The 144,145-nt window shown below is 38.5% G+C and overlaps 1 protein-coding gene across 1 annotated transcript; it reads left to right on the top strand.

The window, feature by feature from the left end:
• Positions 1 to 52,004: 52,004 nt before the first annotated feature.
• Positions 52,005 to 125,006, top strand: LOC131614161 (uncharacterized). Its single transcript, XM_058885787.1, has 5 exons — positions 52,005 to 52,061; positions 52,179 to 52,498; positions 52,601 to 53,714; positions 54,399 to 54,746; positions 124,953 to 125,006. The coding sequence occupies exons 1-5, from the start codon at positions 52,005 to 52,007 to the stop codon at positions 125,004 to 125,006; spliced, it is 1,893 nt and encodes a 630-aa protein (XP_058741770.1).
• The last annotated feature ends 19,139 nt before the right edge of the window (positions 125,007 to 144,145 follow it).

The raw sequence follows: 144,145 nt of genomic DNA, 5'->3' as shown, positions 1-144,145 counted from the left end.
AATAACTTGTCTACACCAAATGATTATTAAGAGAAACTACGTTCACTTTAATGTTTTATGGTTTTACTTGATTCTAAAATATGAGTGAGGATTCTTTCATTTCTTAAAAGGAGTAGAGTTTTGAAAAATGGAGACCTTTGTTACTAAAGTTTGTTTAATTGTATAAATGCATATATATTTGAAAGTGATAATATGTATTTTGTCTAATTTGATTTCTTATAATCTCAAAGCATTACTAATTCGATATTTATTTCATTTCATATTAAAAGTAATGTATGAAAATAAATTAAGATTCTATTTTAAAAAGACCGTTAGTTATCACTTAATCCTACTGGTGGTTATGTTGTAAGTTAGTTATAAAGTTAGACTGTTAGTTGAGGTTAATTGTTAGGACTAATGAACTAGCCTCTCATTTACGAACCAATGTATGTTGAACAAGCCGTGGTACACATGTATGCATCTGTTCTTTCTCTTGTTTGTAGTTACTAGCTAATTGATAATTGATTTCATATCATTTTAAATAATTGAGTTCTAGATTGGGTTTATTTTGATATTTGTTAGTAGTGGTGTATTTAACCGCATGGTGTGTGTGTTTAATTTTACAGTTACTTTGAAGTCTCTGGTTTCTACTTGTACAACGCCGATTCAAACCTACCCATCTCCCACATCAAGTCTAACTCAGGTTACTATCCCTTTCTTCTTGCTTATAGTTTGTTATTTTCTGCTTATAGTTTATTGTTTATGGTTCTATTTAATATCAATTTAGTGTCTCTCAACCAATTTTTTGGTTTGTGGACTTATATTACCTTGAAATAAGGTAATGTCTTCTTTAAGAATTCGGGTATTCTGATTAGGTTTTCTGATTAGGTATTCTATTATGATGATAGCTATTTATTATCTTGACAGAATTCCTTAGTACCTGATAGAGAAACCAAGAAGCATTTGTTTAGCTTAATTAAGACATGGATAAGACATGGATGAATTCAAACCGATTGTCGAAAGAGTACGAGAAAGGGGTATGGGAATTTGTTGAGTTTGCGGTTGCGAACTCCAAAGACCCGCTTCGAATGCCGTGTCCTTGCTTGGGTTGCTGTTATGCCGGGGGTAAGGTTGACGGGAATCAGTTGGGATCTCATTTACTACGGTTTGGAATTGATAGAAGTTATACATGTTGGACAATGCATGGTGAGAAAAGTACCGGGAATGCTGGGTCGAGGTGTAATAGGAAGTATGCTTCAAACGACGATTGCACAGACACATACGATTGTGATCGAGTCGAAGAGATTGCAGAAGCGCTGGAAGAAGATCTAGCGGATTGTCCCAAAATGTTTGAGAGGTTGGTAAGCGATGCAGAGAAACCGTTGTATGATGGTTGTTCAAAATTCACAAGATTGTCTGCGGTGTTAAAGTTGTACAACTTAAAGGCGGACAATGGATGGTCGGATAAAAGTTTCACAGAGTTATTAGCCCTTATGAAAGATATGCTACCAGAGGATAATGTTCTTCCCAATCGAACGTATGAAGCCAAAAAGATGTTGTCTTCTATTGGAATGAGCTATGATAAGATACACGCATGTCCAAACGATTGCGTTTTGTTTCGAAACGAGTATGCAGCGTTGAATGAGTGTCCTAAATGTGGTGCCCCTCGATATAAGAAAAAGTTGTCTCCTGCTAAAGTCTTATGGTATTTTCCTATAATTCCGAGATTTAGACGCATGTATCGTAGTGAGACCGATTCAAGACACTTGACTTGGCATGCAGATGAAAGAATTATTGATGGAAAGTTGCGACATCCGGCAGACTCACCACAATGGAGTAAAGTTGATACTGAATATCCTGAATTTGGAAAAGAAGCAAGAAACCTTCGGTTGTCATTGTCTACTGATGGAATGAACCCGCATGGTATTCAAAGTATCTCGCATAGCACATGGCCTGTGATTCTTATGATTTATAACTTACCTCCGTGGCTATGTATGAAGCGTAAGTACATGATGTTATCTATGCTAATTTCTGGGCCTAAACAACCAGGGAATGACATAGACGTATACTTGGCACCCTTAATCGAAGATTTAAAGTTTTTGTGGGAGAGAGGTGTGGAGGTTTACGATGGGTATAGGAAAGAAAGTTTCAACTTGAGGGCGATGTTGTTTGGAACAATTAATGATTTTCCAGCATACGGAAATCTATCCGGGTACAGCAACAAGGGTCAAAAGGCGTGTCCTGTTTGTGAAGATGAAACCGATACGACACGATTGGCGCTTTGTCAGAAGAATGTCTTTCTCGGCCATCGTAGATTCTTAAATTCTAATCATCACTACCGTGGGTGGAGAAAAGCATTCAATGGAGAGGCCGAACATCGTACAGCCCCGCCTTTTTTGTCAGGTGATCAAATTTTTGAAAAGGTGAAAGATGTGAGCACTCAGTTTGGCAAGCCTTTTGCACATTCAATTGTCAAGGGTGGGTGGAAGAAGAAGTCAATTTTCTTTGAACTTCCATATTGGAAGTCGTTGTACGTAAGACATTTCCTGGATGTTATGCATATTGAAAAAAATGTATTTGACAGCGTTATAGGTACGCTACTCAATATACAAGGAAAGTCTAAGGATGGCGTTAACATAAGGAATGACATGGTAAACATGGGGATGAGAACTGAATTGGCGCCCGTGACGAAAGGAAGACGAACATATCTGCCACCTGCTGTTTACACTCTATCTAGAAAGGAGAAGAAAACATTGTGTAAGTTCCTCAGTGAAGTAAAAGTTCCAGAAGGCTACTCTTCAGATATTAGAAGACTTGTGTCCATGAAAGACCTCAAGTTAAAGAGTTTGAAGACGCATGATTGCCATGTTATAATGGAACATTTTTTACCAATAGGTATACGTTCTATTCTGCCAGAAAAAGTAAGAAGCGCAATAACTAAGCTGTGTTTCTTCTTCAGGTCTATTTGCAGTAAGGTGGTCGATCCCGCGATCTTACCAACATTGCAAAATGAGATAGTTGTTACTTTATGTGATCTTGAAATGTATTTTCCTCCCTCGTTTTTTGACATAATGGTTCATCTAGTCGTTCATCTTGTGAAAGAGACACAACTGTGCGGACCAGCTTATATGAGATGGATGTACCCTGCTGAACGTTATATGAAAATATTAAAAGGGTACGTGAAAAACAGAAGTCGACCGGAGGGTTGTATTGCCGAGCGATACGTTGCTGAAGAAGCGGTTGAGTTTTGTACTGAATATCTGTCAAATGTTCAATCAATTGGACTCCCCAAATCTCATATTGTCGAAAAAAAAGAAGGAAAAAGGCTAATTGGAAATAAAGTTGTGACAGTATCAATGGTCGAACGGGATCAAGTGCACTTGTATGTTCTGCACAATGAGATTGAGGTTGAGCCGTTTGTTGAAATGCACAAAGTTGTTCTCCGAGATTTAAATCCAAATAGAAATGAGAACTGGATAGTACGAGAGCACAATCGAAGTTTCATACCGTGGTTTAGAGATCATATTTATTCAAAGTATCGTTCAGATCCTGCTTCAGTAACAGAAAGGTTGAGATGTTTAGCCTATGGTCCATCTGTAATTGTACTTTCTTATAGCGCATACGCAATTAATGGATACACATTTTATACCAAAGAACAGGATGATAAAAGTACTATGCAAAATAGTGGTGTAACCTTGGTAGCTGAAGCTATGCACATATCAAGTGCGAATGACTTAAATCCGAAATTTGCAAATTTGTCATATTTTGGGGTTATCGAGCGCATTTTGGTGTTTGATTACGCGAAGTTTCAGATTCCTGTATTTGGTTGCAAGTGGGTTGAAAATAATAGTGGCGTACGAATGGATAAGTCAGGATTTTTGCAAGTGGATCTCAATAGGGTAGGGTACAAAGATGAGCCTTTCATTCTAGCCTCTCAAGCTAAACAAGTGTTCTATGTCAATGATCCGACAAGTACGAAATGGTCTATAGTGCTTTTATCTAACAAAATAGTTGATGAAAAAATTGAAGATCAAGGTGATATTGGTGTTGGCATTGAATCTTGTACAAGAAACGATCAAAATGAGAATGAATCTTGTATTAGAAATGATCATAATGAGGGTATTTGGATCAATCCAACCGTCCGCATTGTTAAGAGACGCGTAGTACACAAACCTACCAAGAAAAGAAAGAGACGTTAGTGATAAAGGTAATAGTATACATAGTCCGACTAATTTGTTTTATTCAATTTGGTGCATATTCTCGTTTTGTACATAACTTTTGAACCATGTATCCGCTTGTTGACTTCTTTACATGTAACTATACTATTTTGACGATTCCGGAGCTGCTCATGCACTTATCTTTACATTTCGGGACTATTTTTTTATCGGTTTTGCTTCTGCCCGTAATCAAAAGTCGGGCTTAGGGTCTGAATTTCGGAAAACCGACTTTGTTTTTGAGTCCGTGGCGACGTTTTACCATAGCCATGTAAATTTCGTTCAATTCCGATAACTTTCTTTTTTACGCTTATTTTGATTTGTACCGATTTCGTTTCCGATTTACTTGTACATGCATGGTTTGACTTCCATTTGACTTGTATAGATTGTTAGCTTATTAATAGTGTACTAATGTGCTTTAGTTTGTTTGATACAGGTTCAATGGCTTCAGATAGAGATGCTCCACCTGAAAACCCACCTGAAAACTTACAAGAAAACTCACAAGAAAGAGTTGCTTCGGATACAAATGCTCCACCTGATACCGAAGCAAAAGAGGTTGCACGAGGCATCACTATTATGAGGAGTATCATACGACATAGAGACCAAGGATTAGTGTACCGATTGGAATGGAATTCTGATAAACAACCAATTGGTCCTAATTCTGCAAAGTTGACAAGTTATATTGGTACACTTGTCCGTATGCATATTCCGGTCTCCATAGCTACCTGGAAATCGAAAACGAAAAATTTAGAATTGGAGGAGAAAAAACAAGCGATTTGGGAAGAGCTTCAGGTATATATCATATATGGTTAATTGTTGTTATTATCTTGACGATAAATTGTTTAAATTATTTATACTAACACACTATGCGTACGTTTTTTTGCAGAGGACTTTTGAGATACCAGATGAACGTAAAAGCTACATACTTAGTTTGGCCGGCAAGAGATATAGAGGGTGGAAAAGTTTTTTGACAAACACCTATCTTAAGGATAAAGATGGAAAATTTCTTGAAAATGCACCGGGACGGCCAACAAAGTATGCGACCTTCATTGATGAAGCAGATTGGGCTGAGTTTGTAAAGCAAAGAGATGAAGCTTTTCAGAAAAAGAGTGCCACGAATAGGGAGAGAGCATCCAAACCCGCGTATCCATACAAAAAAGGGCGTTTGGGATATGCACGCTTAGAGGATAAAATTGTAAGTAAATAGAAATTCGATTTAATTAATTGTCTACATGTGCATGTTTTAATTGACGATTTTATCGTTTGTGTCAATGCATAGTTGGAGGAGACTAAAAGTGAGGAAGCTTCACTTCCTGTACATGTGTTGTGGAAGGAAGCTCGTGTGGGCAAGAATCACGCTGTCGATCCCGATGTTCAGAGAGTTTATACTGAATGTGTAAGTATAATACTATGTCTTTAATTAAATCAAATGTTTTTTAATATATAAATGACTTTTTATCTCCACTAATAATTATTTAAATGTAAATGAATTACAGGAGACCTTGTCGCAATCGGCATCCACCGGTGAGGAGAGCGTACTTAGTAGAGTACTAGATGCTCCCGAGTATCCCGGTCGGGTGAGGGGTAAGGGTCATGGTGTGACTCCAACCTCTTTTTACAAGAGTCCTAGGAGAAGAAATCCTTCAAATGAAGAAGTGTTGCAAAAGTTGGCGGAATTGCAAGCACAAGTCTCTGAATTGCAAAGAGATAAAGAGGCGTATATGAGAGAAAAATGCAACACTTCATCGGTGAAAGAAACTAGTGATAAGGCTAGTATCAACTATCAAAGGAAATTTCCCGAGGTAATTATAATTTTTTTTCCTTTTAAATTGTTCTATTTTATTAATGATAATGACTTTATATTTACTATTGGTTTAGGGCATTTCATCTTGCCAACTATACTTATCGGAACCGAGTTATCGACTAGTTGGCAAGGGAAAAGTGCACAACACTTCGGGAGATTTACTTCACCACAGACCGCTCCCGGATGGACACCTGAAAGTATCGGTGGATGTTGTATTAGATCGTGATGCGATTCTACCGGTACCTGACATGGTCTCAGAGACGACATTGCTGCGAGATGCAATAGGATCGTTTGTTGCATGGCCCTCGGAGCTCATTACCATTAGTGATGAGGTAAATTGAAAACGATTATGAATCATTTAGTTTTCGAATGTCAATTCTAAACCGTTTATTAATTATGTTTTACATTTTATTTTTAGACTGCTCCTATAAAACCCGCAATTAAGGGTAAAGGGATTTTACAGGAGGAGGAGTCTGTTGCATCGCTAAAAGAGGTACATTTAAAGTGTTAATATATAATCTGAATCAAAATATGCATGATTTTATATTTTACCTAACTTATATGATTTTTAGGCATCCGCTCGGGAGTCACAACAAGTGACGCAGCAGGTTCGTAGCGTACCACCCAGTGGTCCTCCGAAGCAAGCGGCAAGAAAAGGCGGTGCTTTTGTGCCTCGATACCGGGCGACACTCGCAACAATGGTTGATATGTCCGATATGAAGGATGGTGCTTTACGGGAAATCGATATGGATGAAAGTGTCTTCGGTATTGAGTTCAAGTCACATATTACAATTGATGACTTGCAAGAGATTTTTAACCAAGATCAACTAGGCGTCAGTAATATGCATTCATACATCCGGTAATATTCACTCATCCGATATATTATTTAATTAGTCCCACAATATAATTTATTTACACTTTTCAATGAAAAGAATCTAATGTTTATTATGTTTTTATTTAAGGTTGTTGTATGACAGAGTGTTGCGCGGGACTGCATTGTCTAACAGATTCCGGTTCGTGTCTTCCGCCCATTGCAGCGGAATGGAAATTGTTTCGGATCCGGAATCTGTTAGACAGCGCTTAGTCGATAGATTCATGTCCACCGGCAATACAGAATGTCTGCATCTTTGGGCGTATAATACCCGACCAGTAGGGTTAGTTTCTCATTCTTTATTCATCTAATCTCTGTTTCTTTAGTGTATAGCAATATTTTCATATAACCTATTGTTTTAATTTATAGAGCACACTGGTTGCTGCTTGCTATCAACCCGATAAGGGAAGTCGTGTATTATCTGAATTCGGTAAAGGGTGAATGGACCAATTATCCGGCCATGAAGGAAATCGTTGATTTGTAAGTAGGATCGTTCTAAATATATATTCGTGTATATTTATATATTTACTTATTTGTGGGATTGATCTAAACATATGCTTTTATATATTTGTTAATTAGATCAATACAAGTATTCCGTAGTCAACGGGACGCACAGGTATCCCGGACTAAATCAAACAACATCACCTGGATCGAAGTGCAGGTACATTACTTTTCACAAATTTGCTTATAATATTTATGCTACTTGGTAAAACAAGACAACTTATATAGAATCTTATTTGTTTTTCTATGTAGTGTCCGCTACAGCGTAACAGTTCAGACTGCGGATACTTTGTATTGAGGTTTATGAAAGAAATCATTCAGGCGAATCAATTAGAGATTCCTCCCACGGTATAAAGTTATAACTTAAGATAATTTCATATAATTTATTACATTTACCTAAATATATTATTCATATTATGTTTTTGTTTTATAGTACCTTGACGAATTCCGTGCTGCTGGGTACTCGAAGCTAAAGTTAGAAGAAATCAAAGAGGAATTGTGTCAATTTTATATTAAGCTATTTTTCATGCAGATTTGAACTATAATATTGTTGATTTTGTAATGATGTATATATATAATTTTGTAATGATGTATATATATAATTTTGGATATTATAATGGTATATATTAGTATATATATTGTCTTACTGATGGCTGAAATAATATAGTCGAAAATATATTACAGGTCGAAAATATATTACAGGTCGAAAATATTACAGGTCGAAAACATTACAGGTCGACTGGGAGGATTAAATTATAGGCTGCACATAAAAATACCTCATTTAGCAACTACAGCGCTTCTAAAAAGCGCTCTTAAAGGTCCACATACTAGAGCGCTTCTTAGTAAAAGCGCTGGCAAAGACCAGTAAAAAAGCAAAAAAAATTAAAAAATTACGCAGCATACAAAAGCGCTTTTGGAAAGCGCTCTGGTAGGCCCCCCTATGAGAGCGCTTTTTCTGGAAAAAGCGCTCTCATAGGGGGGCCTACCAGAGCGCTTTCCAAAAGCGCTTTTGTATGCTGCGTAATTTTTTAATTTTTTTTGCTTTTTTACTGGTCTTTGCCAGCGCTTTTACTAAGAAGCGCTCTTAAAGGGGGGTCTACCAGAGCGCTTTTTCCAGGAAAGCGCTCTAATAGGGGGTCCTACCAGAGCGCTTTTTCCAGGAAAGCGCTCTTAAAGGGGGGGTCTACCAGAGCGCTTTTGAAAGCGCTTTCGTAGCCTACGCCAGCGCTGGCTATGGCAGCGCTTTAAAGCGCTGTTAAAGGCCAAAAAAAGCGCTGTGAAAGCTGTTCCGTGTTGTAGTGTCATCCAACAAAATTCAAGCAATATTGACTCATGGTAATTATTATATTCTTCACTGACATAAAACCTTCCATGGTTATAGATACTACAGACCCGTATACTAGTCATCGGTGTGGAGTGTGGCAAGAATATATCATGCCAATGTGATCCAACAGCCAAACTGCTATTTTCTCTGTCAGTCCTTGATAATTTCTCTCAAATGCCTTAAAGCCAAATAAATTGCATGATTTTTCAAATCATAATTCCTCTGCTCCAATATGGCGTCGACCACCGGCACAATGGTCATGACAAGTTCAAAACCAGTTCATAGAATTAAGGTATCACAAAGAGGCCAACATTATCATACAATCTCCTTTGGGTGGAATGTGCAAACCCAGGTGACAACAAGGTCATAACCTCAAATGAGTTACTCACTAAGGATACATTGTTGGCCTTGTGATTGAACCAACTGTCAGATTTACTTGTATTACTCCCAAGGTGTGTCCAGTCTTTCCTTCATAATTTGAAAGTACCATGTTATGTGGTTTCACATATGTGTCAAACATGTCGATCCTCTTTAGCGTAAACTGGGGCACTAAGTTAACAGCTGCTCCCCCATCTACTAGAACTTTCTTTATCCCTACATGTTCAACCCTAGCTCTAATATACAAAGGTTTCAGGTACCCTTTCATGCCCTGGTCAGGCCTTTCGAAGAACACATTTTGTTCCTCGACAGCTCCATTGTTGAGAACATAATAACAAATTGGCTTATGTTTCTCCATTTCTTCCTCATCAGCTTCCTCAGAGTCCTCTATCTCTATTTCCTGGTTATATTCATGAGGCAAAATTGACACCACATTGCAATTTAAATTAACAGATGACACCCCATCAGATTCAAAATCATCTGTCAGCATCTCTTCTTCTTTCATTGGGTTTTCCTACACCTTCTCATTAATAACCTGTTTTTCTGAAGTAAACAACTTTCGAACCACATGTGGCTTACTTGAACTTGAAGCCCAAAAAGGGAACTTGCTACTATTGGACTCTCCCACATCCTTCACCGCTAATTCTCTCTCAGCTTTCTTAATCCTCTGATGTCTCCTCCACTGAGACCTTGACATTGGGTTCTTTCCTTTGTAATTTTCCAATCTGTAAGCCTCCATTTTCGATGCTTGGAATTGTTTTCTGTATGCCATCGCAGTTCTTCCTCCTTGGTCGAAGTTCCTCCATTTTCCTCTCTCTGTGCCAACTTGAGTCCACCTATCAGTAGGTAAGTCAGCAGGGAGTTTGAAGGGGACTCTTCTTACCTTGGGATGGGGGCTATCTTGTCTCCTAGGGATTCCCCTTTTGTCAAATATGTATATGTTGGGGTAACCTCCTTGGTGGTCCCATCCGTCCGTGAAAGGAATCCTTTCGAACATTTTAGCCAATTCCTTATCATATACTGCCCCACACCTAAGACACATCAAACATTCTGTTCCAGCCTTATAGCAGCGCACCAGGAAACCTAGAAGACTTTCTCCTGGCCTTGGGTAGACTTTCTTCAGTTGGCTTTCTTATCTCCAATTTCCCTAAGTCTTGATATGTTGGGCCCTCTCATAGGCTTCAGCAACCCTTCGATTCAAGACAATGCTGCATCTAGGGCACAACAGCATTTCAGAGTTCTTCTTGTGGCATCGCCACATATATTCTCGCAAACTCTAATTAGCCTTTGGGTAGCCATAACTCATCTGCTCTTTCTCCAACCTAAGACACTTTTCTAGTTCTTCCATTTTTGGCGCAGGTTGGTTTAGATCTACCATGTTAACCCCTAAGGCAAGTGTTAGAACAAGATTTGTTCTGATCAATATTCTTAGTTTTGATGATAACAAGGATATGAATTTTGTGTGAGATAATGTGGTACTCTAATACATTGCAATTTCCCTTTCAGAAAATATATAAAGAGTATGCACAAATCAGCGCTTAGAAGCTTTGTCTCAGAAGGTTCAGCATGCAACATCAGAACATGGTCTGGCAAGACATCAGAAGATGGTCAAGGCAGAATCAGAACATGGGTCTATGGAAGCATTAGAAGAACTTGAGATCAAAAGCAGAAGCACTGAAGTTCTCATGGTATCACGCTCAGAAGCACTTCAAGGTCAGAAGACAAGAAGATGCTATGCACCAAGCTGTTTGACTCTGATGATATTCAAACGTTGTATACACAAACATCAGATCAGAAGAAAGTACAGGTGGCAGGCTACACTGACTGACAAAAGGAATGTTGGAAGCTATTAAAGGCAACGTCAGTAGACACAGCGTGAACAAGGCTCGAGGTAGTTGACAAAAGCGTGAAACATTAAATGCAATGCTGTACGGAATACGCAAAGCATTAAATGCTCCCAACGGTCATCTTCTCAAGTGCCTATAAATATGAAGTTCTGATGAGAAGCAAGGTTACCAATCCTGAACGAACTTATTCTGAAAAACTTGCTGAAACGATGTTCAAATCAAAGCTCAGAAACTTCATCTTCATCAAAGCTCACTACATTGCTGTTGTAATATATTAGTGAGATTAAGCTTAAACGTTAAGAGAAATATCACTGTTGTGATTATAGCTTTTCAGAAGCATTTGTAATACTCTTATAATTGATTACATTAATTTGTAAGTAACTAGAGTGATCAAGTGTTGATCAGGATACTCTAGGAAGTCTTAGCTTGTGTCTAAGCAGTTGTAATTAGAGTGATCACGTGGTGGTCAGGATACTCTAAGAAAGTCTTAGCTTGTGTCTAAGCATTTGTTCCTAGAGTGATCAGGTTGTGATCAGGATACTCTAGAAGACTTAGTCGTGGGCTAAGTGGAAAACCATTGTAATCTGTTGCGATTAGTGGATTAAATCCTCAGGTGAGGTAAATCACTCCGTGGGGGTGGACTGGAGTAGTTTAGTTAACAACGAACCAGGATAAAAATAACTTTGCAAATTGTTTTTATCGTTCAAGTTTTTAGACTACACTTATTCAAACCCCCCCCCTTTCTAAGTGTTTTTCTATCCTTCAATTGGCATCAGAGCGCCGGTTTTAAGGTGCAAGCACTTAACCGTGTTTAGAAAAGATTCAGGAAGAGAAAAACGCTTCAGTAAAAGATGGCTGGTGAAATTCCAACAAATACATCTGCATCTACATCTGGCTCTGCTGAGCAATACAATGGTAACAATGGTTATACTAGACCACTAGTATTTGATGGTGAAAACTTTCAATACTGGAAAGATAAACTGGAAAGTTACTTTCTTGGTCTAGATGGTGAATTATGGGATCTTCTGATGGATGGTTACAAATATCCAGTGAAAGCCAGTGGCGTAAGGCTTACAAGGCAAGAAATGGATGATGATCAGAAGAAGCTTTTCAAGAATCATCATAAATGTAGGACTGTTTTGCTGAATGCTATCTCTCATGCTGAGTATGAGAAGATATCTAACAGGGAAACTGCCCATGATATATATGAGTCATTGAAAATGACCCATGAGGGAAATGCTCAAGTCAAGGAGACTTAAGCTCTTGCTCTAATCCAGAAATATGAAGCCTTCAAGATGGAGGATGATGAAAACATTGAGAAGATGTTCTCAAGATTTCAAACGCTAACTGTTGGATTAAGAGTTCTGGATAAAGGCTACACCAAGGCTGATCATGTAAAGAAGATTATCAGAAGCTTACCTAGAAGATGGGGTCCAATGGTAACAGCATTCAAGATTGCAAAGAATCTGAATGAAGTTTCTTTGGAAGAGCTTATCAGTGCCTTGAGAAGCCATGAAATAGAGCTGGATGCAAACGAGCCTCAGAAGAAAGGTAAGTCTATTGCATTAAAATCTAATGTTAAAAAATGCACTAACGCTTTTCAGGCTAGAGAAGAAGATCCTGAAGAATCAGAATCTGAAGAAGAAGATGAACTGTCCATGATCTCCAGAAGGGTAAACCAACTCTGGAAGAGCAAGCAAAGGAAGTTCAGAGGCTTCAGAAGTTCAAAGAGATTTGAACAAGGAGAATCTTCTGGTGACAGAAGATCTGACAAGAAGAAGGCTGTCTGCTATGAGTGCAATGAGCCTGGACATTACAAGAACGAGTGTCCAAAACTTCAGAAGGAGAATCCCAAGAAGAAGTTTCATAAGAAGAAAGGTCTTATGGCAACATGGGATGATTCTGAATCAGAATCAGAATCAGACTCTGAAGGAGAGCAGGCCAACTTCGCGCTGATGGCTACAGAAGATGATGGATCAGAATCTACATCAGAATCAGATTCTGAAGAGGTATTTTCTGAACTATCTAGAGAAGAGTTAGTTTCCAGTTTAACAGAACTTCTGGAACTCAAGGCTCATCTTAGTATCAAATACAAAAAGCTGAAAAAGCAGTTTGAATTTGAAACTAAGAAGCTGGAATTGGAAAATTCTGAACTGAAGGAAAAAGTTTTCAATCTATCCAAAGATAGTGGATCTTCTTCTGAAACAGAAAAATCCATTCCTAGCATGAATCATATTCTGAAAGAATATGACTCGAGCTTCAGAAAGTTCTTATCTAGAAGTATTGGCAGAAGTCATCTTGCTTCTATGATATATGGTGTTTCTGGAAACAGAAGGTTTGGTTTTGGCTATGAGGGTGATACCTCACATAAATTTGAACCTGTTGATGATCTGAAGATCACATACAAGTCATTGTATGATCAGTTCAAATATGGCCATGCTCATGATATTAGGCTCACTTCACATGCACAGAAGTTTAACACTGTTCACACCAAGAAGCATGTGACACATCCTAAGAAATATCATGTTGACAAACCTAAAGAATATCATGCTGTTCCTCCTGTTAAATATTCTGCTAAACCCAAGTTCAATCAGAACTTGAGGAGAACTAACAAGAAAGGACCCAAGAAATTGTGGGTACCTAAGGAGAAGATAATTTCTGTTGCAGATATCCTTGGCGGCAAAGAGGACAAAATGCAAAATGTCATGGTACCTGGACTCTGGGTGCTCGCGACACATGACGGGAAGAAGGTCTACATTCCAAGACCTGGTGCTTAATCCAGGTGGAGAAGTCAAGTTTGGAGGAGATCAGAAGGGCAAAATCATTGGTTCTGGAACCATAAGTCTTGGTAACTCTCCTTCCATAACTAATGTACTTCTTGTAGAAGGATTAACGCATAACTTATTGTCCATAAGTCAATTAAGTGACAATGGTTATGATATAATCTTCAATCAAAAGTCTTGCAAGGCTGTAAGTCAGAAGGATGGCTCAATCCTATTTACAGGCAAGAGAAAGAACAACATTTATAAGATTGATCTTTCTGATCTTGAGAAGCAGAAGGTGACTTGTCTTATGTCTGTTTCTGAGGAGCAATGGGTCTGGTACAAAAGATTAGGACATGCTAGTTTGAGAAAGATTTCTCAGATTAACAAACTAAATCTGGTCAGAGGACTCCCAAATCTGAAATACAAATCAGATGCTCTTTGTGAAGCATGTCAGAAGGGCAAGTTCTCCAGACCTGCATTCAAGTCTAAGAATGTTGTTTCTTCCTCAAGGCCGTTAGAACTCTTGCACATTGATTTGTTTGGCCCAGTCAAAACAGCATCTGTCAGAGGGAAGAAATATGGATTAGTCATTGTAGATGATTATAGCCGCTGGACATGGGTAAAGTTCTTGAAACACAGGGATGAGTCTCATTCAGTGTTCTTTGAATTCTGCACTCAGATCCAATCTGAGAAAGAGTGTAAAATCATAAAGGTCAGAAGTGATCATGGTGGCGAATTTGAGAACAAATTCTTTGAGGAGTTCTTCAAAGAAAATGGTATTGCCCATGATTTCTCTTGTCCTAGAACTCCACAGCAAAATGGAGTTGTAGAGCGAAAGAATAGGACTCTACAAGAAATGGCCAGAACCATGATCAATGAAACCAATATGGCTAAGCATTTCTGGGCAGAAGCAATAAATACTGCGTGTTATATTCAGAATAGAATCTCTATCAGACCTATTCTAAATAAGACTCCTTATGAATTGTGGAAGAACAGAAAGCCCAACATTTCATATTTCCATCCTTTTGGATGTGTATGTTTTATTCTGAATACTAAAGATCATCTTGGTAAGTTTGATTCTAAAGCACAAAAGTGTTTCCTTCTTGGATATTCTGAACGCTCTAAAGGCTACAGAGTATACAATACTGAAACATTGATTGTAGAAGAATCAATCAATATCAGGTTTGATGATAAGCTTGGTCTTGAAAAACCAAAGCAGTTTGAGAATTTTGCAGATTTTGATATTGATATATCAGAAGCAGTAGAACCAAGAAGCAAAGCTGCAGAAGCTGATAGTCTCAGAAGCAATGGATCAGAAGATCAAGTTGCTGCATCTTTAGAAAATCTCAGGATTTCTGAAGAGCCAACAGTCAGAAGATCACCTAGACTTGTTTCAGCTCATTCAGAAGATGTGATCCTTGGGAAGAAAGATGATCCCATCAGAATAAGGGCATTCCTTAAGAACAACGCAAAATGTCAATTAGGTCTTGTTTCTTTGATCGAGCCAACTTCTGTTGATCAAGCTCTAGAAGATCCAGACTGGATAATTGCCATGCAAGAAGAACTCAATCAGTTTACAAGGAGTGATGTATGGGACTTGGTTCCTAGACCAAAAGGATTTAACATCATCGGCACTAAGTGGGTGTTCAGAAACAAGCTAAGCGAGAAGGGAGAAGTGGTAAGAAACAAAGCCAGACTGGTTGCTCAAGGTTATAGTCAGCAAGAAGGGATTAACTACACAGAAACCTTTGCACCAGTGGCCAGGTTAGAATCTATTCGTCTATTAATTTCTTTTGCCACTCAACATAACATCACTCTTTATCAGATGGATGTCAAGAGTGCCTTCTTAAATGGTTATATAGATGAAGAAGTTTATGTCCATCAACCTCCTGGTTTTGAAGACTCCAAGTCTCCAAATCATGTTTTTAAATTAAAGAAATCATTATACGGATTGAAGCAAGCTCCGAGAGCTTGGTATGAACGTTTAAGTTCTTTCCTTCTGGAAAATGGTTTCACTAGAGGAAAAGTGGACACTACTCTCTTTTGTAAAACCTTTAAAAAGGATATTTTAATATGTCAAATATATGTTGATGATATCATCTTTGGAACATCTAATGCTACACTTGGAAAGGAGTTTGCTGAGTCTATGCAGGCTGAATTTGAAATGAGCATGATGGGAGAACTCAAGTATTTCCTTGGGATTCAAATCAACCAAACTTCTGATGGAACCTATGTTCATCAAACGATGTATGTGAAAGAACTTCTGAAGAAGTTTAATCTTTCTGAAAGCAAAGAAGCCAAAACTCCTATGCATCCAACATGTGTCCTAGGTAAGGATGAGGTAAGTAAGAAGGTAGATCAGAAGTTGTACAGAGGTATGATTGGATCTCTTCTATACCTAACTGCTTATAGACCTAACATTCTCTTCAGTGTTTGTTTGTGTGCTAGATTCCAATCAGATCCGAGAGAATCTCATTTAACTGCGGTTAAGAGAATTCTGAGGTATCTGAAAGGTACTACTAATGTTGGTTTAGTTTACAGAAGATCCAAAGATTACAACTTAGTAGGATTCTGTGATGCTGACTATGCTGGAGATAGAATAGAAAGGAAGAGCACTTCTGGAAGTTGTCAATTTCTTGGAAGTCATCTGATCTCATGGTACAGCAAGAAGCAAGCTACAATTGCCCTCTCGACAACAGAAGCAAAATATGTTGCTGCTGCTGGTTGTAGCACACAAATGCTCTGGATGAGAAGTCAGCTAGAAGATTATCAGATATATGAGAGTAACATTCCTATTTTCTGTGATAATACTTCTGCTATATGTTTATCTAAGAATCCTATCTTACATTCAAAAGCTAAACATATTGAGATTAAACATCATTTCATAAGGGACTATGTTCAGAAGGGTGTTATATCTTTAAACTTTGTGGATACAGACCATCAATGGGCTGATATCTTTACAAAACCCTTGCTGAAGATAGGTTTAAGTTCATTCTGAAGAATATCAGTATGGATTTATGCCCAGAATGAGAAGATGAGAAGATCTTATGTATGAGTATCTTCTGAAATGAGATTGGATTAGTCTTTTATAAGAAGTTCTGATTGTAATCAATTAGAAGTAGTGATTTTGGTATTACTAACGTTTCATTGTCTAAGTTGATTCAGAATCTCTTTAAAAGTAAAACAGCTGTAACTGGCTATCCAGATGGTAAACACGTGTTCATTATTTCTCGACAAGCGTGCGTGCAGTTGAGGGGACGCCTACTTAGGTAACTGTGCTAATCACTTCTTTTGTCATTATTATCTCTCCTCACATCACGTAACAATAAATGTCATTCATCATTTCAGTTTATTTCTTTTTCTTTTCATACTCTTCAAACGCTTCTTTTCCCTCTATTTATTTCTCTCTCTCTCTCTCTCTCTCTCTCTCTCTCTCTCTCTCTCTCTCTCTCTCCTTATCTGCATGTTGCATAAACCCTAGTTTATTCATCTTCAACCTAGCATTCACCATGAATCCGTCTTCAAGTTCCTCTCAAGAGGTTTCTCCACTGAAAACTTGCTCCATTCCTCCATCAGTAATGGAAGTTTTGTGCAAATCTCATGTGGACGCTGATGATTTGGGTGCTTATGGTTTCAACCAAGATGCAAAGGCGAAGGCTCAAGGGTGGTCGATCTATTTGAATAGAACGGTTGGAAGGGTTGTCTGGTTCCAGGTTGAGAAACAAATCTCGGGGATCGCTGACATTGATTTCAAGACGGATCTCTCAAGATTCCAAGAAGTCTCAAGTCAGATCTCTTCTGCGATGCTGTTATCATCATTTATCCAAAGGAAGAAGACTTTCTTGAGATATTGGATGAAGTTAAGGATCATGTTCTTGACTTCTATGTTAAGGGAAAGCCCCGTTTGAGACATTAGTTCTCTTCCTGTGAACTGTCTCTCACTTCGTCCTTGAATTCATGCATTCTCTTACAGTGGAGGTTCTAGTCTGGACAGGCATGCAGAGTTTCAAGCTTTCATGGCTAGACAAACAGAAAACACCGCAGGGATTCATGATATATTAGCTAAGATTATGTATAAGCTAGGGTTGTAGTCCTTAAGTCCTTGTAGTTTTCTTTGTTTGATTGCATCTGTTATTCTGCATACATCTTTTGTAATCATGCTTGTTTAATCAATGAAAAGTTTAATTCTGTTTCTTTCCTTTGTCGTTTTCTACATCTGAATCTTTTATATTCTTTTTGATGTTATGACAAAAAGGGGGAGAAAATATATGATAAATGATTTGATTAAATATTATCAGTTACCGGGTTAAAAGGCCCCACATTACTAACAGAACTTGCAAAGTTCTATGCTTTAAGTTGTGTTGTTGCAGGAATTAAAGATTCTCTTTAAAGATCAACATGAGAAGCAACAAGATGAATCAAGTTCTTGGATTCTTGAAGCAAGCTGAGTGCTATGAAGCTTCAGAATCAGAATCAGAAGCAATAAGGAAGAATGTTCAGATATTCTGATGATAGAATATGATCTGAAACATTATGTCTATTTGTTCTGATACATTCTATATGGCTCTGATACATATTATGTGTTCTGAAACATATTCTATGTTCTGACTCATTCATGCTGACTTTTGTCGTTTAGTTTTGTTCTGTAACATTTCAGGATGTAGAGATGCTCTGATGATGCTCTGGTACATTCAACAATGTTCTGATACATTCTAGCATTAAGTGATGAAAGAAGAAATTCAAGTTCTGAAGCTGTCCGATGGAAGCAGAAGTCAGAAGCTGTGAATGTTCTGAAGATCAAAGATATTCAATGTTCTGAAGCTGTCCGATGGAAGCAGGAATCAGAAGCTGTGAATGTTCTGAGGATCTAAAGAAATTCAATGTTCTGAAGCTGTCCTATGGAAGCAGAAATCAGAAGTCATGAATGTTCTGAGGATCGAGCACTGTGAACGTCTCTACTGAAATACTCAGGGAAGTTTTTTTTTTTATAAAATTCTTCTAGTATTAATTTCAGGGGGAGATTATTCATCTCAGGGGGAGATTGTTAATCTCAGGGGGAGACATATTCACATGCTTATGCTATAGCTGTGTAAATTGTCTTTAGCCATTTGCTCTTTCTGATCGCAAATTCGTATCATTTATATATGTTTTTGTCATCATCAAAAAGGGGGAAATTGTTAGAACAAGATTTGTTCTGATCAATATTCTTAGTTTTGATGATAATAAGGATATGAATTTTGTGTGAGATAATGTGGTACTCTAATACATTGCAATTTCCCTTTCAGGAAATATATAAAGAGTATGCACAAATCAGCATGCAACATCAGAACATGGTCTGGCAAGACATCAGAAGATGGTCAAGGCAGAATCAGAACATGGGTCTATGGAAGCATCAGAAGAACTTGAGATCAGAAGCAGAAGCACTGAAGTTCTCATGGTATCACGCTCAGAAGCACTTCAAGGTCAGAAGACAAGAAGATGCTATGCACCAAGCTGTTTGACTCTGATGATATTCAAATGTTGTATACACAAACATCAGATCAGAAGAAAGTACAGGTGGCAGGCTACGCTGACTGACAAAAGGAACGTTGGAAGCTATTAAAGGCAACGTCAGTAGACACAGCGTGAACTGTAACACCCGAGGCCGAAGAAGGCGAGGGGTGGTTGCACCGCATGGAACACCTGGGGCCAATTGGGGCTAGGGTGGTCGCCACATCGGAATGAGAGGGATCCTAAAGCCGTGCAGGTATGGGACTGCATGGTTGAAGGAAAGCTTATAAGGATTGATAGGTACTACCTATACCAACAAGATGCATCTTCTTCTCGGGAGCCCGTTCAATAAGAACTCCACAGTTAAGCGTGCTTGACTTGGAGTAGTATTGGGATGGGTGACCTTCTGGGAAGTTTCCCGGAAAGCGTGCGAGTGAGGTCAAAGCATGCTGAAAAGACCCGTGTTGGTTTGTGGGGTCATTCGATCATCCTGAAAGCAGTCTAGGGTGTTACAAATGGTATCAGAGCCAGACCTCTCTCAGTACGATGTGGTTCGAGGACGAACCATGCGGAAGCTGGTGGGCATGTAACACTCGAGGCCAAAGAAGGCGAGAGGTGGTTACACCGCATGGAACACCTAAGGCCGAAGAGGGCAATGGTGGTCGCCACATCGGAATGAGAGGGATCCTAAAGCCATGCAGGTATGCTTAAAAGGATTGATGGGTACTACCTATACCAACAAGATGCATCTTCTTCTCGGGAGCCCGTTCAATAAGAACTCCACAGTTAAGCGTGCTTGACTTGGAGTAGTATTGGGATGGGTGACCTTCTGGGAAGTTTCCCGGAAAGCGTGCGAGTGAGGTCAAAGCATGCTGAAAAGACCCGTGTTGGTTTGTGGGGTCAGTCGATCATCCTGAAAGCAGTCTAGGGTGTTACAAATGGTATCAGAGCCAGACCTCTCCCAGTACGATGTGGTTCGAGGACGAACCATGCGGAAGCTGGTGGGCATGTAACACCCGAGGCCGAAGAAGGCGAGGGGTGGTTGCACCGCATGGAACACCTAGGGCCAATTGGGGCTAGGGTGGTCGCCACATCGGAATGAGAGGGATCCTAAAGCCGTGCAGGTATGGGACTGCATGGTTGAAGGAAAGCTTATAAGGATTGATAGGTACTACCTATACCAACAAGATGCATCTTCTTCTCGGGAGCCCGTTCAATAAGAACTCCACAGTTAAGCGTGCTTGACTTGGAGTAGTATTGGGATGGGTGACCTTCTGGGAAGTTTTCCCGGAAAGCGTGCGAGTGAGGTCAAAGCATGCTGAAAAGACCCGTGTTGGTTTGTGGGGTCAGTCGATCATCCTGAAAGCAGTCTAGGGTGTTACAAATGGTATCAGAGCGTGAAACATTAAATGCAATGCTGTACGGAATACGTAAAGCATTAAATGCTCCCAACGGTCATCTTCTCAAGTGCCTATAAATATGAAGTTCTGATGAGAAGCAAGGTTACCAATCCTGAACGAACTTATTCTGAAAAACTTGCTGAAACGCTGTTCAAATCAAAGCTCAAAAACTTCATCTTCATCAAAGCTCACTACATTGCTGTTGTAATATATTAGTGAGATTAAGCTTAAACGTTAAGAGAAATATCACTGTTGTGATTATAGCTTTTCAGAAGCATTTGTAATACTCTTAGAATTGATTACATTAATTTGTAAGTAACTAGAGTGATCAAGTGTTGATCAGGATACTCTAGGAAGTCTTAGCTTGTGTCTAAGCAGTTGTAATTAGAGTGATCGCGTGGTGGTCAGGATACTCTAAGAAAGTCTTAGCTTGTGTCTAAGCATTTGTTCCTAGAGTGATCAGGTTGTGATCAGGATACTCTAGAAGACTTAGTCATGGGCTAAGTGGAAAACCATTGTAATCTGTTGCGATTAGTGGATTAAATCCTCAGATGAGGTAAATCACTCCGTGGGGGTGGACTGGAGTAGTTTAGTTAACAACGAATCAGGATAAAAATAACTGTGCAAATTATTTTTATCGTTCAAGTTTTTAGACTACACTTATTCAAACCCCCCTTTCTAAGTGTTTTTCTATCCTTCAGCAAGAACTTCATAAATCCTTACTTTCTCAAACTTCACTCTGAGGCCTTCAGTAGCCCCAGTCATCTTTCCTACAAGGCCTTCAGCAGTCTTTGGCTCAGAATATTTTGCAGACAAACCTTCGACAGAAGTGTTGAAGGCAATATTATTAGTTAGGCTTTCAGTAGCCTGCTTTCCACTTAAGACGACTCCTTCAACTTCCTTGGATTAATTGTCTTTGACTTCGACTATATCCAACATGTTGATCTCCACAAGTTTAGTGTAGTTAGTGTCTGCAACATGAAGGGTGAAATTATGGTGTTACAGATCTAGATTTCGTGAAAGATGTCAAGACATGTGATCTGTCAAAAACAATCAGCAAAGAATATACACAGAATTATGCCAAACTGAAAGATAAAAGACACCGGAAATTGTTGACCCAGTTCGGTGAAATCACACCTACTCTAGGGGCATACCGAGCCAAGAATGAAGTCCGCTAACAGTAGTATTAATTCGGAGCTAAACTAGTCCCAAGCTTACTCCTCACTTAATCCCTACCCAATGACCCTTCTACCTAGGTCCTCCCTAGATATGGAATATCCCTATCCCACTTCAAATCATCGCAATGATGTTGTATAGTTCTCCAGTCCCAGGAGCTGTAGCAACGGCCTAATATCCATCTCCTTCTAATCCCAAATATCAATAAGTTTGGAAGACACACTTCCATGATAATCCCTAGCCAAGAACTTTAAATATGACCACGAACTTGGAGTTACTTCAAAGCTTCCTCCAAGAACAATAATCTTCTTGCCTACAGGCTTCGAGGATCACATAGGTAACCTTCCCATAGGCCGGGAGGTTTACCTTAACAAACCCTAATAACTACATCGTTATACGCTCAGTGGTTGTTTTGTTTTTCTAGGTTACAAAGTCTTCTATTTATAACCTATACCCAACTGGATTTGGGCCTTCAATCACAAAAAATTTTCTGTTCCAATATAGAAGTATCTTCTGCTACAATCAAGGTCTTCAATCAGTTAGTTTCCAAGAATATCTCTATAATTAAAAACTATATAATCATTAATATTCTGATTTGATTCTTCGGAATGATTCTTCAAATCTTCATATTGAATCTTTAGACCTGTCATATAATATATCACACCTTTATTTGATTTGCACAATATCCCTGAATATTATGCAATCTTCTGTTGAAATTAAATCACACAAATTTAATTCTTCACTCCAGCTCGGCATGATGTCGTAACATTACATGTGATATGTTATTCCAGATGTTGAATTGCTCCAACATAACATGTTCTATCATTCCAGTGGGACTCTTTGTTGTACCTGTTGTTCTTATATATTTATACATACAAGTTATTTTATTTGTTTTACAAAAATTAAGCCAATCCTAAAACCAGAGAACTAACAATCTCCCCCTTTGGAAAATTTGGGCTAAAATAAATAAATTACAAATTACAACAACACTGGGAAAAGTAACTTATATACTAGAGCAATAGATCTCAGCAATTGAATAAAATCAGTCTTCAGTTAAGATGTCAGGACATCTTGTTCATCATCTTCAGTTCAAAGATTGAGAATACCGTCTTCAGACTGATTTCTTTCCCCAGCTTTCAGAATTCGTTCCATTGTAGATGAATTTCGATCCCCCTCAACCAAGGAACCAATTCTTCTCACAGAAGAACAATGCTGACATAAGAGGATCTGCTAAGCCTTCTTTAATCAATAGCCTCCAGTCAACCAAGAGCATAAGAGAAAACTTAAGTAGTATTCTCATGCTGCCCATGGTAACTCAGAACACTGGTCACAACTGTGTTTATAACTCAGGTCACAATTCACAAAACCAAATCCAAGAGGCAGTTCGACCTATATGCTTGAAGTGTTTGTGGATGTTACAGTTTTCTGACACTAAACTTTAGAAGTCCAAACCTTGACCTTTTCTCCCCCTTTTTGGCCAAAAATTTACAAAGAACGCCTTCACAAAGCCAGACCCACGTATTGACTACCCAGATATGAAAGAACCCCATGAGAATAGGAGAACCACACATAATATGTGAGTGAATCTGATAGCTTCCTTTAAATACCTGGTCCTTTGCTTGTGAGATAAAGACTCTTTGACTGTGACAATTTTTGGTCAAAGATGGCCCTATTCGAGGAGAGCATATCCCCAATAACAATGTGCACCGTCCAGCAATCACTTTGAATGCTTTTATTATGCTTGGTCTGTTACTTCTGAATCTATCAGTCCCAATACATGCACATGCAAGAACAAAAGCACTTTCTAGAATTTCTTTTTACGAAGCTGGGTATACAGTCTAGAATATTCCTTTGTTAGGCTCAGTGAAAGATGTCATGAACCATGTTCTGACATCCTACCAGACATTGTCTTCAACTTCGAATACTTCTTCTGTAATTTAGTTGATGTCGTCTTCTAACCCTCTTCATATACTCAGACACCTGACTCTGATGCCTTCAGACTAAATTTTTCAATAGTGAGCTTATCTCTTAAAATTTGAATCTGACACCTTCTTGGGGAGGATTGCAAAGTCTTTCTCCTTCTGGTAAGGTTTAGCCACTTAAATTGTTCCACTGGCTCCCCTTATCAAGTACAATCAAGGCTCAGGCTGACCTTAATTACTTGAATAGATAGCTTCACTAGAGACAGCTCCAGACTGGACAATTTCTAGTTTCAGGATACCATCTTGAACTAGGCAGAACACAATAAATTACAAATGCATTAGTACAATTTTTATTAGATTTTTCTTCTTTTTCCTGAAAAGCGTTAGTACAGTTTTTATTATTAGACTTTAAAGCAATAGATTTACCTTTCTTCTGAGGTTCATTTGCGTCAAGTTCAATTTCATGACTCCTCAGAGCACTTATGAGCTCTTCAAGGGATATTTCGTTCAAATTCTTGGCTGTCTTGAAAGCTGTAACCATTGGTCTCCATCTTTTGGGTAAACTTCTGATTATCTTCTTGACATGATCAGCTTTAGTATAACCTTTGTCTAGAACTCTCAGTCCAGCTGTCAGAGTCTGGAATCTAGAAAACATTGCTTCAACATTTTCATCATCTTCCATATTGAAAGCTTCATACTTCTGGAAGAGAGCCAGAGCTTTGGTCTCCTTAACTTGAGCATTCCCTTCACGAGTCATTTTCAAAGATTCAAAAATATCATGGGTTGTTTCCCTGTTAGTTATCTTCTCATACTCAGCATGAGATATATCATTTAATAATATGGTTCTTACTTTATGATGATTTTTGAAATCTTTCTTTTGTGCATCACTCATAGCTTGTCTACTGATTTTGACTCCACCGGTTTCTGGATGTTTGTAACCATCCAACACCAAGTCCCATAGGTCACCATCTTGACATAGAAAGTAGCTCTCTAGCCTATCTTTCCAATATTCAAAATTTTCACCATCAAAGACTAGTGGTCTGTTGTATCCATTGAAGTTGTTACTACCATTGTTGTTTTGTTCAGTAGGAGGTGGTAATGGAGTTGCCATTTGCGTGTTTTTCTCCTGAATCTTTTGTCTAACACTGTTAAGTGTTTGCACCTAGAACCAAGGCGCTCTGATGCCAATTGAAGTAGTGAAAAACACTTAGAAAGGGGGGGATTGAATAAGGTTTGTTTCTTTATGGCAAATAAAAAATATGAACACAATTATTTATCCTGGTTCGTTTGAACTCAAACTACCTCCAGTCCACCCTCACAGGTGATTTACCTCCACTGAGGATTTAACCCACTAATAAAAAATTATTACAATGGTTCTCCACTAAGATCAACCTCTAAGTCTTCTTGAGTCTACAGATCACAACTCGATCACTCAAGGAATTTTGGTTTAGAAAGATATAATCAATTACAAGAGATTAAAGTTGCTTCTAATAAAGCTGTAATCACCAAGTGATTTTTCTCTTATGCTTAAGTTCTATAACTCACTAAGTATACAAAAGTATGTGAGCTTGAAGATGAAGTTTGCTTATTTTGATCAAGAGCTTTTGCGTGAGACAGAATCAGAGTTTGTGTGTTGTAAATTGTCATACCCCAAAATTTTTCCAATATATTTTAAAATATTTTGGCTCAAGCACTAAGAAATAAGCCTGACTATCTCACTCCTAAGCAACAAGCCCACAACTAGGGTTGTGTTCCTCTCAAGGCCAAATCAAGTTCTGACACCTCAAGTGGACCTCATGGCCTCTCATATGCCTCAAAGAATCCTCACAAGATTGCTCAGTCAAAAGTTCAGAAATCAGCAAAACTCAAAGTTTCTAAATTAGGGTTTTTTGACCTAAAAGTCAACTGAACTTTGACCAGCCATAACTTTCACATGGAACATCAGAAATTTCTCAACTAAATCCTATTTTGAAGGAAATTTAATTCTCTATAACTTTGTCACTCTAATGCCAAGGCAAAAAATTCTTCATTTAAGAGATATGGTCCAAAAGATTACAGGTCCTTTTTGAAAGTCAACCAAAAGCAGTTTTTTGTCAAAGCCCATATCATCAAGATAAAATTTCCAAATGGAAAAGTGCTTCCTAAGTGGATTATAGAGGACATCTTGAGATTTCCAAAAAGTCCTAGAACTCATCCATATCTTAAAAATTGAGGGAGATATGCCTTGTCAAAGTTGGACAAATTTGAGTGAAAAATGTGAAGTAAATATGGTCCAAAATGAATTTTCTTGCAAAGGGGCCCAACTTTTTATGACCCAATCTTGTTCCCCAAGTAACCCAAGAGGTCCAATCTGAATTCCACGAAATTTTTTATTAATATTTGATTTTTTTATAGAATTTAATTCATTAAGAATACAATATAAATCAAATAATTGTGAAAATATTCAAAGATTTGGTTTGAGAGAGAGTTTCAATCAAAATCAATCATCAAAATACACATTATTTGATACCAATTTCGTGCAAAACAAGATTGGTGAGGAAAGATTGAAATTGGACACATTTAGAAAGATTTATAAATCAAATTTTCACCAAAATGCCAATCTTTGATTCAATGAGATTTAATCCAAATTTGTTGACCTAACGTGTTCTATTATATAAGCTAAACAATTCCAGATGCAAGGGGGATGAATATCTGGAGCAAGAACCCTATTCAAAGAGCAAAATTTTCACTCAAGAATACAAATTCGGTTTTGGAGTTTGGAAAGGTTTTAAAGCGTTCTGAAGGTTGCAATACAATCCTTGAAGGTCCCTGAAGCTGCTTGGATCATCACACGACATCAACACCCCCAGAATCATCTCCATTTAAGCCACGGTATGTCACTTACAATTTAAGGTCGAATACTAGGATTCACGCATCATACATGAATTTTGATTGCATATAATGGTAGTGGTGATGTTTAGAACGATTCTGGGCAATTAATTCGTTGTTTGTGTGATTATACCGTGATTCACCATTGTTGGATCTTAGGGTTTCGTTTTAGGATTTTCCTCTACAGGTGAAATTGAACCTAATCGAGGCCATGGATGGGTTCGTATGGACCACACGAGTCTAACCATGGCTTCACCTTGAATTTTTATGGCTTGTGCGAGATTTTGGCTAGTGCAGGATGTGTAGCGACGGAACGCGTCCGTAGGTATAAGTTGGGGTCTAATACGACGGTTCTAGGAAGATGATGATGTCGTGGCGCTGCGTGGTTGGTCATTTTGAATCCTAGCTTCATCAACTATCAGATCATTTCCCAGCTAAATCCAACGGGCGTAAGCTGGGGGGGTGTAATACGGTGAACTGACTTTTTATATTTAAGCAAACAATGTTGCGGTGAGCAAGAGTCGCCACCGACTTTTATTTTATCCAATTTAATAGAAAGGCTAAAAGAACAAAAAAAGACCTTTTAAAAGACTTTGAGTTCGGGGGGTAAGTTATACAAAGGGAAGGTGTAAGCACCCTTTGTATCCATGGTTATCCATGGGCTCTTAATTGCTTAGCTCACTTTGTTTGTTTGTTTGAAAGGTATCGTGTGTGTTTAGAAAAGATTTGAAGAAGGACTTTAACTTGTAAATAAGTGTAGCCTTTTTGAATTTTGATTTTGAAAAGGAGTGGGAAAAGATTTTGAATTCTTTTTAGCTTTTCGGTTTGAAAAGGCTATCCATACCATAAGAGGGTAGGAAGTCCGTTCATTGGATGTTGAAGGGTCATCGAAATATCGTTCTCCATAAAACTTTCCCTGCCATGTAGAGGCAGGTAGTCTTTAGGGAAGGATAGAATAGTCATTAATCTTTTTAGGCATCATGCGAGGATACCTTAGCAATTGGGACAAATCATCATTTACCGAGGCAACATCGAGGGACAAACTTGATGATGAATGAACTGAGGGCAACATTTGCTTTAGGTATCCTCGAAATCGAGGGACTTGACTATTTTTCACAAATAAAGGCAACAGGCAACAAGGCAACAAGAAGGGTTACCCTAAAGGTGTGTGGGTGCATAATTAGGTGATTAATATTCAAATAAATTTATCTTGTAATTAGTGATGCTAATTCAGTTCAAGGCTTGCACTCCCTAAGATTACTAACCACACAGTTAAAAAATGCAGAAATTAAAGGCAGAAAAATAAAAGGCCTACGCTATTACAATAAACACCTGTGGGCAGAAAAATAAAGGCAGGAAATAAAAGGCAGAAAATAAGAGGGAAAAATAATTAATTTAAATATCTTGAGCCTTCATCGCTCCTTGATCAACCCTGAAAATCACAAATGAAGAAGAGAAAAGTTAGTGCATTATGAATCTACAACCCTAATTTACCAGGATAAATCAGGGTAAACAACTGGCTTAAACAAAATATGAAAATTTAATAATTTAATATTTATCTAAAGTTCGATTAAATATAACAATTAAATAATTATTGGATTAAATCCTAATTATTTAATTAATTTAAAAGTATATACAAAAATAATAATATTTGTGGTTAGAAACAGTTATTTTTAATGTTATGAGAAAAATCGAGTGTTTCGATTAAATAATTATCAAAAGATAATATTATTTAATTAGTGAGAAAAAAACAAATTTTAGAAAAAAGACAAAATTAAAGAATTAAAGAAAGAAAACAATTTTAAATGAAATTTAAAAAGAAAAAGAAAAAGAATTAATTTAAAACTTAGCTCTGGATCAGGTGTGTATGACTCGTGAATGTCCATGGTGCAACTGCATGCTGAAGAGCATAGGATCTGGAGGTTTGATGATCTGAGGGTCTGAAGGTGAGGGCGCATCGTATGCCTTCCTGAAGCCGCGCGCATAGAACCTGGAAACTTGTTAATTCATAAAAAATAGTGGGGGAAGCTGGGTATCGAACCATGGTGTGAATGCGTGTATTTGGGTTTGATTATCATGTATTTAATAATAATAATAATAATAATAATAATAATAATAATTTATTCTAAAAAATGTAAAGTATGTTAATTGATAGATTTTGTTAACCAACCAAATCAAAAACTATAAAAATAAAACTCCATTTGGTTCGATTTTGTTTACACTATTTTCTAGCGAATTTAGTAAATAAGGTGAACAACACCAATAATAATGGAAACTAGTCAGGAAAGAGATATGAGAGGAGGACATGTTAGGGGTAGAAAACTTTCGGATAATCCAAATTGCATTCTATGTCCACCATCTAGAATGAATCAAATAGGGATAATAAAATTATCAGGCCTACAAAAGCCATCTCATTTCATTGATTTCTTTTCTTAGATGAGAGTTTCTAATTTACACAGTTTGCAAAAAAGCTCAATACCTTGCCCTGAGAGTAACATGCCTGAACTAAAGAAGTTGAAGATAGTTCTGTTAAAGAGACAAGGTCTAAAATTGTCAAAGGGACAACAAATAATACTGAAGTAAATTATTGTGATGATGAATTTGGTTTATATGAAGGAGATGAACAAGGGCGTTGATGGAATAAGAGTCTCACAATCAATTGCAAAAATAAGTTCGATGATAATGGTATTTTTGCTTAATTTGATTCTTGTACTGAAGTGAGTGAAGATCATTTTACAATTACAATTGCTTTGAAATCTGAGGAGAAATGTCTTTTCCTCAATCACCTTTTACATTTCACTCTTGGACATATTATCCAAGTTCTTCCCATAACAATAATGCATTCTTACATGGAGAACTGCATAAAGATGTGTACATGATAATTCCATCTAGAGTTAAGAATACTAAGCTTAATCAAGTATGAAAACTTATTAAGTCTTTGTATGGCTTAAAGAAAGCAAGTAGGAAGTGGCATGACAGATTAACTTCATTCCTTATCAAGCACAAGTACAAACAAGCAATTGCATATGCTTCCCTATTCACAAAACAGAACTAGATGAGTTTTACCATAATGCTTGTTTATGTGATGATGCCATTATAGCGGGAAATTACGTGGAAGAAAAGAAACATATCAACTTAGTCTTACACAAAGTAATCAAAATCAAGGATTTAGACCAATTGGAGTATTTTCTAGGAATTGAGGTAGTTCATTCCAAGCTTGTTATATTCACGTGTCAAAGAAAATATTGTCTAGATCTTTTACAGGATTCAGAAATGCTATGTGCCAAGACAGCCTCAACACCATCAGATCCATATGCAAAACTTCACAAAGACAACAATGCACCAAACAATGATATTCCGGCTTATAGAAGATTAGTTGGGAGGTTGTTATACCTCAATGCAACAAGGCCTAATATTAATTTTTACACTCAGCAATTGAGTCAATTCCTGTTTGCACTAATTACAAACCACTTCAATGCTGCTACACGCGTGCTCAGATACATAAAGTCTTGTCCTAGTAAAGGAATATTACTTCCAAGAGATTCTCAAATCAAATTTCAAAGGTATTCAGATGTAAATTAGGCTAGATATTTAGATACTAGAAGATCAATTTTCAGGCAATGCTTCTTCCTTGGCAGGTCTCTAATTTCATGGAGAATTAAAAAGCAGTTAACTATATCCAGATTATCAAGTGAAGCCGAGTATAGAGTGTTGGTTGCAGCTACATATAATCTTGAATGGCTTATGTATTTTTTCAAAGGTTTGCATTGAATGCATCAAGACACTAGTGTTTTACTTCACAATTAAAGTGCTTTGCACATTTCATAAAATCATGTGTTTCATAAGAGAACAAAACATTTGGAGTGTTGGTTGCAGCTACATATAAGCTTGAATGGCTTATGTATTTTTTCAAAGGTTCGCATTGAATGCATCAAGACACTAGTGTTTTACTTCACAATTAAAGTGCTTTGCACATTTCATAAAATCATGTGTTTCATAAGAGAACAAAACATTTGGAGTGTTGGTTGCAGCTACATATAAGCTTGAATGGCTTATGTATTTTTTCAAAGGTTTGCATTGAATGCATCAAGACACCAGTGTTTTACTTCACAATTAAAGTGCTTTGCACATTTCATAAAATCATGTGTTTCATAAGAGAACAAAACATTTGGAGATTATTGTCGCATTGTTAGGGAAAAGATGATGGCATGATTAATAAAGTTGCTACCATGTCCTTCAAAAGCTTAATTGGCTGATTTCTTCACCAAACCATTGTTACCTCAACCTTTCAATGTGCTTTTATCCAAGTTGATGATGCTCGATATATATCAACCATCAACTTATAGAAGGGTGTTATAAGGTGAAGAAGTGATGACTTGAAGTGCAACGAAACTAATTCAACATGTGATGAAATTCAAAATAAATAACTTAGAGTAGTTAGTATTATTAGATAAAATAAATAACTTAGTGTAGTTAGTATAATTAGAGTTAGTTGGAAGTTATAATTAGAATTAGAGTACACACTCTTAGCATGCATCATTTCGTGGATCAATTATATAAAATTAGAACACCAATACTTACTTATTGTAGACATGATTTAGAAATAAGGATTGTCGTTATTGTCACCTTGATTCGATTCTTGAAAAGATGAATGATTGGTTCTTCCTCTGAATCTCACACTCCCATTCACAACTCTCAATGAGGCAAGTTGTGGAGCTGTCAGCTGTTGTTGAAAGTATTTGTGGGTAAATATTTTCTATATATCGTATCCACATGGATTGGTTTAATATCACTGCCGTTCTATAGTCTGATTATTTTGAGTGAGTAAAAATACGTGGTTTTGTTGTATTATCCTAAATTGACTCTTAAACACAAATAATTATTAACACAATAATACTAAAAATTAGTTAACAATAAAGGAGGTATGTTGAGATTTAGGGTTCATCAACCTATTCTTATGCAATTTATTAATTAAATCGTAAGTGAACCATCGTTTAAATTATTATCTTCACTTATCCTCAAACTTGATCCCATGTCTGCAGATCAAGTTAGATGAACTTCTACCGTTATGAGATTCAATCTCTCAGAATATCAATATCGATAAGAGTAATAAAGCGCGATAATTATGAAAACTCATTCACAATTCCATCTCTGCAAATTATGATTGAATCAATATAGTAATTTAGGGAAAAATTTTAAACCTTTTCTTTCGATCAAATATTCAACGATAATTTAACATAAAAACAAGGTTTCTTATTGATAATAAATTCAAACAACTGTTCACAGGAACTAATCAATGGTATTGCATAATCATAGGTTAACTACTACCTTAAACTCAACAAAAGAGGATTAGCTCTCCATGGATATGAAGAACACACAAGGTTTGATTGAGGCATTCATCATGATCAAGAGAATCTCTTCAATTGATGTAGAGTCCACCTTCAATTGTTGCCCTTTGCTTCAAAATCTAATTTCTCTCTCAATTTCGTTCACCAAAAATTTCACACTCATAATGACGGCAAGGGTTTATTTTTATAATAAAAAATCCTGATTCGTCAGGCTCGCGGCGCGACAAGGATTCCTGCGGCGCGGCCCAAAACAATGAGTTTTGCGCGGCGCAGCCTATTACTCCTGCGGCGCGGCCTTGCTTTATCTTGCCTCTTTGATTTTCTTCCAATTCTTTCAGCTTTCTTTCCTCTTCATGCTCTTGTAAGGCTATTTTTCAGCTCCAAACCTGTATCAATAATACCCAAAGTGATTCGATTTGCTTTACAACTTGAACTAAACTTATAAAGTTCAATTCTTACCGAAAAACCAATGGAACTACCATAATTTTCTTAAGTTTAGAACAGAAAATAGTTATACTAACACACAAAAATACCATAAATTTACTCCTAACAAACTCTCACCAACTTAGACTTTTGTTTGTCCTCAAACAAAAAGTAGTCACCTTAGTGAAGTCAATGATATTTCTCAACAATCATACAACAAGTTTTCTTTTAAACACATCCGAATGGTTCTAATCAAAGGTCAATCCAAGAGCAATTCATCACACCATAAACTCAGGATACGCGTATGAAACAAACTTCACAAATAAATTACCACAGGAAGGTTCAAAACATTACATAATAATAATTAGACCAACACTAACACTCTCATCAAAAGATATGATGAATAGAAGAGGGGTTGAACACTCATCCAAACAATCAAATAAACAATTACTCATATCATACGTTTACCAAAAGTAGCGTCGAATCTTGTGAAATCTGAAAATCGAAAGGTCTTTCTAGGGTTGTAATGTGGTTTAGATTCAAAGAAAAAGAATATGTTCAAAGGATATCCTATTTAGGGAAGCATTATCATCATCATCTCTTTTGTCTTCTTGCTTTTGTTTACCTTGGTGGTTCATTTTTCTAACCACTTTCACCCGCTCTCACAGTTTGACTTATGAAATTATTTTTCTTTTTCTTTGGAACTTCTTCTTGTTCCATTTCATTCAACTGTAGAGCTTTTATCTTTTCTTGACCTCTTTCAACTTGTTCCTTCTTTTGGCTCCTCTTCCCAACTTGGATGTTAACCTCTTATCTGATTTATGAATGCTCCCCTACTTTCTAAGAAGGTAAAGAAGAAAACACATCACCAAAGATTGTGGTTGATGTTTTAGCGACAAAAAATTCATTGAGATCAAGATTCAAATTTTCTTTTCTTTCTTTTGAATTCATTCTCTTTTTTTTCTCTCTTGATCTCAGGCTCAAAGAATGGTTGGCAAAGGATCGCACTCTCACAATACAGAATTAAGAACAAATTTGGCTAAACAAACTCTCAAATTAAAACAATTGCCTTAGTCCCTTTAACAGATTTTCACAAGATAATGCACACTATGGTTTAGCATGATACAAAAACGTCGAAAAGATTGTTGGCCTCCTGCATTTTGTAAAAAGTGGAAGGCTTTCCTCACAATGGTTCAAGGCTAAACTATCTAACAATTACTATGTACCATAAAGAAACTTCCAATGAAATTTACTAGCAACTTAAGTTTCATATTCATATCAAGAGTTTGGGAATGACAGAATTTTACCTGTTTTGTCTCTTTTAAAAAAATCTATCATTACCATTCAAACGCATGTTGCTCCATTGTTGAATATTTTCATTGCTCTCCACTTGAGCTTTTCTTTATGTTTTAGGACTACTCATTCTAAACTGGGGACAAATAAAAATTGCAAATTAGATAAAAAATAAAAATTACAAAATTGAAATGCGAAAATAAAAAAATAGTTACTGTGTTGGGTGCCTCCCAACAAGCGCTTTGTTTAACGTCGTTCAAGCTCGACGGTCGACACTTTGAAGGGCTCAAAAGTGAGAGACCAATTTCTGCAAAACTAACAAATGAGTGAAACAACAAAATTAAAATAAAGTAACAACACTCAAAATTAAAATACAATTGCAATGCGTGCAATATTGACACCAATCCCCAACAACGACGCCAATTTGTTGAAAGTATTTGTGGGTAAATATTTTCTATATATCGTATCCACAGGCATTGGTTTAATATCACTGCCGTTCTATAGTCTAATTATTTTGAGTGAGTAAAAATAGATGGTTTTGTTGTATTATCCTAAATTGACTCTTAAACATAAATAATTATTAAAACAATAATGCTAAAAATTAGTTAACAATAAAGGAGGTATGTTTTGCTTTAGGGTTCATAAACCTATTCTTATGCAATTTATTAATTAAATCATAAGTGAACCATCATTTGAATTATTATCTTCACTTATCCTCAAACTTGATCCCATATATGCAGATCAAGTTAGATGAACTTCTACCGTTATGAGATTCGATCTCTCAGAATATCAATATCGATAAGAGTAATAAAACGCGATAATTATGAAAATTCATTCACAATTCCATCTTTGCAAATTATGATTGAATCAATATAGTAACCTAGGGCAAAAGTTTAAACCTTTTCTTTCGATCAAAGATTCAACGATAATTTAACATAAAAACAAGGTTTCTTATTGATAAGAAATTCAAACAATTGTTCATAGGAATTAATCAATGGTATTGCATAATCATAGGTTAACTACTACCTTAAACTCAACAAAAGAGGATTAGCTCTCCATGGATATGAATAACACACAAGGTTTGATTGAGGTATTCATCATGATCAAGAGAATCTCTTCAATTGATGTAGAGTCCACCTTTAATTATTGCCCGCTGCTTCAGAATCGAATTTCTCTCCCAATTTCGTTCACCAAGAATTGCACACCCATAATGACGGCAAGGGTTTCTTTTTATAATAAAAAATCCTGATTCGTCGGACTCGCGGCGCAACAAGGATTCCCGCGGCGCGGCCTAAAACAGTGAGTTTTGCGCGGTGCAACCTCTTACTCCCGTGGCGCAGACTTGCTTTATCTTGCCTCTTTGCTTTGCTTCCAATTCTTTCAGCTTTCTTTCCTCTTCATGCTCTTGTAAGACTATTTTTCAGCCCCAAACCTGTATCAATAATACCTAAAGTGATTCGATTTGCTTTACAACTTGAACTAAACTTATAAAGTTCAATTCTTACTGAAAAACCAATGAAACTACAATAATTTTCTTAAGCTTAGAACAGAAAATAGTTATACTAACACACAAAAATACCATAAATTTACTCCTAACAACTATGTTTCTGATTTCATGATTACATAGGGGACCTAGCCAAATAATATATATATTCCTAGTCCCTACCCATTATGGGCCAAGGGTTAAAAGCCCACACTTTTCCCACACCAATCAGGTTTCAGATACTCAGGCTTTAATTAAAAGGATCACTTAACCAATAAAGGATTCTATTTGTGCAACCTGATCAGAATCATTATTAACTCGTTTTTCATAAACTAAATAACAATTGATTGTAGCTCATAAAATATTAAATAAATAAAAAATTATCCCACTTGGGAAAAATCAATTGTGTGATTTTAATTTTAAAAATATATTTTGAAAATGACTCTCGGGTAATGACTAATTCCTTAAAATGCGGTCGCATTTTAAGGAAATACATGATTCCAGGTGCAATATCTGAATATGACTTCATCCAACAAAATTCAAGCAATATTGACTCATGTGATTATTATATTCTTCACTGACATAAAACCTTCCATGGTTACAGATACTACATACCCGTATACTAGTCAACAGTGTGGAGTGTGGCAAGAAAATATCATGCCAATGTGATCCAACAGCCAAACTGCTAGTTTCTCTATCAGTCCTTGATAATTTCTCTCAAATGCCTTAAAGCCAAATAAATTGTATGATTTTTCAAATCATAATGCCTCAGCTCCAATATGGCGTCGACCACCGGCACAATGGTCATGACAAGTTCAAAACTAGTTCATAGAATTAAGGTATCACGAAGAGGCCAACATTATCACACAATCTCCTTTGGGTGGAATGCACAAACCCAGGTGACAACAAGGTCAGAACCTCAAATGAGTTACTCACTAAGCATACATTGTTGGCCTTGTGATTGAACCAACTCTCAGATTTACTTGTATTACTCCAAAGGTGTGTCCAATCTTTCCTTCATAATTTGAAAGTACCATGTTATGTGGTTTCACATATTTGTCAAACATGCCGATCCTCTTTAGCATAAACTGGGGCACTAAGTTAACAGCTGCTCCCCCATCTACCAGAACTTTATTTATCCTTACATGTTCGACCCTAGCTCTAATTTACAAAGGTTTCAGGTACCCTTTCATTCTAAGTGTAGCGGGAAAAATCTGAGATCATAGCCATAAATTGACTCGAATCAATATTTCATTGAAAGTCACCACCGCGCTTTATTGTTTCCAAAGGAAAAGGGAAAAGAACGAAGAAAACCCAAAGTTTGTTTTTTAAAACAAAAAGAGATCTTAGGTACAGGTGTTGATTATACAAGGGGAAGGTTTTAAGCACCCCTCATATCTGTGGTACTCCACATGAACCTTTTTGAAAATCTGTGTTGTGTGTGTGCTAAAAAGGGTTTGTTTTAATTTTAAAATAAGCTCGGCAAGGCATTAAGCCTTGTGCCTACATACCTCCTCGGTGCAATGGAGAAGTCAGAGCTAATGTAGTTCCGCTTAAAAGGAAAAACATTTTTTAAAAAAACGAATAAACACTTTATCGTCGTCGGAGAGAAATACTCAGCCATTGATCTTGAGCATGAGAACAAACGAGTTCTTTGCATCGCAAATGAAATAAGGGCTCCAACTCGGATAAAATCAACGAGTATGCCACTAGCTCTCTCACGCGGAAAAGATCTCATTATATCAATCAATTTCAAAATCGTGGGGTATCGCTACTCGTTTCAACAATTAATCGTGTCTAAACTTTTGAAGAAAAGGCCACTAAGGGCAAAAGATATTTTTTAAGAAAGGTTTTGAAAAGGTTGCAAACATAAGATGGTTTTGTAAAAAGAGAGAAGATTTTGAAAATTAAAGAAGGGGAGGAGATGAAGAGGCTATCGTATTGCGTAAAATAAAAGCTAAGGAAAAGAACAGTCTTACCGAAGAAGAAGCCAACCCTTAACATTATGAGTCAAGGTAGATTTCCCATCCTTTGGACTTATCGATGCCAAACCAAAACATACTTGGGGATCCAGATGAACTTATTATCTTTGCACCACTTTTGCATTAAGCACATTAAAATTCTGACGAAAATCGGGCAGAGTAACGGCTGTTTTCGGGTAAAATCCTTATATCAATGCCTTGGAATTAACCATCAAGGACTTTCAAGGAAATACCTGTATACACAAACAGACAACAATCCAATGCCAGACAGACAAAATAACAACAGAGTAACAGTATCATAACAAGGTCCAGAGGTACTAAGTCCATAAGTCCGAATCTCCAAAATGCTCAGGATAGTAACCAATAGTCCGAAAGAGAGCCTTAAGTGTTTTTTAGATTTTTGTTGTTTATTAGTGTTTTAGCATAAAAATAAAGTATGGTCCAAAGTGGACAAAGAGAAAATGGCGGAAACATAAACATAGTGTCCAAGTGGACAAAGAAAAAATAGCGGAATATAAACGTCCAAATGGACAAAGAAACAATAGTGGAATGTAAATATGATGAAATGATAAAATAAAGTGATAAAGCGAGAAATATAAAGAGCAATATAATAAATTGTGGAAATTAAAGTTAGTCGTTAGATGTTAAAGATAACCATCTTGAAACTTGTCAAGTATGTTATCAAAGTTAGTAATAAAGATCGATGGTGAGTGAAGGATGTTCTCGGATTTAAATTCAATGGACATTTATCAGGAACTTGATAAAATCATAGCGACTACACGATAAACCTCCATAAGTCTTAAATCAACCGCATACAATTCTCTTCCATATTTGATCTTTTTTGATTCGGGACACGAAATATTGCGCTATGTTAAGCAGATCGCCAAGTGATTTATGTAGAAATCACCCTACAACGAGGCCGGTCAAAACTTTATGTGCTAATGCATGCGAGAGAAGCGATATGTAGATCACTCTCCAAAAGCAATACCGCACGAAAAGAAAAAAGGTAGTGATCTAGTCTTTACCAAGATTCCATAGAATTCTCAAGGTGTTAAGACTTTCATCGATCAAAAGAAAAAAGAAGGAGAAGAAGAATAAAATTCATAAAAGATAATCAACTCACACTATCATTAATATCATTCATCTAATATTATGGATTTGGTCATTTCAAACCTATCAACATCCTAGATCCAATGATATTAATGAAGTGGAGGAAGAAGAAAGCCAAAACAAGCATAAAAAAGGCAAAAAAAGCATTTTGCCTCACTGGAAATCGATTTACCTCTATAGGAAATTGATTTCCTGAGTGCAGAGTTCAAATCTGGCGCAAAAAACAGAGTGGAAAAATCGATTTCCCTCTGTAGGAAATCGATTTCCTGCGCACAGTTTTCAAAAAAACAGCATTATGAATTGTAAAACTTGATTTAGACAAACATACAAACACCTTATGATCACATATCCATTGGAGCACGAATTTTCCACCAATTCACCATCAAATAGGACCAATATAGCATCAAAGATGCATCACACACAACACAAAAGAATCACATTATGATAGATGAAAAAGGATGAAGAAAATTACCAAATCTTGAACAAAACTTAGATCCACTTCAATAATCACCAACATAAATCTTGATCTCTCAACAATAGAAGAAAAAAGAGTGAAATGAATGGTGGTTTAGCTCAAAGTTTGTGAGGTTCAAGGTGTGACTCACAAACTTTATGAAAGAACAAAGAGCTTTGGTGAATTTGGTAGGGATGAGGAGAGAAATTGCAAGGGGTTTGTTGGCTTTCCAAGCTTGAGAAATGAGAGAGTAGAGACCTCTATTTACAGGATGAGAGCAAGAGTAGTGGAAATTTGGTCTTTTTGAATTTGGTAATTAATTTGTGTTTAATTGGTGTTTAAATGGTAAAATGAGACTAAAATGGGTTTAATGAAGGGAATTAATTTTGGTGAGGTGGAAAATTGGTAAAATGACAAAAATGATCAAAGAAAAATAGGTGCCAAAATGATGTCATGCTTCTCTCATTTTTTTGAATTTTGCGCACAGGAAATCGATTTCCCATATGGGTAAATCGATTTCCACCTTCAAATTTTCAAAAATTGTTTTCTTGCACTATTTTGATTTTTGCCCGATCTTTTACCTGTAAAATATAAACAAAAGAGACAAAATACATATTTTTGGATTTTGGTTAGTTTTAAACAAATAAAAAGCTAGAAATGCTCAATAATTCCCCTCAGAGATAATCACAGCATCAAGAGATAGAGCTTCACAATGGTGCTTTTGATTAATGATTTGATGCAATTGATGTACGATCTTAGGGTCAAAAATTGGGGTATGACAGATGCCCCTATTTAAGTTTCTTCGATCCGGAGATACGATGATTGCAAATCTTCGTTTTGACGAGATTGAAGAGACTTAAATATATAAAACACACAATTTTTGAACCTAAGATGCAATGTAATGTTTAATGAATGTATATGATGACGATGAAACAAGACACCACTGGGGAGAAAAGGGAACTCCACTGAGGAAAACAAATATCTTGCGGGAAGAATTCCGCTGGGGAAACAAGACTTTGTTGGAGAAACTTAATTCTGCCGGGAAAATAAACTTTGCTGGGGAAAACATTTCACACTAGAGAAGTTAAAGCACCACCTTCTACTGAGGATGAGAGAAAAAGGGAGGCATCCTCTTTCACTGGGGATGAGACAATATGCATCCTCTTTCACTGGGGAATTAGAATACCAATCTTTTATCAAACGAAAACACACCATCGTTCCGCTGATGATATGAAAAGATATACATCGACGTACCACTGACGATGAGAATATAATGATACACCAACGTTCCACTGAAGGTGAGCTACAAACGTTCCATTGGAGGTAGAAAAGAGATGTACCGCCGTACCATTGACGATAACATATACCAACGTTCCACTGAAGGTATTAAAGAGAAATACATCGACGTACCACTGACGATGAAGATATAACAAGATACACCAACGTTCCACTGAAGGTGAGCTACCAACGTTCCAATGGAGGTAGAAAAGAGAAATACATCGACGTACCATTGACGATGAAGATATAACAAGATACACCAACGTTCCACTGAAGGTGAGCTACCAACGTTCCACTGGAGGTAGAAAAGAGATGTACCGCCGTACCATTGACGATAACATATACCATCGTTCCACTGAAGGTATTAAAGAGAAATACATCGACGTACTGTGGACGATGAAGATATAACGAGATACACCAACGTTCCACTGAAGGTGAGCTACCAACGTTCCACTGGAGGTAGAGAAGAGATGTACCACCGTACCATTAACGATAACATATACCAACGTTCCACGGAAGGTATTAAAGAGAAATACATCGACGTACCACTGGCGATGAAGATATAACAAGATACACCAACGTTCCACTGAAGGTGAGCTACCAACGTTCCACTGGAGGTAGAAAAGAGATGTACCGCCGTACAATTGACGATAACATATACCAACGTTCCACTGAAGGTATTAAAGAGAAATACATCGACGTACCACTAACGATGAAGATATAACAAGATACACCAACGTTCCACTGAAGGTGAGCTACCAACGTTCCACTGGAGGTAGAAAAGAGATGTACCGCCGTACCATTGACGATAACATATACCATCGTTCCACTGAAGGTATTAAAGAGAAATACATCGACGTACTGTGGACGATGAAGATATAACGAGATACACCAACGTTCCACTGAAGGTGAGCTACCAACGTTCCACTGGAGGTAGAGAAGAGATGTACCACCGTACCATTAACGATAACATATACCAACGTTCCACTGAAGGTATTAAAGAGAAATACATCGACGTACCACTGGCGATGAAGATATTACAAGATACACCAACGTTCCACTGAAGGTGAGCTACCAACGTTCCACTGGAGGTAGAAAAGAGATGTACCGCCGTACAATTGACGATAACATATACCAACGTTCCACTGAAGGTATTAAAGAGAAATAAATCGACGTACCACTGACGATGAAGATATAACAAGATACACCAACGTTCCACTGAAGGTGAGCTACCAACGTTCCACTGGAGGTAGAAAAGAGATGTACCTCCGTACCATTGACGATAACATATACCAACATTCCACTGAAGGTATTAAAGAGAAATACATCGATGTACCACTGACGATGAAGATATAACAAGATACACAAACGTTCCACTGAAGGTAAGCTACCAATGTTCCACTGGAGGTAGAGAAGAGATGTACCGCCGTACTGTTGCACCCCAAAATTTGCCCTCTTTATTGGAGCCATAAGTTAATAATGACGTTTATTTTGTCATTCTAAAATTGAAGAAAAATAATAAAGAGTTTTCATGGGTTTAAGAAGAAAGGCGTGAAAAATGGTTTAAACAATGGAAATACGAGAAAGTTCACAAGTCATATTTGGGGAGGTGATATGAGCTAAGTTCCCGCATTGTCCCCACTGTTTCGACGATATCTACAACTTTCGCGTTCGGCTCGGAAGCCAATTCTTTGAGGAAGGTCGTCAAATTTGCAAATTACTTGAGGTTTCGTAGTGAAAAACAGTGCTGAATGTAGGGTTTCGGACCTCGGAAAATTCATATCTCCCAATCCGCTCGTCGGATTCACCTGAAAATTTAACTGGAGCTCCGTACCATTATTACCAAGATTTCATATGTTCGGACCGAAGGCCAATTATGCACGGGAAATTCCCAGAATTGTAAGGATCGTCGCATTGTTTCGGTAAAAAAGTGTGTTTTCGAGTATGTCGCGCCTAGTTTGAAAATTCATAACTTCTTCGATTTTTATCGTATGAAGTCCATTCCGGCGGCATTTTCTCGGAAATTTGGTTAGCTTCGATTCTTCGTCACACATGCCTGTTCAGATTCTGAGCCGAAGATAGGGTTTTATCGAGTTCTTTGAGCGGTACTCACAAAATTCTGCACAGTCGCACCAGATGAACCGATATTTCTCGTCACTCAAACGGGCGTATTTTCCTCACCGTTTGTCAGATTGAGACGATTCTCGCGGCGACGAGTCAAGAATTTGGTCATCTTCGCAATGACATTAGTTTGGTTCCGGGATTCAGAGCCGAACCGAGTTTCCTTAAAAACGAGCCAAAATAAGACGCACCGAGGGCAATTCGGACATTTCGCGTTGACAATATAAAACATTTTGCTCTTCACAAATCAAAAGAGGACTCTCATAATTTCAATTCACCAAGTTTCTTCACAAACACTTTCTCTCAATTCTCTATCAATTCTCATAGATCAAAACCACAAATCACATAAAACTTTCATCAAAACTCATCAATCTTCATCAAGATCAAGAACATGGATTGAAGAATCAAGATCGGAAGTTCGAATTTCTCCTCCTCTTCTCCTTGCATCTCGCGCGCCCTCACTCTCTCTCCCTCCAGATTTCATTCGAGTTCGTGTCGCGTTCGTGTCGTGTTCGCGTACGTATCGTGTTCGTGTTCGTGCTTCGGTTAGATCTTCATTCGGTAAGCTTTCGGATCTTGAATTAAGTGCTTAATTGTTGATTATTATGTGAATTCGAATCCCGATCCGCCTCTTGTTCTCGATTAATGGATGATTGATGATGATTGATCGGTGAATTTGTTCGTTTCTTGCTTGAATTAGTCGTATTTATGTGAATTGTGTTTGGATTTTATGTTGATTGCATATAATTGTTGCTCGTCGATGATGAATTGTGATATTCGTGTTTGAATCCGTGATTATTGGATGATTTTGTGTGCTTAATTGTTGATGTCCATGTATGTTACTTGTGTCGCACTCAAAGTGTTTGCACAAATGCATGTGTAGTGCTTTTGCTTAATATTTGCCTTGCTTGACGCGTCGCACTTAGCATGTTTATTGATATGTGACTCATTTGATTCGCGGATTTACGTATAGCATGAATTTTCAATGTTTGTTTGCTCTAATTTCAAGTTGGAACGGTTTTGGATTGAGTGCGAATGGCCCCGGAGCCTTAAAAATGCATAAAAACTTGTTTTGCTACGCCAGGAACCGGGTTGTCCCAGGCGGGAACCGGTTCCCACTCAATCCAAAATTGTTGGTTTTCTGTGTTTTTGTACCAGGAACCGGGTTGTCCCTAGGTGGGAACCGGTTCCTGCGTTGTTTTTCCCCCTGTGTTTTTGCACCAGGAACCGGGTTGTCCCTAGGTGGGAACCGGTTCCCAGTTTACTTTGTTTGGCCAGGTTCTGTGTTTTAGTACTAGGAACCGGGTTGTCCTGGGCAGGAACCGGTTCCTGTGTGTAATTTTTGTGTTTTCTTTTATAATTTCAATCTTGCATAACTTTTTGCTCGTAATTCCGATTTGCACGTTCTTTATATCGTCAGAAAGCTTATGATATGTACTATCTTACTAGATGCTTAGTTTCCATTAACTTGTAGATCATTCATGTTTGATTTCTCTTTGATGTTTCATTGTCCATTTCATGTTTATGCTACTTGCCCGTTTCTTTTGGTTTATAGCAATAACGCAATTCCGATTGCGATGTTTGTTATCTCTTACTTGTGTGCTAGTGTGCGAGGCTTTTGGAAGGTCACCGATCGATGCTCATTCTATGAGTGTTCCGCTTTACTTGCGGAACACGATTTCCTTCATTCATATTGTGTTCTCATCTGGGAGACGCATTCCTATTACTTTATATCTGCTTGTTTGGTTTGCTTGTTCCTCTTGCAGGTGTATTGTGATTATGCTCGACGCATGTCAACCTTTGTGAGCTTTCATGGCTAATCGGTGTACTGACCATTTGCTTTTGCTTTGCTAGCTCGCTCGCGGGATTCTTAGTTTCTTCGCTTTGCTTCGCTTTGCTTCGCTTTAGTTTACGGATCATCATCCGTTTGGTATTGATCCCGTTTCATTTTATTTCTATTGCACTTTATCGCTTTCTCGCATCATCCAATAACATGAGAAGTAGGACCTAGACATTCATCTGGCCAAGTCCTCGAAAGAGGCTTTGTTTTTGTTGGTGTGTTTATATTTGTGCTTTGCGGCAGGGAGTCACGGTGTAATAAGTCCTATATGGCACTCCATTAAGTCCTCATGGAAGGCACGCGGGAAGGGTTAGCAATCAACCCCCGCCTAGTCTCATCGAGTCCGTTCAGTACGCACGCTACGCGTTGCTCGCTTCTGAACCTGCACAAGATCTTGTTATCGAGTATGTCAGGAAAAGGGTTCATGCAGCCGGACCCCCGCCTTTCTTATAGCTCGCGTCGCTCGACGTTGACGCTCGGTGTACGCACGCACCGTTTTCCTTTACGATCCGTGACGGCTTGGTTGCTGAGGGGGGTCCGCCCTCTTGTCTATGGCCCGATCATTTTCGCGAGGTCTAATGCTTGGTTGACTTGGGTTGAGCTGCTCCCCTTGGCTATGGCGGGACCGCTTTTCTACCATTCGGTCAGTACCGTTGGTCTTGTTTGCTTTACGAGCGGAGCTCGTTTGTGTGATATTCTTGTTTGCTTTCCCTTCTTCCCTGTAGGTTGCTAGTTTAGTTTAGACTTGTACCCTTTGTATGATAACATTAGGTAGCAAGCTTTCCCCCTTAGCCTAGGTTTTCCTCATGCATCTCTTTAAAACACAAACCACACTCTTTGATTTTCTTTTCTTAAGAGCTTGTTATTTCCGCTCCATTCCCAAGCATAAGTCTCCAAAGGTCGAGCAGCGGAGTGTGAATGTAACTCGTTCACCTAAAAAACACAAAACAAACAAAAATTAGTTAGCCGAGCTACGGTACCTCTGATTCCTCAAAAAGGATACGTAGGCAGCGGGGTAGGGCCCGTGCGAGCACAATCCTTTCTTTTCCCTACATTCTGCATGCATTTTAGTCCAGATTAGCGTAGTTTGCTTACACACCCATAGATTTAGACATTAGCATGGATACCATCGAGTACGATGGGCGTGAGGGGTGCTCATACCTTCCCCTCGCATAACCGACTCCCTTACCCTTTTTCTCTGGTCGTGAGACCGTTGTTTTGTTTTGTGGTTTGCTGGCATTCCCTTCCTTTTCAGGATAAATATGTTAGTGGCGACTCTGTTAATTTTCGCGGTAGCTCCAGCTGGCGACTCTGCTGGGGACGTCTCAACCTATTGCGGGTCCGGACTCAGCGAGTCGATCCTAGCGCTTGTGTGTTTATCTTTGGGTGTTTTTACTGCTTTGCATATTTACCTGTTTGCATTGCATTCTATGTGCGCTTTTACTTTTCTACATCATATTCTGGACTGTCTGGATCTCTGTCTTTTGGGTGGGTGTTTCAAGAGGTAAAAGGCCCAATACCCAGGCTATGAGTGATACCATAGGAACTAGGAATAGAGTGGTCGTGACGGACAGAAGGCGTATGGCTGATTGATCTGATCACGTATCGACGGGCAGAGCTTGGTGGAATGAGGTAATATCGTATGATAACGCCTACATTCGATCCTCTGTTGGCTTTTTGACCTACCTTGGCCTAGATTTACCCGTGAGTGGGGCGGGAATCAATCATTGCTTAACAGGTACATTGATGGTGACTTTGGTTCGTGTTCGAGGGTTACTGCTGTTCTTGTTCGTGGGTTACCGCTGTTCTCGTTCGAGTGTACTATTGGCTCCTATTCGTGGGGTACTATGGTTCTTGTTCGATTGGTGATCTGTGTTCTATTCCAGTGTGTTGTTGACTACGGGCTTTGGTTCTGTGGATTGACATTCTATGTTCCGTGTGGTATACCATTTGGGGGCCGAACCTTTGGCTCTGTACTATGTGTGTTACCGGCAGTTCAGAATGCCTGGTGGGCGGCAACAAGCCCCACCACTTTGCATCATAGCATATTTATTTCCAAAAGAAACGCAAAAAAAAATGTATAATAATAAGCATTTGCATGTCATATTTTCAGGGATATTCAGGAGTTCACCCAAGTTGAAGATGGACATTCCCACTGATACCGTCAAAGAACGTACGAGGCATACCAGAGCCTATAAGATTCCGGATATTGATGTTTCGGGGTTGATTGGTTTGAGTTCTCAGTTGGAAGGGGAGGTTCTCCGTGACTTCAATCATGATTATGGCAATTTGCTCTCCATCCTCAAAACATCTTTCGATCTAATGGCTTTGATCACCCTGTTTCAGTTCTATGATCCACAGTTGAGGTGTTTTACGTTTCAGGACTATCAATTGGTCCCAACGCTCGAGGAATTTTCTTACATACTCAACATCCGAATCACTGATGATGTACCTTTCATTCGAGTTCCCGAGGTTGTGAGATTTGAAAAAATAGCTGAAGCTCTTCACATGGGTATAAAGGAGGTGGAAAGAAATTGGAAGTCATCGGGCGGTGTTTCTGGTTTCTATCTTTGCTTTTTGATCAGTAGGGCTGAGGATGCGGCGAAGAAGGAGCAGTGGGTTGATTTTAGTCGTTTGCTTGCTATCATGATTTATGGTATTGTCTTATTCCCTTCAAGAGAGAACTTTGTGAGTTTGGCGGCGATTTGTGTCTTTATGAACAAAAACCCCGTGCCAACGTTGCTTGCAGATGCTTATTTTTCGATCCATTCGAGAAGTAAGAAGGGAGGACATGTTGTTGGTTCTTGTCTTCCATTGTTGTATCAGTGGTTCATGTTGCATTTTCCGGTGAGAGGACCTTTTGTGCTCAAGAAGAGTTCTCTTAAGTGGTCAGATAGGATTGTTAACCTCACATCTTATGACATCAGGTGGAACTATTGTGTGGGGAAGATTTGCAACATCATCACTAGTTGCGGTCAATATCCCAACGTTCCTCTCATAGGAACCAGAGGTTGTGTTAGTTACAATCCCACACTCGCCTATCGTCAATTGGGATATGCAATGGAAAGGGCTCAGAATGATGTAGAAGCGTTTGAATCAGTGTACTTTGCTGATGGTAAAGATCCTCCGGAGCTAGAGAAGATAGCGTATGCTTGGACTAAAGTCCATAGAAGGGATCAGACTACTTTGAGCAAGAAAGTTCCTATTGCCATGGGTCCTTACCGAAAGTGGGTTGAAGCAAGAGTGGCAAATATGTTGTTGCCATTTGCGAGGTCATGTCCATTGTATGAGCAACCTCCCGTGGTTTTATCTGATACCGTTGCGGCTGAACTCTATATTCAAACTGAAGCGGACAACATCAAACTAAGAGCAAAGGACAATGAGGTTGGCTCGGAGAGGTATTTTCAAGATCGCGAAAAGGCGGAATTGGCTCGTAAGCTCAAGCATGCGCAAGGTGAAGGTTCAAGCATGACACGTGCCCAAAGGCGATCGCATGACTTGATGGAAGAAAGCTTGTACCGAAAACAGCAGGAATGTGCGAAGTTGCGAAGGTCCGAAAACAATAGCAAGAGAAGGATGCAGGATTCAGAACAACAGTTGATGGAAGAAAAAGCCAAGTCAGCTCGACTTGAAGAAGAGCTCGCAAGCCTCCGATCCCAGCGGAGAGGAGAGGGAGAAGCTCATCCTGTTGTCAGACGATCTTAGTGCTGCTGTGGATTGGATTTGTTTGGTCTAGGGGTTTGATTTGATGTGTATTCTTGATGTTTGTCGCCCATGTCCAGGATTGTTGGATGGGGTCGCATTTTGATGTTCTGGATTTCTTTTGTATGCCTTATGAGCACATTGTGACACGGTTATGTATTTTGTCTGTATGAACTCAAATTCTCAGTTATGTTTGAATGAAATATGCTCAGTTTGCTGAATTATTCTCGTGCGTGGATTGCTGTTCGAATATATTCTGTATCAGGGTTTCTATGTCCTATCTGAAAGCGGGATGAACTCTTGGATACCTGAAAATTGACAAACATTTCATGCATATCATTCATATATCATACATGTCATATATTTGCAGGTTTTGCAGGGCTTATATCTTATGTCTCGCTGTTTTGTTGTCAGAAGGAGTTCTAAGACGGCTAATCAACCGTATCCGACTAGGAGCAATCAGAGAAGGCAGATGGAACAGATTCAGGAACAAATGGCAGAGATGAGAGCTCAACTGACAGAGCAGATGAATGCGCAGATGGCACATTTTATGGAAGCATTGACTAATGTGACCAAGGGGCATGATGACTTGCGAGTTCTCGTTGAGAACTCCAGAAGGAATGAGAATGGAGGACATCCAGGGCTGTTTGACGATGTGTCTGGTAGAATTGACGATCACCATGATCCGAATGAGTTTGATCACGTGGGAGGGCACTATAATCATTTCAATCAGCATCACGGGTTTCCACCACCACCTCCGTCTCGTTTGTTGGGAAGGAGAGATCATCAGAACCGTGGTAATTTGGATTTCAATGTTGAGAACTTTGACCAAGTATCAAGGCATAGTGCTGAGGGTGCACATGATGAAGTTGAGAGGTATCTGTCATACCCCAATTTTTGACCCTAAGATCCTATATCATTCATATCCCAATCACTAATCAAGAGCTTCACTTGGAAGTTTTGTTTATGGTGTTGCACTCACCTCATCAATAAGAGGGACCATCAAGCACCAATGATTGTTTATCTTGTATGCATATTATACTAACCCAAATACCAAAAACATTGCTTTATTTCTTTGTAGGCTTTTGTTTTGTAGGTACCAAGCCAAGACATGCAATAAACAAGGCATTTTTCACATTTTTGACTGATGAAATCGATTTCCCTACTGGGTAAATCGATTTCCCTGCAGCAATCTTCAACAAAATCACATTCTGGACAGCATGAAATCGATTTCCCTCTTGGGTAAATCGATTTCCCTAGTGTATTTTGCGCCAAATTCTCTTCTGGAACAGAGTGAAATCGATTTCACTCCTGGGGAAATCGATTTCCTTAAGGCGAAATTCAAAAAGTATAAGGAAGGAAGCTTGACATCATTTTGGCACCTTTTTATTTGATCATTTTACCAATTTTCCACCTCATCACAATTAATCCCTTCATTAAACCCACTTAAACCCCATTTTACCACTTTTTACCATTTAATTGCCACTTTAATCACCAATTAAACACAAGCTAATTACCAAATGCAAAAAGACCAAACTACCACTACTCTTGCTCTCATCCTATAAATAGAGCCCACTACTCTCTCATTTCTCAAGCTTGGAGAGCCAAAAAACCCCTTGCAATTTCTCTCCTCATCCCTACCAAATTCACCAAAGCTCTTTGTTCTTTCATAAAGTTTGTGAGTCACACCTTGAACCTCACAAACTTTGAGCTAAACCACCATCTATTTCACTCTTTTTTCTTCAATTGTTGAGAGATCAAGATTTGTGTTGGTGACTCTTGAAGTAGATCTAAGTTTTGTTCAAGATTTGGTAATTTTCTTCATCCTTTTTGTATATCACAATGTGATTCTTTGTTGTTTGTGTTCAATGCATTTTTGATGCTATATTGGTGCTATTTGTTGGTGATTTGATGGAAAATTCGTGCTCTAATTGATGTGTGATCATAAGGTGTTTGTATATTTGTTCAAGTCAAGTTCCATGCCTTTAAATGCTGTTTTTGCTGAAATTTGCACTGGGGAAATCGATTTCCTTAAGGCTGAAATCGATTTCCTGCTGAACGTAACTTGTTTTTTTTTTAAAACTGCACTATGGAAATCGATTTCCCCCTGCATGAAATCGATTTCCAACAGGCAGAATGTGGTTTTTTGCCTTTTTTGTGCTTGTTTTGGCTTCCTTCTTCCTACACTTCATTAATATCATTGGATCTAGGGTGTTGATAGGTTTGAAATGGCCTAATCCACCAAAATGGATGAATGATATTAATGATAGTGTGAGTTGATTATCTTTTATGTTTTCATTCTTATTTCCATCTTACTTTCTTTTGATCGATGAAAGTCTTGACATCTTGAGAACTCTATGGATTCTTGATGAAGACTAGATCAATTTGTTTTCATTCTTATCTCTTCATCTTACTTTCTTTTGATCGATGAAAGTCTTGACATCTTGAGGATTCTATGGATTCTTGATGAAGACTAGATCAATTTGTTTTCATTCTTATCTTTTCATCTTATTTCCTTTTGATCGATGAAAGTCTTAATATCTTGAGAATTCTATGGATTCTTGATAAAGACTAGATCAATTTGTTTTCATTCTTATCTTTTTTATCTTATTTTCTCTTGATCGATGAAAGTCTTAATATCTTGAGAATTCTATGGATTCTTGATAAAGACTAGATCATTTCTTCTTCTCCTTCTTATTTCTTTTAATTGATGATCTTGATACATGGAGAGTTCTCCTACATTTGTCCCGACTCGATAAAAGATCAAATATGGAAGAGAATTGTATGCGGTTGATTTATGACTTATGGAAATTTATCGTGTAGTCGCTATGATTTTATCAAGCTTCTGATAAGTTTCCATTGACCTTAAATCCGAGTACATCATTCACTCACCATCGATCTTCATTACTAACTTTGATAACATACTTGACAAGTTTCAAGATGGTTATCTTTAACATCTAACAACTAACTTTAATTTCCGCCATTTATTATACCGCTCTTTATATTTCTCGCTTTATCGCTTTATTTTATCATTTCATCATATTTACATTCCGCCATTTTCTCTTTGTCCATTTGGACGTTTATAATTCCGCTATTTTCTCTTTGTCCATTTGGACGTATGTTTATGTTTCCGCTATTTTCTCTTTGTCCACTTGGACCATACTTTACTTTTATGCTAAAACACTAATAAACAACCAAAATCTAAAAAACACATAAGGCTCTCTTTTGGACTATTGGTTACTATCCCTAGCATTTTGGAGATTCGGACTTATGGACTTAGTGCCTCTGGACCCTTATTCTGTTATTACTCTGCTGTTATTCTGTCTGTCTGGCATTGGATTGTTGTCTGTTTGTATGTGCAGGTATTTCCTTGAAAGCCCTTGATGGTTAATTCCAAGGCATTGAGACAAGGATTTTACCCGAAAACAGCCGTTACTCTGCCCGATTTTCGTCAGAATTTTAATGTGCTTAATGCTAAGTGGTGCTAAGACAATAAGTTCATCTGGATCCCCCAAGTGATAATTTTGGTTTGGTATTGATAAGTCCAAAGGATGGGAAATCTACCTTGGCTCTTAATGTCGAGTGTTGGCTTCTTCTTCGGTTAGACCGTTTCTTTCCTTAGCTTTTATTTTACGCAATAGGATAGCCTCTTCATCTCCTCCCCTTCTTTAATTTTCAAAATCTTCTCCCTTTTTCCAAAACATTCTTATGTTTGCAACCTTTTCAAAACCTTTTTCTCAAAAAATATCTTTCGCCCTTAGTGGCTTTTCTTCAAAAGTTTAGACACCGTTAATCGTCGAAACGAGTGGTTATACCCCACGATTTTGAAATTGATTGATATAATGAGATCTTTTCCGCGTGAGAGAGCTAGTGGCATACTCGTCGATTTTATCCGAGTTGGAGCCCTTCTTTCATTTGCGATGCAAAGAACTCGTTTGTTCTCATGCTCAAGATCAATGGCTGAGTATTTCTCTCCAACGACGATAAAGTGTTTATTCGTTTTTAAAATGTTTTCCCAAAAAAAGCGGAACTACATTAGCTCTGACTTCTCCATTGCACCGAGGAGGTATGTAGGCCCAAAGCTAAACGCTTTGTCGAGCTTATTTTAAAATAAAACAAACCATTTTTTAGCACACACGACACAGATTTTCAAAAAGGTTCCTGTGGAGTACCACAGATATGAGGGGTGCTTAAAACCTTCCCCTCATATAATCAACACCCGTACCTGAGATCTCTTTCTTGTTTTAAAAACAAAACTTTGGGTTTTTCGTTCTTTTCCCCTTTCCTTTGAAAAAATAAAGCGCGGTGGCGATTTCAAACGGAATATTGATTTGAGTCAATCCCATGGCTTCGATATCAGATTTTCCCCGCTACAGTATCGTCTGATTGAGGAACGTCTCAGAGCTGTTGAAGGCAAAGGGGGTGCTAGGCATGGATATCAATGATTTGGGGTTGGTTCCTGGTGTGAGGATCCCACCGAAATTCAAGGTTCCATATTTTGACAAATACAATGGGGCGACTTGTCCCATGACTCATGTCAAAGCATACTATCGCAAGATGTCAGTTTATTCAGAGGATGAGGGTTTTCTAATGCATTTCTTCCAGGATAGCTTGGCTGGAGCTTCCTTGGAGTGGTATGTTCAACTTGAACGCACCCATATCCATTCTTGGAGAGACCTTGTAGAGGCTTTCATTAAGCACTATCAGTACAATGTTGATATGGCACCCAACAGGACCCAGTTGCAGAGTTTGGTTCAGGGGTCTAAAGAATCTTTCAAAGAGTACGCTCAGAAATGGCGTGAGTTAGCCGCAAGAGTTCAGCCACCGATGACTGAACGTGAGATGATAGACATGTTCACCAGTACTTTGTCTGGACACTATTATTTGGCTTGCAGTGCTTCAGCTAACTTTTCTGAAATGGTGAGGTATGGCGAACGTGTCGAGATGGGTCTAAAGATGGGGAAAATTCAGTTAGGAGCTTCTTCTAATTCTGCTGGTGGTAAGAAACAAGCTGAAGGTTATGCCAGAAGGAAAGAAGGAAATGCGGATGCCATATATGGAAGAAGGGGTTCAGGGAGAAGCAATTCACAGGTTAATGCTGTCATGATCCCAGTACCACAACAACCACAACAGCAGGGACAGCGTTCCAGTAATGATCGCTATCCTCCCAGGACTAGGCCTCACAGAAAGATTGATCCGATTCCTATGACATATGCTCAGGTGTTGCAACATTTGCTCAAGATTGAGAAGATTACTTTGAGAGATGCTCCGAATGCTCCGGACACACAATCTCCGAATTACAATGCGAATGCACGATGTGCTTTCCATTCAGGGGCCGCTGGGCATGATACCGAGAGGTGTATTGCGTTGAAGAATAAGGTCCAGGACTTGTTGGATCAAAAGATAATTCAGTTCACTCCTACACCCAATATTGTCAATAATCTGATGCCTGCTCACGGAGGTTCGGGTGTGAATGCCATTGAGAGTGAAGAGATAAATGTTGTATCTAAAGTGAGCTGTTTGACTTTTCCTCTTGTATCTGTGAAGCAACATCTGATTAATAGCGGTATCTTCCCGGGCTGTGGGGTTGATTGCGAGAATTGCAAAAGTCAACCTGAAGGTTGTGCTGATTTGAAAAGTATGGTACAAAAGCTGATTGATGAGGGTCCTCTTCAGTTCTATCGAAGGTTGAGAGGTGCGAAGAGTAAGGATGGTGAAGTGTCTGTGATCTCAATTCCTTATGATCCAGTTGTTCCAATATGTATCCAAGTTCCTATTCAGATACCTGTCAGTATTCCATATGAGGAACAACCAGCGGCATTGATGATTACTGTGCCAGGGCCTATTCCATATGAGAGTGAGAAGGCCATCCCTTGGCATTATGGTTCAGACGTATATTACTATGGCACGAAGGAGGAAAGCGAGCCATCTAAAGAGAAGCCTGTTGAGGCCTCAGTTGCAAACACTGATAATTTCACCGATACTGGTAGGATCACTCGCAGTGGTAGGGTGTTCTCTCCTCAGCTTGTTCAAAATAATGTAGATGCTTTGGCTAAGGCCAAAGGAAAACAAGTAGTGACTGATGTCCAGAATTCTCCGATTCTGAGTGGGGCACCTGATAGTGCTGTGTCTTCCAAGGATGTGGAGGAATTATTGAGAATCATCAGGAAGTCTGATTACAAGGTTGTTGAGCAGTTGGGTCAGACCCAGTCAAAGATTTCCATCTTGCAACTATTGATGTGTTCAGAAGGTCATAGGGATGCTCTCTTGAGAATCCTGAATGGTGCTTACGTCCCGCATGAAATATCTGTGAATCAGTTAGAGGCGGTAGCTAATAACATCTCCGCTGGGAATGGTTTGGGATTCACTGATCATGATCTTCCTCCAGAAGGGAGAAACCATAACAAGGCTTTGCATATTTCGATTGAGTGTAAGGGGACGACCTTGTCCCGTGTTTTGGTCGATACTGGGTCTTCTTTGAACGTGCTTCCCAAATCAGCTCTAATGAGAATTGACTATGCCGGTGTGGAGTTAAGGCCTAGTGAGTTGGTAGTGCGCGCCTTTGACGGTTCAAGGAGGTCTGTGTTCGGAGAGGTAGATCTACCAATCCAGGTTGGTCCTTAGATCTTTACTACAACCTTTTATGTGATGGATATTCAACCTGCTTACTGTTGTTTGTTGGGACGACCGTGGATTCACAAGGCTGGTGCTGTGACATCCACTCTTCATCAGAAGTTGAAGTATCCGGTTGACGGTAAAGTGGTGACAGTTTGTGGTGAAGAAGATTATATTGTGAGTCACTTGTCCTCTTTCCGATATGTGGAGATCGAGGGTGAGATACATGAGACGCCATTCCAAGCGTTTGAGGCTGTGAATGCTGTGAGAACTCCTCCTTATGAGATAAAGAAGCCAGAAACGGTTATGTCCTCTTTGAAAGATGCTCAGGTTGTCGTTGAGACTGGAAGAGTGGGTGGCTGGGGGCAGGTACTTGATGTGCGTCCCAAATTTGATAAGAATGGTCTTGGTTTCAATCCTGGAAGGCAGAATGCATCGCCCAAGTCTAGTATCCTTAGCCCGATCAAGTTCGTGAGTGGCGGTGTCATTCAAGATGGTCAGGTCCATGCCATTGTAGATGGTGAGGAGGTGGATAGTGACTGTGATTTTGATAACTGGGTTTGTCCGAGTATTCCTGGAGAGATGCCTTGCAACTGGACAATCGAAGATGTCATCCAAGTTACACAAGCTCAGGAGTAAATTCCTTGTTTTTACTTTTCTTATCATGACATAATTCCTATGCTCTGCCCAAGGCGTAGTGAATCATTTGTAGGGCCAAGCAGCTAGCATTTTTCAAAGTTAATCATGAAATAAAAGGACGTTTTTGCATTCAAATGTTTTGCTCTTTGTCTTTCTTTTTAACTTTTTCCTTTAAATGGCAATGTTTTTTGCACACACTTGCACATGGCTTAAAAATAAAACTAAAATAACACATCAATCATGCAGATGTTCCACTACCACGGATTCCATTGGTAACAGTTCCGCTATTGCTCATTATGATTTTGACAATCCGATCTACCAAGCCGAGGAGGAAGCTTATGAAGATTGTGATCTTCCCGACGAGTTGGCCAGATTGTTGAAACAGGAAAAGAAAGCGATTCAGCCGCATCAGGAGGAAATCGAGATGGTAAATGTTGGCACTAAAGAGCAGGTCCGAGAAGTCAAGATAGGGGCTGCACTTGAGAGTAGTGTGAAGCAGAGACTTATTGATATGTTGAAAGAGTATGCGGATATCTTTGCTTGGTCCTACGAGGATATGCCTGGTCTTGATACTGATATTGTGGTACACCGTCTACCTCTCATGGAAGATAGTCCTCCTGTCAAGCAGAAGCTTCGAAGGACTCGCCCAGATATGTCTGAGAAGATTAAGAAAGAGGTTGAGAAACAGTTTGATGCTGGCTTTCTGTAAGTTGTGAATTACCCGCCGTGGGTTGCGAATATTGTTCCTGTACCTAAGAAGGACGGAAAGGTCAGGATGTGTGTTGATTACAGAGATCTGAATAGGGCGAGTCCGAAAGATGATTTTCCTCTTCCCCTCATTGATGTGTTGGTGGATAATACTGCTCCTTTTAAGGTGTTTTCCTTCATGGATGGCTTCTCTGGGTATAATCAGATCAAGATGGCACCAGAAGACATGGAGAAAACAACGTTTATCACGCCGTGGGAAACTTTCTGCTATAAAGTCATGCCTTTTGGGTTGAAAAACGCAGGGGCAACATATCAGCGCGCTGTGGTGACTCTTTTTCACGACATGATTCACAAAGAGATTGAAGTGTATGTTGACGACATGATCGCAAAATCTCATACTGAAGAAGAACACTTGGTTCACTTGCAGAAGTTGTTTGAAAGGCTTCGGGAATTCAGACTGAGGTTGAATCCAAACAAATGCACTTTCGGAGTGCGATCCGGAAAGTTATTGGGCTTTGTTGTCAGTGGAAAAGGTATTGAGGTTGATCCTGCAAAAATAAAAGCTATACAAGATATGCCTGAGCCGAGAACAGAAAAAGAGGTTCGTGGTTTCTTAGGGAGGTTGAACTACATTGCTAGATTCATCTCTCATCTTACAGCCACTTGTGAACCAATATTCAAATTACTAAGAAAAGATCAGACGGCCAGGTGGAATAATGATTGTCAAAAAGCATTTGAAAAAGTGAAAGAATATCTGCAAGAACCTCCGATACTAATGCCTCCAGTTCCAGGAAGGCCTTTGATTATGTACCTCACAGTTCTTGAAAATTCAATGGGATGTGTGCTGGGTCAACATGACGAGTCTGGCCGAAAAGAGCATGCAATATATTACCTTAGCAAAAAGTTTACCGACTGTGAATCCCAATACTCACTGCTCGAGAAAACTTGCTGTGCTTTGGTGTGGGCTGCTCGCCGGCTGAGGCAGTATATGCTGGTTCACCCCACCTTATTGATTTCCAAGATGGATCCTATCAAGTATGTTTTTGAGAAGCCCGCTCTTTCCGGAAGAGTAGCCAGGTGGCAAATGATCTTGACTGAATATCATATCCAGTATACTACCCAGAAAGCCATCAAAGGTAGTGTGTTGGCGGATTATCTCGCGCATCAGCCGGTCGAAGATTATGAACCGATGAAGTTTGAATTTCCCGATGAGGATGTCTTGTACATCAGAGATTGTAACATTCCCGGACCAGAGGAAGGACCCGAACCAGGATCGCGATGGACGCTCGTGTTCGATGGTGCCTCTAATGCACTTGGGAACGGTGTTGGAGCGGTAATTACTTCTCCACCAGGTTTTCATATTCCGTTTACAGCCAGAATCTGTTTTGATTGCACTAATAACATGGCTGAGTATGAAGCTTGCATTTATGGTATCGAAGCTGCGATCGATTTGCGAATCAAGTATTTGAAAGTTTATGGGGATTCCAATATTGTCATTAGCCAGATCAATGGAGATTGGGAAACTCGCCATCAGAATCTGATTCCATACAGGGAGCATGTGATGAGACTCATTTCGTACTTTGATGAGATCACATTTGAGCATATTTCTAGAGAAGAGAACAATCTTGCTGATGCTCTCGCTACTTTGGCTTCCATGTTCAAAGTGAAATGGGCCAATGAAGCGCCTAATATTACCATCAACAGATTGGATGAGCCAGCATTTTGCTTTGAGGCTGATGTTGAGTTGGATGGAAATCCATGGTATCATGATATCAAAAAGTTCCTCAAAACTCAAGAGTATCCTCCCGAAGCGTCGGTGACTGATAAGAAGTTTCTGAGAAGATTCGCAGCCAAGTTTTACCTCAACGGTGGGGTTTTGTACAAGAGGCATCATGACGGTGTGTTACTCCGCTGTGTTGTAAAGGAAGAAGCTTCGAAAATCATAGAGGAAATGCACGAAGGTGAGTTTGGTACCCATTCTAGTGGGCATACAATGGTTAAGAAGATCTTGAGGGCTGGTTACTATTGGTCCACTATGGAAACTGATTGTCATAACCATGTCAGAATTTGTCACAAGTGCCAGATCTATGCTGATAAAGTGCACGTGCTGCCTGTGCCTTTGAATGTCTTGACTTCTCCGTGGCCTTTTGCAATGTGGGGCATTGACATGATTGGAGAGATTAAGCCTACTGCTTCTAATGGACATCGTTTCATTTTCGTGGCCATTGATTACTTCACCAAGTGGGTTGAAGCCGCATCTTATGCAAATGTAACCAAGCAAGTGATTACTCGTTTTATCAAGCACAACATAATCTGTCGTTATGGGATTCCTGAGAAGATCATTACTGATAATGGATCAAATCTCAATAACAAGTTGATGAAGGAGCTTTGTGAGTCCTTCAAGATTAAGCATCACAATTCTTCTCCGTATCGTCCAAAGATGAATGGCACTGTCGAAGCGGCTAATAAGAATATTAAGAAGATTGTACAGAAGATGGTAGTGACTTACCGAGATTGGCATGAGATGTTACCGTTTGCTTTGCATGGTTATCGCACCTCTGTGCGTACATCGACTGGGGTAACTCCTTTCTCACTTGTTTACGGCATGGAAGCGGTATTGCCAGTTGAAGTTGAGATCCCTTCGCTGAGGATTATGAAAGACGTCGAACTTGACGAGTCAGAATGGGTACAAAATTGGATGGATCAGTTGAACCTCATTGATGAGAAACGTTTGGCAGCTATTGGTCATGGTCAGGTGTACCAAAAGAAGATGAGGAAAGCTTTTGACAAGTGGGTACGACCTCAAAGCTACAAACCAGGCGATCTGGTGCTCAAAAGAATCATTCTCCCTCAGGGTGATCCACGAGGCAAGTGGACTCCGACGTATGAAGGCCCCTTTGTTGTGCAGAAAGTGTTCTCTAGCGGTGCCATGATGCTTGCAACGATGGATGGCGAGAACTTTCCGCACCCTGTGAACGCGGATGTAGTCAAAAAATACTTCGCATAGACCTGAAAAAAAAAGAGAAGAAAAAATAAAAAGGAAAAAAAAGAAAGAAAGAAAAAGGAAAATGAATCAGGAAAAAGAATGAAAAAGAAACAAATATACCCGCTAAGTTGAAAACCCGAAAGGGCGGCTTAGGCAATAAAGGGACAAAAGCGAACGACTACATCTCGCATGCCATCTTGGCAATCACTCTTCATACATGCTTAGGGCTCCCGACCGAGGGATAAGCAAGACTTCGTGTTCTTGAGTTTGCACCTGGCGGCTCAAATCCCTAAAGCATTCGCAAATTCCAATCACTTTGTTTAGGGCTCCCGACCGAGGGATAAGCAAGACTCCGTGTTCTTGAGTTTGCATCGGGCAGCTCAAATCCCTAAAGCACTTACCAAACCCCGTCGGATCCACAAGTTTGGTGATGTTATCAGATCGGGCAGTGATCAATTGTAATGAGTACGGTCTTCCAAAGCAAGGAGATGAGAACGTCAGAGTTATAAAAGTGATAGTGGGATCGAAATCAATGGATATCCGTTTCACATTGCCATTTCTCTTGTACTCAATAAATGCGTGGTTACCTCTTACTAGGAACTACTTCTGAAATGTGTTCGCTCTTTTACGAGCATTCTGTTCGCAATTAATAAAAATCTCTTTATCTTAAACAACTGTTTTCTTTTACTGTTTTATTTGCATAAAGCGTCCTGAATTTATGTTAAACTTTGCATATGAAAACTGCATTGCTTTTACGATACATGATTAGAAATGATAAAATCTTTGAAATTACTTCGAAGTCTTGTGTGACCAGGATGGCAGGCCGAGATGCCATGCTATATCCTGGAGGCTTTTTTTTTTTCATTTGTTTGTCTCGCAGGTACGTCCTTGCAAGCGCTTCGCATCAGCATATTGACAGACATAGCTATGAGAGATTCTCACTCCCCAGCCGAGTGCATCCTAATGAGAGATTCTCATTCCCCAGCTGAGTATATCTGGATGAGATTTTCTTTGTTCTAAGATTCTCATATCCTCATCAAAGCACATCTTAATGCATTTTCTATGTTCCAGAAGACTTATTCCCCGGCGGAATGTCTTCTCCCCAATTGAGTCATGATTGGATGGTATCTGATTCCCCGGCAAGCTCTTAATGAGGTTCCTTGATTGAGTTCCTCATTCTCCCCAGTAGAGCGTTTCTCTCCCAACAGATTGACCTGTTTTCCCCAGGAGAGTCATCTTGTTCCCCAGTGGAATTGCCTTAACAAAAGATTCTTATGCTGAGTTCCTTATCCCCAGCGGATCTCTCATATCCCTAGCAATTTGCTGTGCAGAAGCATCCATCTTCCCCACTAAGTTTCTTTCCTCAGCAGAGATTCACATGCATCCTCAGCAGAACCTGTTCTCATCTAGGATTTCCCCAGCGGAATGCGTCCTATACAAGCAAGTTGATCACTCCCCATCAAAGTTGTCATCATGACTTGTCTTTATCTTCACATCCCTAGGGTGTCGAGATTTTGCTTCTCCAATGAAGTTGCCCGGGTGTCCCCAAGCAGGGTTTATTCCCCAAACAGAGCTCGCGTCCAGATTTTGATCATCTCCAACAGATATCTGATCCATCTTTGCCAGCTCACAGTTTGTGACCCTTGGTCATTTATCTTGTCCTCCCCGCAGAGTTCCGTACTCTCTCTCCAGGACTTCTTCAGCAATTCAGTGCTCTTCCGTTGTCTCCCTAAGCAACGTTCGAATCATGCATCATTCGCATTGCATTCTCTAAGCGTGTAGCATATTCCTCCTCGGAAACGTTATTCCATACTCATTCATACATGCATCATGCATAAATCATATCATATATGTCTCTTTCTGCAGGAAAGTTATCCAGATTTAAATGCTCCCTAGAGAGCAACTCGCCTAGTCATTACAGGCGTTTATCCTAATGTTTTGAATCAGAAGAGGATTGTTCTACTTATTTTCTGGCATAGCTCAGATCAGTTCAAAGACATTCCTATTCCCGATGCCCCCAGATCGGTGGAAGATATTTGTTCCTAGCCTGATATCCAACTCAGTTGAAGGAACCGCCTCCGGATCTCTATAGATCTTCCGAAGGAGCAAGCCCTCTGATACATCAGATCAGTTGGAAATATCTACTCCCTGACGATTTAGTTTGTTCAGAAGAAGAAACTCGTCTGCCCAGTCCTGATGCCTAACCATCAGTTGAAGACGCTTTCTTTACCCGGCGTACACAGTTCGGAAGAGATATCTGTTCCTATCCTAATATTCAGATTCAGATTAGTTGAAGGAACCGCCTCCGGATCTCCCAAGATCTTACGAAGGAGCAAGCCACTGATATCATCAGATCAGATGGAGATGTCTGCCTGATCGTCTTTGTCTTTCAGATGAAGATTGTCCCACTTATTTTCTGGCATCATGTCCAAATCAGTTCAAAGGCATTCTTTCCCCGGCGTACACAGTTCGAAAGAGATATTGTTCCTATCCTGATTACCAGTTCAGTTGAAGGAGCCGCCTCCGGATCCCCGTGGTCTTACGAAGGAGCTAGCCGCTAATTCCCAGATTAGTAGGAATATCTACCTGATGATTTAATTGCATCAGAAGAGATGTCTGCCCAGATTCCCAGATCATGATTCCCAGATCAGGGATACCTATTACCCGTTGATGCCCAGATCAACCGGCGTATCTCCTTCGATTCCCAGATCGATTTAAGACATCTATCCCGATGCAAGTTCGGAGACATTTGCTACGTCTGATAGTCAGATCAGTCGAGATGTTCCTTCTCTTGATGCCCAGATCAGTTGAAGTGTTTCCCCTGCCTGTGGGTGCCCGTTCCTTCTTATCACAAGTTGGAGCATATTTATTATCCAGATCAATTGAAGTTTTTTCTCCCTGCTTGCGGGGTAGTACATTCCTTCTTGTTACAAGACGGAATCTTCTATTGATCAAGAGCGCAAATTTTTGAGTTCATTGTGGTATTCAATCTCCTTCCACCTGCACGGTTCGAAACTTTCGTTTCTCACTCGTCAGGTTCAAGAAGTTTGAATAGGGGCAGCTGTTGCACCCCAAAATTTGCCCTCTTTATTTGAGCCATAAGTTAATAATGACGTTTATTTTGTCATTCTAAAATTGAAGAAAAATAATAAAGAGTTTTCATGGGTCTAAGAAGAAAGGCGTGAAAAATGGTTTAAACAATGGAAATACGAGAAAATTCACAAGTCATATTTGGGGAGGTGATATGAGCTAAGTTCCCGCATTGTCCCCACTGTTTCGACGATATCTACAACTTTCGTGTTCGGCTCGGAAGCCAATTCTTTGAGGAAGGTCGTCAAATTTGCAAATTACTTGAGGTTTCGTAGTGAAAAACAGTGCTGAATGTAGGGTTTCGGACCTCGGAAAATTCATATCTCCCAATCCGCTCGTCGGATTCACTTGAAAATTTAACTGGAGCTCCGTACCATTATTACCAAGATTTCATATGTTCGGACCGAAGGCCAATTATGCACGGGAAATTCCCAGAATTTTAAGGATCGTCGCATTGTTTCGGTAAAAAAGTGTGTTTTCGAGTATGTCGCGCCTAGTTTGAAAATTCATAACTTCTTCTATTTTTATCGTATGAAGTCCATTCCGGCGGCATTTTCTTGGAAATTTTGTTAGCTTTGATTCTTCGTCACACATGCCTGTTCAGATTCTGAGCCGAAGATAGGGTTTTATCGAGTTCTTTGAGCGGTACTCACAAAATTCTGCACAGTTGCACCAGATGAACCGAAATTTCTCGTCACTCAAACGGGCGTATTTTCCTCACCGTTTGTCAGATTGAGACGATTCTCGCGGCGACGAGTCAAGAATTTGGTCATCTTCGCAATGACATTAGTTTCGTTCCGGGATTCAGAGCCGAACCGAGTTTCCTTAAAAACGAGCCAAAATAAGACGCACCGAGGGCAATTCGGACATTTCGCGTTGACAATATATAAACATTTTGCTCTTCACAAATCAAAAGAGGACTCTCATAATTTCAATTCACCAAGTTTCTTCACAAACACTTTCTCTCAATTCTCTATCAATTCTCATAGATCAAAACCACAAATCACATAAAACTTTCATCAAAACTCATCAATCTTCATCAAGATCAAGAACATGGATTGAAGAATCAAGATCGGAAGTTCGAATTTCTCCTCCTCTTCTCCTTGCATCTCGCACGCCCTCACTCTCTCTCCCTCCAGATTTCATTCGAGTTCGTGTCGCGTTCGTGTCGTGTTCGCGTTCGTATCGTGTTCGTGTTCGCGCTTCGGTTAGATCTTCATTCGGTAAGCTTTCGGATCTTGAATTAAGTGCTTAATTGTTGAATATTATGTGAATTCGAATCCCGATCCGCCTCTTGTTCTCGATTAATGGATGATTGATGATGATTGATCGGTGAATTTGTTCGTTTCTTGCTTGAATTAGTCGTATTCATGTGAATTGTGTTTGGATTTTATGTTAATTGCATATAATTGTTGCTCGTTGATGATGAATTGTGATATTCGTGTTCGAATCCGTGATTATTGGATGATTTTGTGTGCTTAATTGTTGATGTTCATGTATGTTACTTGTGTCGCACTCAAAGTGTTTGCACAAATGCATGTGTAGTGCTTTTGCTTAATATTTGCCTTGCTTGACGCGTCGCACTTAGCATGTTTATTGATATGTGACTCATTTGATTCGCGGATTTACGTATAGCATGAATTTTCAATGTTTGTTTGCTCTAATTTCAAGTTGGAACGGTTTTGGATTGAGTGCGAATGGCCCCGGAGCCTTAAAAATGCATAAAAACCTGTTTTGCTACGCTAGGAACCGGGTTGTCCCAGGCGGGAACCGGTTCCCACTCAATCCAAAATTGCTGGTTTTCTGTGTTTTTGTACCAGGAACCGGGTTGTCCCTAGGTGGGAACCGGTTCCTGCGTTGTTTTTCCCCCTGTGTTTTTGCACCAGGAACCGGGTTGTCCCTAGTGGGAACCGGTTCCCAGTTTACTCTGTTTGGCCAGGTTCTGTGTTTTAGTACTAGGAACCGGGTTGTCCTGGGCAGGAACCGGTTCCTGTGTGTAATTTTTGTGTTTTCTTTTATAATTTCAATCTTGCATAACTTTTTGCTCGTAATTCCGATTTGCACGTTCTTTATATCGTCGGAAAGCTTATGATATGTACTATCTTACTAGATGCTTAGTTTCCATTAACTTGTAGATCATTCATGTTTGATTTCTCTTTGAGGTTTCATTGTCCATTTCATGTTTATGCTACTTGCCCGTTTCTTTTGGTTTATAGCAATAACGCAATTCCGATTGCGATGTTTGTTATCTCTAACTTGTGTGCTAGTGTGCGAGGCTTTTGGAAGGTCACCGATCGATGCTCATTCTATGAGTGTTCCGCTTTACTTGCGGAACATGATTTCCTTCATTCGTATTGTGTTCTCATCTGGGAGACGCATTCCTATTACTTTATATCTGCTTGTTTGGTTTGCTTGTTCCTCTTGCAGGTGTATTGTGATTATGCTCGACGCGCATGTCGACCTTTGTGTGCTTTCATGGCTAATCGGTGTGCTGACCATTTGCTTTTGCTTTGCTAGCTCGCTCGCGGGATTCTTAGTTTCTTCGCTTTGCTTCGCTTTAGTTTACGGATCATCATCCGTTTGGTATTGATCCCGTTTCATTTTATTTCTATTGCACTTTATCGCTTTCTCGCATCATCCAATAACATGAGAAGTAGGACCTAGACATTCATCTGGCCAAGTCCTCGAAAGAGGCTCTATTTTTGTTGGTGTGTTTATATTTGTGCTTTGCAGCAGGGAGTCACGGTGTAATAAGTCCTATATGGCACTCCGTTAAGTCCTCATGGAAGGCACGCGGGAAGGGTTAGCAATCAACCCCCGCCTAGTCTCATCGAGTCCGTTCAGTATGCACATGCTACGCGTTGCTCGCTTCTGAACCTGCACAAGATCTTGTTATCGAGTATGTCAGGAAAAGGGTTCATGCAGCCGGACCCCCGCCTTTCTTATAGCTCGCGTCGCTCGATGTTGACGCTCGGTGTACGCACGCACCGTTTTCCTTTACGATCCGTGATGGCTTGGTTGCTGAGGGGGGTCCGCCCTCTTGTCTATGGCCCGATCATTTTCGCGAGGTCTAATGCTTGGTTGACTTGGGTTGAGCTGCTCCCCTTGGCTATGGCGGGACCGCTTTTCTACCATTCGGTCAGTACCGTTGGTCTTGTTTGCTTTACGAGCGGAGCTCGTTTGTGTGATATTCTTGTTTGCTTTCCCTTCTTCCCTGTAGGTTGCTAGTTTAGTTTAGACTTGTACCCTTTGTATGATAACATTAGGTAGCAAGCTTTCCCCCTTAGCCTAGGTTTTCCTCATGCATCTCTTTAAAACACAAACCACACTCTTTGATTTTCTTTCCTTAAGAGCTTGTTATTTCCGCTCCATTCCCAAGCATAAGTCTCCAAAGGTCGAGCAGCGGAGTGTGAATGTAACTCGTTCACCTAAAAAACACAAAACAAACAAAAATTAGTTAGCCGAGCTACGGTACCTCTGATTCCTCAAAAAGGATACGTAGGCAGCGGGGTAGGGCCCTTGCGAGCATAATCCTTTCTTTTCCCTACATTCTGCATGCATTTTAGTCCAGATTAGCGTAGTTTGCTTACACACCCATAGATTTAGACATTAGCGTGGATACCATCGAGTACGATGGGCGTGAGGGGTGCTCATACCTTCCCCTCGCGTAACCGACTCCCTTACCCTTTTTCTCTGGTCGTGAGACCGTTGTTTTGTTTTGTGGTTTGCTGGCATTCCCTTCCTTTTCAGGATAAATATGTTAGTGGCGACTCTGTTAATTTTTGCGGTAGCTCCATGTACCACTAATGATAACATATACCAATGTTCCACTAAAGGTATTAAAGAGAAATACATCGACGTACCACTGACGATGAAGGTATAAGAAGATACTTTGCTTTTATTTTCAAAGGTTGAGGGTGCAAACATAAATGCACAATCTCAACATTCACCATCCAGCGACCAAAATTCAATCCATGGCCAAATGGAAAGAAACTGCCAAATAAGACCAGATCAAGTGAGGGAATAACTCACTAGATTTCTATTCGTAAGCGTCTGAACAGCATGACTGAAACATATTATCCACATAGAAACAAATTCAGTGGGGATTTCAAGGAAAATGAGTATTTTCTGCTTAAGACACTCTAAATGAAAGAGTAATCTGTTTGACAGTAATCTTCATGATAGCAAATACGAATGCATGACTGTTTTTGATGCATGTTAATGATGCATATGCTGCCAAAACTTAGCACAAGGATTAACTCAAGAGATAGAGTACAAAAAATAACATAATCAAGCATGTCTCAAGCTGAACACTCAAGGTATTATCCCCAAACATGAGCGAAAATTGCTACAACAAACTCTTGATGGCTTCAGAATAAATGCTACCCAACACTGAGGAAACATCGGAGCTGAGAGAACAAAATAGCCGAGTTCTACATCACATTTGAACCAGGCCAAAGGGTACACCCATACATTCTTCCTTTTTTTGCACATGAATACATCAACATATCCATTCCTTGTAATGCACTCATGAATCAAAATAAAACTCCTTTTATATTTTTCAAAAAAAGATTTTGTTGAAATCAATTTTCTCTTTGTTTCAAAAAGCACTATCAACAATAAATGACATTTTGAGAGATATGAAAGAAATAAGATCGCCAATAAAGGGTAAAGGCTCAAACTTTATTAATGGAATGGTAGCCTGCAAAAGGCAAGACCCCATGGATGATTACAAAGTTTGGAAAGTGGTAATATAGTGGAAAAGTTACATTGAAATGTAATGACCCCATCCTCTCTCTCAACTTGGAATTCCTGAGCAAAAGGCTTCCGTTGAAATGTGTTGAACTTCTCATGATAAACAGATGACCGCTGATGATCAAGTCTTGTATGATGTAGTTACTTGTCATGAATCCCTAACTTTTTCCTAGACCGCCCTTTCGGGTTTTCAGTCCACCGGGTATTTTATTCTGTTTATGTCTCTAATTTTTGCCTGGACCGCCCTTTCGGGTTTTCAGTCCACCGAGACGCTCTTTTTTGCCTAAGCCGCCCTTTCGGGTTTTCAACTCAGTGAGCTGTTCTTTTATTATCTTTTAGGTGAAGTATTTCTTGACTACATCAGCATTCACAGGACGTGGGAATTCCTCTCCATCCATAGTTGCAAGAATTAATGCACCGCTAGAGAAGGATTTCTTAACAACATATGGTCCTTCGAAATTAGGAGTCCACTTGCCCCTTGAATCGGAGGTGAAAGACAAGATCCTTTTGAGCACGAGGTCGCCTTCTCTGAATACACGAGGTCGAACCTTTTTATCAAAAGCTTTCTTCATTCTCTTCTGGTACAGCTGACCATGGCATAAAGCCGTCATTCTCTTTTCTTCTATCAAATTCATTGATCAAACCTACTCTGACACCATTCAGCCTTAGATAATTTGGTTTCCATTAAAACTCTCAATGATGGAATCTCAACCTCAACGGGGAGCACTGCTTCCATACCATAAACCAAAGAAAAGGGGGTTGCCCCGGTTGAAATACGAACAGATGTACGGTACCCATGCAAAGCAAATGGGAGCATCTCATGCCAGTCCTTGTACGTAACAACCATCTTTTGCACAATCTTCTTAATATTCTTATTTGCTGCTTCAACGGCTCCATTCATTTTTGGCCTATAAGGCAAAGAATTGTGGTGTTCAATCTTGAAGCTTTCACACAGTTCTCTCATCATGCTATTATTTAGATTCGAGCCATTATCAATGATGATCTTGCTCGGTACACCATATCTGCAGATGATGTTGTTCTTGATAAATCTAACCACAACTTGCTTTGTCACATTAGCATATGAAGCAGCTTCTACCCACTTGGTAAAATAATCAATTGCTACCAGGATGAATCGATGTCCATTCGAAGCCTTGGGTTCAATCATGCCAATCATATCAATACCCCACATGGAGAAAGGCCATGGAGAGGAAATAACATTGAGAAGTGTCGGAGGCACATGAATCTTGTCAGCATACACTTGACACTTGTGACACTTCTTTACAAACTTGTAGCAATCAGATTCCATTGTCAGCCAATAGTAACCTGCTCTAAGCATCCTTTTAGCCATCGAATGTCCATTGGCATTAGTACCAAAAGAACCTTCATGAATTTCACGCATCAACATGTCTGCTTCGTGTCTATCCACGCATCTGAGCAGAACCATGTCATAATTTCTCTTATACAAAACATCCGCATTGATGAAGAAACTGCCAGCCAATCTCCTCAAAGTTTTCTTATCCTTATTTGATGCCCCAAGTGGGTACTCTTGGGTCTGAAGAAAATGCTTATTATCGAAGTACCAAGGCTTCTCATCTGCTGATTCCTCACTGCAAATACATGAGCAGGTCTATCAAGACGCCTGATTGTAATCCGAGGTTCCTCATTATGGAAATTCACTTTGTACATGGAGGACAATGTGGCTAAAGCATCAGCCATCTGATTCTCATCTCGAGGGATGTGGTGGAATTCAACTTTGTTAAAGAATGCCAATAGTCTTCTGGCGTAATCTTTGTAAGGGATTAAACCAGGATGACGTGTTTCCCATTCTCCTTTAATCTGATTAATCACAAGCGCAGAATCTCCATAAACATCAAGAATCTTAATCCTCAGATTAATGGCCTCTTCAAGTCCCATGATGCAAGCTTCATACTCAGCAATATTATTTGTACAATCAAAACATATCCTTGCAGTGAAAGGCACATGTGAACCTTGCAGAGTGATAATAACAACACCAATACCATGGCCATGAACATTAGAAGTTCCATAAAAAATTAAACCCCATTTGAATCCAGGATCTGGTCCTTCTTCTGGCAGCGCCTCATCCCAATCTTGAGCTCTCAAATACATTATATCTTTATCCGGGAAGTCCATTCTGATAGATTGATGATCATCAATTGGTTAGTGAGCGAGATACTCTGCCAACACACTTCCATTTTTCACGGCCTTTTGAGCTCGGTATTCAATATCATATTCAGATAGCAGCATTTTCCAGCGAGCAATCCTTCCAGTTAATGCAGGTTTTTCAAATATGTATTTAATTGGATCCATTTTGGAAATCAATAGGGTGGTGTGATTCAACATATACTGTCTCAGTCGGTGAGCAGCCCACACCAAAGCACATCAAGTTTTCTCAAGCGGCGAGTATCTTGTTTCGCACTCGGTAAACTTTTTGCTAAGGTAGTATATTGCATACTCTTTTCAACCAGACTCGTCATGTTGACCCAACACGCATCCCATTGAATTCTTAAGCACTGTGAGATACATAATCAGAGGTCTTTCCTCAGTTGGAGGGAGCAAAATGGGAGGTTCAAGCAGATATTCTTTGATGTTGTCAAAAGCTTTCTGACAATCTTCATTCCACACACATCCCTGATTTTTCTTTAACAACTTGAAAATTGGCTCACAGGTAGCACTCATATTGGAAATGAACCTGGAGATATAATTCAAACGTCCGAGGAAACCTCTCACTTGTTTGTCAGTCTTTGGTGCTGGCATTTCCTGAATCGCTTTGACTTTATCAGGATCCACTTCAATTCCCTTCTGACTGACAACGAAACCCAATAATTTTCCGGAACAGACACTGATCAGTGCATTTTGATGCACGTTCTTCCATGTTTGTACTAAGCATTTCTTCGGTTTGTTTTATTTATTTTTATGTTTTAATATGTTTTTATATTTTATTTTATTTTTGCACTTATTTGTTTTTCGTATTAATTTTTCAGCATTAGCAGTCTGCACGGAAACGATCATATTTGGAGTTCCAGGAGTCCGATTGATGCGTTCTAATAATCGACGGAAAGCTAAGAGAAAGATATACAATTCTTATGTTGGAGTCGAAGTCAGAATAAAACTGTAGCAGGGCCAAAAAATTCGTTGAAGTTGCAGCACTGGTTTTAGTTAAGTTTCGGGTCAATTGGTTTTGGGCCTGGGTCGTATGTTTGACCCAGTTGGATTGTAAAACGGGTTGTCTTAGTTTCTCCTAGGGCAGCAGCCGAAACACTGTTCATCTATCACTATTCACGTTTTTTGATGGAAGCTTTTACGAATGGCTATGGAGAACTAATCACTTTTGAGTCGATCTATTGTAATTCAGGTTCCGAAACTATGAGATTATTATAAGTTTTGCAATAAAATTCCTTTCCCTTCAATTATATATATTTTTTTATCTTTTGCTTAATTTGATATTTGTAATATATATATTGTTTGGTTTGATTGATTTATGTTTTTCAATTTATCTGCGTGTTTATCGTATGCTTAATCGTTAACCCGCTTATCGCTTAACCGAATGCTTAATTCGGCAAACGGAAAATATAATTCGTATAATATTGTTGCGCTTGTTGATTATATTGTAATCTAACGGGAGAGGAATCCACTTAGGATAGTGAGATTTTAATAATCGATGATTGGTAGGAACTGAATCGGTAGATTGACTTATTTCCATAATCACTTTTTCAAAACAACTTATTTTGATAATCACTTTTTTGACTACCAAACCACCCCCCCCCCCAATTTCGATTTCGGTTAGTAATAATTAAGAGTCCTTGAGAGACAATACTCGAGTTACCGTTACCGTCGTACTACAGTTTTATAAAGTTAACTCGTTTTTGACCCGCGCGCGACAGCGGATCAAACCAAAAGTGCATTTGTTTGGATTTAAGCGGAGACGATACTTTCTCAAACGCTGAAACAACTTTAAAAGATCCTCTATGTGCCCCTCCTCTGACTGAGACTTGGCAATCATGTCATCCACATAAACCTCAATTTCTTTGTGCATCATATCATGGAAAAGAGTGGTCATGGCCCTCTGATATATCGCGCCAGCATTCTTCCACCCAAAAGGCATTACTTTGTAGCAGAATGTCCCCCATGGCGTAATAAAGGTTGTCTTTTCCATGTATTTAGGTGCCATCTTAATTTGGTTATATCCTGAAAAACCATCCATGAAGAAGAAAACCTCGAACTTTGTCGTGCTATCTACCAACATATCAATGTAAGGTAGAGGGAAATCATCTTTCGGACTGGCTTTATTCAAATCTCTATAATCAACACACATGCGAACTTTTCCGTCTTTCTTCGGAACAGGCACAATATTGGCAATCCATTGAGGGTATACAGAAGTGACAAGGAAACCTGCGTCTATTTGCTTCAAAACCTCATCTTAATTTTCTCCGCCATATCGGGATGATTCCTTCTTAGCTTTTGTTTGACAGGAGGGCATTCAGGTTTCAACGGCAAATGATGCTCCACAATATCCGTGTCCAACCCTGACATGTCTTGGTAGGACCATGCAAAAATGTCAACATACTCTTTAAGAAGCTCTACCATTCTCTTCTTAACATCTTGACCAAGCAGTGCCCCAATCTTGACTTCCTTTTTATCTTCTTCAGAACCCAAGTTGATGACTTCTAACGGCTCTTTATACGGCTGAATGGTGTCTTCCTCGTGCTCAAGCAGTTGGGAAATTTCATCAGGAATACATTCATCACTTTCTTCTTCTGCCTCGTACACAGGACACTCGAAGTTAGGAAACGGTGCAGGGTCATTACTTTCAACGGTTTTATTGATTAATCTGCACAAGTGATTATTATTTCAGGAAAAGGAAAGATATATGCAAACATGTAATCGTGCAGATTATGGCAAATGAAAACATTTTTTAAGGTTTTTTGTGTTACCACTTTCCAGAAAAAGCAAAAAGATAAAAAACATGTATATGCAGAAACAAAATGAGTTTTATTGATGATTTTAATGTTTGAAACAAACAGGAAAAAGCCCCAACAACTTCACTTTCATCTTGGGAAGAATGAAAGGATTTTTGAAAAACATAAAAGCAAATTACTTTGAAGCATGAGTACAATCAAGCATATCAATGGTGATCCAGTTCTTGATCATCTTTCCATGGGTCACAAAGTTTGGCACTTCTGGCTCTGGTTCATCTTCAATAATAGCGTCCACCTCTGGAGGAGTCGGATGTAGGAACCCGGCACTATGGAACATCTCCTGATAAGGACGAAAAGCATATTCAAGTTTCATCACAGACTTGTCCGAGGCAGAAAATCCCATACCAGCTTTATTCTTGTTCTCTTGCAGACTCACCACTTGTCCCCAGACTCCTGAATGTCCATTCTGAACCACCAGCTGAGCGTCTTTGAAGGAGGCAATGGAAGCTTCATCCTTTTTGAATTCATCATTAATAGACAGGGCTTGGAATGCAGTTCCAATGACCATTTCATCAGCCTCTATAGCACGGAATGAAGAGGGATGACTAATCAGCAAAGCTTATTCTCCATTCACGACCACCATCTTTCCATCTTTCACAAATTTCAACTTCTGGTGAAGAGTCGAAGTAACTGCCCCAGCCTCATGGATCCATGGGCATCCCAATAAGCAACTGTATGCAGGAAAGATATCCATCACTTGAAAAGTAATCTTGAAGACAAACAGTCCAATACTAACAGGCAAATCAACCTCTCCAACCACTGATTTCTTTGATCCATCGAAAGCTTTGATAATCACATTGCTAAATCTCATTGGTGTACCACCATAAGACAGCTTGGCAAGAGTGGATTTTGGCATGACATTCAGCGATGAGCCAGTATCAATCAACACATTAGACATTATGTCCTCTTTGCAACAGACAGAGATGTGCAAAGCCAGATTATGATTTCTTCCTTCCTCAGGCAAATCTTCATCACTGAAGCTCAAATTTTTACATGCGGTGATATTACTCACAACCCCATTAAACTGATCCAACGTCATATCATGATCCACAAAGGCTTGATCAAGTATCTTCATCAAAGAATCTCTATGAGCAGGAGAACTCGTCAGCAGTTCCATTATAGAGATCTTATACGGAGTGCGATGCAACTGATCTACGATCTTATAATCTCTCATCTTGATAAGCTTCAAAATCTCATCCATTTCCTTTCCTAAAGACGATCCATCATTAACTCTTGTCGCATCGTTCACAGGCACTTGAGTAGGATTCCTCTGGACATCCACAACTGCTTGGGGCTGAGTAAAAACTCGTCCACTTCTAGTCACTCTACTAACATCTGCTATATTCTCAACAGAAGACAGAGGCTTAATCTCAACTTCTTTTCCAGCTTCCAGCCTGGTGGCATTGTATCTGTAGGGTACAACTTTATTAGAGCTATAAGGTACAGATCCAGGCAAACATATCACAAGAGGTTCTACAATAGCTTTTCCATAATAACCAATTTCTACACATTCCGGAATTTCAAAGAACGGCTCGATCACATTGACATCATCTTCATCTCTGTCCCTCAGAATCTCAATGAGCCTTTGATCCATCATTTCTTGCAAATCTCTTCTCACAATATAACACCCTCGAGGATTAACTGAACAAATCCTACAAGCAGCATGATTATGCTCATAATGACTGTACTCACACAGAGTGGCATGCATCTCTACCAATGATCCTATGATGTGCTCCACACGATAAACCTTATACTTCCCAGGGCACCCATACACCATGTTCACAACAGATGCTTCATGAGTTGGCAATGGATTGTTCTGCATATTTGGACCAATATCACGGAAAGAAAGCATTCTAGAACGAACCAATCTCTGAACTCCATTCTTCAAAGGCCAGCAATTCTCTAAGTCATGCCCAGGAGCATTCTGATGAAAAGCACAAGTGGCATCAACCTTGTACCACCAAGGGAGTTTCTCTGGAACGGGAGGCGGTGACCTTGGTTGAACCAACTTCTTATGAATTAGAGCAGGATACAGTTCAGTGTACGTCATCGGGATTGGATCAAAATTAACTCTAGGATACGGATTCCGCTTCGCTGGTTGTTGATTAATAGGAGCTACAGGCAGTGAATTCACTACAGGAGTCACTGACGCCACTTGTTGAGGTTGGTTTCTGGATCGACTATTCCTCCCATGAGAAACAGCATTAGCATCTGATTCCTTCTTCTTATGGAAAGAAGAACCATATTTCTTTGCACCACCAGACGGATTGTCATTCTGAACTAGACGACCTTCTCGCACAGCTTCTTCCAGCCTAACACCCATACCCACCATTTCGGTGAAGTCTACAGGAGCACTTGCAATCATCTTCTCATAATAAAATGAGCCAAGAGTCTTCAGGAAAATCTTAGTCATCTCCTTTTCTTCCATTGGAGGAATCACTTGGGCGGCAACCTCACGCCATCTCTGAGCATATTCTTTGAAGGATTCCTTTTCTTTCTGCATCATAGCCCGCAGCTGATCTCGTTCAGGAGCCATGTCCACATTGTACTTGTATTGCTTCACAAACGCCTCAGCTAAATCATTAAAAGTGCGAATATGAGTGCTATCGAGGCCCATATACCAATAGAAGCAGCTCCAGTCAAACTGTCTTGGAAATAATAGATCAACAGACGTTGATCATCAGTGTGAGTCGACATCTTTCTTACATACATCACCAGATGCGCCTGTGGACAGGAATTTCCTTTATACTTCTCGAATTTAGGCAACTTGAACTAAGCAGGTACTTTCACATTAGGAACAAGGCAGAGATCATGCACATTCTTCCCAAACATTTCTTTCCCACGCAGGGCTTTCATCTCTTTCTGCAACTCTTCAAACTGAACTTGGAAACCATCCATTTTGTCGTGAATACCCAAACCTTCATTTGGCGCAACATCATAGATAGGCTCTGGGACAAAAGGACCAGTATGAACAATAGGAGATGTGTTGACCATAATAGGAGTCAACAGACGAGTCATCTCAAGAACAGACAAATAACCTTCAGGCATACCCCAGGGATATCCATTAGGCATACGTTGCTGAGTAGCACCAACAGGAACAGCAGGAATTGTTGTAGCAGCGATTTCAGAAATCACAGTGGTCTGACCCTAAGCTTGGGCATTGGGAGTAGGAACTTGATTCTGATTCTGATTCTAAGTATCCATCAATGTCTCAACCATAGCAGTGAGACGCTTCACACCAGATCTCAAAGTAACAACCTCTTCACGCAGCTCACGATTCTCTTGTTCAAGACCTTCCATCTTCTTCTTGCAGTTAGCTCGAGTGTTATATCGGTGAGACAACTTGATTCTGTATGAAGAACACTGAATAAGACCTCGGGAACACTCTTGGAAGCAAGACCAAAATGTAGAATGATGCATGAAATGCAATGCAAATGATTTTTATTTTTTGGTTTTCAAGGAACTTTAAGACATTAATTGTAAACATTAGCAAAAAAAAAACATAACAAAATCTTCATTAATAATGGAAAAGCTTACAAAAGGATTTAAAGATCCAAAATTACAAATCAATGGGAAAGCTAAAAACTAGAAGGGAACACTTTTGATGAAGATCTAACTCCTCTTTGCAGCTTCCTACGGAGCTTCTCCAACTCATCCTCATAAAAGGCCTTCAAGTGAGTCTTCTCGACCATCAGCTTATCAGCAACTTCTTTCCATGCGACTGAATCTTCATGACTACCAGAGGAAAATAAATCCTCTTGTTGTCTCTTTCGCTTTTCACCATGTTGTTGAAGTAGCTCTTCTTGATGACGGATCTGATCATCCTTTTCCAACAACCACCATCTTGGATATAAAGCATTTCATCTTTTTCTTTCAAATGTATCTTCAACTCTTTATTCTCCATTTCCGAAGCATGAAACTTCTTCTCCCAATCATCTCTTTCCAATCTCATCTTAGCCACGAGCTCTAGGTGCTCCTCACTACTTTCAAAAGGAGTGGTGAAAGATAATGATGGAGCAATGGGTAGAGAAGGCTCCTCGAGTAAATAAGGCATCTGAAAGATGTGAGCTCTAGCTTGAACCCAATCAGTATAGTCTTTGAGAGCAACACATTGCTTCTTTCCCAAATGTCTCTTCCTATCAATATGGTGCCAAGCACGCACAAACCAATTTCTCATATCCGAATTTCCATCTTGATTAAGATAGAAGATTCCTGACACAAGAATACTAGCGGGTCGCTCCTTCATGGGGTAACAAAATTGACGCCTTGCAAGAATGGGATTGTAGGTAACTCCTCCTTGTGTACCAAGAAGAGGTACATTAGGGAATTCTCCACAACTATAAATAATCTCACCAATGTCATAAGCAGGATTATACCCATGGATATTCCCATTAGTAAGAGGCATGATCTTTTGAGACCATGAGAGACCATCAGGATTGCTCAAAAAATTCTTAGTCTAAAGTAAGTGCGAAATAAACCACTTATAGAGCAAAGGAGTGCAATAGTTGATAAGTCCACCTTTCTTATCAGTCCTATGGTGAATGGAATGATAAGTATCCCCAAGTAAAGTAGGCACAGGATTCCCAATCATGAAGATCCGAATAGCATTAACATCGACAAAATTGTCAATGTTGGGAAAGAGTATCAAACCATAGATGAGCAAGGCCAAAAATGTCTGAAAAGCAATCATACTTCCTTTACTAGCCAACATAGAAGCCTTTCCAATCAAGAACTTAGAAGTCAACCCCCAAATTCCTCCTTTTTTGGTCATGTTTGCTTTCACATCTGATATTTTCAACTGAAGAAGCTCCGCTATCTCATCAACCTGAGGCTCTTTCTCTAGACCACTAAACGGTATATCATTCGTAACTGGTAAACCAATCCAATAAGAATACTCCTCCAAAGTGGGCATAAGCTGATAATCCGGAAAGGTGAAACAGTGATAAACCGGGTCATAAAACTGCACAAGAGTCTCAAGAATCCCTTTCTCCACTTTGGTCTTCAAGATAGAGATCAATTTCCCATAACGGTTTTTGAAGTTGTCAAGATTAGGAACCAAAGTTGCTAGTTCTTTCAATTCCTTTGCACTTGAATTCCTGAAAGTGTACTTCTTGATGCTTCTCTTTTGATCCATAGTACCTGTGATGTTTACAAAAAAATCTCTTGAAAACCATTTGTGAAGGTCATTTTTATGAATGCATGAATGCATGGTTTATGCATCAATGCTTCTTCCTTGGCAGGTCTCTAATTTCATGGAGAATTAAAAAGCAGTTAACTGTATCCAGATTATCAAGTGAAGCCGAGTATAGAGTGTTGGTTGCAGCTACATATAATCTTGAATGGCTTATGTATTTTTTCAAAGGTTTGCATTGAATGCATCAAGACACTAGTGTTTTACTTCACAATTAAAGTGCTTTGTACATTTCATAAAATCATGTGTTTCATAAGAGAACAAAACATTTGGAGTGTTGGTTGCAGCTACATATAAGCTTGAATGGCTAATGTATTTTTTCAAAGGTTTGCATTGAATGCATCAAGACACCGGTGTTTTACTTCACAATTAAAGTGCTTTGCACATTTCATAAAATCATGTGTTTCATAAGAGAACAAAACATTTGGAGATTATTGTCGCATTGTTAGGGAAAAGATGATGGCATGATTAATAAAGTTGCTACCATGTCCTTCAAAAGCTTAATTGGCTGATTTCTTCACCAAACCATTGTTACCTCAACCTTTCAATGTGCTTTTATCCAAGTTGACGATGCTCGATATATATCAACCATCAACTTATAGAAGGGTGTTATAAGGTGAAGAAGTGATGACTTGAAGTGCAACGAAACTAATTCAACATGTGATGAAATTCAAAATAAATAACTTAGAGTAGTTATTATTATTAGATAAAATAAATAAATTAGTGTAGTTAGTATAATTAGAGTTAGTTGGAAGTTACAATTAGAGTATAATTAGAATTAGAGTACACACTCTTAGCATGCATCATTTCGTGGATCAATTATATAAAATTAGAACACCAATACTTACTTATTGTAGACATGATTTAGAAATAAGGATTGTCGTTATTGTCACCTTGATTCGATTCTTGAAAAGATGAATGATTGGTTCTTCCTCTGAATCTCACACTCCCGTTCAGAACTCTCAATGAGGCAAGTTGTGGAGCTGTCTGCTATTGTTAAAAGTATTTGTGGGTAAATATTTTCTATATATCGTATCCACAGGGATTGGTTTAATATCACTGCCGTTCTGTAGTCTGATTATTTTGAGTGAGTAAAAATACGTGGTTTTGTTGTATTATCCTAAATTGACTCTTAAACACAAATAATTATTAACACAATAATGCTAAAAATTAGTTAACAATAAAGGAGGTATGTTGAGCTTTAGGGTTCATCAACCTATTCTTATGCAATTTATTAATTAAATCATAAGTGAACCATCGTTTAAATTATTATCTTCACTTATCCTCAAACTCGATCCCATGTCTGCAGATCAAGTTAAATGAACTTCTACCGTTATGAGATTCAATCTCTCAGAATATCAATATCGATTAGAGTAATAAAGCGCAATAATTATGAAAACTCATTCCCAATTCCATCTCTACAAATTATGATTGAATCAATATAGTAACCTAGGGCAAAATTTTAAACCTTTTCTTTCGATGAAATATTCAACGATAATTTAACATAAAAACAAGGTTTCTTATTGATAATAAATTCAAACAATTGTTCACATGAAATAATCAATGGTATTGCATAATCATAGGTTAACTACTACCTTAAACTCAACAAAAGAGGATTAGCTCTCCATGGATATGAAGAACACACAAGGTTTGATTGAGGCATTCATCATGATCAAGAGAGTCTCTTCAATTGATGTAGAGTCCACCTTCAATTGTTGCCCTCTGCTTCAGAATCTAATTTCTCTCCCAATTTCGTTCACCAAGAATTGCACACTCATAATGACGGCAAGGGTTTCTTTTTATAATATAAAATCCTGATTCGCCAGGCTCGCGGCGCGACAAGGATTCCTGCGGCGCGGCCCAAAACAGTGAGTTTTGCGCGGCGCAGCCTCTTACTCCCGCGGCGCGACCTTGCTTTATCTTGCCTCTTTGCTTTTCTTCCAATTCTTTCAGCTTTCTTTCCTCTTCATGCTCTTGTAAGGCTATTTTTCAGCTCCAAACCTGTATCAATAATACCCAAAGTGATTCGATTTGCTTTACAACTTGAACTAAACTTATAAAGTTCAATTCTTACCGAAAAACCAATGGAACTACCATAATTTTCTTAAGTTTAGAACAGAAAATAGTTATACTAACACACAAAAATACCATAAATTTACTCCTAACAAACTCTCCCCAACTTAGACTTTTGTTTGTCCTCAAACAAAAAGTAGTCACCTTAGTGAAGTCAATGATATTTCTCAACAATCATGCAAAAAGTTTTCTTTTAAACACATCCGAATGGTTCTAATCAAAGGTCAATCCAAGAGCAATTCATCACACCATAAACTCAGGATACGCATATGAAACAAACTTCACAAATAAATTACCACAGGAAGGTTCAAAACATTACATAATAATAATTAGACCAGCACTAACACTCTCATCAAAAGATATGATGAATATAAGAGGGGTTGAACACTCATCCAAACAATCAAATAAACAATTACTCATATCATACGTTTACCAAAAGTAGCATCGAATCTTGTGAAATCTGAAAATCGAAAGGTCTTTCTAGGGTTGTAATGTGGTTTAGATTCAAAGAAAAAGAATATGTTCAAAGGATATCCTATTTAGGGAAGCATTATCATCATCTCTTTTGTCTTCTTGCTTTTGTTTACCTTGGTGGTTCATTTTTCTAACCACTTTCACCCGCTCTCACAGTTTGACTTATGAAATTATTTTTCTTTTTCTTTGGAACTTCTTCTTGTTCCATTTCATTCAACTGTAGAGCTTTTATCTTTTCTTGCCCTCTTTCAACTTGTTCCTTCTTTTGGCTATCCTCTCCCCAACTTGGATGTTAACATCTTATCTGATTTATGAATGCTCCCCTACTTTCTAAGAAGGTAAAGAAGAAAACACATCACCAAAGATTGTGGTTGATGTTTTAGCGACAAAAAATTCATTGAGATCAAGATTCAAATTTTCTTTTCTTTCTTTTGAATTCATTCTCTTTTTTTTTCTCTTGATCTCAGGCTCAAAGAATGGTTGACAAAGGATCGCACTCTCACAATACAGAATTAAGAACAAATTTGGCTAAACAAACTCTCAAATTAAAACAATTGCCTTAGTCCCTTTAACTGATTTTCACAAGATAATGCACATTATGGTTTAGCATGATACAAAAACGTCGAAAAGATTGTTGGCCTCCTGCATTTTGTAAAAAGTGGAAGGCTTTTCTCACAATGGTTCAAGGCTAAACTATCTAACAATTACTATGTACCATAAAGAAACTTCCAATGAAATTTACTAGCAACTTAAGTTTCATATTCATATCAAGAGTTTGGGAATGACAGAATTTTACCTGTTTTGTCGCTTTTAAAAAAATCTATCATTACCATTCAAACGCATGTTCCTCCATTGTTGAATATTTTCATTGCTCTTCACTTGAGCTTTTCTTTATGTTTTAGGACTACTCATTCTAAACCGGGGACAAATAAAAATTGCAAATTAGATAAAAAATAAAAATTGCGAAATTGAAATGCGAAAATAAAAAAATAGTTACTGCGTTGGGTTGCCTCCCAACAAGCGCTTTGTTTAACGTCGTTCAAGCTCGACGGTCGTGTCATACCCTAATTTTTGACCCCCCCTGAGATGACATATCTTCAGGATTTTCATCAAGTCAAAGTAAGTACCCAGGGCAGTCTGGCATTCAATCGAGGGTGTTCAAAGACAAGAAAACTCAGGCAAAGGATCAATCAATAGAGGGATTAGTCTCTAATACAATCATAAGACTCAAAAGCCTCATTATTACACCTATGATTGATTAAGACACCCAGTCATCTAAGTACAGGATTACTCAGATCAACAGACTAGGGTTTGGAGCCTATCAAGGACTAAAATCAGGGATCACCTTTGGGAAACCCTAAAAAGCCCCAGGAAACCATTCAAAGACATTAATCATCTTCAAATAACTCTTATGACAAGATCCGCTGGACATTACACCTCAATTCAAAGTCTACACTCATCATTGTCCTCTGATCGACAATTAGGGTTTTTGACCTAATTCACCAAGATAGTTGACTTTTAATCAGGGCATGGATCCAAAACTCAAGACATGATTCAAGAATCTCTACTACCTCAATATAATCCATTTACATCATTCATTTGAGGAGAAGATCTTGTTTCTACACAAAAGCCCAAAAATTCACTTTGTCAGGAAAAGTCAACTGTGTGGGATCATCATTGACTTTTAAGGTTTTTGGTCAAAAAATGACTTTCAAAGATCAATATCATCAATATATGGATGTCAAAGTCATTTGACCAAAGAAATTCAAAGAAATTCATCAAGGAGCAAAAAGTCGGGAATTAGGGTTTTTGAGGGCATGGTGAGAACTCAAAATTTCACCTACACAACTCAAAAAACTTCCAACATGAAAGTTGTAGATCTTGCAAAATAAAACAACATCTCACATAAGAACTTTTTTCAAAAGATCAACCATTTAAGGGTTTTGAAAATTTTGAAGTTTTAGGTCATAAACACTTAGAAAATTTTCTAAGTGTTTTAACTTAGTTTTCATCCAACTTTGGGCTCATTTTTCACAAATTTCCCAAATGATTCTGAAGAAGACATAAACTAATGATTTGAAGTAGATGTTTAGGGCTTTCCAAATTGTGTTCAACCTTCTCCAAATTCAATTTGAGCTAAGAGTTATGCTTGTTCAAAGTTGGCCTCATGAAGTAAAATTATAGGTCATGCATCATTTTTGAACTTTGAAATTTTGTGCACATGACCTCAATTATGGATGCTACACGACCCATAACATATCTGAAACAATGCCATGCATTCATTTTCACCATAACATAAGGATTGAAGAAGATTCTAAAAACAAGAACATGTGATTATGTAATGATTACATTTGTGAATTTATGGCAAATTGATGAATCACCCAAGGAATCTTCTCACCAACCAATTAGAGCTCATTTCTGGCTCAGAATTGTCCCCTAAGATCAAGCAAAATCGAGGGCTAGGGGATTGATCAAATGGAATCAAAATTCTCATCATTGCATAAGAGATATTTGCAAACTTCCTTCATGCTTAAGAAACCAAACTTCTTTCATTAAGCAAGCTCACTCTTCTGCAACTATACTGAACCAATTGCCTATAAATAGAGGCCTCATTCTCATTCAAAAAACACACCAAAGCAACAGAATTCTTGCTTTCTCTTTTCTTTCTTCATACTTAGTTTTTTCAAAGGTCCTTTGGCAAGAAGACTCAGATTCTTCAAACCAAAGCTCTCTCTTTGAAAATAAGTATTCAAACACATTGAGGGAGGTATTTGGAGGTGATCCAAACCTCTGGAACACTGCTGGGCGTGGAGAATCATCATCTCCACCTCTCATTTGGAGCACTTGCAGTTGGAGGACCACAGAACAATTCAGGAGGTTTCAAGCCAAGCCAATCATCCAGGCACACTCCTCAGGTCATAGTGAAGCTAACCAGATGGCTGCAGCTCATCTGTAACTCCAAATTCAACAACCTCCATGTTCACTTGAAGCTGAAATCGAGGGAGGTCCATAGAGCAATTCAGGAGGATTCAAGCTCCAATAAGCATTCAGTTAGCATCATTGAGTCTCAGGGAAGCTATTGAGATCATTCATTCAAGCCCAGGTGCTCTCTATCATCCTCACGACCTCCATTTTCAGAGGTAAGTTTCTGAACCTCACCTCTTTAATTTAAGCACTCTTTGTGATAAAGCTCGATTCTATCTTGTTCAGCATCATCAGAGGATTGAAAACCCTCTATCATCATTCATTTATCTTTCAGTATAGTCATTTAATTTGATTTTTTAAATTTAGGGTTCTTCACGATTTCTGGTAAATTAGTTAGATGTAGTTAATATAAATAGATATTAGTTACATATTTAGATTCATGAGGAAATTTGGAGTGAAATTCATCTTTACATCATCACGTTTGGTTGAGAAACGAGTAAGCTCAGAAGTTCAAATTTGAAGAGCTTGAGGTTGAAGATGAAGATGGTGGGTGGCGCCATTTTTGATTCTCAGGGGAGGGTTTAAAATATATTTAACTGAAAGCGTGTTTTAAACGAATACATCGTTTGCCCTAGTGGCCTCACATGCGCTCTTAGTCTCCTCATGCCTCAAGTCTGGGGTTCGAATCCCCCTCGCCCCAGACTTTTTATTCCTTTTATTTTTTTCATGATTTACACGTTTATCTGAAAATATAATGTGTTGGATGTGTATCACTATCACCATGCGCGCGCTGGCCCAGTGGTTTGGTTTTGGGTGTGTGACCTAAAGGGCGTGAGTTCAAGCCTTGGTGGAGACATTCCTAATTTTTTATCACTTGTCACACCTATTTTCTTCACAACTTCACACAATTAATTCACCTATCAAATTAAATCATTTTCACTTCATTTTTCATACACCTATTACTTAATATATCTATTTTGTGAATAGTCAAAAAAATCATAAAAATATTATTTATTTCATGAATTTTAATTAGGTTTAAAATAGTATGTTTTTAAGTGTTTTCTTAAATACTTTAAATATATATTGTCACTTTATTTTAACCTAATCACTTTGTAAATAATTTTATGATAAAACCCTAATTGTTTAGGTCTTAATTAGTTAAAAGTCTTTATTTTTACCTTAATTAAGTTGACTTTTTGTCAATTTTCAAAACTGTTTTCAATCTCCGAATAAATCAAATGATTAAGGTTTTCAAACAACAAAACCTTGTATCATTCCAAATCATTTTTCAAATTGCTTTTACACCAGTACTGTAAAGTACTGGGCCTCTAATAGAGTGTAAGTCCCAAACACCTTCTCTTCTTAGCTTGTTTTCAAAACTGTATTTTCAAAATCTTCTTTCTGTTTTCAAAACATTCCTCTGGTATTTGAAGGGCATTATTCCCGGTGAAACTCTTCAGATACCTATGTGACCTTTGTCCATCTTCACTTCTTCTGTTTTCAAAAACCATTAACTGTTTATCATATATATATTCAACTGTTATCAACAAAACAACAAAAATTACTGTTGAGGCTCTGTATATACTTCTTCAAAGGCCTCCACTCCATCCAGGTTAGGCTTTACAAGCTTTCAATTTACAGTCTTTATTTAAATTACTGTCAAATATAAACTGTGCATATATTAGTTTAGAACTACGTTTGAGTATAAACCTTAGGACAATTAAACTATTATATATTATAGGAATATGACCTAGGATTGAGAATGTCTTCCCGGTGAAGGCTCTTTCCTAATTAGAGATCTGTAGTTCAAACCACCAAGATGAATTATTCCCGGTGAAACATCTTGGCAAAAACCATAGAATCCAAAAATATAGGACACATCCACCCAAAGAGGAATTATTCCCGGTGAAACCTCTTACCCATTTGCTTAGAGCCAAAATAAGTTCAAAACTACATAGCTTTCTCTTGTGCTATAACAAGGACCCTCGATTAGCCTCCTCTTGGGCTTTGTACAAGGACCCACAGGCTTCTTAAAAGCATTTCCAGTTTCCTCTTGAGCTTGTATACAAGGACCCATCAGGTTTCTTATAAACATAGGAACAGGTCTTTAGTCACCTTTTAGCCTACCCTGGTGAGTTTCTTCCAATTTAAACCAGACTTTAAACAAGCTAAGTTTGTCTCAATTTTGCATTGAGTACACCTTTTGGAATGAGAGACATGGACAGTCTCTGTCACCCTTATCTTCATCAATCTTCCTTAGCAGAGTCTAGAATCCATGTTTATTTTCTCCTCAGCATGTGTCAGCCTTCATCTTGGGCTTTAAACAAGAAGTCTCCATTAGATAATCTTTCTGCCATCCATTTTAACAAAATCCTTGGAAAGGGTTAGCTTCCACACATTCTTTCATTTTAATATAAACCCCTGGAAAGGGTTAGCCTCCAAAGTCAATTAAAATCATTCCTTCATGTTAATAAATCCCTGGAAAGGGTTAGCCTCCAAAGTCAATTAATAAAAATGTCAAAAAATAAAATGTCATTTCTCTTAGGAGATAATTTCCCCAAAAGAGTCAAATTCCCTGGAAAGGGCCAGCCTCCAAAAAACATGATAAAGTCAGTCTTTTACCAAATAATTTCTCCAGCTGAGTCAAAATCCCTGGAAAGGGTTAGCTTCCAAAGAAAAACAGTCTTTCAATAAATAAAATCTCCTCAGTAGAGTCAAAACCAACAAAAATAGTTAGCCTCAACCTTGGGCTTCATACAAGGCACCCAAACAATAAAACTCCCCTGTCAAGAGTCAGCCTCAACCTTGGGCATTGTACAAGGCAGATAATAGAGTCTCCCCAGTGAGTTCTTCATCACTCAGTAGCCACAACCTTGGGCTTTGTACAAGGCAGATAAACCATATTTTCATGTGTCAAAGATTCCTAACACCTAGGATCTTTTCCCTATAGAGTCATCCATACTCAGTTTATTTAAGAGTCTGCCACAACCTTGGGCTTTGTACAAGGCAGAAAATAATGTTTTCCCTAGCTAGAGTCAGCCACAACCTTGGGCTTTGTACAAGGCACATAAAATAGAGTCATTCATTCAATTATCCTCAGCAGTTAGCCACAACCTTGGGCTTTGTACAAGGCACATAAATAGAGTCTCCCTAAGTAGAGTCAGCCTCAATTCTGGGCTTTGTACAGAACACAAAAATACCCTGTAATTAATCCCCAGTGGAGTCTGTCGTACCCCAATTTTTGACCTACGCATTTCATTCATTCGGACGTTTCACATTCGTCATTCAATCATCACAGCATTGCATTTTTTTTATCTAAGTTTCGTTTAATAAATATTTGTTTTTATTATTATCATTTTTTAAAAAAATATAAAAAAATTGCGTTTTAATTTCTACTTTAATTTTGTTCATTTATTTGTAGAATTAGTAGTATTTTTATTTTATTTCAGTTTTCATTATGCAAATAAAAAGGGTGAATTTGATTTATATTTGTTAAAGGCCGATTCACTGAGAGTTTAGACATTAGGCCCAACCTTTGCATTTTTCTATATCCTTTTACACAAGTAAAAAAAAGGGGATAAGAGCAAAGCTTTGTCTCTCCGAATCTCTGCTATGCCAAATAGAAAACTCCAAAAATGCAGCGGAAATAGTACACAAACGCTGCTAAACTCTGCTTCAACTCTGCTCCACTTGCTGCATAGCCTGCTATCCCATAGCTGCATTTGTCCAAACCTTGCACTAAAATGTCCATACATTAACCTGCAAACCAAAAAGCAACAATTCAGAATCATTCAACAAATGTTCAAAATCAATATTTCTCCCCAATTTTCATCTCAAGGGGGAGATTCAAACCCTAATGTTCCTCCTATATAAAGAGAACTTCATTCATAAAAAGTGGGGGGACGAAAAAAGAAGATTGTTACTCTGCAAAATATTCACAGCTTCCTCCAAGTTCATTCACAAAAACTTTGAGCGTATTCACCTTCAAAAGACACTCAGCAAGAACACCCATAACTTCACACCTTCATACAAACTCACCCTCCAACCTTCGTTCAAATCACCCTCCATACACACAGAAAACCAGCCACGAAAAACTAAACCTCACTCCAAAACCGATTTATATACAGACGCACAAAAGATCACCAACAGAACAACAACACAAATCACAGAAGCAACAGTGCAAGAGACGAAAAAGAAGGTATACGAACAAAAAGAGATTCATAGAGCAAAAAAGCTGAGGAGATCAAGAACATACCCGGGTTTGAATCTTCTTTTCGTTCGCCTTTGATTTAATGTCGTTTTTCCTCTTCTGGTTCCATGAATTTGTTTGTAAATCATCTCAGAAAATCATTGTTGAATTGCTTTAGAGTTCTTGCTTTTGAACATGTTGTTTGTTTGATTGATTCGCGAGAGAGATGAGATCAACAGAGAACCGTGAGAAGAGTGATCGAGAGCGATGCTTGAACCGCGAGAGCTATGAGAGATTGGTGAGATTGTTGTTGCAATTATTTTCCAGAAAAAAATGATGAACTAAGAAGTCAGAGAGAGTTTCACGAGAGGGAGAGTTTGTGAGAAGGTCGTAGCAGCTTGTTCTTTAGGGTTTTGTTTACTTTCCATTGGGCTTAACCCGATCCTAGCCCAATCCGTATTACACCACTTGTTTTCAGCGACCCACCCCCTCCTGGGTTCATATTTATTTGGGCCAGATTGCTTATTGGGCCAACATTTCATAGTGTTTGTTAATTAACTCTTAATTGATTTTCTTATAGTTTTTGTCTTGTCCTTTATTTATAATATTTCCATTTTCTTTAATATTTGTTTGATTTCCAATTTATGAAAACACAAAAATATGTTTTAATTAGACTTTTTATTTCTCTTTTATTATAAAAATACAAAAAAACATTAAATTAATCTCAATCCAAAAAAATCAATAAACCTTGGTCCAATGCCAAGTCGTTACAATAAACTTCTCGAATCAATGTCGAGTTTCTTTGTTACAAAAATAACTTTCTTTAAACCATACCGAAAGGTCGTGTGACAAGGGGTGTACACCTCTTGAATACCTCGATTCTTTTGGGTTAACACTTTTAACCTTTCATTAATCAAATCAAAGTGATCAAGTGACAAGAAGTGAACACCTCTTGAATACCTTGATCTTTTGAACTAAAATACATTAATTAAATCAAAACGATTAAGTGACAAGGGGTGAACACCTCTTGAATACCTTGGTCTTTTGAACTAAAAAGACATTAATCAAACCAAGAGGTTAAGTGACAAGGGGTGAACACCTCTTGAATACCTTGATCTTTTGAATAAAAACACATTAATCAAACCAAGAGATTAAGTGACAAGGGGTGAACACCTCTTGAATACCTTGATCTTTTGAATCTAAAACATATTAATCAAACCAAGAGGTTAAGTGACAAGGGGTGGACACCTCTTGAATACCTTGATCTTTTGAATTAAAATACATTAACTAACAAGGACAACAAGTGACAATGGGGCTCGCTCCTGTTCAATACCTTGGGTAAAGACGCGTTAGGTGAACACCTATGCTCAATCCTTTGCTAAATGTCCCTTTAATACACAACTTTAATTTCATTCAACCTTTTTGCCTTATGGCTTTTAAAACTTTTCTCATAAACGAGACACTCATCCAATTTTCAATACGAACATACTTCCACATGTGAAGATCGAATATCTTCCATTCGAATGCGATGATGGCCAAAATCATGTCTTATCTTGATTTAGTCATCCATTCTTGTAGTGATATCATATCCATGTGCGCGTAGTATTTCCATTTGAAAGCGATCGAGTACCTCTCGCTAAAATCAATCAACAAAAACTTTTCGTGGTTCTTCGCCCGAACTACGATTGCTCTGACTTTCCCATTGCACTAGGGAATACGTAGGCACAAGATACAAACGTCTTGGCGAGCATAATAATAAAAAATCATTTCTTTTTCTTCATAATAATAAAAAACCTAAAAACATTTCTTTCACCTTTTCTCGATTAATAAGCTAAAGAACACAAACATTACACTAACACTCAAACACGAAACTAACAAAATGGGTCCAATCGAGTACGATGGAGGTGAGGGGTGCTAATACCTTCCCCTTGCTTAACCGACTCCCGAACCCTAATTTGGTTACGAACGACCATCTTATCCATTTCTTTTTCTCTTCGTGGGTTTTATCGATATTTTCCCTTTCCTTGGAATAAATAAAGTTCGGTGGCGACTCTGTTGTACTTCGAGCGCGCGAAAACGCTCGAGTCACATTTTTACCGCTACAGAAAGTGGCGACTCTGCTGGGGATATCCTAAGAGAGTCAACCCTAGTTTAGTTTGATTTGTATTTGAGTGTTTGCTTTTGTTTGTTTATTCATGTGTTCTTTATGCTTATTCTTATGTTCTTTATGTTTACTCTTGTGTTATGTGTCTTTACTCTTGCTTTATCGCTTTTATTGATGTGTATATAATCATTTGTGGGTATGGGAATGATACTTGAGTGAAGCTTTCAACCCGAGCTTTGAAAAACAAGAGAAAAACATAAGTTAGGAGGTGGTTGTGTAGTGCTAGTCCCCAAGGTGAACACCTTGAATGGCTAATACGAGAACCCCACTTGGAGGAGACTTAGTCATGAAATTTGTCATAAGATGGTTCGCCCATCGCATGGCAGAAATCTGATTTCGTCGCTAACTCCATGGACCTTTAGAACCCGTTCCATATGTAGAGGTTATGTTATATCCAAAAACTATAGAGCTAACCTTGTGAGGGGATTCTTGGGTAAAAGAACATAGGACTGTCTTATAATAAGAAGCTTTCCTCAGTAGGTCCTGTTATCCATTTACATTTATCATTTTAATTCATTCTTTGTATAGCATTGTGTTACATTCCATATCATATTACATTGCACCATTCCTACATGTAAAAATAAGAATTTTCATGCATCTGCATTCATACATTCAAGTTGTCAACAAAAGACTCATTTCATCTGTCTTCACCCTCAAGTGGTCTGTCTACCGTCAAGTTAATTCCTCAACACATTGAACTGGAGGCATGAGTCTGAAGACTATGGAAGAACTTCAACGAGGCCAAGATTTGTTAAGAATACAAGTTATCCAATTGAAGAGCCAATATATCAGATAGGATTGTTCATCCTCGTCACTGATTATTTCACTAGGCCATGTTTCCTTACTGTTTGCAATTTCCTTGTTTGTACTGTGTGCTGCATTGAATGTTGTTTGTTTCAAAATGTTAATTTTAATGAAATGAGCATTGCATATTTGAATAAATCCATTTACATCCACTATGTGCTTCTTTATGTTTTATCTTTAAAAAAAAAAACAAATATATATCTCTTGCTCACTTTCTTCTATCAAACTTGTGTTTTATGCAAAGATTGGAGGGAGGATGATGAAAACAAAATACCCAAGTTGTTAAATCGTATGCTTTCAAATAAAGCTTTGCTGATGATGTAAAGGCATTGTTTCAATCCCCAAACACTGGAGAAATAAGAAAGTTAATCCCTTGTCAACCCCTCTGAGCCTTCGAAGTTGGAGTTTCTTTTTAAACGAAAAACCCGCAATTTTAACCTGGGGCAGGGTAGTTCTTAGTTAATTTGTTTATGCATTCAATTTCAAGAAAATCATTAAGTACGCCTTTCAATAAGGGTTTCAATCAAAAGTGACCAAGATGATTATCATTATCAAGGCAGTCACCATCCTTCCAATATCAAAAAAGAATTCAATGGAAAAGCCCGCTAAGTCAAAACCTACGAAGGAAACTTAGGCAAAACTGAGGCATCCCGCTGGCTGTAATCTCAAATGAAAACAGTTCAGGCAAAAGTTAGGGATATAAAGCTAAAAAGAGAAGTCAATAAATTCCTTGAACAACAATAAAACATTGTGACTATCAAAAGGAAGAAGTGACTGCCACCTCAAAGATTCCCTTGGCCTTTAAACCATCATCATTATCATAAGTGCAATTCCAAAGCCGCTTGGAACCTGAATGCATAATTTGAGTTAACTGAGTGTAGGATTGGAGATCATCATGAAGAATGGGTGGATACAAATATACTTTGAGCCTATATCCTTTGTTTTTGAAACCATGAACCAAGCCACGTTACAACTTTCAAAAGACCTAATTGAAGCAAGGTTTATTTTTAAAGCGTACTACAACAAGGTTGCGTTAACCTGACTCCTAAAGATTTTTGCAATTTGTTTTTTTTACCATACCTTTTGCTTTATCCATCACTTTGAATATCTAGACCATTGTGTTTGGACCTTTGATTCATTTTCTTTACATCAATAACACCTTTTCAATAAATGACTTTGATTTCAAAATATGCTTTGAACATTGCATTAAAATTACCATTTTTGAATGAACATTTATCTACAAGTACTCATATTTCAAGGAAGTTCAAGCAGTCGAAAAACTTGATCAGTGATCCTATCAGGGGCACGTTACTTCAAAATCCCGTTCTTCAAAACCTATACTGGGGGCATGTGTTCCCAACATTTATTTCAAGAACTGAAGCAAGGATCAGTAGACAATCAGTCAATCAGGGGCACTTTTCTTCAGCAATCCCCCAAGCAGTTTATTAGTCCTTCTCAAAAGGATCATCAGTGTGACATAACAGAGTTGGCAATGATCTTGTGTTGAGGAATCAGAGTCTCGATCTTTCCTCACAAAAGAGTCTACCTCAATTGTCGTAACCAATTGCATTACATTAATCATTCATATCTCATGCATAGAAAACTCAATATCATGCATACTCATTTGTATTCTTTCATGGTCCCGTTGTTATCAACACTTTACCTTGAGATCAAAGCCCAACTTACTTGGCATCTACCAAAAGATTTTTGTCTCTTCATCCAAAGCTACTCTTGGATTTGTATTTGTGTCTCTTCATCCAAAGCTACTCTTGGATTTGTATTTGTCTCTCTTCGTTCAATGCTACTATTGGATGTCCTTTTGTTTCTCTTTGTCCAAAGCTACTCTTGGATTTGTATTTGTTTCCCTCTGTCTAAAGCTACTGTTGGACATGTTGTTTCTCACCTTTTATCCAAAGCTACTGTTGGATATCACAATCCCTAGTAAAGTGTTATTCAAAGCTACTGTTGAGTGATCTTTATATCTTTGAGCGGGAATACCATCCTTTTCTCATCCAAAGCCACTCTTGGATGTCCTTGAGTTTGTTTTCCCATCCAATGCTACTATTGGATGTTCGCTCGTATTTTCCAAAATTGGTATCCATTTCATCTATTGCTCCTCAGGATGACTCTGATATATTTCTAGGTTCCGGTTTCCTTTTTGCATTCAAAGCTACTGTTGAATCTTTTTGGTTTCCGTATTATCCAAAGCTACTATTGGATTATCCCCGATGTTTTCAGAGTTTGGATTCCATTCGTTCAAAGCTACTCTTGGACGTCTCTGCCATATCTCCGAGTTCGTAGGTCTCCTCTTGCATTCAAAGCCACTATTGAGTCTTGTTGGTTTTCCTTCCATCCGAAGCTACTATTGGATGTCTCCGATGTTTCCTCAGAGTTTGGATTATTTTCAGATTCATTCAAAGCCACTTTTGAATGTCTCTGATGTTTGGTGTCGTCTAAAGCCACTCTTAGACGTTCCTACCCAAAACTTTGTTTCAGATTCATTCAAAGCCACTCTTGAATGTCTGTGATGATTTCTATCGTCTAAAGCTACTCTTAGACATTCCCACTATCTTTTTACTCAGAGTTTTCATCCCTCGTTTCGAAGCCTCTCCATCATTAGTTTGTCTCCAATGGCACTTATTCCCCACAGAGTTCAACATCCGTCTCATATCATATTGCATTAAAAATAACAACAACAAAAAAAGTGTCAATTGCATTCATGTCATAAGCATTGTTGCGACGATCTTAGGACAAAATTGGGTACTTTGTATTTAAGTCTCTTCACATCTTTGATGGAAGAAACTTAAATAGGGGCATCTGTCGTACCCCAAATTTTGACCTACGCATTTCATTCATTCGGACGTTTCACATTCGTCATTCAATCATCACAGCATTGCATTTTTTTTATCTAAGTTTCGTTTAATAAATATTTGTTTTTATTATTATCATTTTTTAAAAAAATATAAAAAAATTGCGTTTTAATTTCTACTTTAATTTTGTTCATTTATTTGTAGAATTAGTAGTATTTTTATTTTATTTCAGTTTTCATTATGCAAATAAAAAGGGTGAATTTGATTTATATTTGTTAAAGGCCGATTCACTGAGAGTTTAGACATTAGGCCCAACCTTTGCATTTTTCTATATCTTTTTACACAAGTAAAAAAAAAGGGGATAAGAGCAAAGCTTTGTCTCTCCGAATCTCTGCTATGCCAAACAGAAAACTGCAAAAATGCAGCGGAAATAGTACACAAACGCTGCTAAACTCTGCTTCAACTCTGCTCCACTTGCTGCATAGCCTGCTATCCCATAGCTGCATTTGTCCAAACCTTGCACTAAAATGTCCATACATTAACCTGCAAACCAAAAAGCAACAATTCAGAATCATTCAACAAATGTTCAAAATCAATATTTCTCCCCAATTTTCATCTCAAGGGGGAGATTCAAACCCTAATGTTCCTCCTATATAAAGAGAACTTCATTCATAAAAAGTGGGGGGACGAAAAAAGAAGATTGTTACTCTGCAAAATATTCACAGCTTCCTCCAAGTTCATTCACAAAAACTTTGAGCGTATTCACCTTCAAAAGACACTCAGCAAGAACACCCATAACTTCACACCTTCATACAAACTCACCCTCCAACCTTCGTTCAAATCACCCTCCATACACACAGAAAACCAGCCACGAAAAACTAAACCTCACTCCAAAACCGATTTATATACAGACGCACAAAAGATCACCAACAGAACAACAACACAAATCACAGAAGCAACAGTGCAAGAGACGAAAAAGAAGGTATACGAACAAAAAGAGATTCATAGAGCAAAAAAGCTGAGGAGATCAAGAACATACCCGGGTTTGAATCTTCTTTTCGTTCGCCTTTGATTTAATGTCGTTTTTTCCTCTTCTGGTTCCATGAATTTGTTTGTAAATCATCTCAGAAAATCATTGTTGAATTGCTTTAGAGTTCTTGCTTTTGAACATGTTGTTTGTTTGATTGATTCGCGAGAGAGATGAGATCAACAGAGAACCGTGAGAAGAGTGATCGAGAGCGATGCTTGAACCGCGAGAGCTATGAGAGATTGGTGAGATTGTTGTTGCAATTATTTTCCAGAAAAAAATGATGAACTAAGAAGTCAGAGAGAGTTTCACGAGAGGGAGAGTTTGTGAGAAGGTCGTAGCAGCTTGTTCTTTAGGGTTTTGTTTACTTTCCATTGGGCTTAACCCGATCCTAGCCCAATCCGTATTACACCACTTATTTTCAGCGACCCACCCCCTCCTGGGTTCATATTTATTTGGGCCAGATTGCTTATTGGGCCAGCATTTCATAGTGTTTGTTAATTAACTCTTAATTGATTTTCTTATAGTTTTTGTCTTGTCCTTTATTTATAATATTTCCATTTTCTTTAATATTTGTTTGATTTCCAATTTATGAAAACACAAAAATATGTTTTAATTAGACTTTTTATTTCTCTTTTATTATAAAAATACAAAAAAACATTAAATTAATCTCAATCCAAAAAAATCAATAAACCTTGGTCCAATGCCAAGTCGTTACAATAAACTTCTCGAATCAATGTCGAGTTTCTTTGTTACAAAAATAACTTTCTTTAAACCATACCGAAAGGTCGTGTGACAAGGGGTGTACACCTCTTGAATACCTCGATTCTTTTGGATTAACACTTTTAACCTTTCATTAATCAAATCAAAGTGATCAAGTGACAAGAAGTGAACACCTCTTGAATACCTTGATCTTTTGAACTAAAATACATTAATTAAATCAAAACGATTAAGTGACAAGGGGTGAACACCTCTTGAATACCTTGGTCTTTTGAACTAAAAAGACATTAATCAAACCAAGAGGTTAAGTGACAAGGGGTGAACACCTCTTGAATACCTTGATCTTTTGAATAAAAACACATTAATCAAACCAAGAGATTAAGTGACAAGGGGTGAACACCTCTTGAATACCTTGGTCTTTTGAACTAAAAAGACATTAATCAAACCAAGAGGTTAAGTGACAAGGGGTGAACACCTCTTGAATACCTTGATCTTTTGAATCTAAAACATATTAATAAAACCGAAAGATCCTGTGACAAGGGGTGAACACCTCTTGAATACCTTGATCTTTTGAATTAAAATACATTAACTAACAAGGACAACAAGTGACAATGGGGCTCGCTCCTGTTCAATACCTTGGGTAAAGACGCGTTAGGTGAACACCTATGCTCAATCCTTTGCTAAATGTCCCTTTAATACACAACTTTAATTTCATTCAACCTTTTTGCCTTATGGCTTTTAAAACTTTTCTCATAAACGAGACACTCATCCAATTTTCAATACGAACATACTTCCACATGTGAAGATCGAATATCTTCCATTCGAATGCGATGATGGCCAAAATCATGTCTTATCTTGATTTAGTCATCCATTCTTGTAGTGATATCATATCCATGTGCGCGTAGTATTTCCATTTGAAAGCGATCGAGTACCTCTCGCTAAAATCAATCAACAAAAACTTTTCGTGGTTCTTCGCCCGAACTACGATTGCTCTGACTTTCCCATTGCACTAGGGAATACGTAGGCACAAGATACAAACGTCTTGGCGAGCATAATAATAAAAAATCATTTCTTTTTCTTCATAATAATAAAAAACCTAAAAACATTTCTTTCACCTTTTCTCGATTAATAAGCTAAAGAACACAAACATTACACTAACACTCAAACACGAAACTAACAAAATGGGTCCCATCGAGTACGATGGAGGTGAGGGGTGCTAATACCTTCCCCTTGCTTAACCGACTCCCGAACCCTAATTTGGTTACGAACGACCATCTTATCCATTTCTTTTTCTCTTCGTGGGTTTTATCGATATTTTCCCTTTCCTTGGAATAAATAAAGTTCGGTGGCGACTCTGTTGTACTTCGAGCGCGCGAAAACGCTCGAGTCACATTTTTACCGCTACAGAGTCATCTCCCAGAGTCAATAATATTAATAAATCAATCAAAAAGCCTCAAGCTTAGGCCTCATACAAGCCAGCTAAAGTCAAATCTTTTATACAGTAGATAGACATAGCTTATCTCTATAGAGAGATATTTTTACTACTCTACCACATTCAAACAAACAAACATTTCAATTTCAATTTCAATCAAAGTCTCCCATTTAGGACTCTGAAAGACATGCTCTGGCACATCCCCAGACTTGTACACTTTCCCTAATTTGGATGAGCATCTTTCTTTCATTTTAGAGGCACGATGGCTGTCATACTTGATCAACCAAGTAGACTCCCCTCTTAATGAAACATCATTTTTTAGCTTTTCTGTCACTTTTAAATGTTTGTGGTAGAATAGTACAAATACCTCTCTGTAAAGATGATTTCATGTCTCTTTACTGTAAACAGAGATTTAATTCCAAGCTTCAACCTTGAGCTTCAAGCAAGGCACCAAAAACAAGTAATTTCCCTAGTTAGTTCCCCGAACTACATTAAGCTCTGACTTCCACTAGGGATATGTAGGCATGAGGTTCACAAGGAATCTCAGCGAGCTAATAAAATACCAAAAATAGTCAGTCTGTCTATATGTCTGTCTTTCTTTAAATCAATTCAATTCCTTCTCCTAACACAAAGGAGAAACTTTCCCAATCATTAGCAGCAAACACAATCACAATGACACAGAGAAGGTTCCTGTAGAGTACTACAGATATGTAGGGTGTTTAAACACTTCCCTATGTATAACCGACCCCCCGGACTCCAGAATTTCTAGTCTAGGTGAAATCCCCACACTTAGCAAACTCCTAGGGTTTAGTTGAGATCTTTTTTTCCCTTTCCTACTCGTAGGACAAATAAGAAAGTTCGTGTGATATCGTAGGAAGAACTGAAATAAAATTCATCCCACCACGGGCGCATTCTCCTTCCAAATTTCGCGTGAAGGGTTTAGCGTGCCGTCCTCCCAAGTGAGACGGGGAGGTAAAAAAACGACCACCACAGGTCGACACTTTGAAGGGCTCAAAAGTCAGAGACCAATTTCTGCAAAACTAACAAATGAGTGAAACAACAAAATTAAAATAAAGTAACAACAATCAAAACTAAAATACTATTGCAATGCGTGTAATATTGACACCAATCCCCAACAACGACGCCAATTTGTTGAAAGTATTTGTGGGTAAATATTTTCTATATATCGTATCCACATGCATTGGTTTAATATCACTGCCGTTCTATAGTCTGATTATTTTGAGTGAGTAAAAATAGGTGGTTTTTTTGTATTATCCTAAATTGACTCTTAAACATAAAAAATTATTAAAACAATATTGCTAAAAATTAGTTAACAATAAAGGAGGTATGTTTTGCTTTAGGGTTCATAAACCTATTCTTATGCAATTTATTAATTAAATCGTAAGTGAACCATCGTTTGAATTATTATCTTCACTTATCCTCAAACTTGATCCCATGTATGCAGATCAAGTTAGATGAACTTCTACCGTTATGAGATTCGATCTCTCAGAATATCAATATCGATAAGAGTAATAAAACGCGATAATTATGAAAACTCATTCACAATTCCATCTTTGCAAATTATGATTGAATCAATATAGTAACCTAGGGCAAAAGTTTAAACCTTTTCTTTCAATCAAAGATTCAACGATAATTTAACATAAAAACAAGGTTTCTTATTGATAATAAATTCAAACAATTGTTCACAGGAATTAATAAATGGTATTGCATAATCATAGGTTAACTACTACCTTAAACTCAACAAAAGAGGATTAGCTCTCCATGGATATGAATAACACACAAGGTTTGATTGAGGTATTCATCATGATCAAGAGAATCTCTTCAATTGATGTAGGGTCCACCTTTAATTATTGCCCTCTTCTTCAGAATCGAATTTCTCTCCCAATTTCGTTCACCAAGAGCTGCACACCCATAATGACGGCAAGGGTTTCTTTTTATAATAAAAAATCCTGATTCGTCGGGCTCGCGGCGCAACAAGGATTCCCGCGGCGCGGCCTAAAACAGTGAGTTTTGCGCGGCGCAACCTCTTACTCCCGCGGCGCGGCCTTGCTTTATCTTGCCTCTTTGCTTTGCTTCCAATTCTTTCAGCTTTCTTTCCTCTTCATGCTCTTGTAAGACTATTTTTCAGCCCCAAACCTGTATCAATAATACCCAAAGTGATTCGATTTGCTTTACAACTTGAACTAAACTTATAAAGTTCAATTCTTACCGAAAAACCAATGAAACTACCATAATTTTCTTAAGTTTAGAACAGAAAATAGTTATACTAACACACAAAAATACCATAAATTTACTCCTAACAGCTATGTTTCTGATTTCATGATTACATAGGGGACCTAGCCAAATAATATATATAATCCTAGTCCCTACCCATTATGGGCCAAGGGTTAAAAGCCCACACTTTTCCCACACCAATCAGGTTTCAGATATTTAATTCCAAGCTTCAACCTTGAGCTTCAAGCAAGGCACCAAAAACAAGTAATTTCCCTAGTTAGTTCCCCGAACTACATTAAGCTCTGACTTCCACTAGGGATATGTAAGCATGAGGTTCACAAGGAATCTCAGCGAGCTAATAAAATACCAAAAATAGTCAGTCTGTCTATATGTCTGTCTTTCTTTAAATCAATTCAATTCCTTCTCCTAACACAAAGGAGAAACTTTCCCAATCATTAGCAGCAAACACAATCACAATGACACAGAGAAGGTTCCTGTAGAGTACTACAGATATGTAGGGTGTTTAAACACTTCCCTATGTATAACCGACCCCCCGGACTCCAGAATTTCTAGTCTAGGTGAAATCCCCACACTTAGCAAACTCCTAGGGTTTAGTTGAGATCTTTTTTTCCCTTTCCTACTCGTAGGACAAATAAGAAAGTTCGTGTGATATCGTAGGAAGAACTGAAATAAAATTCATCCCACCACGGGCGCATTCTCCTTCCAAATTTCGCGTGAAGGGTTTAGCGTGCCGTCCTCCCAAGTGAAACGGGGAGGTAAAGAAAACGACCACCACAGAAAAATGGCGACTCTGCTGGGGATATAAGTGTTAAAAACCTTGGTTTTTCATCCAAACCAATGGTTGACCTGTTGCTGGTCCAGCCCCAATGAGGAATTAGGGATGCCAGATTCCCCCTCAAACAAGAGAGGTCCTGCCTAACCTCTGTGTCATATCATGTGTTTGTTGCATATATATTTGTTTATTTTGTTTATTCTGTATCGGGAAAGGGCTTGATTCCCCCTTGTGGTGAGAAATCCTATACCCGGATTTGAGTGCAACATAAGATAGGATGGAGGATGTCTTCCCGGTGAAGACCCTCTAATCTTGGTTCACAAGTCTACTCTTGGGATTTGCCTGGCTGGTTGTGATTAACTGCGCCACTGCATTCCGAGACTGATTTGTACCAGGAGGACCTAGAAACACATTAACCCCACTTAAAGCTTTTTTTAGGACGTAGAGCGGTGATTACGGAAGTAATTGTCACGCAGATACTACACTCAGAGAAAACTCTCTTATAGATACCAGTCAACGTATCTTTAAGGTTGAGCAAAAACTCTGAGACCCCTAGAACCCGTTCTACAGGTACAAAAATCCTTATCCTTAGTTTACCATTGGGGCGAGGTTTGCGTTTTGACTTCATGACCACTATACCCTTCAACGCCATGTTTGTTTAAAACTCTTGTGTGTGCATTCATGCATTCATGCATCATTCATTAATAACAACTAAAAACAAAAGAGTCTTTATCGAGTCGTTTTTCAAGGAAACTAAATAACGAACGTTTTGAACTTCATAGAAAGAGAGAAACGGAGAAAGGACTTAAGGATCTATACCATGGATTATGGGAGAAAGAGAGCTAGGAAATACACCTTCAAGATTCCCCAGGTCGAGGAACTGGGAAAGCTCGGAAAACTGGTGGTCAACCCCCAGGCTTTCAAGGAGAAGTATGGAAAACTTCTGCCTTTGCTCAATACCAACATTGTGGATGGGATCCTTCCCACCTTGGTACAGTTTTACGATCCGACGTATCACTGCTTCACCTTTCCAGATTATCAGCTCATGCCTACGTTGGAGGAGTACTCTCGTCTGATTGGAATACCCGTGTACGCGCAAGATCCGTACTCCGGTTTGGAAAAGAATCCTGACGACATTATCATTGCTGCAACTACTCCTTTGAACGTAGTCAACATCAGAACTCATATGGTGAGTAGAGGAGGAATTCAAGGATTGCCCTCCAAATTCCTGTTTGATCAAGCTCGATACTTCGTCAGCATCCAAGATATGAGCGCCTTTGAGGAAATCTTGGCTTTGCTTATCTACGGATTGTTTTTGTTCCCTAACATTAACGATTTCGTCGACATCAACGCAATTAAGATCTTCTTAATTGGAAATCCAGTTCCAACCTTGCTTGCGGATGCTTATCACTCTGTGCATTCAAGAAACCTGCAGCGAGGAGGATTAATCACATGCTGCGTACCGTTGTTATACGAATGGTTCCTTTCGCACCTGCCAAAGTCTAGCACTTTCTGGAATATGAGGGATGGCCTTTACTGGTCACAGAAAATCATGTCCCTCACTCATACAGACATTGATTGGTGTAGTCCTGACAACGACGAAACTAAGATCATTTTCAGTTGCGGAAGTTTCCCCAACGTACCCCTTATTGGAACTAAGGGAGGGATCAGTTACAATCCAGCTTTAGCCCGTCGTCAATACGGCTATCCCATGAAAAATATACCAAGTAACATCCAATTGGAGGGTCTGTTCTTCAAGAACATCGACGATCATGGCAACATGCTGAAGAAGGAAATTGTCCAAGCCTGGCGTCTTGTTCACAGCAAAGGGAGAAGATTGTTAGGAAAACATCTTTGCATCTCCCTGGATCCTTACCTTCAATGGGTACGCGTCAGAGCATTCAAGCTCAAGATGCCATATCAACATCAAGAACCTATTCCCCTAAGGGAACCAATTTACCTTTTCTCCACCGATGTTGAAAAACTGCAAGCGGCATTAAACAAGGTATGCCAAGAAAGGAATGCTTGGAGGAACAAGTATCGAATTGTCAACACGGAAAATGTTGAGATTCAAAACATCCTAAGAAGGAAGGATGAGTTACTTGAAGTGCTCGATCGACAAGTGACACAAACGTCACTTTCTCATCATATCCCTCCTGCTTCCTGGATCATCGATCAGCTCACGTCAGAGAACGCTCAGCTCAAGAAACAGAAGAAGATGTTAGAACGTGAAGTCGGCTCATCATCAAAGTTTTAGAGTCCTTTCTCTCAGTTTCTCTGTATTTCCATTTTCAAAGTGTGTAAAAACGGCGTTTTCGCTTAATTAATAAAGTTTTGATGTTTCATAACGTAATTATGCTGTTTCCTTGAAAAATAATTAACTTAATTGCATATCATACACCGCTTTAGTCGTACGCACTGACACGAGAATTGTCGCGGATCTAAGAGTTACTTTCCTTTCTCCAGAAAGAGAGGAGGAGAAGGAGGTGAACAAAGACATTCAAGCTGTCTCATCCATACAACACTCGTTCAAGTCGCAAGAAAAGAATGGAAGACTTTGAGCAAGAGAATGAAGATCTCAGAGAAGAGATTAATACTCTCAAAGGTACTGTTGAAAGACTCAATAGTATGGTAGAAGCCCTGGTAGTTGCGCAGAATCGACCAACGCCAGAAGAACCACAAAGGACTGTGGTTTCCGAGATTGTTTCTACTCCTATTCCTCAGTATACCATGCCGCCTGATCGACCTTGGGGCATGCCGTATAACTTTACTCCAGAAGGGTACATACCTCCAGCTTCTGAAGCTCCAAAAGTCACCATGGATATGCGTCCACCGGAGGGTTACAAACCTCTGGAAATTGAAGTTCCAAGAGCAACGGCAATGGGTTTCGCACAACAGAATGCTGAGATTCCAAGATCTGCTGTCATGGCTTCTCCACAGCTGATTATGCATACTTTTCCCCCGCAGGGCGGACAAGTATATCATCACGCTCCAAGTGAGGACGCTGGCGTGTATGAAAGATTGGACGAGTTCCAAGAACAGTTTCTGCAAATGCAGAAGGAACTCAAGACTCTCCGAGGACAAGATCTATTTGGAAAGAATGCTGCAGACCTCTGTCTGGTTCCGAATGTTAAGATTCCTCACAAATTCAAAGTACCAGATTTCGAGAAGTACAAAGGGAATTCATGCCCACAAAGTCATCTTGTGATGTACGCTCGAAGAATGTCAACTCAGACTGATAATCAACAATTGCTCATTCATTATTTTCAAGACAGCCTGACTGGTGCTGCACTCAAATGGTACATGAACTTGGACAGTTCAGAGATTCGTACTTTTCAAGACCTCGGAGAGGCCTTCGTCAAACAGTATAAGTACAATCTGGATATGGCTCCCGACAGAGATCAACTCCGGGCCATGACTCAAAAGGATAGAGAAAGCTTCAAGGAATACGCTCAGAGATGGCGTGAAGTTGCTGCTCAAATTTGTCCACCACTTGAAGAGAAAGAAATGACAAAAATCTATCTCAAAACTTTGAGTCCATTTTACTACGGACGAATGGTTGCAAGTGCACCAAGTGACTTTACCGAGATGGTAAACATGGGTGTACGTTTAGAAGAAGCAGTTCGAGAAGGACGCTTGAACAAAGAACCAGAATCTTCTGTTGGTCCAAGGAAGTATGGAAGTTCTTTCCAGAAGAAAAAGGATCAAGATGTCAGCAATGTCTTGCACAAAATCAAGAAGAAATTTCAACCTCAAGTTGCAACAATAACTCCGGTTGTTAACTCAGCGCCAGCTTATCAACCTCAGGTCTCGCAACAACAAATTCAACAAAGGTCGCAGCAACCTCAGCAGCAGGTTCGACCTCCAAATTACAACAATCGGGCTCCAAGGTATCCTGCCTTTGACCCCGTACCAATGCCGTATGCAGAATTGTTTCCAACATTACTGGCAAAAGGACTCATTCAGACAAGGAGTCCTCCAAATCCTACAAATAGTTCCTCACCATGGTATAAGGCTGACCAATCTTGTCCCTATCATCAGGGGGCACCAGGTCACAATATTGAGAACTGTTTATCTTTCAAGATTGACGTCCAACGATTAGTGAAAAGCGGAATGCTATCCTTCAAAGATACTAATCCAAACGTCCAAGCAAATCCTTTGCCGCAGCATAAAGAAGCTTCAGTAAATCTGATAGATCAACACCCCAATGTCATTCGAATCTACGACATTCGTCAGATAGGGGAAAATCTTGTCAGGATGCACGCTAGACAAGCTGGGTACGGTCATGTATCACCTCACAACTACTTCACATGTGAAATTTGTCCAAAGAATAATCAAGGATGTGCCGTAGTTCAAGCTGCATTACAAGAACAAATGGACTTAGGATGGATTCAACATATCCGAGTCAGAACTGAGCATGACATCAACATGGTTCAAGGATGTCCAGGAGAATACAAAATCTACAAAGTTGAAGACCTTGAAGGATCGGTAGTCAGGTTCCACAAAACTTTAAACGGACTTGCCTACTTTGGAACGGATTTCCACGCTTACAGTAGATGCGAAATCTGTCGAAGAAATTCACGAGGATGTTTGCGTGTTCGTAACGACATTCAAAAGCTGATGGATGACAATACCATTACTGTTCTTGCCAACAGAGAAGATGACGAAGTCTTTACCGTATCTCCTCAAATTAATCAAGATGAACCTATGCAAGTTAAGTATGATAGCAGGAAGACAGCAATCGCACCACTAGTCATCTACTTACCAGGTCCTGTACCGTATGAGTCCAGCAAGGCTATACCATACAAGTACAACGCTACATTCATTGAAAATGGTAAGGAAATACCATTACCGTCTGTTGTCAACATTGCTGATGTTAGTCGAGTCACCAGAAGTGGACGAGTCTTCAACAGAACAACAGAAAATGTGGAGAAACCTTCGGAGGAAGTACCACATAGGCAAGACAATCATCCGACCAATGCTGTTCAAGCGAAAGAAAATGATGAGATCTTGAAGTTAATCCAGAGGAGTGAATACAACATTGTAGATCAATTACTACATACTCCGTCTAGGATTTCTGTTCTTTCCCTGCTATTGAGTTCTGAAGCTCATAGGGAAGCTCTACAGAAAGTTTTGGAACAAGCTTTTGTAGAACCAAGTGTTACAATAAGCCAATTCAACAACATCATTGCCAACATCTCCGCCGGAACTAACCTAAGTTTCTGTGACGAAGATCTTCCTGAAGAAGGGGTGGACCACAATCTTCCACTTCACATCTCAGTTGACTGCATGGGTGATGTACTCACAGGAGTCCTAATAGACAATGGATCCTCTCTCAACGTCATGCCTAAATCAACATTGTCAAGATTATCTTTCGAAGATTACCCTCTAAGAAAAAGTCATGTCATCGTCAAAGCATTTGATGGATCGAGAAAGTCAGTTTTCTGAGAAGTAGATCTTCCCATAACTATTGGACCTCAGACGTTCAAAATCACTTTCCAAGTTATGGATATCCCAGCGCAATACAGTTGTTTGCTAGGTCGCCCATGGATTCATGAAGCTGGGGCAATTACTTCAACACTTCATCAGAAACTGAAGTTCATAAGAAATGACAAATTGGTAACCGTATGTGGAGAACGAGCTCTGATCGTCAGCAACCTGTCATCATTCTCCGACATAGAACCGAAAGAAGTTGTTGGAACTAAATTCCAAGCATTTTCCTTGGACAAAGGAAAGGAGAAAGCAGCGTCTATCTCTTCATACAAAGATACAATCCAAGTTGTAAAGGATGGCACTACCCGTGGTTGGGGGCACATTAATATTCCTACCAACAACAAGAACAGAACAGGAATTGGATTCTTTCCAACATCATCAAAAACTATTCCAGGAATTGAAGTAGTTCTCCCAATTCAAGAAACTTTCTGTAGTGGAGGTTTTCTTCAACCTGTTCAACAAACAGTCAATACCATCGGTACGGAAAACACCGATGAAGAGGAGTGGTTATCCTATCTTAACAGAGCAGGATATATCTCCCTACCAGAGTCTGATCCACCTTGCTGTTATCCGACTAAAGGATCTGAAAGTAAGACTCAACCAAGCAGTGATGAAGTTACTGACAGCTTCACCACCAGAAGTCATGGTTCATCAGAAGAGGTTCCTCCTATCCCCGAAGAGACCTGGGATACATTAGGAGAACCAAGCGGAAAATTCGACTACATGGTGAAATACTCCGCTCCTGAAAGTTCAAGAATCTCTCTTGAAGATATTGTTCCAACTGGATGGAACATTGATTATGAGTACCTCTCTCAGCCAAAAGAGATGTATAACCCTTGCTATTCATCATCATCTACTGGTGAAATCATCATTGAGGATTATATCCCCAAGTCACCTTCCGAGGCTACGGATCTAGAGTTCACATATCTAGTCAATGCCATCTTGGGAGAAGAGCAAGACCAAAATACAGAAGAGGACGATCTCGAAAGTGTCTCCGACAACGAGTCTCTCCATTCAGAAGATTGGAAGTTTCCTCAAAAGAAAGTTCGACATACTCCAATTGGAAATGGGTATGCTCACACCGCTCACTCTGCTGAAGTAGAAGAAGATCGTCTGAGTGTTGCAAAGACAGTGGTTGGTAAATCAAGACCTACCACAGGCCAGCTTAAGCCTAAGGTTCCAGATTACTTAGTGCACAATGGGGTTCGCCACTACTGGACAGCTGTTGAAGTTTCAACTGTTGTTCGCACTCCTAAGTAGGAATTTTCACCGTTATTTTGTCCTCTCACCATAGCCCAGGGTGAAGAGATGTTTCATAGGGCTTTGCATTTTACTATTTCTTAGGAAAATGTCCCTCTTTGCTTTGCCCAAAGCAATAGAGTTTTGTTTTATAGGGTCTTTGTTTCAAGAAATGACTGTCAATAAATAAAAATGTCATTCTGTTCCTTCGTTTAGTTTTCCCTTTTCTTTTTTCGGAAATTGGTAATCCTAAAAAACACCCTTAAAAAAAACATCAAAAATTATTAACTGCATACACCGAGTCTTCCCTCGTTGTCTAAATAAAACTTATCACACATATGCAGATTAATCATAAAATACCCCGTTGAAACGAACGACCGTATGACTTCTCCAAGCTTTGAGTTTCCTGTATTCGAGGCAGAGGAAGAAGAAGACGAAGAAATATCAAAGGAAATTTCACGGTTACTTCAACAAAAGGAAGAGGCCATTCAGCCATACAATGAGCCTCTAGAGATCATTAACCTTGGTTCCGATGGAAACAGAAAAGAGGTTAAGATTGGAGCTTCGCTCAGTTCAGAGATCAGAGAGAGTTTGATACAGCTGCTCAAAGAATTCTCAGATGTCTTCGCTTGGTCTTATCAAGATATGCCAGGGTTGGATACCAGTATAGTGGAGCATCACTTGCCATTAAAAGCAGAATGCCCTCCGGTCAAGCAAAAATTAAGAAGAACTCATCCGGAGATGGCCATGAAAATCAAAGAGGAAGTTCAAAAGCAGATCAACGCAGGTTTCCTCGTCACTTCAGAATACCCTCAGTGGTTAGCTAACATTGTTCCCGTTCCTAAGAAAGACGGAAAAGTCCGCATGTGCGTCGACTACAGAGATTTGAACAAAGCTAGCCCTAAGGATGATTTTCCTTTACCACATATTGATATGTTGGTAGACAGTACAGCAAAATCCAAAGTTTTATCGTTCATGGACGGATTTTCAGGATACAACCAAATCAAAATGGCACCTGAAGACATGGAAAAAACAGCTTTCATCACCCCCTGGGGCACGTTCTGCTATCGTGTTATGCCTTTTGGACTAAAGAACGCAGGGGCAACTTATCAAAGGGCCATGACTACACTTTTCCATGATATGATGCATAAAGAAGTGGAAGTCTATGTGGACGACATGATTGCCAAATCAGAAAATGAAGAAGATCACATACAGAATCTGACAAAGTTATTTCAACGCTTACGGAAGTTTCAGCTTCGCCTGAACCCCAACAAGTGCACCTTTGGTGTCTATTCAGGAAAACTCCTTGGTTTCATTGTCAGCAAACGAGGAATTGAAGTAGATCCAGACAAAGTCAAGGCAATTCAAGAAATGCCTTCGCCCAGAACCGAGAAACAAGTTAGAGGATTTCTTGGACGTCTGAATTACATCTCGAGATTCATATATCTCATGACTGCAACTTGCGCTCCTATTTTCAAACTTCTACGGAAAAATCAAAGTTGCGTCTGGACAGACGATTGTCAGAAAGCGTTCGACAGCATTAAAGAATATCTGCTCGAACCACCCATCTTGTCTCCTCCAGTGGAAGGAAGACCTTTGATAATGTACTTAACCGTCTTAGAAGACTCCATGGGTTGTGTCCTTGGACAGCAAGACGAGACAAAGAGAAAAGAGCATGCCATCTACTACCTGAGCAAGAAATTCACTGACTGTGAATCCCGCTACTCCATGCTCGAGAAGACATGTTGTGCTTTGGCCTGGGCTGCCAAACGTCTCCGCCAGTACATGATTCGACATACTACTTGTTTGATCTCTCATATGGATCCAATCAAGTACATCTTTGAGAAGCCTGCTTTAACCGGGAGAATTGCCCGTTGGCAGATGTTGTTATCAGAATACGACATTGAGTATCACACACAGAAAGCCGTGAAAGGAAGCATTCTAGCTGAGCACCTGGCTCACCATCCACTCAATGGTCATGAATCAACCAATTTCGACTTTCCGGACGAGGACGTCATGTACCTCAAGATGAAAGATTACGACGATCCACTACCAGACGAAGGACCTGAGATAGGATCCCAGTGGGGCTTAATCTTTGACAGAGCTGTCAATGCTTATGGACGAGGAATTGGGGCAATCATTGTTACACCTCAGGGTACCCATATTCCATTTACTGCCAGATTAACTTTCAAATGCACAAACAATGAGGCCGAATATGAAGCTTGCATCATGGGTCTCGAAGAAGCCATGGATCTAAGAATCAAACACTTGGATGTATACGGAGATTCTGCTTTGGTTATCAATCAAATCAAAGGAGAATGGGAAACACGCCAACCAGGGCTAATTCCTTACAAAGACTACGCGAGAAGATTGTTACCATTCTTCGACAGGGTAGATTTTCATCACATTCCTCGTGAAGAAAACAATTTGGCTGATGCATTAGCCACACTCTCTTCCATGATTAGGATAAATCATTGGAATGACATTCCTCAGATCGATGTTATGCGCCTGGATAGGCCCGCTCATGTGTTCACAGTAGAAGCAGTCATCGACGACAAACCGTGGTATCACGACATCAAGAACTTTCTTCAAAAGCAAGAGTACCCTCTTGGGGCATCAAAGAAAGATAGAAAGACTTTGAGAAAGTTAGCTTGTAGATTCTTCTTGAATGAAGATGTTCTGTACAAGAGAAACTTCGACATGGTTCTGCTCAGATGCGTTGACAGAAAAGAAGCAGAAATACTCATGAGAGAAATACATGAAGGTTCCTTTGGTACTCACACCAATGGACATACCATGACAAGGAAAATACTGAGAGCAGGATATTATTGGCTGACGATGGAGTCAGATTGCTACCAGTACGCAAAGAGGTGTCACAAATGCCAGATCTACGCCGATAGAATTCATGTGCCACCATCTCTTCTCAACATACTCTCTTCCCCTTGGCCTTTCTCCATGTGGGGAATCGACATGATTGGAATGATCGAACCAAAAGCGTCCAACGGACATCGCTTCATCTTGGTAGCTATAGACTATTTCACCAAATGGGTTGAAGCAGCTTCATATGCAAACGTTACAAGACAAGTTTTCGTCAGGTTTATCAAGAATCACATCATCTGTCGCTACGGCATTCCTAGCAAGATAATCACTGACAATGGGTCAAATTTGAATAACAAAATGATGAAGGAGCTTTGTGAAGAATTCAAGATCGAACATCACAACTCATCTCCTTACAGACCAAAGATGAATGGAGCTGTAGAAGCAGCTAACAAAAACATCAAGAAAATCATTCAGAAGATGGTCATCACTTACAAAGACTGGCATGAAATGCTCCCGTATGCTCTTCATGGTTACCGTACATCAGTACGTACTTCGACTGGAGCAACTCCTTTCTCCCTTGTATATGGCATGGAGGCAGTCCTACCTATAGAGGTTGAGATTCCATCAATGAGAGTTTTGATGGAGGCAAAATTAACAGAAGCCGAGTGGTGTCAAAGCAGATTCGATGAATTGAACTTAATCGAAGAAAAGCGCATGACAGCTTTATGCCACGGACAGCTATATCAACAAAGAATGAAGAAAGCTTTCGACAAAAAGGTTCGACCTCGCACAATCAAAGAAGGCGACCTTGTACTCAAAAAGATTCAATCTTTTCTCATAGATTCGAGAGGGAAATGGACTCCCAATTATGACGGCCCCTACGTGGTCAAGAGAGCTTTCTCAGGAGGAGCCTTAATACTCACGACTATGGATGGAGAAGAATTCACCCGTCCTGTGAACGTCGACGCAGTCAAGAAATACTTCGCCTAAATAATTAAAAGAACAGCTCGCTAAGTTGAAAACTCGCAAAGAGCGGCTTAGGCAAAAAAGAGCGTCTCGGTGAATCGAAAACCCGAAAGGGCGATTCAGGCAAAAATTAGAGACATAAAAAAAAAATATTATAATCAATCCCGGTAAACTTAAAACCCGAAAGGGGTAGTTTACGCAAAAGTTAGGGATATATGGCAAGTAACTGTGTTCAGGACAAACTTGATCATTCAAAATCCATAGCGGAGTATTCATCAGCAGTAGGTCATCTTCTACGAAGCACGAATACAGCGCAACTCGGAGTGGAAGGGAAAGATAACGGTCGTCACGTTTCATCGTAGCCCTTTTCCCGAAAATTACCAATTTCCAACTTTGTAAATACTCCATGGAATCAAGCATTTGGCTGATTACCATTCCATATATAATAATTTGAGCCTTGTGCTTTTCCTTTGCAATCTAGTCTTATTCAGTTTCTTGGAATGCATTTTAAGTTTAAACAGTCAATTTCTTGAAACAAATGTTTTCATAAAATAAAATGAATTTACTTGCAAAAATAAAGGTGAAATTTCTTTCTAAGGTTTACAAACAATAGGAAGAATGCAAACAGTTGCTCCGGGAACGGTTGAGACTCCGGGAACCAATATTTCCCCATGAGGTCGCTTTGCGAACATCTCCCGATGACGGATCTTTACTTCAATTCATATTACTTACTTCGGACAGCGGACAACTGATAACCAGATATTCCCAACAGAGTTCGAACTCCAAGAAGAGGACATCTTCTGATCAACAAGAATTCAAGTCGTATCTTAGGATTTTCCATCCGCGACAATTCTATTCACATTCACTTTACATTCTATCATTGTCATAATATTCATGCATACATTACATCATAATTGCATAGCCGAATCAGGCTTTGATCCTGTGAATGCCTAAGTCATTTAGGCATGAACTCAAGTTTCCCCTGCAAGTTCCGGAGAAACTTTTTCCTGCAAAACAACAGTTCATACACCAGGATCTCACCAAGCAAGTCAACAGATGGTAGTCTCCCTCAAAGAGATAGTTTGTTCACTTTTGGAATTCCTCAGCCGAGAATCTCCTGCAAAGCGAAAATTCGACAGTCTTTTTCAGATAAGATAGTCTGCTTCACATTTTGGAATTCCCTACAGGTTTGGTATTTCCCCAGCAGGGTCAAGAGGTGCCACTTCTTGTCAAAGAAAAAATCGAGAATCTCCCAGCAGATCGACAAATGATTCCCCAGCGGAGTCAGCGAATGATAGTCTTCGTCCAGAAGATAGTTCAGATTCCCTAACAAAGTCAGCAAATGGCAGTCTCTTTCAGCAGAAGACAGTTTGCTCACTTTCTATCATAACAAAGTCAGCAAATGGCAGTCTCTTTCAGCAGAAGACAGTTTGCTCACTTTCTTTCATGACAGGGTCGACAAATGGCAGTCTCTCCCAGTAGAAGACAGTTTGCTCCCCTAGCAATTGGCAAATGGCAGTCTTTTCCCAAGAAAAGACAGTTTGTCTGTTAAATACTCAAGAGATCGACAAATGGCAGTTTCTTCGAACAGTTTGTCTGTTTCTGGGATGTTTAACTCCCCACAGAGTCGATGAATGGCAGTTTTTCTGTTAGGAAAACAGTTCGTTGATTCCCCAGGCATCAGTTGACGAATGGCAGTTTTCACCCCGAAAATAGTTCGTCCGCCTTCAAACAAAGTCATTAGCCCCTCAAAAGATCATAAGGCCATATGACATTCTTTCAAAGACGTCAAGTCAAAAGGGAAGATGGTGAAGTTTCTCTACAGCCGTCAAATGGCATCTTACCTCCAAGCGCTGGTAAGAAGTTTGACGAGGAAACAAACCTTTGAAGTTTCTCTACAGCCGTCAAATGGCATCTTACCTCCAAGCGCTGGTAAGAAGTTTGACGAGGAAACAAACCTTTGAAGTTTCTTTACAGCCGTCAAATGGCATCTTACCTCCAAGCGCTGGTAAGAAGTTTGACGAGGAAACAAACCTTTGAAGTTTCTTTACTACCGTCAAATGGCATCTTATCTCCAAGCGCTGATAAGAAGTTTGACGAGGAAACAAACCTTTGAAGTTTCTCTACAGCCGTCAAATGGCATCTTACCTCCAAGCGCTGGTAAGAAGTTTGACGAGGAAACAAACCTTTGAAGTTTCTCTACAGCCGTCAAATGGCATCTTACCTCCAAGCGCTGGTAAGAAGTTTGACGAGGAAACAAACCTTTGAAGTTTCTCTACAGCCGTCAAATGGCATCTTACCTCCAAGCGCTGGTAAGAAGTTTGACGAGGAAACAAACCTTTGAAGTTTCTTTACAGCCGTCAAATGGCATCTTACCTCCAAGCGCTGGTAAGAAGTTTGACGAGGAAACAAACCTTTGAAGTTTCTTTACAGCCGTCAAATGGCATCTTATCTCCAAGCGCTGATAAGAAGTTTGACGAGGAAACAAACCTTTGAAGTTTCTCTACAGCCGTCAAATGGCATCTTACCTCCAAGCGCTGGTAAGAAGTTTGATGAGGAAACAGACCTTTGGAGATTTTCTCTTTATCTGAGATATTGTCCAAACGCAACTGAGACCAGTTTCGAGATTTGGACATCCGGAACGAGAGGAGGTTGTTTACCTTTTTCTAAGTATCAACACTTAGTTAAAGAAGATGGATTGCGCATCCTACATTGCCATCCATTCGCCAGAATCCACATCAAGTATTTCTACAGGAGTTTGTCTCCTCATCCCCCGCCAAGTGCGACAACGGGATCAAATTCATGCAAAGATTTTATCATCTCAGGAGCGCTCAAAATTCGGGCATTCTTTGATATTTAAGTCTCTTTTACACAGGAGAAATCGAGATCTCAATCTCTCTCCCTCCAGATAAAAGAAACTTAAATAGGGGCATCTGTCATACCCTAATTTTTGACCCCCCTGAGATGACATATCTTCAGGATTTTCATCAAGTCAAAGTAAGTACCCAGGGCAGTCTGGCATTCAATCGAGGGTGTTCAAAGACAAGAAAACTCAGGCAAAGGATCAATCAATAGAGGGATTAGTCTCTAATACAATCATAAGACTCAAAAGCCTCATTATTACACCTATGATTGATTAAGACACCCAGTCATCTAAGTACAGGATTACTCAGATCAACAGACTAGGGTTTGGAGCCTATCAAGGACTAAAATCAGAGATCACCTTTGGGAAACCCTAAAAAGCCCCAGGAAACCATTCAAAGACATTAATCATCTTCAAATAACTCTTATGACAAGATCCACTGGACATTACACCTCAATTCAAAGTCTACACTCATCATTGTCCTCTGATCGACAATTAGGGTTTTTGACCTAATTCACCAAGATAGTTGACTTTTAATCAGGGCATGGATCCAAAACTCAAGACATGATTCAAGAATCTCTACTACCTCAATATAATCCATTTACATCATTCATTTGAGGAGAAGATCTTGTTTCTACACAAAAGCCCAAAAATTCACTTTGTCAGGAAAAGTCAACTGTGTGGGATCATCATTGACTTTTAAGGTTTTTGGTCAAAAAATGACTTTCAAAGATCAATATCATCAATATATGGATGTCAAAGTCATTTGACCAAAGAAATTCAAAGAAATTCATCAAGGAGCAAAAAGTCGGGAATTAGGGTTTTTGAGGGCATGGTGAGAACTCAAAATTTCACCTACACAACTCAAAAAACTTCCAACATGAAAGTTGTAGATCTTGCAAAATAAAACAACATCTCACATAAGAACTTTTTTCAAAAGATCAACCATTTAAGGGTTTTGAAAATTTTGAAGTTTTAGGTCATAAACACTTAGAAAATTTTCTAAGTGTTTTAACTTAGTTTTCATCCAACTTTGGGCTCATTTTTCACAAATTTCCCAAATGATTCTGAAGAAGACATAAACTAATGATTTGAAGTAGATGTTTAGGGCTTTCCAAATTGTGTTCAACCTTCTCCAAATTCAATTTGAGCTAAGAGTTATGCTTGTTCAAAGTTGGCCTCATGAAGTAAAATTATAGGTCATGCATCATTTTTGAACTTTGAAATTTTGTGCACATGACCTCAATTATGGATGCTACACGACCCATAACATATCTGAAACAATGCCATGCATTCATTTTCACCATAACATAAGGATTGAAGAAGATTCTAAAAACAAGAACATGTGATTATGTAATGATTACATTTGTGAATTTATGGCAAATTGATGAATCACCCAAGGAATCTTCTCACCAACCAATTAGAGCTCATTTCTGGCTCAGAATTGTCCCCTAAGATCAAGCAAAATCGAGGGCTAGGGGATTGATCAAATGGAATCAAAATTCTCATCATTGCATAAGAGATATTTGCAAACTTCCTTCATGCTTAAGAAACCAAACTTCTTTCATTAAGCAAGCTCACTCTTCTGCAACTATACTGAACCAATTGCCTATAAATAGAGGCCTCATTCTCATTCAAAAAACACACCAAAGCAACAGAATTCTTGCTTTCTCTTTTCTTTCTTCATACTTAGTTTTTTCAAAGGTCCTTTGGCAAGAAGACTCAGATTCTTCAAACCAAAGCTCTCTCTTTGAAAATAAGTATTCAAACACATTGAGGGAGGTATTTGGAGGTGATCCAAACCTCTGGAACACTGCTGGGCGTGGAGAATCATCATCTCCACCTCTCATTTGGAGCACTTGCAGTTGGAGGACCACAGAACAATTCAGGAGGTTTCAAGCCAAGCCAATCATCCAGGCACACTCCTCAGGTCATAGTGAAGCTAACCAGATGGCTGCAGCTCATCTGTAACTCCAAATTCAACAACCTCCATGTTCACTTGAAGCTGAAATCGAGGGAGGTCCATAGAGCAATTCAGGAGGATTCAAGCCCCAATAAGCATTCAGTTAGCATCATTGAGTCTCAGGGAAGCTATTGAGATCATTCATTCAAGCCCAGGTGCTCTCTATCATCCTCACGACCTCCATTTTCAGAGGTAAGTTTCTGAACCTCACCTCTTTAATTTAAGCACTCTTTGTGATAAAGCTCGATTCTATCTTGTTCAGCATCATCAGAGGATTGAAAACCCTCTATCATCATTCATTTATCTTTCAGTATAGTCATTTAATTTGATTTTTTAAATTTAGGGTTCTTCACGATTTCTGGTAAATTAGTTAGATGTAGTTAATATAAATAGATATTAGTTACATATTTAGATTCATGAGGAAATTTGGAGTGAAATTCATCTTTACATCATCACGTTTGGTTGAGAAACGAGTAAGCTCAGAAGTTCAAATTTGAAGAGCTTGAGGTTGAAGATGAAGATGGTGGGTGGCGCCATTTTTGATTCTCAGGGGAGGGTTTAAAATATATTTAACTGAAAGCGTGTTTTAAACGAATACATCGTTTGCCCTAGTGGCCTCACATGCGCTCTTAGTCTCCTCATGCCTCAAGTCTGGGGTTCGAATCCCCCTCGCCCCAGACTTTTTATTCCTTTTATTTTTTTCATGATTTACACGTTTATCTGAAAATATAATGTGTTGGATGTGTATCACTATCACCATGCGCGCGCTGGCCCAGTGGTTTGGTTTTGGGTGTGTGACCTAAAGGGCGTGAGTTCAAGCCTTGGTGGAGACATTCCTAATTTTTTATCACTTGTCACACCTATTTTCTTCACAACTTCACACAATTAATTCACCTATCAAATTAAATCATTTTCACTTCATTTTTCATACACCTATTACTTAATATATCTATTTTGTGAATAGTCAAAAAAATCATAAAAATATTATTTATTTCATGAATTTTAATTAGGTTTAAAATAGTATGTTTTTAAGTGTTTTCTTAAATACTTTAAATATATATTGTCACTTTATTTTAACCTAATCACTTTGTAAATAATTTTATGATAAAACCCTAATTGTTTAGGTCTTAATTAGTTAAAAGTCTTTATTTTTACCTTAATTAAGTTGACTTTTTGTCAATTTTCAAAACTGTTTTCAATCTCCGAATAAATCAAATGATTAAGGTTTTCAAACAACAAAACCTTGTATCATTCCAAATCATTTTTCAAATTGCTTTTACACCAGTACTGTAAAGTACTGGGCCTCTAATAGAGTGTAAGTCCCAAACACCTTCTCTTCTTAGCTTGTTTTCAAAACTGTATTTTCAAAATCTTCTTTCTGTTTTCAAAACATTCCTCTGGTATTTGAAGGGCATTATTCCCGGTGAAACTCTTCAGATACCTATGTGACCTTTGTCCATCTTCACTTCTTCTGTTTTCAAAAACCATTAACTGTTTATCATATATATATTCAACTGTTATCAACAAAACAACAAAAATTACTGTTGAGGCTCTGTATATACTTCTTCAAAGGCCTCCACTCCATCCAGGTTAGGCTTTACAAGCTTTCAATTTACAGTCTTTATTTAAATTACTGTCAAATATAAACTGTGCATATATTAGTTTAGAACTACGTTTGAGTATAAACCTTAGGACAATTAAACTATTATATATTATAGGAATATGACCTAGGATTGAGAATGTCTTCCCGGTGAAGGCTCTTTCCTAATTAGAGATCTGTAGTTCAAACCACCAAGATGAATTATTCCCGGTGAAACATCTTGGCAAAAACCATAGAATCCAAAAATATAGGACACATCCACCCAAAGAGGAATTATTCCCGGTGAAACCTCTTACCCATTTGCTTAGAGCCAAAATAAGTTCAAAACTACATAGCTTTCTCTTGTGCTATAACAAGGACCCTCGATTAGCCTCCTCTTGGGCTTTGTACAAGGACCCACAGGCTTCTTAAAAGCATTTCCAGCTTCCTCTTGAGCTTGTATACAAGGACCCATCAGGTTTCTTATAAACATAGGAACAGGTCTTTAGTCACCTTTTAGCCTACCCTGGTGAGTTTCTTCCAATTTAAACCAGACTTTAAACAAGCTAAGTTTGTCTCAATTTTGCATTGAGTACACCTTTTGGAATGAGAGACATGGACAGTCTCTGTCACCCTTATCTTCATCAATCTTCCTTAGCAGAGTCTAGAATCCATGTTTATTTTCTCCTCAGCATGTGTCAGCCTTCATCTTGGGCTTTAAACAAGAAGTCTCCATTAGATAATCTTTCTGCCATCCATTTTAACAAAATCCCTGGAAAGGGTTAGCTTCCACACATTCTTTCATTTTAATATAAACCCCTGGAAAGGGTTAGCCTCCAAAGTCAATTAAAATCATTCCTTCATGTTAATAAATCCCTGGAAAGGGTTAGCCTCCAAAGTCAATTAATAAAAATGTCAAAAAATAAAATGCCATTTCTCCTAGGAGATAATTTCCCCAAAAGAGTCAAATTCCCTGGAAAGGGTCAGCCTCCAAAAAACATGATAAAGTCAGTCTTTTACCAAATAATTTCTCCAGCTGAGTCAAAATCCCTGGAAAGGGTTAGCTTCCAAAGAAAAACAGTCTTTCAATAAATAAAATCTCCTCAGTAGAGTCAAAACCAACAAAAATAGTTAGCCTCAACCTTGGGCTTCATACAAGGCACCCAAACAATAAAACTCCCCTGTCAAGAGTCAGCCTCAACCTTGGGCATTGTACAAGGCAGATAATAGAGTCTCCCCAGTGAGTTCTTCATCACTCAGTAGCCACAACCTTGGGCTTTGTACAAGGCAGATAAACCATATTTTCATGTGTCAAAGATTCCTAACACCTAGGATCTTTTCCCTATAGAGTCATCCATACTCAGTTTATTTAAGAGTCTGCCACAACCTTGGGCTTTGTACAAGGCAGAAAATAATGTTTTCCCTAGCTAGAGTCAGCCACAACCTTGGGCTTTGTACAAGGCACATAAAATAGAGTCATTCATTCAATTATCCTCAGCAGTTAGCCACAACCTTGGGCTTTGTACAAGGCACATAAATAGAGTCTCCCTAAGTAGAGTCAGCCTCAATTCTGGGCTTTGTACAGAACACAAAAATACCCTGTAATTAATCCCCAGTGGAGTCATCTCCCAGAGTCAATAATATTAATAAATCAATCAAAAAGCCTCAAGCTTGGGCCTCATACAAGCCAGCTAAAGTCAAATCTTTTATACAGTAGATAGACATAGCTTATCTCTATAGAGAGATATTTTTACTACTCTACCACATTCAAACAAACAAACATTTCAATTTCAATTTCAATCAAAGTCTCCCATTTAGGACTCTGAAAGACATGCTCTGGCACATCCCCAGACTTGTACACTTTCCCTAATTTGGATGAGCATCTTTCTTTCATTTTAGAGGCACGATGGCTGTCATACTTGATCAACCAAGTAGACTCCCCTCTTAATGAAACATCATTTTTTAGCTTTTCTGTCACTTTTAAATGTTTGTGGTAGAATAGTACAAATACCTCTCTGTAAAGATGATTTCATGTCTCTTTACTGTAAACAGAGATTTAATTCCAAGCTTCAACCTTGAGCTTCAAGCAAGGCACCAAAAACAAGTAATTTCCCTAGTTAGTTCCCCGAACTACATTAAGCTCTGACTTCCACTAGGGATATGTAGGCATGAGGTTCACAAGGAATCTCAGCGAGCTAATAAAATACCAAAAATAGTCAGTCTGTCTATATGTCTGTCTTTCTTTAAATCAATTCAATTCCTTCTCCTAACACAAAGGAGAAACTTTCCCAATCATTAGCAGCAAACACAATCACAATGACACAGAGAAGGTTCCTGTAGAGTACTACAGATATGTAGGGTGTTTAAACACTTCCCTATGTATAACCGACCCCCCGGACTCCAGAATTTCTAGTCTAGGTGAAATCCCCACACTTAGCAAACTCCTAGGGTTTAGTTGAGATCTTTTTTTCCCTTTCCTACTCGTAGGACAAATAAGAAAGTTCGTGTGATATCGTAGGAAGAACTGAAATAAAATTCATCCCACCACGGGCGCATTCTCCTTCCAAATTTCGCGTGAAGGGTTTAGCGTGCCGTCCTCCCAAGTGAGACGGGGAGGTAAAAAAACGACCACCACAGGTCGACACTTTGAAGGGCTCAAAAGTCAGAGACCAATTTCTGCAAAACTAACAAATGAGTGAAACAACAAAATTAAAATAAAGTAACAACAATCAAAACTAAAATACTATTGCAATGCGTGTAATATTGACACCAATCCCCAACAACGACGCCAATTTGTTGAAAGTATTTGTGGGTAAATATTTTCTATATATCGTATCCACATGCATTGGTTTAATATCACTGCCGTTCTATAGTCTGATTATTTTGAGTGAGTAAAAATAGGTGGTTTTTTTGTATTATCCTAAATTGACTCTTAAACATAAAAAATTATTAAAACAATATTGCTAAAAATTAGTTAACAATAAAGGAGGTATGTTTTGCTTTAGGGTTCATAAACCTATTCTTATGCAATTTATTAATTAAATCGTAAGTGAACCATCGTTTGAATTATTATCTTCACTTATCCTCAAACTTGATCCCATGTATGCAGATCAAGTTAGATGAACTTCTACCGTTATGAGATTCGATCTCTCAGAATATCAATATCGATAAGAGTAATAAAACGCGATAATTATGAAAACTCATTCACAATTCCATCTTTGCAAATTATGATTGAATCAATATAGTAACCTAGGGCAAAAGTTTAAACCTTTTCTTTCAATCAAAGATTCAACGATAATTTAACATAAAAACAAGGTTTCTTATTGATAATAAATTCAAACAATTGTTCACAGGAATTAATAAATGGTATTGCATAATCATAGGTTAACTACTACCTTAAACTCAACAAAAGAGGATTAGCTCTCCATGGATATGAATAACACACAAGGTTTGATTGAGGTATTCATCATGATCAAGAGAATCTCTTCAATTGATGTAGGGTCCACCTTTAATTATTGCCCTCTGCTTCAGAATCGAATTTCTCTCCCAATTTCGTTCACCAAGAGCTGCACACCCATAATGACGGCAAGGGTTTCTTTTTATAATAAAAAATCCTGATTCGTCGGGCTCGCGGCGCAACAAGGATTCCCGCGGCGCGGCCTAAAACAGTGAGTTTTGCGCGGCGCAACCTCTTACTCCCGCGGCGCGGCCTTGCTTTATCTTGCCTCTTTGCTTTGCTTCCAATTCTTTCAGCTTTCTTTCCTCTTCATGCTCTTGTAAGACTATTTTTCAGCCCCAAACCTGTATCAATAATACCCAAAGTGATTCGATTTGCTTTACAACTTGAACTAAACTTATAAAGTTCAATTCTTACCGAAAAACCAATGAAACTACCATAATTTTCTTAAGTTTAGAACAGAAAATAGTTATACTAACACACAAAAATACCATAAATTTACTCCTAACAGCTATGTTTCTGATTTCATGATTACATAGGGGACCTAGCCAAATAATATATATAATCCTAGTCCCTACCCATTATGGGCCAAGGGTTAAAAGCCCACACTTTTCCCACACCAATCAGGTTTCAGATACTCAGGCTTTAATTAAAAGGATCACTTAACCAATAAAGGAGTCTATTTATGCAACCTGATCAGAATCATTATTAACTCGTTTTTCATAAACTAAATAACAATTGATTGTAGCCCATAAAATATTAAATAAATAAAAAATTCGCCCACTTGGGCAAAATCAATCGTGTGATTTTAATTTTAAAAATACATTTTGAAAATGACTCTCGGGTAATGACTAATTCCTTAAAATGCGGTCGCATTTTAAGGAAATACATGATTCCAGGTGCAATATCTGAATATGACTTCATCCAACAAAATTCAAGCAATATTGACTCATGTGATTATTATATTCTTCACTGACATAAAACCTTCCATGGTTACAGATACTACATACCCGTATACTAGTCAACAGTGTGGAGTGTGGCAAGATTATATCATGCCAATGTGATCCAACAGCCAAACTGCTATTTTCTCTGTCAGTACTTGATAATTTCTCTCAAATGCCTTAAAGCCAAATAAATTGCATGATTTTTCAAATCATAATGCCTCAGCTCCAATATGGCATCGACCACCGGCACAATGGTCATGACAAGTTCAAAACTAGTTCATAGAATTAAGGTATCACGAAGAGGCCAACATTATCACACAATCTCCTTTGGGTGGAATGCACAAACCCAGGTGACAACAAGGTCAGAACCTCAAATGAGTTACTCACTAAGCATACATTGTTGGCCTTGTGATTGAACCAACTCTCAGATTTACTTGTATTACTCCCAAGGTGTGTCCAATCTTTCCTTCATAATTTGAAAGTACCATGTTATGTGGTTTCACATATTTGTCAAACATGCCGATCCTCTTTAGCATAAACTGGGGCACTAAGTTAACAACTGCTCCCCCATCTACCAGAACTTTATTTATCCCTACATGTTCGACCCTAGCTCTAATTTACAAAGGTTTCAGGTACCCTTTCATTCTAAGTGTAGCGGGAAAAATCTGAGATCATAGCCATAAATTGACTCGAATCAATATTTCAGTGAAAGTCGCCACCGCGCTTTATTGTTTCCAAAGGAAAAGGGAAAAGAACAAAGAAAACCCAAAGTTTGTTTTTTAAAACAAAAAGAGATCTTAGGTACGGGTGTTGATTATACAAGGGGAAGGTTTTAAGCACCCCTCATATTTGTGGTACTCCACATGAACCTTTTTGAAAATCTGTGTTGTGTGTATGCTAAAAAGGGTTTGTTTTAATTTTAAAATAAGCTCGGCAAGGCATTAAGCCTTGTGCCTACATACCTCCTCGGTGCAATGGAGAAGTCAGAGCTAATGTAGTTCCGCTTAAAAGGAAAAACATTTTTTTTAAAAAACGAATAAACATTTTATCGTCGTCGGAGAGAAATACTCAGCCATTGATCTTTAGCATGAGAACAAACGAGTTCTTTGCATCGCAAATGAAATAAGGGCTCCAACTCGGATAAAATCAACGAGTATGCCACTAGCTCTCTCACACGGAAAAGATCTCATTATATCAATCAATTTCAAAATCGTGGGGTATCGCTACTCGTTTCAACAATTAATCGTGTCTAAACTTTTGAAGAAAAGGCCACTAAGGGCAAAAGATATTTTTTAAGAAAGGTTTTGAAAAGGTTGCAAACATAAGAAGGTTTTGTAAAAAGAGAGAAGATTTTGAAAATTAAAGAAGGGGAGGAGATGAAGAGGCTATCGTATTGTGTAAAATAAAAGCTAAGGAAAAGAATGGTCTAACCGAAGAAGAAGCCAACCCTTAACATTATGAGTCAAGGTAGATTTCCCATCCTTTGGACTTATCGATACCAAACCAAAACATACTTGGGGATCCAGATGAACTTATTGTCTTTGCACCACTTTTGCATTAAGCACATTAAAATTCTGACGAAAATCGGGTAGAGTAACGGCTGTTTTCGGGTAAAATCCTTATATCAATGCCTTGGAATTAACCATCAAGGACTTTCAAGGAAATACCTGCATACACAAACAGACAACAATCCAATGCCAGACAGACAGAATAACAACAGAGTAACAGTATCATAACAGGGTCCAGAGGTACTAAGTCCATAAGTCCGAATCTCCAAAATGCTCAGGATAGTAACCAATAGTCCGAAAGAGAGCCTTAAGTGTTTTTTAGATTTTTGTTGTTTATTAGTGTTTTAGTATAAAAATAAAGTATGGTCCAAAGTGGACAAAGAGAAAATGGCGGAAACATAAACATAGTGTCCAAGTGGACAAAGAAAAAATAGCGGAATATAAACGTCCAAATGGACAAAGAAAAAATAGTGGAATGTAAATATGATGAAATGATAAAATAAAGCGATAAAGCAAGAAATATAAAGAGCAATATAATAAATTGCGGAAATTAAAGTTAGTCGTTAGATGTTAAAGATAACCATCTTGAAACTTGTCAAGTATGTTATCAAAGTTAGTAATAAAGATCGATGGTGAGTGAAGGATGTTCTCGGATTTAAATTCAATGGACATTTATCAGAAGCTTGATAAAATCATAGCGACTACACGATAAACCTCCATAAGTCTTAAATCAACCGCATACAATTCTCTTCCATGTTTGATCTTTTTTGATTCGGGACACGAAATATTGCGCTATGTTAAGCAGATCGCTAAGTGATTTATGTAGAATTCACCCTACAACGAGGCCGGTCAAAACTTTATGTGCTAATGCATGCGAGAGAAGCGATATGTAGATCACTCTCCGAAAGCAATACCGCACGAAAAGAAAAAAGGTAGTGATCTAGTCTTTACCAAGATTCCATAGAATTCTCAAGGTGTTAAGACTTTCATCGTTCAAAAGAAAAAAGAAGGATAAGAAGAATAAAATTCATAAAAGATAATCAACTCACACTATTATTAATATCATTCATCTAATATTATGGATTTGGTCATTTCAAACTTATCAACATCCTAGATCCAATGATATTAATGAAGTGGAGGAAGAAGAAAGCCAAAACAAGCATAAAAAAGGCAAAAAAAGCATTTTGCCTCACTGGAAATCGATTTACCTCTATAGGAAATCGATTTCCTGAGTGCAGAGTTCAAATCTGGCGCAGAAAATAGAGTGGAAATCGATTTCCCTCTGTAGGAAATTGATTTCCCGCGCACAATTTTCAAAAAAACAACATTATGAATTGTAAAACTTGATTTAGACAAACATACAAACACCTTATGATCACATATCCATTGGAGCACGAATTTTCCACCAATTCACCATCAAATAGGACCAATATAGCATCAAAGATGCATCACACACAACACAAAAGAATCACATTATGATAGATGAAAAAGGATGAAGAAAATTACCAAATCTTGAACAAAACTTAGATCCACTTCAATAATCACCAACACAAATCTTGATCTCTCAACAATAGAAGAAAAAAGAGTGAAATGAATGGTGGTTTAGCTCAAAGTTTGTGAGGTTCAAGGTGTGACTCACAAACTTTATGAAAGAACAAAGAGCTTTGGTGAATTTGGTAGGGATGAGGAGAGAAATTGCAAGGGGTTTGTTGGCTTTCCAAGCTTGAGAAATGAGAGAGTAGAGACCTCTATTTATAGGATGAGAGCAAGAGTAGTGGAAATTTGGTCTTTTTGAATTTGGTAATTAATTTTTGTTTAATTGGTGTTTAAATGGTAAAATGAGACTAAAATGGGTTTAATGAAGGGAATTAATTTTGGTGAGGTGGAAAATTGGTAAAATGACAAAAATGATCAAAGAAAAATAGGTGCCAAAATGATGTCATGCTCCATCCTTATTTTTTTGAATTTTGCGCACAGGAAATCGATTTCCCATATGTGTAAATCGATTTCCACCTTCAAATTTTCAAAAATTGTTTTCTTGCACTGTTTTGATTTTTGCCCGATCTTTTACCTATAAAATATAAACAAAAGAGACAAAATACATATTTTTGGATTTTGGTTAGTTTTAAACAAATAAAAAACTAGAAATGCTCAATAATTCCCTTCAGAGATAATCACAACATCAAGAGATAGAGCTTCACAATGGTGCTTTTGATTAATGATTTGATGCAATTGATGTATGATCTTAGGGTCAAAAATTGGGGTATGACACTAAGTACAAGCCTACACTCACCAAGAAGTTTTCGATTCATGGCAAACATCACAAGTGGACATGGCAAACATCATAAGTGGACAAATGTCGAGTCTCAAGTGAATGACTGAAAGAAAGACAAGATTTTGGGCATGCAATACATTTTAGGTCGACCCATACATCCCTTAGGTTGACTCAAACTGAAGCAAATAAACAAGATTCACCTCTGTCCCATTTAGGTCGACCCAACCAAGTAACTAGGTTGACCTAAACTGAAGAAAATCCACAAGAACTCAATTCAACTGTCATTAGGTCGACCCAAAGCTCATGCAGGTCGACGTAACTGAACACAAACAGAAGTATGGTGAATATGCTCCATTTAGGTCGACCCAATCAATAAGGTAGGTTGACCTATTACCTCAAAATCTTCCAAAATGATGCGCCTCAGTTGCTTTTGGTGTGCTGCACCTATTTATATCATTTTATGTTAATTATTCATTTTGAACACCAACAACTGAAAGATACACAAAGGCTTCTCATCTTCTTTCTTCTTCCCTACTCCAACACAATAACACATAACAATTCTTGTGGTGAGGGTTTGTGATCAAGATCGATAACGTCCATGGAATGGAATTGAAGGTTCATAGTGGGTGAAGATTTGTGGGGTTTTTGGTAAATAATATCTGCAGATTTTGTCCTCCAAGATTGGTGAATTTTGGGGGTTTTTATCAAGAGACTTCATCAATGATTCAGCTGAGTGTAAAGATAGAAGAACAAGGGTTCAAGCAATTCACAACACTGCAGAAAGGGAATCAAAGTGAAGCTCTTGGAAGATACTTTATTTGGCTCAAGATCAAGGGGAAGAAGATTCAAAGGATCAACATATTCGGTTTATCCTTATTGCTTTGTTATCTTCTTTGTATAAACTACTTTTAATCATAATGAAAGACATCCCAATTCCTGTTTGGAATTGGGGACAAATGTACTCGTAGCGAGGACGATAGACGAACTGCCTGAACAAATATCGTGTTCTTATTACTTTTATTTTTTCGTTTATGCAGTTTTTCATTTCTGGTTATAATTGCAAATTGATCAAAGTTTCAAGTGTTAAACTTGTGTGATAAGATTCTGCATAAACCTCACAAGTCACCACACTTTGACTTATAATCAATTTGGACATTATTACCAAGTGTTTGATATATTGCTTCTATTAAAATCAAGTCAATGTAGACAAGTTTACTCAAGCAAACACTTTAAACGATTTAAGCGAAACCTGTTGATTCTCTAAGTTTGTTTTCATCTTCACTTCATAACAATTTCGTGGTTTAAACACATATCTGATTCTTTCAATAATGGTTCGAAATAGACGCGAGTCGATCCCGAAACGCTTTCGCCAAAGTTTAAGAAAAATCTGAAAAACTCTGAGGCATCTATTCACCCCCTCTAGATCCTATAGCCTAGCGTCAAACAAGTGGCATCAAGGGCTCTGGTTTATTCCGTGCTACGTGAAACACTTATTGGAAAAATGGCTTCGAGACCTAAAGGTGCTTACAATAGAGCTCTAGTTTTCAACGGAGAATACTACGGCTATTGGAAGGATTGTATGTGCGTTCATATCAACTCCATTGATAGGAACATTTGGACAGCCATCGTTACTGGTCCTTTTCAGATCACCATGACCACCGCGGCTGGTGCTGTTGTTCCTAATCCAGAAAATAGTTAGAATGCTGAAAATGAAAAGAAATATGGATACGATTGGAAGGCGAGAAACATTCTTATCTCAGCTCTAGGAGTTGATGAATACTATCGCGTTTCCCATTGTAAATCTGCCAAAGCTATGTGGGACACATTGCAAGTTGCTCATGAGGCCACAGATGATGTCAAACTAGCTAGGATCAATACGTTAACTCAAGAGTTCGAACTCTTTCATATGGAAAGTGGTGAATCCATCGAAAATATGCAAAAGAGATTCGTACATCTTATAAATCGTTTAAATTCTCTTGATAGACCTGTTTCCAATGCAAATGCTACTAACAAAATTTTAAGATGTTTAACCAGGGAATGGAAACCCAAGGTTACAGCCATAAAGGAAGCAAATGATCTAAATACCTTAGACAACACCACTCTCTTTGGTAAACTTAAAGAACATGAGCAACATCTTAAATGCCTTGACATGCATGAGAAAAAGGTAAAGAAAGATAAGAATATGGAGAAAGAGGTAGAGAATAAGTCAATAGCTCTAAAGGCTTCAAGCTCCATGACCTCAAAGCGAGAGCAAGAGGATAGTGATACTAGTGATGAGGAAGATTTGAATGATGAGGAAATGAGACTGTTCGTGCAAAGATACAACAAGTACATAAAGAAAAATGGAGCAAAACACTCCGGCAAAAGCTTGATTAATTATAGGAAGCAATTCGACAAGTCCAAACAAGAGGATAACAATAAATGAAAATCCAAAGGTCCTTGTTTCAATTGCGGCAAATATGGTCTTACAAACCGGATTTTCCATATCTCAAGAAGGAGAAAGACAAGAATCAAAGTAAAAGTCATAACAAGCCTAGAAGAGCTTATATAGCATGGGCAACTGATTCTTCAAGTGAAGACTCATCAAACGATGAAGAAGAATCGGCAAACTTATGTCTTACGACTCATCAACACAAGAAAAAGAAACGTGTAAGTCATCTTAAACCTGAACTTGTAGATAATGTATCTCATGCTCAATTAGAATTAGCTTTTGAAGAACTACATAGAGATGCAATTGAAGCTTTCAAACTTTTGGCCTCAAATAAGAATTTTTTTCATATCTTGAATCGAAAGTTGAGAAGACCGAAAAGGATATGGAAGCTTTAAAACAATCTATGCTAGATATTCAAAAGAATGATATTGAGGAAGACCCTCCATCATGGTTTGGTTGTGAGACATGTCACATTTGGCAAAAAGAAGTAAAAGATCTAAAGGCCAAATTAGATAAGGCTCTACAACCAAAAGTGACTTTTGCGGTTGATCCTAATAAGTTCAAAAGATCGTATACTCGTTTATATAGTAAATACACTTTTGTACCAAAAGTATCAACTAGCAAAACAGCATATTCTCATCACATCACTTGTCACTATTTTTGCAAAAGGGACACACCATTGAAAAATGAAAATTTTGGAGGTTTTTAGTTCCTAAAGGAGTATTTCAATGGTTGCCTACGTGCAACAATTTATGTACTCACTACCAAGGACCCAATGAAGATTGAGGACCTTCCACTCTAAATTAATTTTGCAGGAAAAGTGTCTTGACATTGCCGAAAGGTTGTGGTTCCTTGATAGCGGATGTTCAAGACACATAACAGGAGACATATCACTTTTTGTTGAGCTTCATGCAAAGAAGAAGCAGTATGTCACCTATGAATACAACAATCGGGGAACTATACTTGGTAAAGGAAGTGTAGGTAACCCATCTACCAAAACAATATCTGATGTTTTTACTAGTAGAAGGTCTTAAACATAATATCTTAAGTATTAGTAAACTGTGCGACAAAGATCTCAAAGTATCTTTCAAAAATCCTGGTTGCACAATTGAACATATTAAGAAAAGAGACATTGTGTTTAATGACACATGAGTAAACTACATTTATATGCTAAAAGCAGACGAAGGCATATTTCTTGGTTACTCTCAATCTAGTAAAGCATATAGGATTTACAACAAAAGGCTACTTATAGTTGAAGAGTCAGTTCATGTGTCCTTTGATGAATCTTACTCAAAATGTGTCGAGAAAGGTATATCTTTTGATAGTGCAGGCCCATCTACTGAAGACATTGTCAAAGAAAAGGAAGAAGAAAGTGAAATTATTGAAAAAGAAGATGCTAAGGAAGAGAAAGATGAAGCTCATGATAATGTCGAAAAAGAAAGCATCTCAAACAACGAAAAGCTTCCTAAAGCCTGGACAAACGTAAAAGATCATCCAATCGACAATATATTAGGTGATATCTCAAAGGGCGTTACAACGAGCTCCAAGATAAGTAACTGTTGTCATCATTTTGCTTTTGTTTCACAAGTTGAGCCGAAAAACGCAAAGGACGCATTACTTGATGAGCATTGGCTAATGGCCATGCAAGAAGAATTAAACCAGTTTAAACAGAATGATGTTTGGGACCTTGTCCCTCATCCGGGAGAACATCAAGTAATCGGCACTAGATGGGTTTTCCGTAACAAACTTGATGAAAACAGAGTTATTACTAGAAACAAAGATAGAATAGTGGCTCAAGGGTACAACCAAGAGGAAGAATTTTCTAAGCTAATGTAGAGTGAATTTGAGATGAGCCTCATGGGAGAATTGAACTTCTTCCTTGGTCTACAAATAAAGCAGCTCAGTCATGGAACTTTTGTGAGTCAAACCAAATATTGCATAGAATTGTTAAATAGATTCGGAATGAGTGAGGCAAAGGAGATTGACACACCTATGGCAACTAACAGCAACCTAGACAAGGATGAAAACAGTAAAGAAGTTAATTTGAAACTATACCGAGGCATGATAGGCTCGTTATTATATCTCACGGCTTCAAGACCGGACATTATGTTTAGCGTATGTATGTGTGCAAGATATCAATCCTGCCCAAAGGAATCACACCTAAAAGCCGTAAAAAGAATTATACGATATCTCCGTGGAACTACTACATATGGTCTATGGTATCCTAAGGGAAATGAATGCTACTTAGTGGGATTCTCCGACTCCGAATTTGCTGGATGCAAATCTGACAGAAAGAGCACCAGTGGCACATGTCATCTATTTTCAAATTCATTAATCAGTTGGCACAACAAGAAACAAGTTTCAGTCGCGTTATCTACAGCTGAGGCAGAATATGTAGCTGCCGGAAGTTGATGTGCTCAGATATTGTGGCTCAAGCAGCATCTTATTGACTTTGGCATTAAGCTTGATCGAATACCTATCATGTGTGACAACACAAGCGCCATAAACTTAAGCAAGAATCCTGTTTTACACTCACGAACCAAGCATATCGAAATAAGGCTCACTTCCTAAGAGATCATGTAGAAAAAGTGGAAGTTATATTTGAACATGTAGAGAGCAAGAAGCAACTAGCTGATATCTTAACCAAACCTCTTGCAATCGAGCCGTTCTTCAACAGTCGCAGAGAATTAGGAATATTGGATATCTCTAATTTAAGCTAAATATGGTTTTTTTATATAATTATTTTAACTCTATCTATTGATTATGCTCAAGCTAACATCTCTCTTAGTGTGAAGGTAGTACGCAATCAATCAAAGATCGTGCTACATTGACAAGAGAAATATACTTCACCTTACATCATGATGACAAGATATCTGAAAATTGAGAAAGCGGTAACATGTTTGTTGTTCACTTCCAAAAATATTATTGATTATATGATATGCTATCAATTGACATGTTTATAATGACTTCATATATGCTTCTCCATATCTCTCATTTACATATATATATTGCTCATCATTAATCATAATATATCATGTTTGGGCATACACATGGTAGAACAAGTATACATTTTACATTCATAAGTCATTCCACTGCATTTCAAGCATATGAAGCATTTTTGAGTCGACCTCCTATGTCCTGGAGTCGACCTACTGAAGCATATTTCATAAATAACAAAAACACTCTCAGTTACGTCGACCTAGACCTGCTTTAGGTCGACCTATTCTGTATCCTTTGAAAAACCCCAGCCACTGCTTCTATTAGGTCGACGCAGACTATAATTAGGTCGACCTACTGCGACATAAATTCCCAAAATTGGATTTTAGGTCGACCCGGCCCATATTACTTCACATTTATTCATTCATTTTCATTCTTGTTCCATCTCAAACATTCTCTCTACGAAAAACCCTAAGTCTCCAAGCTCAAATCTTTCCAAACCTCATCACTTTCACACAATTCATCTCCAACAATGGCTCCAAAGTCCAGAAAAGGGAAAGAAATTGCGTCCGGATCTTCATCTCGACCGGTAAGTGCTCTCGCTCTCGTTCATCCCGATTGTAAGGCAGAATTTGAAAAATGGAAGATGAAACGGAAAATTATTAAGCAATATGTCTATAACCCTAAGGTAGCCGACCGTATGAATGTTTATGAAATTACTAGTCTTAGTAAGCATCAAAATATCCATCCACGGTTGGAATGTGACACTCCATATAGTGAAGATACTGTTCGGGCTTTCTATGCCGGGTTACAAAAGGGTGAAGGTTGTTATTTCCGGTTTGAGATGGGGTCACGCTCACACTTTGTTGATAAAAAGGTTTGGGCCAGCATTTTTGGCCTTACCCTTGTGGGTGATGAACTTTGTATAGAAGATGGCGATGTTCCGGCAAACTATGATCACTTGGCCTACATGAGATCAATTCTCAAGGACCCTTTTGTTCTTGATAAACCAAATGAAACAATCACAGCAGGGCACCTAAAGAGAAATCCTAGGCTATTAAATTGGATCATCTCCAGAATCATTCGACCACGATCGGGCGGATACTCTAGAGTTGAACGAAATGAGATTGTGTTGATGTACTTACTACAAAATAGAACTCGTGTGCACTGGCCTAACTTTCTAGCCACCAAGTTCTGTGAGGTCAAGCAGAAAACTACTGCTCTATGTTATGGATCGATCATTCAGACAATTGTGAACCACTTTGGTATGAAAATTGATGGACTGACTTACATCAGGATCAGACACCCTCAAGAGTTCTCTCAAACAACTTTGACTCTCATGGGCTATCACTAGGATCCAAATAGGCAAGCATACTACCTCATCCAAAAAGGTACTGGAAAAATTATCTACAACTATGATGATCCTGCTGAATTTGGTCATCTTGGAGGAAGTGAAGAGGAAGAACATGATCTTGACATGCCTATTGATGATGATCACACCATGGAAGATGTTCCTCATGATGGAGACTCAAATTGGCAATATGTACCTCCTCACGAAGAGGAAATTCCTTGGGGATACACAGCTCCACCACAGCCGGATCAATCCAACATCATTTCTATGCTAGAGAACATGCAACTTCTTCAACAATAAAACTTTGAAGCTCAACAACTCTAGTTTCAGAACATGCAGCAAGTTCAACAAGATCGCTACAATGAACATCAACTTTAGTATGAAAATCTTCATCGCTTGGCTCAAGAGCGTAAAAGTGATTTTGAGACCTTTGCCTCAAACCTCACTGAAAGACAGAACCGCTTTGAGGAAACAACAACTAACAGGCATGCTAGTCTGAGTCAAAGCTTCAGCATTCTCAACAGATCCGTCCTTGACCTACTTGAGCAAGTTGAAGAGGATAGACCTCAAGGTTTCCAAAGAGGAAGAGGAAGGCGAGGCAGACGTTAGAGAACATTGCATCACATTAGTTCATATCATTTCATATCATATTCTATCCTATTTATGCATCTTTTATTAACTGAACTTCAGCTTGGTTTGTAATCTTAAAATGCTTAGATCTTCTATTTATCTACTATTATGATATGTAATATATTATCTTGTTAAGATTATTCTGTGCGTTTCTTTTCCTCTATTACCTTCTTTACGTCTATCTTTTGATGTTGTCAAAGGGGGAGTAGTTGAGAGTATGAGTAAGGGGGAGCATACACATTCAAGTACGGGGGAGCTTACGTATTCAAGTACGCGGGATCTTACGCATTCAAGTATGGGGGAACCTACGTCATTCAACCAATGTTTGCCATCATCAAAAAGGGGGAGTATGTAAGTACAAGCCTACACTCACCAAGAAGTTTTTGATTCATGGCAAACATCACAAGTGGACAAATGTCGAGTCTCAAGTGAATGACTGAAAGAGAGACAAGATTTTGGGCATGCAAGACATTTTAGGTCGACCCATACATCCCTTAGGTTGACTCAAACTGAAGCAAATAAACAAGATTCACCTCTGTCCCATTTAGGTCGACCCAACCAAGTAACTAGGTCGACCTAAACTAAAGAAAATCCACAAGAACTTAACTCAACTGTCATTAGGTCGACCCAAAGCTCATGCAGGTCAACGTAACTGAACACAAATAGAAGTATGGTGAATCTGATGTTCCATGTGAAAGTTATGGCTGGTCAAAGTTAGGTTGACTTTCTCCTTGAAAACCCTAATTTAGAAACTTTGGATTTTGTTGATTTCTGAACTTTTCTTGATGAATCATGATCAATCCTTGATCAAATGATGAATGATACTTAAAAATAAGGATGTTGAGTAAAAATCAGGATTTTTGACTGTACTCTGACCACAGTTGACTTTTAGGTCAAACTAGTCGACTGTTGACTTTATGAGCAATTGACTGGGCAATCCTTGGAATTAAAGCTTGTACTTTGCCATAAAGATAGTTTGAAACATCCTGAGCCATATGAAATCCATTGGAGACCTTGAACCATTGATTTTCCTTAGAGAATTTGAAACCCTAATTCATTGAGCCATTGTTTAGGAGAGTGTGTCTTTGAGCCTTGAACTTTGGTATGAGCTTGAAAGGAGAAATTGGATGGGAAAATTTTGGGGTATGACAGCTGCCCCTGTTCAATCTTTTTAAACCTGAAGATGTAGAGTGGTTTGTATGTTAGTCGGTATCTGAAGGTGGAAGAGGATTGAACACTTGAATACGCAGAAATTTATACCATCGGGGGATGGGCTTAGAGATGCTATCCGGATGTTGGGGACATGAACTGGGCTTTAAGATGCCACCTGTCTTGATATGTTTTGAAAGTCAGAATGGATCGTGCGTTAGACTATATCTGAACTTGAAGTGTTGGGAAGTAGTTGTTGAATGTTAGTCGTGTCAGCACCGTTCGTAGTAACTGAATTAGACTTTTGGAAAAGTTGATCGTGTCTACACCATTCGTGATGATAGAATTAGATCTTTGAAGGTTGATCGTGTCAGCACCATTCGTAGTAACTGAATTAGATCTTTGGAAATTTGTCGTGTCAGCACCGTTCGTAGTAACTGAATTAGACTTTGAAAAAGTTGATCGTGTCTACACCGTTCGTGATGATAGAATTAGATCTTTGAAAAAGTTGATCGTGTCTACACCGTTCGTGATGATAGAATTAGATCTTTGAAGGTCGATCGTGTCAGCACCGTTCGCAGTAACTGAATTAGATCTTTTTGTCGTGTCAGCACCGTTTGTAGTAACTGAATTAGACTTTGGAAGGTTGATCGTGTCCACACCGTTCGTGATGATGGAATTAGATCTAAGTCTCTTGATTATCTCTGAACTATTCATGGAGAACACCCGAAACTAAGTATCAGAACTAAATTGTTGTCTTGATAATCTCTGAACTATCTTTGGAGAATACCTGGAAATAAGTATCAAAATTAAATCTCTGTCTTGATTATCTCTGAACTATCTCTGGAGAATACCCGGAACTAAGTATCAGAATCTTGGTTTTGATCATTTCTGAACTATCTCTGGAGAATACCCGAAACTAAGTATCAGAATCTTGGTCTTGATCATTTCTGAACTATCTCTTGAGAATACCCGGAACTAAGTATCAGAATTAAATCTCTGTCTTGATTATCTCTGAACTATCTCTGGAGAATACCCGGAACTAAGTATCATAATTAAATATTGGTCTTGATTATCTCTAAACTATCTTTGGAAGATATCCAAAATTAAGTGTCAGAACTAAATCTCTGTCTTGAATGAGCGTCAGAATTAAATTGTTGACTTGATTATTTTTTCACTATATCTAGAAGATACTATTCATTTGGTTTGTAGGAATAGACTGAAAAAGCTGTATTAATTTTATGCAATGTCGTGATGCATGTATTGTAATGTTTATTTTTGAAATGAATGAGATTGTATGCATATGCCATGAGGCGTATATGTGTTATGTGTGTGCCATGAGGCGTATGATGTATGAATGCAAAATGTTTGTTAATAATGATAGAAAATTGTAGCAGCGTCTGGCGGGGAAAATAAATCCTTGACTGTTGTGGAGAATACAGAACCCGAGGATACTTAGCTGGGGATTTTTGGCTTCTGCTTAGGGATGAGAGGCATTTGGATGATTGATCTTGATGTAGCCTGATTGGGGATAAGAGAGATGAATAACCTTGTTTGGAGAAGAGAAAAGAGTCGGGGAATCGACATTGTCGAAGATGTAAAACTCCGTTGAGGAATTGAGTCTTTGTTAGGACGGGAACATTTGAAGGTATCTTCTTAATGATTACTCTGTGGGGATATGATCCTGTGAAACCGGCTTTGTGGGAAGATATGGATGTCTTGAACGTTTCCCCCAGCGATTATAGTACTTGCCATTCATGGACTCGTATTGATTGGAAAACACCAATGATTATTGATAGGGAATTTGAAGAGATTCGCCTCGCGAGGACTTTATGAGATGCGTACTACGGGTGACATGCCCCTAGTACTTAGTATGATGCCCCTGACTGATCGGAAAGTAGCTTCAGACCCACTTGGGTTCATACCCCTGATTGTTTGACGTTTCTGAGTGATTCTCTGAATCTTGACCTGATTGCCTCAGATTGACTGGTCGAAGCATGTCATGCCCCTTGTATTCATTGACTTCTAATCAACTGAGTCAGTTATAAGAGATGTTGCTACCGAGATAGTTTCGTCTGTCGGGATGACTTTTAATCATTAGTTGTACCCTGTGCAGATTCTTTCTGATGCTAACACTTGAAATTATGTAGCAGAATATGTTTAATAATGAATTCATGAGATGCAATGCATATGTCTGTCTTGAGTTTTTGAAAAACATTAAAACAGGAGATGTAAAAGCGTGATGTTTATAAAAACGTGATGTTTGTAAAAATAGAATATCAACTCAGTATTTATGGCAAATCTTAAGGAGTCGAGATACCCTTTTGGTGACAGTATGCTTTCAAACTAACCATGCTTCAGTTAGGACTTTCAAAGGTTGAAAAGTGGCTTGGTTCACGGTTTAAGAAACAAATGATAACGCCTCAAAGTGTATTTGTACCCATCCCAATCTTCGTAATGTTCTTCGATCCTATGCTCAGTTAATTCTGTGTTTAAGCCTTTAACAAAGCTTGAAGTTGTAACATTGATGTTCGATGATGGTTAAAGTATCAGAGGTTTAATTTGGACAGGCAATCATCATTTGTTGTAATACTTTTTTTTGTCGAGGATTTGTAGTGACCTCTTTTATAACGTTTTCTTTTGTCGAGGATTTGTAGTGACCTCTTTTTGACTTTGTTGTCCCTAACTTTTGCCTGAACTGTTTATTTTGAGATTACAGTCAGCGGGATATTTCGATTTTCGATAAGTCTCCTTCATAGGTTTTGACTTAACAGTTTTTTTCTTTCTGGTGGATCTTGACTGCCTGACTTAATGGTTGCGGGGACCCATCATTATTTGTGTAAACGATAGTTAGTATAATTGAGTTAACTGAGTAACTACCCTGCCCCAGGTTATGATTAAAGGGTTTCAATTTGCACGTGAAAGAAAACTCCTACACCTTAGGCTCAAAGGGGTTGACGAGGGATTAACATCCTTATATCTCCACTGTGTAGGAATTGAAACAATGCCTGTACATCGTCAGCATAGTCTGTTCAAAAGCACACTGTATGAAGTTGCAGTATCGTTTTCGTCATCCTCCCTCAAATGACTTACAGCTTAGCAGGAGTTGAACATCACAACATAAATAAAAAGTAAAGACACGATTTTAATGAGTGAAAGCAAAGTAATTTATTCAAGACAAACATATGCAATGCACTAATGATGATTATTGAAATAGATAATGTCTATCATAAGTCGAATGTTTAGACAAACATAAAAGAAAATTTGCAAATAAAAGTAAATCTAATGATTCGAAAGACATCCTTCTAGCCATCCACAGCATCAGCAGTCTTGTTGTGATTAGGCATGGGAGTAGTGATCACGTTAGGGGTTGCAGGAAGGTCGAACTCAATTTCGCCTGCGTCGATCATATCTTGGATCTTATTCTTCAACAGCCGACAATTCTCTGTGTCATGTCCAGGACTATTAGAATTATATGCGCACCTCGCATTGGGTTTGTAGCTAGGAGCCGAGGTGTTAGGATTCTTAGGAGGATCGCTCAGGGTAACCAAATTTGCCTTTAGCAGATGTTGTAAGGCTTGAGCTAGTGACATATTGATCTTTGTGAATAGACGCCTGGGTGTGTCTTGTTTGTTTTGACGACCTTGTTGAGGCGCTGGTGTGGAGATCAGAAATGCCCCAATAGATTGGTCATGGTTTCTCCTTTTCTGCCCATACACAGCAATGGACTCTGACTTCCCATTGAAATGCTTCTTTGTAGCACCTGAGGATGGAGCCACTTGAATCTTACCACTTCGGATGCCACTCTCGACATGTTCCCCAGTCAGTATAAGTTCAGTGAATCCTGATGATGAACTTCCCAGCAAATGACTATAGAAAGGACCAGTCAGTGTACTCATGAACATATCTACCAACTCTCGGTCAGCTAAGGGAGGTTGAACTCTTCCATCCAGGTCTCTGAAGGATAGAAAAACACTTAGAAAGGGGGGGGGGTTTGAATAAGTGTAGCTTTAAAACTTGTAAGATAAAAACAATTTGCACAATGATTTTTATCCTGGTTCGTTGTTAACTAAGCTACTCCAGTCCACCCCCTTGGAGTGATTTACCTCACCTGAGGATTTAATCCACTAATCACACTTGATTACAATGCTTTTCCACTTAGCCAACTGCTAAGTCTTCTAGAGTATCCTGATCACAACCTGATCACTCTAGGAACAAACTGCTTAGACAACCTCTAAGACTTTTCTAGAGTATTCTGATCTACCTGATCACTCTAGTTCTTACAACTTAATGTAAACAAATTCTAAGAGTATTACAATGCTTCTGAAAAGCTATAATCACAACTGTGATATTTCTCTTAAAGTTTAAGCTTAAATCTCACTAAGATATTACAACAGCAATGTAGTAAGCTTGAAGATGAAGTTTGAGAGCTTTTGAATTTGACAGCGATTCAGTTTAATGAGCAAGTGTTGTCAGTTGTGCGTTAACCTTTGCTTCTCATCAGAACTTCATATTTATAGGCGTTTGAGAAGATGACCGTTGGGAGCATTTAATGCTTTGCGTATTCCGTACAGCATTGCATTTAATGTTTCACTCTTTTGTCAACTACCTCGAGCCTTGTTTCCACTGTGTCTACTGGCGTTGCCTTTAATAGCTTCTAACGTTCCTTTTGTTAGTCAGCGTAGCCTGCCAGTCTAGTACTTGCTTCTGATCTGATGTTTGTGTAAACAACGTTTGAATGTCATCAGAGTCAAACAGCTTGGTGCAGAGCACTTCTTGTCTTCTGACCTTGAAGTGCTTCTGAGCGTGATACCATGAGAACTTCAGTGCTTCTGCTTCTGATCTCAAGTTCTTATGATGCTTCCATAGACCCATGTTCTGATTCTGCTTGACCATCTTCTGATGTCTTGCCAGACCATGTTCTGATGTTGCATGCTGAACCTTCTGAGTCAGTTGCCTCTTGCGCTGATTTTGTGCATACTCTTTGTATAATTCCTGAAATGGAAATTGCATAGTATTATATATCCTTGTTATCATCAAAAATAAGAATATTGATCAGAACAAATCTTGTTCTAACAGTCTCTCCACTTTTGAGCATACTCCTTGAAACTTTCTTTCGGCCCCATAGACATGCCTTGTAGTTGCATGCGAGTCGGTGCTAGATCAGAACTGTATTGGTATTGCATATAGAAAGCAGTTGCCAAATATTCCCAAGTATAAATATTGGTACCTCCGAATTGATAGTACCATTCCAGTTGTGTTCCTGATAGGCTTTCTTGAAAGAAATGGATCCAAAGTTTCTTATCATCTGTATGAAGCTGAATCTTCCTTACATAAGACCTCAAGTGTAGTTTAGGACAAGATACTTCATCATACTTATCAAAGGTCAGAGTCTTGAATTTCGGGGGAATGATAACCCCTGAGATGAGTCCTAGTTCTTCAAAGTCTAGCCCGGGTACTTTCTGAATTTCCATGGCTTTCATACGTTCTTCCAACAACTTATATTTGTCATCTGGATGTTCATCCCCATGGTAATAGTCCTCTTCTTCTTCAGAGGGCTTGGCAGAATCATGGTTACTTTTTGCATCAGTTTTGATACTAGCATCATCATCTTGCTCGTCATCGTCACTGTCTTCAAAGACTTCGGCTGCCCTGAGTTGCAAGATCGGTCTAAGCTTTTTCCCCAGAGTCTTCTTTCCCTTCTTCTTCTTCTTCTTCTTGGTAAGGATGGTCTTCAGCTCTTCTTTCCCCTTGGCCAAATTCAGAATCAAGGCTTAGAACTCAGCATTTTGAGCTTGGAGATCCTTAACTGATTGTTCGAGATTCATGATGCTGAAATAAACAGCGAGGAGGTGAGAAACCTGTGGTAGAAACCTGTGATGCGATGTTATGAATGCAGATGCAATGTTTTTAAAGATCTTTAAGGAATATAGTAAGCACGTTTAGAGAATGATTTGGTCGCGTCTTTGTTTGAAGAATTATGACTTTCGTCTTTGAACGTCCTTCTTTAAGAATCAAGCTCACCATATCCAGGGGGTCATAGCCTCTGATTCAGGATACTTCTGAATTTGAAAGTACCTGGCTAGAGGAAAATAAATCCTCTTGCCCCTTGATAGGGATTCAGTCCTTGATAAGAGTACCTGAAATCGTGCGCCCTAAATCCCTAAGATCCTTGAAAGGGTTAGTAGGCATGCAATGTTATGATGTCATGATGTCATGATGTCATGCAGATGTAACGCATTAAGTAAAGCATAAAGGTAATAAGGATGAAAATGTCCTACAAGCAAATCCTTCAAGGAAATAGAAGGGTTAGTAGCACACACAAGCAAGTCACACAAATGTTCTTTGGTTCAAAGGCTTGCATGGAGTTTGACTAGGTAACTACCCTTCCCCAAAGGTACTTCTAAGGAAAGGATGATATCAGCAACGGGTTCTACCGTGTTATTCAGAATTGTCAGCCCTTCTAAAGCACCATCGGACATGATACGTTCGCATCATGCAATGATACTTTGAGAAAGAACCTATCTGAATTGTAGTATCGGGTAGCGACTAGATTCTCAACATTTGTCAATAGTAGTCCCCCCACTACTTCCTAAAGGCCAAGATGGGTTAAAGGTAACTAAAGGTCCTTTAGCTTCGGCGCACCCACAGGCACATACATAGACCTCCCTCATTCGAGAAAGGTGTGCATATAGCTATGGATTCCTAACTCAAGCGTGAACTTAATATTGACTCATCTCCCACATGTGTGAAAGAGGTCGCCATGACTATGCCACTCCTATCTCAAGTGTACTTGAATCCGGGTATAGGATTCGTCCTTCAGTTAATTCCCAAAACAACCCTAAAAAATAAAGCAAGCAAAGCAAACAATAGAAAACATTTAAGTGATCCTAAACTTTTAAGGTAACCCCTCTTTTATTCGATAAATCCCCAGGAGAGTCGCCAGTTCTGTAATACGGTGAACTGACTTTATTTGAAATGTCGCGGTAAGAAAGAGTCGCCACCGACTTTTATTTTATCCAATTAAAGAAAGGTTAAAAGAACAGAAAAAACCTTTTAAAAAATTTTTTGAGTTCGGGGGGTAATTTATATAAAGGGAAGGTGTAAGGCACCCTTTGTATCCATGGTTTTCAATGGGCTCTTAATTGCTTAGCTCACTTTGAAATGTTTGAAAATGTTTAGAAATGAAATAAGACTTTAGCTTGTAGGTAAGCGTAGCCTTTTTGAAGGTTTTTGAGAAAAGAGTAGAAAAGGATTTAAACCAGAGCTAGCAATTAGGAGGTAATTACCTTAACATTGTAAAAGAGTTCTTTTAGCCTTTCAGGGCTATCCATACCATAGGAGGGTAGGAAGTCCTTTTATTTGGAGGTTGAAGGGTCATCGAAGTTATCATTCGCCACAAGACTGTCCCTGCCATAGAGAGGGCAGGTAGTCTAAGGGAAGGATAAGAATAATCATTATTAGGCAACCAAAGAGGACACCTCAGCAATCGAAAGGGACTATCACATCATATCGTAGGCAACCCTGAGGGACGAGATCATATAATCGAAGGCAGCATTGTAGGGACTTATGATCTTTAGTGATGAGAATGAACTGAGGGCAACATTTGCTGAGGCGTCCTCGTATCCGAGGGACCTGACTATTCTGCACTGAAAAGGCAACAAGGCAACAGGCAATAAAAGGGATTACCATAAAAGGTGTGTGGGTGCACAATCACGTGATTCAATTTAGATAGTTATCTTGTAATTAATTATTCTAAATTCAATTCGAGGTTTTCACGCCCTAAATTACTAACCATGCAATTATAATGTAATGTATAACAGTTTAAGTGCCTTCAAGGCCAATCAATATAAACCAGGAGCAGTTACAATATATATAGCCATGGGGAATGGGGAAAGAGCAATAATATAATCCAATAAAATAATAGGTTTAATACAAGTAATAATATCGGAGAAATTAAAGGAGAATGAGTTTAGGGTTACCGAAGGTTTGAACTTTAATCGATTGGTTAACCCTGAAAATCAATGAAGGCAAAATAAAAGGGGTGAGTGTAGGAGTAATTCATTGACTATTTGAAGTAAACCTTATTTTGGACAAAGTAAAATGATATTAAATTAAATAAGGATTTAGAAACTTAGCTTTTCGATCTGGTATGGCGCAGGTCTGAAGGATCCTGAGGTAACCCTGAAATTTTGCACAAAGAAAAGAAATTTTTAGTGTATGAGTGATCTAACGACAAACCTCGCAAACCCTGATTTAGGGCACAAGTTAACCATGGTTAATAAAATAAACAAATTAAATTAATTAATTATTGGTTTTCAACCTAATTAATTAAATCGGCCAAAATATGTTTTCGATTAAATTATCTAACCCTAATAATTAATTTAATCAATTAATAAATATATTAACCTAATTAAAACAATTAAACAACTAAATTAAAATTAATCATTTAATTATTTAAATAAAATAAAAATTAATAATTAAATCAAATTAATTATTTGATTATAAAATAAATATTATTAAAAATAAATGATTATGATTTTATGAAAAGAATAAAAAAGAAAGAGATTAGAAGAAATCTTATATATAAAAAATAAATAAACAATACAAAAGAATATTTATTGAATAAACGAAAAATAATTTTTTTTGGAAAACTTAGCTTGCGATCCAGTGTGGTACGTCCCTGGAGATGCATGGTGGACTAGCATCTTGTTATGCGTTGGATCTGATCTGGGAACAATCCTAAGGCTGTAATCTGAGCGCATATAGCGCACCCTAGTGTCTGTAGCGCATGGGATTGGCAAACTGAATAACTAAAAAAATATGTTGGGAGCGAGGGTTCGAACCCACGTCCCTAGCATCACCAACCAACGTTCTTGCCAAGTCATGCAAACGCTTTAGTCATCAATGGGATGCAAACATGGAATGAAATATGAAAAATTGGCCACCACACAAAAAATACGCGCGCAGTTCAAATGAGCCAATGAGGGGAAGCCACACCTTCATCCTAATTAATTAAATCGGCCAAAATATGTTTTCGATTAAATTATCTAACCCTAATAATTAATTTAATCAATTAATAAATATATTAACCTAATTAAAACAATTAAACAACTAAATTAAAATTAATCATTTAATTATTTAAATAAAATAAAAATTAATAATTAAATCAAATTAATTATTTGATTATAAAATAAATATTATTAAAAATAAATGATTATGATTTTATGAAAAGAATAAAAAAGAAAGAGATTAGAAGAAATCTTATATATAAAAAATAAATAAACAATACAAAAGAATATTTATTGAATAAACGAAAAATAATTTTTTTTGGAAAACTTAGCTTGCGATCCAGTGTGGTACGTCCCTGGAGATGCATGGTGGACTAGCATCTTGTTATGCGTTGGATCTGATCTGGGAACAATCCTAAGGCTGTAATCTGAGCGCATATAGCGCACCCTAGTGTCTGTAGCGCATGGGATTGGCAAACTGAATAACTAAAAAAATATGTTGGGAGCGAGGGTTCGAACCCACGTCCCTAGCATCACCAACCAACGTTCTTGCCAAGTCATCCAAACGCTTTAGTCATCAATGGGATGCAAACATGGAATGAAATATGAAAAATTGGCCACCACACAAAAAATACGCGCGCAGTTCAAATGAGCCAATGAGGGGAAGCCACACCTTCATCTTCTTCCCCAGAACCGTCGTTTTAGGTTCTGGGCTTTCCCTACGAACGACCTCCATAGATAAAAGTCCTGCACACGTTAAAACACTGCACACACAATATAAACCAAAACTAAAAACATGGATTAGTTCGTTTGGAGCTCCTGAGCGTAGCAGTATCCACAATTCGGCCTAATTTCATTTTAATCGTAAAACCCTAAATTAAGGTCAAAAACCCTAACAATGGCAAATTGCGATTTCTGCACTCAAACGCCAAATAAAACATCCAGAAACATCGCACACAGTCATATGAATGCAATTATATGATTGAAAATAGTTTACCACGCATAAATTAGAGTAATCCAGAAAAATTAAAAGTGTTAGACGATAGGAATGGTCTATAGGGGGGTGAATAGACCACCTTTTTCCGACTTAAGAAAATTTTAGCTTTTGAAACGTGACTTCCCCGAATCACTTAATCGTCTAAGAGCGATTACGTTATCGAGGACCGGATATGTGCACTAAACCGAACGGATCAAAAATGTCTAATAGTGAATTACGTTTTAACGAATATATCAATTGCTTCAATTGCACACTAGATGGTATATTACTCACAATGAACGTTTTCACTAAAATTTGAACATAAAATTGATTGAGTAATTTTATCGAACACTTGGTGATCGATATTTACCAAACCGTAGTTTTTTCTCAACAATGGAAATAAACGAAACAAATAGAAACAAGATAAAAGTAAAAACGATAAGGAACACGAGATTTGTTAAGACAGTTCCTCTATCGTCCTCGCAGGAGTACGTCTGCCCCTAATTTCAAATGAAATTAGGAAAGTTTTATTTGATTGCAAAATGTTTAACAAGGATAGAAAGTACCAATCACCAACTAAACACATGCAGTAAAATTGAATACAATTCGATCCTCCCCTTGATTCAAGTTGAATCAAGTCAATGTCAATGATCTTCACTGATCAAGACCCCGATCGTTCCTTTCTCAATCCTCCAGTAGTAGCAAGTTTGTTGAGCGGATTTTCAATCCCTCAATCCCTTATGCACGGGTGAATTGATTTCCAAAGCAAATCGATCATCAAAAACCTTCGAACAAAATCGTTGATGAAGAAGGAAAAACCCTAAGGTTTTATACAAGAAACACCCTCAACAATCTTCACTCGAACAAGATAAATGTCTATCGTCAAATCTTGAACAAGACAAATGTCTACCGTCAAACCTTATCAACACACATTCCTTACGCCGATCGAAAAAGATGATTATATGTGATTTTCGATCAATAAGCGAAAGGTTGAAGATGAGAAGAAGCTTGAGTATATCTTTCACGTTTCTTGTTAAAATGCTTGAGAATGATCTTTTGAATATTTATACCATACACAATGCATAGGCCAATTTGAAAACAACAAAGACCAGTTTGAGAAGCGACAGGTCGACCTGCTCCCCTGCATAGGTCGACCTGTAGAAGGTATTGGACTTGAAAATAAGCAAAGTATGACACTTGCGTCGACCTGAAGGGTCGGCATGCGCATTCCCGTGAGTTCCTCAAAATGCCATGCGTCGACCTATTCCATCAATGCGTCGATGCATTTTGCTCTTGCACTTGAATCACCCAAAAATTGATGCGTCGACCTGAAGAGTCGGCGTGCGCATACCCGAGATTACACCAATGTTCCATGCGTCGACCTGAAGATGTAATGCGTCGACGCATTCAGCCCTTACATAGAATTTTTCAGAAAATGCTTGCAGTAGGTCGACCTATACTGTTTATGAGTCGACCTATTAATGTCTTGTAGCCAAAAATACGTGTCTTTGTTGCATTTGCTTGATTTCTATGATTCCACTCCAGTTGTAGTTGATTCACATTGTTTTGACATCATGAAAATTACACCATTGCCCTCACATACTCCCCCTTTTTGATGATGGCAAAACTTGTGAATCTTTGTCGAGGCGTTGCTTAAACGAAGTGCTTGCTCCCCCTTTCTATACGCTCCCCCTATCCCGGTGCATGTGTGTTTCCATAGCTTGCTGATTCACTCAGTTTTCTCCCCCTTTGACAACATCAAAAAGAGACAAGCGATATTATATATATGGTAGGATAACATCATTCAAATTTGATCATTACTAAGCCCTTTTGCAATCATAATCATAAAGCAATCATTCACATAAAACAACGCTTAATAATAAAATGAAAAAGACGGCAACATAACATAAATAGCCAAACGCGTAATGAGCACATAGCTCAATTAAAATCCTTACATAAACATAAAGTACTGTAGAATTTTGTTCAGCACAACATAAAATAAAGACACAAAAGCATTAAAAATGTTCATGAAAATATGTAAATGATCTATGCATGAAAAGGAGAACACTAGGCTTCAGCATCTTCATGTCTCTCTTGGTCCGGAGGTGGTGGTTGAGCTGTATGAACTGGAGGGAATGGATAGTGTTGCATGAAGGCGTTTGTGAAGGAAGAGAGTCTGTTTCTCTGAGCATCCAGCATACCATAGAGCGTGTTGTACCATTGCTCTTGAAGTGTGGAGTAGGCCGTAAATTGAGCACCTTGCTCAGTGACACGAGTGGTCAAGGTAATGAGTCGCTCATTCATCAAAATTTGATTCTCAATTTGTTGGAGACTGTCGCCCTCGGTTTTTTAT

Source organism: Vicia villosa, linkage group LG6 (genome assembly GCF_029867415.1).
Source record: "Vicia villosa cultivar HV-30 ecotype Madison, WI linkage group LG6, Vvil1.0, whole genome shotgun sequence".
Classification (NCBI taxonomy): Eukaryota; Viridiplantae; Streptophyta; class Magnoliopsida; order Fabales; family Fabaceae; genus Vicia; species Vicia villosa.
This window is presented reverse-complemented; position numbering and strand designations above follow the sequence as displayed.

Bases quoted from the DNA above. Each gene is read 5' to 3' on its own strand.
- LOC131614161 (XM_058885787.1), top strand. From the start codon at position 52,005: ATGGATATCAATGATTTGGGGTTGGTTCCTGGTGTGAGGATCCCACCG. The intron at 52,062-52,178 runs GTTCCATATTTT...CATTTCTTCCAG, and splicing joins GGATCCCACCGAAATTCAAG to GATAGCTTGGCTGGAGCTTC. The intron at 54,747-124,952 runs GTTTGTCCGAGT...GGTCCTTTTCAG, and splicing joins ACTGTGATTTTGATAACTGG to ATCACCATGACCACCGCGGC.